The following is a 140,537-nucleotide window of genomic DNA, read 5'->3' on the forward strand; positions in this document are numbered from 1 at the left end:
CCCACTGCCTGCCTCATTCACCAAGGACATGACCTCTGGGGAATGGATGGTAGGCACAGAAAACCTGAAACGTCTTTGCCTTGTAGCAGGCTGTGTCATCCAGCCTTAACTTTTTTCCTTGCCCACAGGCAGACGCTGGCTACAAATCTTGTAGGTGGCAAAGCTGCACAGCCCTACAACACCAGGTGCCCTTGCAGCCAAGTTGTCTGCCAGCTGGTTCCAGCAAATAATCCACCAGACCCCTCCAGGCCCATGTCCCTTGCAACAAGGACACATCCCAAATGGTTGTGACAGTCTGATGCATGGCTCTATGGATCTGTGCCTTGAGATGGCTTCTCTGATGTCTAATGATGGCTCAGCTCGTGCTCCAGCCTCTCTGGTGGGGAGGCAGGGCTTCATAGGAGCTCTTCTCCAGCTCTCTCCTGTCCTCGGAAAATTCATGGGATTCTTTAGCTCTCACCCTCTATCAAATCAGTTTGAAAGGGCTCAGTGGGTTAAAGTGTTAAAAAAGGGGGAATGATGAGCAGATGCAGCTCTTGCTTAGTTTTAATGGCCTTAAGAAACCATACTAAAACCATGTTAAAAAAAAGGAGTTGTTTCCAGGAAAAGTATTCCAAAGTCTCAAGCTGATTTCCTTTCCAGCATCATGAAAGCTGCTCTTTGATAAATGTAATTAAAAAACTCAAGAGTCTCATTTTTTTCTCCAACTCATTTTAATGCTATAAATTCAGTGGGGGAAGGGAGCAATCCGTAATAAAATAAGATTTTGCAGAGAAAAAATGTGTGTATTTTCTCAGATTGTTCTTAGGAAGACACTTTCTTCTTTGACAAGGAAAACGTTGGAAAACGGTTGCTTAGCTTTGCCCTGACAGCCCAGGGACAGTAAAACTTGTCAGCTTGGAGAAACTGAGTGGCCTGGCTGGAGTAGGATAATGTTTGTGTTAACAGGGCAATTGTCCCTCTAACTCCACAGTGGTGGTGTCAAGGGATCGCCCCCCTCCCCGTGATCCCCCCTCAAGCTCTAACTCAGCTGCTGACTTGCGGCACATTTCTTTTCCTAGATGTCACCTTGGGGTTTTTTTCCCCCGCCTCTCTGGATTTCTAGGATGCTTGAACTCATTTCTGACTGTGGTATTGCTGATGTGGATGGGTTGGGCTGCATTTTTAGGATCTGATTCAAAGCCCACTGAAGGCAGGAGTAATTTGCTGTTGATGTCAGTGGTCTCTGGAGTAGGCACTGTGTAACTGCTATTTTTTTAGTTGCAGTTGAAGAAAGTAAAGAAAAAAACCCACGTTTTATTTTAAAAGTAAAGCACTGAGGCCAGGTCTGCTGGCTGCTGAGCAGCCAGAACAGGATCCTGCTTAAACCAGAGTATTGCACCAGACCCCCAAAGCAGAGAGAGATACCTAATTGCTCCTGCCCTGGGAAAATTGAGGCTGTGCTCTTTAAAGGAGAGATTTTACTTTCTCTCTTTGGATTTTGCATTCTAAACAAATGAAGAGCTTTGTGAAAAGAAGGGATGAAAAAGAAAAACCCAGTGACCTTATGGTGAGCATGTCAGGAATCTGCAATACATCCAGCTGATCGCAAACCTCTGTAAGGTCTGGCTATGCCAATACTGCCTGAGCCCATGGACAGAGAGCACTGTGCAACCCATACTGTCCATGCCAGTGAGCAGCAGCCAAGATTGTACCTCGTGGCTTAGAGAAATTGCCGTTTTTATCAGCTGGGAGTATTCCTGGGAGGAGGAGGTGTTGTGAGTTATTCCTACTTTTTTGAGTAATTTCAGTATTCATAGAGGAAGTTGCTACACCAGAGGTGTTTCTGCACCATACGCAGTGCATGTAGGCTGGTGCATGCCACCAGAAACTGGGTTCAGCAGAGAAAATTGTGGGCAACGTAGGTTGGATCAGCGAAACTCTGAAAAGGATGTTTCTACTGACAGACCCAAATGACTGCTTTGCAACCCTATCTGGCACGGGTGTGTTAGAGGGGGTGCCTATGCCATCAGCTGAACCTCATGTGCCACGCAGCTGTGGGAAATCCAGCAGTAAGATCCCCCCTAAAGATGGGCAGCTATTATTTGAAGGAGCTGATGTCTGCTTGCTAGCAACAGGAGCCGAACAGAGGTTAGACGAGAGATGCAGCATTTTGGGATGGCTGAAGCTGTGTGACTCCCCAGGCAGAGAGGGCCAGATCCAGTGTGGCGAAGGGTGCAGCTCTGCAGGTGTGGATGGGGCACCAGTCTACTACCTCAGCTCAGAATCTGACTCACGGCCACGTTGTTATCTTGGAGGGTGAATGACATTAAATGATTCACCATCATCAACCGTTGGCATTCGGTGTGGTTGAGTTAGGGCCAGCGGGCTTAAAAACGTGTGGATTGGTTAAATGTTTTAGGAAGGGGGGAGATGTTGGGTCTTCTCCTTTGCCTGCTGGATTGTGGACCTCTGGACGGTGGCCAGCTTGCATGCGATGCTCTTCCTAACAAGCACAAGGCAAAGCGTGTTGGCAGAGTGTGTAACCAGAGCTCAGTTTGGTCTACAAAGAGCTGACTTTTGCTGCTCCTCACAGATGCCTTCAGGCTCATCTTTGCTTGGGAAACGGGTGCCTGTGGGAGGCTGGGGGCTTCCAGCCTGTGATGGGTGCAGAGTGATGGGGCTGCATCTTCTTCAGCCTGCCAGGTGACTGGCTGCTCCTGTCCTGTGTCCTCTCCATGCCATGGGATGCTGGTCCCAGCTGGGTGACCCGTGGATCCCACACCCTGGATTTGAGTGCTGTGAAGTTACATGGAAACTCGCTTCTTTAGGGGCTGCTCAGTTTTTGTTTGTTGCCTTTTGAAATCTTCAAATATCCTTGTAACTACAGAAGGCTCAAGGAGAAATGCCAAATGCTCAGTCCCGTGACAAAGCCACAGACACCAGAGAACTGCCAGGAGAACAGGACCCAGTAGCAGTTAGTGAGTAAAAAACCAGTACGTATAGGTGACCTTTAGTACAAACTCCCAGCATGGGGGCCAAGCTGCAAGTGAGGAGCTACCAGGGAAGGTGTGTGAGATTTGGGTGGCTATTTAATCGGGAAGAATTACAGAGTCATTTGGACTGGATCGCTTATTTGACTTTCCTTGGGCTTCATCCAAAGCCTGCTAAAAGCTAACATGATTTTCTTTTCCACTGACTTCCGTGGGCTTTGGATCAGGATCTTTGTGCCTACAGGGTTATCTCAATTTCCTGGAACTCATTCACTGTTTGAATTTGCTAAGTATATTTACTGCCAGGCTGCTTTTTTCTTTAACTCCCGCCATTTGATTGCAAAAAGCTCCAGTCAGCTGCTGGTTACAGGAGCAGTGTTGCTCTCTCAAAATTGGCCATGCCTGTCCCTGGGTGTCCCCTTCTCTGGCTGGCCCTGTGTAACTCTTAAAACATCCATTCCAAGCTTGCATCTTGCGAACCATTTGGTGCAGTTAAAGAAGATTCAGGAGTGCCAAGCAGCATTAGTAATATTTTCCTTTTCTTTTTGAGCCTCAGACACTCTTTCACAAAGGCATGGGCTCTCCAGAAGAGATGTTTGCTCTGACTTTATTACCTGTTTATTAGGTTGGTCACAGTCAGGCACAGCACCAGCTGGATCCTCCCCATCACTGCCTGTGCCTGATCCCTGCCTGCACCTGTAACTGCCCTTGATCTCCACATGAGCCTTGCCTCTTCCTGCATAATGGGAAGCATTTCTCCTGGGAAGATGGGAATACCTCAGCTCAAAACTCCTGTTCCTGAGCAGCAGCATGAGTAGGGCAGAACATTTAGTTAGCTGGATTAATTAGTGTGGCTTCATCAATCCACTCAATTAATAAATGAGCATGGATAAATCAAACTTTCTGATTTTCTCATCTAGGATTTGTTTGAATTACTGCAGGGTGATGCAGATAAATTTTGGGGTGATGGTGTGTTTCTTCTAGGTGACTGGGGAGGAAGCATAGCATGTGGTCACAAACCTGCCCTTTGGGCTGGGAGATGGGAGAGTTCATGTCAGGCCCCCCCGTGACCTTGTGTACAGCTTGGTGCTGTGGTTTTCAGCGGCAGTGCAGGCATGGAGACCTGTCTGTTATCTGCTTGGAGTGATCGACAGCTTTTTGGTCAGGTAAGAGTGAAAAGCCATTTTACAAGCAACAAGGATCTGAATTTGCACAGTCCATACTTTCCCTCCCTTTTCTAGTAGTAACATAATACTAATAAATGAGGAACATTTTCTAGTAAAAGTCCTGGCTGTAAGTGTTTAGCATCTGCTGAAGAACAATGTGGCCTGACATTTAAAAATAGAGGAACCCAAAGTGAGGGAGTGGTTTGGAGAGCAGAGACTGAGGAGGAACAGGGCTGAGCTACTGTGTTGCCCTGGCTCCTCCTCCTTGGAGTCCCAGCAGATGACGGAGAGCCATCAGTGGTTGTGTCACCTCCAGCCTCTTACCCAGGAGTGCAGGTGTTGATGGTTGAGCAAGGCTTTACTGATCCTGCCTGAATTGCTACCAAAGTGCATTTAATCCCAAAGCTGCTCTTCGGAACAAAGTGCCCTCAGTAATATCTATAAACTTGCAAACAAGTGTATAACTTGCTTTTCCACTCGAACTAGGGCAGGTTGACAAATATCTATTCTTGGGTTTTTTAGGTGTTAATGGAAATTTGAGTTTTTAGGAAAATGTGTCTCACCCAGGAGTGAAGACAGTCCTTTAATTTTGGGAACCAAGTGGAAAAACCCCAGCTTTTAAATCAGGCCCCTCTCTCCCTTGAGCATTTCTGAGCCCTCCAAGTAGTCCTTCACTCCCATGTGAGGGACAGCCTGTTTGCATATGACATTTATTTCCTGGAGAAAGTGTTCATGTGTGAGTGTGGTGATTTATGTTTCAAAGGCTCATGAGGTTGTATACAATGAGGAGCAGAGGTAGCTATGCAGACAAGCTTTACATTGTTGCTCTCAAGGCAAATACTTCCCTTGAGTACACAGAGTCGAAGTACAGCTTGCAATGTATCTATAAAGCTGGGGACAAACCGTGGCTTTCTGGCAGTGAGTATGCTGACTTTATTCTGGGTCAATGCTCGCCCCATTCCCTTCTGTTGTGCTGCTGGGACCTCTCGCAGTTCTAGCACTGGTGGCTGCTGCTGGGAAGCTCGGCAGAATGCAGAAATTACAGTGTATGTGATCATTTCTAACCACTACAGCTGGGAAAAAGTCTGAAAGCGTGACCCCCTGCCCTCTGTTAGGTCTTAAGCACGTGCTGCTGAGTCAGAAAGACCCCAAAATGTATTACTTGAAGGTATTCAGTGTGAGTCTTTTAAGATAATCTTGGCATTTATGTCACATCTTAACGCTTCGGTTTTACAACATGTCGTTCTTTGTAAGCGATTCCCACAGGTTAATTGTGCTGTATGAAGAGATTAATTAACTTTAGGAGAGTCACCGCCCCCGGCAGTGGAAACAGGAACCGCTTCTGCTGCCTGGGATGGATCCACGCTGCATCTGCAGGATTTGGGCACTCGGCTCCCCGGGATGTGTGAGCATGCCAGAGGCCATGGCCCACTGGATGGCTCTGCTGTGTCAGAGCACTTCAAACTGACCAGTGTCATGATGACCTTATTCCTCAGCTTTCTCCCATTCAATCTCTTTTCACTCTGGTTTTATTTTTAAGGGCCTTGTCACATACCAAATAGTCCTGCCCCTTTCCAAGGCATTTGTTGGCCAAAAGTCCTCTTTTCATGAGAACTGCAGGCAACGGCTTTCAAGTGCTCGTGGCCATGCCAGGAAAGCAGACCCGAAGCGCAAGTGGCTGGGGATGTGCCTCCCCCTCCAGGGTGGTTTTCATTTCAGCACACCTGAAGGAGAGGGTAACAGCACTGAGATTTCAGGCCAGGTTGAAGTCAGTGGTGTGTTAGATGGTGCATGAGTAGCTGGGGAACTTAAAATGTGAGCCAGGCAAGCTGCAGAAGATGAGCGATGGTACATCCAAGGGAAGAGGTGTTTTGCAAGCATCCCTTAGAGCTCCCCTTGGAGACACGGGGCAAAGCCTAGCAGGGCATTAGAGGATTTGGGGCTGCCTTCCCCCTGCCAGTGTTCGCTGCTGCCACTGGCACAAGCAGCCACCCTGGTGTGTTAATTCAATATGAGTCTGTTGTCTCGGGGTGGGGGACAAGTGAGATACCTCTGGCAAACCTGAAACTGGACTTTGAATTTCTCACAAAACTCCCAGCTCCTCCCTGCACACCCAAAAATTTCCCCCAAGCCCCAGACCCCTGATGCTTTCACACCCCAACATCAACCATCATACTGTGCTTCTGCAGCTTGTGTGGTCCACTGCTGCTGACCCACGCATTTGTTCAAACCCCTCATCCGGCTGAAATGTCAGCCCATCACCTGGGTGTAATCATGTATGTACTCAGAGAGGTCTTTTTTTTTTTTTTTTTAATTTGCTAATATAAAAAGCCCTGCTCTGCTGAGAGACAGGATCCTGAGTACAAAGTGTTGTGTGCAGGCAGCAAGCACAGCGTGTTCTTGGACGGCAGCATGCAGGTACACGGTTCTGCCCTAAGAAGAGTAATTCAGAGTTAGGATTTACCTTGGCATTATTCAGTGCTACGTCACACGCAGATTTAACTTCTCCCCAAGGCTAAGGTTTCCTGCTATATTTTTTAGAAGGAAAGGTGCTTAATTTTTTTTTTAATTTTATTTTATCTTTTTCTTTCTTCTTCTTTTTCTTCTTTTCTTTTCCTCCTTCTTCTTCTACTTGTTCTACTCAGGATCTTGTTTGCTGATCCCGTTACAGAGTCAGTATGTTCAGAGCACTCCCTTTATGCTGGTTCAGCTTCTCTGGGTAAATAACCGTCTCCTAGGTGTGTCTGGTTTAGAGACCTCCTGATACATTTCAATGCTGATGTGGCAGATCCCAGGACATCTAAAGCAAGGTTTTTCCAGCAGATGTACTGCTGGCCCTTTGCAAAGCCCCCTTTGCAATAGCAGGTATGTGTTGGATTCCTGTGCCCAGCAACAGAAATTCATCCTACAGTGTGTGTGTGGAGGGGAGGGGGCTTGAAGTGACACAGAAATAAAGACATTTAACAAAATGCAGGTGGAGGGATTGTCTTTTTTTTTTTGCTAATGCACAGGAGCAGAGGAATAACAATGTGGGAGCTATGTAAGCTCAGGTGGTGTTGAGCTAAGAGGGTGAAAGTTTCTATCCCCCGAACAGACCAGAAAGGTGGCAGGGGCAGAAAGGGTGGCTGGGTTCCACGGAGAACCTCTCCCAGGCACACCCAGCACCCAGTCTCAGGTTCAACTCAACTCCTGCACCCACATCACGTCTGCACAGCTGCCTGTCCTGCCCTGGCTTCCCTGGACCAAGGGGAGCCTGGCTGTGGCCCTTTCTGCATCATGGGAGCCGATGGAGCACTCGTGACCTGTGCTGGAGGAGAGGGTCCTGGGACACCTGCCTGCCCTGGTCTTTCCTCCAACACAGGCATCTGCTGACTTCCCATCTCCTCCCATACTGCTGACTCACAGCTCCATGGACATCCCTTTGGTGTCTGTCAGCTGGAGAAACATTCAAACAGGAAAAAATAAAAGGGAAAAAAATTGCAAGTTCAATTTTTCCCTTAGAAAGCCCCTTAAAATTTGGGGTCATGGGGGGAGAAGGGAATTCCATATTCAGAACAGGAATTTTTGTCCTCCAGAAAAATATGCCACTTATAGGGTGCATTTTTTTTTTTTTAAGAAGATGCATTTTTTTTTTTATATGAGCGTGGAATGCAATTTTTTGGGAGGAGCCACTGTGCATCGAGACACATGAATGGTGGGATGTTGCTGTGCTCATTGGGGAGTTAGCACCTTCAGCTAGGATCTGGGAGATGCCTCCACCAGGAGAGACCTAGAATGCTTCCTCTGCCTGGGTTTCTCCTCCTGAAAAGTGGAGTTGATGGCACTGCCTCTCTACCCAAAAGTGCTTCACAGTGGCTTGTTGTGACATACTGGAAACTGCCATTAGTAGCATGTCCACAATGATGTGACACAAAGCCATGGGGAGATTTTTTTTTTTTCCTGAGAGGTTGTGCTGAAGTCCCACCAACCAGCATAGGAGGATGACTTCAGAAAGGTGCTATTTGCTTTTCCTCCTTCTCATCACTGGGCAGAACCCGAGGTGAGTGAGACTCATGCTGTGTGCCAGGGTGATGTGACAGTTATAGATCAGTACATAAAAACAAATCATCTGTTCGGAGACAAGCATCCAGGCAGAAGGCATTATCTCTGTCTGCAGCTTTCACTGCACTGTGGAACAGAAGGAACCCCTTCAGGTCTTTGCTTTCCTTTCCTGGCTCTGGTGTTGCTGTTCCTCTGGGTGCATACAAACCTCCGAACATGGACATGGTTCACACTTTCCTCCCCATTGGTTCCCAGCAAAACCAGCCCAGAGTGCTGGTGTGGCAGGGTGATGGCTGCAGTGCTTTGAGTTCCCTCTTCCCTTTGGCCTTCAGGAGTGTCTGGTGGCCTTTGGGTTTTGCTGTGCAGCTTTTGCTGGTGGGAAGCCAGGCCACCCATGCTGTTCTTCCCATGCAGTGTTCAGCCTCTCACTCCCACCCCCCAACTTGTGGTGGCTTTCACTCAGCCAAAGCACTCTCTGGGTACCTCTCCTCTTTGAATCAGTATTTTGAAGCTTACAGCCTGTTGCTAGATTGGTTGGAGATCAGCTGCTGTTGGGAAGTACATGTGAGGATCACGTAAGCCTAGTTTTGTCAGTGTCTACCCCTGCATCCATGACTGCAATTTCTTGGTGTCACCAGCCAGTCACCCTTCTGACTCCGTCCCCAACCAGTACTGCCATCCGCACGCTGTACCAGTGTGGACACCCTCTCCCTCTCACATGCACAGCTGAAGAGATGGGCTGTCTCTTCCTACCCCTGGTGCTTTATTCAGGTTACACCAGACAAAAGGTACCTGCAGAAGCAAATGCCTCTGCTCACCCCAAAGGGTGCTTCAACCAGGGAAGGAGGTGTTGCACCAATTTTACGTCTGAGATGTGGTGCCAATAGGCAGAGGAGGCTCGAGAACATGGGAGAGCTTCAAGCAGACTAGCCTGCCCCCAGAAGAGGTATGTTTCTTTTAAGCCAGAGGTACTTTGTGGCATTTTATTTAATTCCACAAGTGCAGATGTTGAGTCAGGCAATGAGCATGAACCCTGCTAAGATTACACATGAAAAGTGAGAAAAGTTCCTTCAATATAACCAGTGATTGGCCCATCACAATCTGTTGACAGTGGAGCAAGACAAGCTGCATGTCCCTGAATCACTGCAGCCCATCTCACAGATTTGGTAGGTCCTGAAGAAGTTTCTTGTTAAGCCCCAGCTCCAAAGTCATGTGAGTTTGTGTCCAGCCAAACTTTCAAGAGAGGCATGAAATTATCTGGACCTAAAGCCAGTTTGGGGATGGCAAGAGAGGAACTCTCCTGCATCCGGTGTGGTTGAAGAGGGTCTGGAGGAAAGAGGTCCCTATTATTTTTTCTTTGCCCAGATGGGAAGGTCCTTTCTTCCAAGCTGTATATAGCCCTGATCTTGTGGACTGGGCAGTGGGAAGCCATGTTACATGGTGAAGGATTAGGTAATTTCCTTCCCTTCTCCTCTGGAAGGTGTTTTGATTAGCATAACCATTGTGTTCTCAAATTAGCTTGTGTTCCTGGCTTTGCCCTTAGGCTGGCTTTTCCTGTTACAAGCCTGCTCTGGCACAGCCATACAGCTTTCCACCCACTGCAGCATCGCAGCGCAGCACGCAGCTTATGTTGGGATGGATCCAGCTACTCTCAGTCTACCAGTTGCCCTTCCTGAGTGACCTCAGGCTGATGCTGGGGCTACAGAGAGCTGGTCCTACACCCCTACAGCTCTCCAGTGCCTGGGATAGCTGGGTGGAAACTTTCAAACAGCCCAGGCTTTCATGTGAGGCTTCTGGGACCATGGCATGTGCTGGCCTGAGATCAGGAGCAGCCAGAACAACGGTGCATTTCCTTCCCTGACATGGCAGAGGGAATGTTAACTTCTGGCACAGGCTAAGGTGCTCAGCTTTGGTACCTTGGACTTAGCCTGTCTGGCACAGCCTTCTGCCAGTCACTCAGCTGTTTCTGCTTTCCTTCCACCAAGCATCATTCTGAACTGAAACAGTGCAAAGTTCTGGGAGAAAATTAGGAGTAGAATATGAAACATTTTCCAAGCGCCAACAGGATGCATACAAACACACACACAGAGTGATTAATCAGGGACTCCTGGGTGCCGTGGAGAACAGGAGCTGCTTGCAGAGCAGGTCTGGTCAGGCATGCAACTGAGAAGCTGAAGTTACTGGTTGGCAGGTCTCTTTGGTGTCATGCCTTATCCCCAGAAGATGTGTCCGGGGGTCTGAGATCAGCTGGTTAACACTCATTCACTACTGGCTGAGCCACGGGAGGTGGTGTAGCTTCATAACCCTTCCTCCATGGAGATAAGTCTGTTTAAGTAAATTCTCCAACAGAACAGGTTTAAGTTCTGCTTAAAACATCTCCAAAGAGGGATTGAGAAACTCGTGAACCACATGGATATTTGACCTTGTCCCATTGCAAAGCATGTGTCAACACGCCTTGAAATGGCCTGGAGCGATCTTCCACCAGATTTCAGATGGACTTACACCATGGGAGCCCTGTTACAGCCAGGAGCAGAGAAAAAGGATGCCACAAGAACATGATGTTCTTGATGAGGCCAGCAGGCAATGTGGGAAGTAGCTGGAGAGAAAAGAAAGAGATTACCTTCTCAAAACCTTCATCAGCTAATTTAACTCCAAGATCCTCATCAATGCCATCTACTTCTGCAATAGTTTCATTGTCGGTGGGCCCAAAGACAAAATCATTGAACTTTTGGCTTCTGGTTGCCCTTTCTGCAGCTTGGAGTGGCTGGAAAGGGCAGGGATAGAATAAGCTGAAGTACAGATGTGCTTTTCGTGACTAGATGGAGGTGTTGGTACGAGAGCAGGGGCTGACAAGCAGCCTCCAGCTCTTGCAGCAGAGGACTCCACCAGGGACGGTTGCGCCATGACATCCTTTTCATAAACACGCATACTCTATTGCAGCTGGGTTTAGGGGCTCTGTGCTCCCACTCCCCGTGTGCACAAAGGAGCACAAGACCCCACGAGGTACCTTGTTTTGCAGGTTGAAAACCTGTGGTTTGGTACCCACTTGTTTCCCTGCCAACACAGACTCAATCTTTTGCTTTTCCCTAGCATGCTTCTCATCTCGTTGCCTCTCAGCATTCATTTTGGTAAACTGAATAGCTAAACTCTTGGTTTTCTTCGTAACTCTGGCTCTCCATTCCCCAGTGGCCCCTGGGCCCTACTCAGCAGCTGCTCCTGGAGGGATTCGCTTCCTCCTTTGAGCATGAGCAACTAGAACTGCAGCCACCATCCAGGAGAAGTCCAAGACAATGCCACCGGAGTCCGGAGGGACTTCTGGGATTGCAGGTTTCTCTCTTGTGCCTTGAACACCCCCACCCGAGCGTGCTCAGGTCCTTCTCTCCCACAGTCCCTTCCTGTGCAGGGATTCCCCTGGGCTTCATCATGTCTCCAGGTACACAGTCTTGCCCTTGGGACTACTGAATTTCATCTTGTCCTTAGGGTCTGCCTGGTACTCTGCTCATGAGACATCCAGCGCTTCCGTGACTTAGGAGAAAGATGGCTATCCTCAGGTCCCACATGACACCCCAGCTGACCAAGAGCAGTTCTCCTCCTATATAGCTGTTGCTCCTATCTTGGAGGGAGAGGGCTTGGGATTCATGTCTAGTGCCAAGTGGATTTGCAAGTAGCAGGATGTTACTACCAACTACTCTGGCCTCACCTCCAAAGTTCACATGTGCCATGTCAGCACTTTCCTCCAGCTCACCAAATTGGGAACCACCCAAGGAACATGGCTTACACCAAACCCCATCCTTGATTCCATGGTAGCTCTGTCCTAGAGAAACACGAAGCCCATTTTCAGCAGCAGTGCAACTGCATTTTTTCCACTGGAAAGCCAGGCTGGGTGGGTGCACCTCCTTGGCTCAGTGGCTACCAGCTGCTTGGAGGCTGGTAACACAGTTGTGGATGCCTTGCTGGGAAAGACCTCCCAAGGGGCACTCCCACCTCCCATCCCATGACTCCCCAGCTAGCACTACTCCCACCAGTATTTGTGGTACCTCAGAGAGCAGAGCTTTGGGCATGGGGAAGCGGTGGAATAGGGATCTAAGGAGTGAGTGAATACTGTGAGTGCTCCTGGAGAAGTGTTATTTTACAAACACCTAGGGCAAAGCCCAGCTGCTGAGACACAGGGGTATAGTGCCCTCTGGGAACTGGGCTGTCCCGCTGGTCTCTGGCTACCAGCCCACTGAAGTGGGGGTATCCTGCAGGTCCTGGTTCATATTTCATATTTGGGTGGTATTTTCCAATACATGTGGAGCTGGGTTGAAAAAGGGAGAAGCCAGGGTGTATCCTGCTCCAGAAGCAGATACAGCTGTGGCATGGTGCATTTTATAATCCAAGCCTCAGCCGTGTCACTACAGAAACATGGGCAAGGAGGGAGAGGAACAATCCAGAAGCTCTTGCTACCACCTCCCTGTGGTCGCATTGCGGCCCCGTGCCATGCTTCACTGCAGCATCCACCTCCAGTTTCCATTGCTGGAGCAGAGCCACTGCTTATTAAACCCAGACCAGCGAGCACTTGGCAAGGCACGCGGGCCGGGAGGGACTGCCGGGGAGCCAAGGGGAGGCCAGACATACCAATTCCTGCTCTTATTAAAAAGGGGAGGTTGCTTCCAGAGTCTCTGAAGGGATCAGTTATGGATGTGGGGCTTCTTGGAGGGTCATCCCAGCTGGTAGACAATGCAGTATCATGTCCATAGCGCAGGCAGCAGACAAATCTGGAGCAAAGGACTCCTCCATTTCTGTTCCTACTAGTTTTTCGGTGTATTTCTGTAGCAGTAAGTATCCCATGGTGGGAGCAAGGGTGTCAGACACCTCTTCACCTCCCCAGGGGCTCAGGATTGAAATGCACCACTGAGCTCAGGTAAAGCTGACTACTCTCCTGTAAGAAAACACAAGTCATGCCTGTCTGCATGCTCAGCCACAGCCTGGATGCGAATCGCATGGGGACAGGGTAATACACTTGGTCGCAGTCCTAGTGGGCTCCCCAGGTAGGATTTTGTGGTCATCTTTGCATGACTGAGCCTGGACCTTCAGAAGGAGCAGGGCTGTGAGGGACCTCAGGGAGTCCTGCAGACCTTGTGGCAGGGTTTGTTTGACGACTGCTGTGCAGAGCTAAAAATACCCCAGCGATGGTTATGAATTTAGGATAACTAATACATCCAGTGGAAAGATTTGGAGCCGTTCCAGGGCTAAACAACAGCTTCTTCACCAACAGCCAAAGACTTGTGGATGCAAAAATAACTAGGAACTGAAAAACTTGAGCTGGAGCAAGGGATTTTCAGATCAAACCCAAGAAAAACTTTCTAGCGGTGAGGACGACCATGGATAATTGCCAGCACTTTGGTTGTTTTAACAAGAGGGTACACAGACCTCTGGATTTGGACTGGGTGCTGCCTCTGGGCAGGAGTTGGGAGAACTAGTAGTTATGGAGAATTCTTCAATATGGGGTGAAAGCAAATTATACTGATAATATAGGACCCAGTGGCCTGGATCAGCAGCACACTTCAAGAATCAGAGGGCAACACCATAGTAAGAGGTAGAGGTTTGATGTCTCAAAAGACGGGGAGAAAGACCCAAGAATAGACCAACTGGAGACCGTGGCTGCTGGGTGGAGTGCTGTGGGGTGAACCAGCTCTGAGCCACATAGGTATCAGTGAGCAGAGAGCAAGCAAGGGTTTCAGACTTCTGTCTACAGACCCAAAATACAGCTGGGAAGGAGCAGGGGGAGCCATCCTCTGAGCACATCCACACCACGGTGGCAGAAGACACCCAGGTTCACATCCCAGGTTCCCCTGCCCGGGGTTCCACCCCATGCTGTACATTTCCACACAGGCGTGTCCCTTGCTTTGCCCTCGTTGTTGTTCCATGCTGAAGCAGACACTCGGTTTCATTTGGCCAGAGATGGTAAGAGTGAGCCCACCGCCCTGTGCTCCGTCCGGGTGCTTGGCTGGGGCAGTGCATGCCAGTCCCTGCCCCAGTGAATAATGAAGTACTCAGGGACAAACCTCAAAAGCTTCACTAAGAGAGCTCAAGGGAGCCCAGCTCCTCATGTCCCACGTGCCGCAGGCATGAGATAACTGCTGGCTTCCCAGGATGCTCACAACAAGGCCGGTGCCTGGGCAGGGGGCCCAGCTGCCCGCTCCACTGTGGCTGCCGCTGGGGAAACAGGGACCCCCAGGGCTTGGGGCACTGGTGCTGTTCAGATACCACATTCCTGCTTCTGAGCCTTTCAGCTTGAGACGTTCCTTCATGGGCTTAACTAGCTGATGCTCCTGGGAGGACTGGGACAGGGAGGGATCCCGAACCTCCGTGCTTTTACCTGAAGGGCTGAATGCTGGATCACTCTCTGCCTACAGCCATCCTTTGCATCTGTGGGTCTTGCCAGTCCAGCTCCTGCCTGTGGTGGGGAGCCCTGCCCTGCCTGGTTTGCCTGCAGCATGTAGAAACCACAAGAAAGTCTCCAAGTTCTCGTGAGTGCTGAGAATAGAAGTGTTTGTGCCTATTTCAGGTCTCTCTGCAGAAGCTGTATTGTATTATCACAATCAGCCCAAACGTTTCTCCATTAGTGTATTTTTTTCTCCTCTTCCATCACACCAGCTTGCATGAAACAGTCACTTATTCTCCTTGCCGTTGTGTCGAGATGTACCAGGCTGCGGGCAGGACCTGCTGCCCATCCCCAGCCCGGCCTCAATAGCACAGCTTGTTCTCTGTGCAAGGGGTGACAACGCGGCAGCAGCTGATGTAAATCCCAGGGGCATCGCTGAGAGCGGCCCCGATTGCTACCCCCTGAGAAGGTCCAGCAGCTGAAATCAAGAACACAGGTGCCCCAAGCACCTACAACAGGCTGCAAGGAGAGATGGCAGAACGCTGGAAGATCCTGACAGCCTGGCCTGTGATGTCAAATTATTGCTGCCTCCCAGCCACTTTTATAGCAAATTAATTTCTTACACATCAGTGCCTAGCAAGTGCAGAAGCTAGAGTGTGCACCGCAACGTGGCCAGGGAGGAACAGGAACAGGGGAGAGATGGCTTTCAGCTTGGCTGAAGATGTGGAGGCATGGGAGACACATTCCCACCTGAGCGCAGACCTTTGGTGAGATTTTGGGTGAAAAGTGTAGCCAGTGCAATCTCTGAATTACTGAGTAGGCAGCAAACCTCTGCTCTATCAGCGTATGGCTCCTGCTTGGTTGGGTTTTGGAGGCACATTCCAGGGGAGACCGTCAGAGACGACTCTCAGGTTCTTGGGGCACGGACGAGCAGGGCACAGTGTCTCCCAGACTGCCCCGGCTCTTCTCCGACAGCTCAGCCCCATTTAGCCCCTTCCAGCCCTTCCCTTTTCCTTTCCAAGGTACCGGGGCACCCAAATCACTCCCCGATCGCTATAGCTAACTCCCTCTGGCGCACACAGACCCCTCTGATTTCTTCCGTCCCACCACGGGAGGTGACGGCCGGGCCGGGAGGCAGGCAGAGGAGCGTGCCCAGAGGACAGCCCCCACGCTGGGTGGCACTGACCATTGTGGACAGCTTTGGGCACGGTTTTGCGCCCACCCTGGGACCCACAAGCTGGAGGGCCCGGATCCCGCGCTGTTTGACCACAGAGAACTTGCGAACCCTGAGAAAAGGCTCCCGCCGGGGTCGGCCGTCTTTCGGGTGCGATCTGCTTCACGGCGTCCGCACCCGGCCCTTGAGAGGGGCGCAGCCCGCGGCCCAGCATCCCCACCACCTGCCGGGAGCTCCCACCCTCCATCCCCCCGCGCCCCGCGCTGCCTCAGCCCTGCGCTGACACCTCCGCGGCGCCGGCGGGCAGCCACGGCCGGCCCAGGCCGATCCCCGGCGGTTCAACCCTCCAGCCCCGCCGGGGCAAAGGTCTGCGGGGTTTCCCCAGGCCGGGCCGCTCGGTACCGGCCCCCCCGCCGCCCGAGCGCCCGCTCCAGCGCCAGGCGAGGCTCCGCGGGCCCGGGGAGGGCCGGGGGACCTTCCACCCGCGGGCGTGAAGGGGGGACTACACGCCCCACAGTGCCGCCCCGGCCCGGCCCGGCCCGCCCCGCCGCGCTGAGTGGGCCCCGCGGCGCGGCGCGGAGCGGCGGGGCGGTCCGGGGCGGGGCGGTCCGGGGCGGCCGAGCCCGGCGAGACAGCGGCGGAAAGTGCCACGACTCCACACGGCCGCGGCGGCGAGGAGGGACCGCGACCCGGCACGGGTGGGTAGGCGGCGGCGGCCACCCTGCCTCTCCCTCTCCCCTTCCCCTGGCCACTTCCACGCGGGGGAGTCGCCCTGTGGGACCCCCCCGCATGCCCCCCCGGCTGCGAGGGACCCCCCCCCCCGCCCGGGGCGCTCCCTCCCGGCGCTCCCCCCGCGGCTGTCAGCAGACGTGGAGCGGGCTGGGACACCCGCCCCGCCTCGCCCCGCCGCTCCCACGCGCGGGGGTGTCCCGCGTGGAGCCGGGGAGGGGCGGGGGATGGGATCCCGGGTTTGGGGTCTGGCCACGTTTGCGGGGGGAGGGTCGGGTGGATGAATGGCCCGCGGCGAGGGCGGTGCGGAATGGCGGCGTGTGCGGCCGGCCCGGGAGGGGCGGGGAGGGGAGCGGAGGGGAGGGAGGGCCCCGCGGCGCCCCCGGACCCCCCGGCCCCGGTCCCCGCCCGCCCCCCCCCCCGGTCATCGCCGCCCGCCCCGCAGCGCTCAAACCAATTCCCCTGCCCGTGCGCCGGCCTGATGAAATTCATTAATCTGATTAAGCGCGGTTACAAAAGGTCACAGCTCCCAGCCGGTTGTTCCGTATTTATTTTTTTTTTTTTTCCCTTAACTAAGTTCCCCCCAAAAAATCCCTCCCAGCCCTGGAAGACCCCCGGCAGCGCGGGGTCTGGCGATGCCCAAAGCGTTTGGAGAGAAGCGGAGACCCCCCCCTCCCCACTCAGGGGTCTTTTCCGAACTGGATGTCACCAGCCTCCCCGCGGGTGTCCTGGCGGGACACCCCGCTCCTCACCCCGCCGGGGCAGCGGGGAGAGCATGTGCCTGCACACGTGGCCGGGCGCGACCGAGGAACCTCCCGCCTGAAATGTCAGCTTCCCTCTTCGCAGCGGCGATGGCAGCGGCCTCCCCTCGCCCGCGTTGCCGGGAAAGGGCTGGAAGGAGTCGAGCGAGGTGGGAGCAACCTGGGGTGTGAACCCCAAGCAGAAGCTGATGCGGGCCGGCAGTGATTAGTCAAATTCCAGCTGTGTTACGGTGCTATTACGCTCTTCTTGTGTAGATATGGTTTTTTCTGCTTTTTATTTTTTTTTTCCACTCCGAGGCTTAGGAAGGGAGCTGGCAGCGCTGCCAAAGGCCCTGGCTGCTGCAGGAGCTAATGGAGCGCTAAGACACGTTCAATTAAGTCGAGCTATAACTGTTGACGATCGGTGGGGCAGCTGATCTGGAGTTGCTGCGTAGAGTAACACATGCTGCCGGGAGGCTGGAAGTGCACAGTCACTTATGCAGAAAATGTATTTAAACAGTGGCTGCCGGGGACGCGGACAGGATCCGCTCACGGCACATGGGCTTTTCTCATTTGTTTTTAATTTTTGTCTATTGCAGCAGGGAGGAGAGAGAAACTCCAGAAGCATCTGGTGATTGTCTTTTATCTGCTGGCAGAGTGGATGCCTTCTCCCACTGCCAGGCTGCCCTGCTATCGGCAGGATCAGACCTCCTAGTTCTCTCTCCCTCACCCTCTCCGTCCTTTGTGCTGGAGGAACACTGTTCTCGGCCGTGTCTCTGTCCCGTGCTGCCTTTTGGCAAGGGGAGCTGCAGACCAGGGGCAGGGAAGGAGACGAGACCGTATTTCTTTGAACCAGAGGCCAGGCAGTGCCCTCCCCAAACAGTGGCCGGTCCTTTAGGTGCTGTCTGCTTTTTGCCCTGATGGCCCAGGAGATAATTTTGCATTTCAGAAAAAGCTGAAATCTCATCCTGGAAACCTGCGTGTTGGGTCAGCCCGCTTCGACTGACTTGTGTGTGAGTGTTTAGGGAGGGGAGAGCTTTTTATTTGTGGTTGAGTTTTTTTTTAACCTGCTGGAGGTGCTGTAGAGGAAGGGGAGCTGCAAGCGCTTAGCAGGCAGGCGTTGCTGTGGCTGTGCAGAGCCTGGGTGCACCACCCAGTTCTCTCTTTCTCTCCCATCCAACATCTTCTCTCTACATTGCTCTAACCTGAGATGCCAGCTTGACACCATGGCAAAGTGCAGGCTTTGGGTTGCAGGGGGAGCAGCGTCCTGCTTGCAATGAGCATCTTTTCCCACCTGCAGCACCCATCCAGTCCAGGAGGAGATAACAGATTTTCCTTTGGCTGCATAAAGAAATAAGGTTTCTGTAGTTATTACACAACCTGTCTCTTCCTTTGCCCACCTGACAATTGACCTGGCTGGTTTAAACTAGGGTTGGTGGAGGGCCGAGTCACAAAGATACGGAATTCATGTGGATTTCATGGAAGTGGTCACAAAGTATAGGAAAGGCTGAACAAGGGGGAAGGCTCTAACCTGGGTTTTGGCACTTAGCTGTCTCTGGCAAACGCGACCACAAGACACTGAGCCTGGCCCTGGTGCCGTCACACCGTGTGTCTGTGGGTTGATTCATCCTGGAAATTGTTTGGTGCTGAAAAACCAGCAAGGCTGAGTGCTTTACTGGTTTTGCTTCCTTAGGGCAAGTTGAACTTTTGCTCAGGGCAAACAGCTGACTGCACGTGCAGGATAGCAAGGGAGGTCAGGTCTCCTGGGCTGTTTTCTGGGATGTTGGGAAGTTTGATGGAGAATGAGAAAAAGCCTCAGGAACAGGAGTCGGAGCACAGCATTTCACCTGGCTCCTTTATGCGAGAAGGACAAGTGAAATACCAGTTGTCCGTCTTATTCCTGCTCTGGTGGTGGTAAAAAGCTTTAACTGGACAAGCTGTTTTGGGGAAGGAGTTTGGATATGTTGATTTTTGATGGTTTCCACTGTTTTGGCTGGGTGAGGAGTAGATGATGATCGTGCTCAAGAAACTTCACCCAGGTAAATATGCTCAGTGTTGGACATGAACTTGATTTTTGAACGTGGACTCCAATAGCTGGTGGTGCCCCTGCACTCCTTAGGCATGCAGTCCTTTCCCAAAGCAGCCTGGACATCAGATTGAAAAATGCTGTCATAGGGACAATGTCCCATGGACGACCAGAAGGTACAGAGGGGAGGATGCCAAAGCCTTCAAGCCTCACCAAAACCTGGCTGTCGAGCTGAACCTATTTGTGCGAAACTATCCACAAGCAGTGGTACCTTCGGTGCCCTATTTTTCCATGGCCTGGCTAAGGCTTTGTGCAGGTGGGAAGCACGGAGGGCTTTCCTGCTGAAGGGCAAGGCATGCACACTCCTGCCACCCTGCTCGCCAGGGGAACTCTGTCTTGCTGCGCAAATCCAGGAGCAAACTTCCAGCCATCAAAGGGCGAAGGCAGTGAGGACAGGAAATGCCAAAGCAGAGCTTTTCAACTGATGCTACCGCTGTGGCACGTTGCTTCTTGCATTTATGCATCAGGAAGTTCCCAGAGAAAGACTTTTCCTTATCCCCCAAATGCCAAAGCCAGCCTGGTTTGATTTAAGCAAGCGTGGTAGCATACAGCCTGCCACTGCTTTGCGCCGTTGGAGTGATAGGCTCTTCCCTGAATGAGTTGTTGGGCTGGTCTGTGCCAAGTCTCGACCGCAGGAGGAACTCTACTGGTAGGACTTGCTCCTTGGAGTCAGCGCCAGGTCTGTCAGGACCAGCCCCGCGCTGCAGGCTGCGGGGCATGAGCATTGAGACAGCACCAGAGTTTCCCTTTACAGTGATAGCACTGCTGGGAGTAATTGCTGCCCAGTTGGTATCTCTCACTCTTCATTTTGGATTTTCTCCTGGCACACCTGTCCTTGGGAACATCACAGGGTTTCTCTGGTCCAGCAGTGGGAACTTGCGAACGGCCCATGCGAGCATCTCGGATGCTTTCACGAGTTCCGGCTGCTGCGATGGCTCTTCCAGCAGGTCCACAGCTGCTCTAGGTTAGTGATCTGGGCTGCTTTTTTCGTGTGTTGGTTTTGTTTTGAAGGGGGTTCTTGGTTTTTTTTGGTCTAGCTAGGAAGGACTTTAATGCTAATCTGCATCGTTATCTTACCCTGGCTGTAAAGCCTGAGAGGAGGCAAGGTACAGGCAGCTTTTACTGCAGCAGGGCTGGGTGAGGCTGCCTGTGGGGGAGAGGGAGTGTGGGGCTGAAACACCCTGCCTGCAAGGGCTTCGGGGGGGACAGCAGCGCAGGCAGAGGGCTCCAGCACTGCCATCTCGCCCACCTCACCGCCCCCGTTTCTTCTCTCATCTGTCCTCTGTGTGCTGGGTGCCTCTGTAGTGGAGGTTTGGGTTTTTTCCCCTGTTCCCATCCTTTGTGAGCTCCATCCAGCTGCTTTTGGAGGTGGCAGTAGCAGCTGGCGGGGTTGGAGTACATTTGCCAGCCCTTGGTGATGCCCTTGCCCTGAGCTGGAACGGCAAGTTTTTATCTAAGTAGGAAGCTGTGGGGGTGTGAGGTCAGGAAGGGTTTATTTTTACCAAAGTGTCAGGGTTTCTAGGCGAGAAATGCAGGTCGCTTTGTTCTGCCCCTAAAACAGCTCCTGGGTGCTTCAGTGTAGCCCTAAAACCAGCTCAAGGTCATGGGTATCTGTTCTCCAGCCCTACTTTTTGTTTACTGCCAGAGAGAGGAAACCCAGCCCTTTTCACCCTGCAGGTTAGGAATAATCTGTCTGTCCTGGTAGGGACCATCCCAAAGCAATGCTACCTAGTCAGAAGGGAGTGACTTGGCACCAGATGTGCTGGGGTAGAGTGAGCTGAGGCTGTTTGAATCCGAAACGGCTGTGGCGGACATGAAATAGTGATGCCTGTAGTATCAGTTGGAATCTCAAGCGGTGCCCCAGGGTAGAAAGTTGGCCCTGCCAGAGGAGGCTGGTTCCAGCTGGCGTTGGCAGCCCTCCTGCCTGCCAGCTCTCTCCTGCTTCACCCGGAATGCTCGGAGAGGCAGGCAGGGAGAGCTGGGCTGCTGGTTAAAACATCCTTTCCCGGGCAGGTGGGTATCAGTAGGAGATGGCTGCTTTGCATCTCATTCCAGCTCTGCACCCCTTGCTTGGGTGTTGGGAGGAAAGTTTTTCATTGCACTGTCACCCCCTCAGAGCACGAGCAGCTTTGAGCTTCAGATTCAGCTGCGAGTTTGCTGCTCCGACTGTTAGAAAGTAAAAGGCACCGAGCTCTCTCTGCAAGACTGAGGTTTTGAAAAGATGCTGATCTCCTTAGTTTTATTCTTATTTTTGCCTCCTCCCCTTCCAGCCCCTCCCTCCCTCCTTAACCCACAATCTCTTAAAGAGGAAATTTGATAATGCTTACAGTTAAGGTGGGAATGGGGACTTCTGATAGCCAAGGACTTTCTGCATTTTCCTGATTATGTTTTGAGGCACAGTGATGAGAAACTGCAGCCTGGCACCTCCTGGAGAGTGCCCCTTTGCAGATTAACTGCCTGACTTCAGCATCTGGGGGTTCATGAGCCACCTCGGAGCCACGTGGAGGTGATGCCCTGATGGGAGAAACACGTGAGTGGGAGATTTGAAACTCAGGACAGGGTTCAATGAGCAATTAAGATGAGTGGAGATAGCAGTGCCTTTCTCCATGTGTGGCTGCGCCCTGCCTGCCAGATCTCAGAGCAGGCAGTACGGTCTCCATTGCTGAGGCTGGAGAGGAGGGTGAGAAGGACCCTGTGCCTGGCTTGCACGCCAGCTAATAGTAGATGTGGAAACAAGTGCCACATCCAGCGCCCAGTTTGCAAGTCTCACTTCTTCCTGTGGGCATCTGCTGGGAAGATGAGATAATGACCATGCTTTTTTCTCTTCAGCTTGAACTTGTGACTTTTCTTGGGATTTGCATCTCAAGGAAGTGGTCGTGACTTGGTTCTCCGTGTGGTGTATGTGCAGGCAGCATCATTGCTGGGTTGTGTCTCTTCACTGTGAACTGGGAGCAGCTGCCCATCGGGACACAGTCATTGTGTGTCCTCCCCGCCGGGCTGGGCAGAAACCAGCAGTGTCGCAGGGTGCCGGTGACGAAGGGAGGCGGCCAGGGCTGCTGCAAAGCTGGGGAAAGCTCTCCTGTGCATGTTTTCTTCTTCCGGGGGGATGTTTTATTCCAAAGTTGAGAGCTAAATGTGCATCTGGGTGCAATAAAAAGGCCAGGTACACCAGGGGGAGCTCAGCTCTTGGCCAACCTGCACCAGTCTGAGAAGGGGCTCTCTTACTGCCATGGGGATGCAGCATCATGCAACGGTCGTGCAAAGCCATTCCACTGGACATGTAATGAGTAGTTGGTCACAGCTGTCTGTGATCACATCCCTTCTTTTTTCTTCCCCCCCTTTGTTTGGTTCTTCTGGAGATTGCTGCAGCCAGTGAAATTAGTCACTGTGGTAAGGCTGGACTGCACAGGCAACATAACAGAGGAGCACAGACTTGGGGGTGTGTAGGCAAGTGGCCTTCACCAGGGGTGTGTCAATCTTGAACATCTGTCTTCTTGCTGCACAGTGCCGTCTGGCAACACAAATGTCTATATGAAGAACCCTGCTCAGAGAGGCTGTTGCACTGTTGTTTTTTCCCCCCACTAACTGTTGTTCCGGTGTCTTGCAGGCACAGAAGAATAAGGCAGGATGGATGTGTATGACCCTCAGACGCTGGGTGTTATGGTCTTTGGAGGTTTTATGGTGATATCAGCCATCGGGATCTTCCTGGTGTCCACCTTCTCCATGAAGGAGACTTCTTACGAGGAAGCCTTGGCCAAGCAACGCAAAGAGTTGGAGAAGACCCAGCAGCAGAAAATAGATAAAAAGAAGAAAGAGAAACCTGTTGAGAAAAAAGGAAAAGCAAAGAAAAAGGAAGAGAAGCCTAATGGAAAGATCCCAGAGCAGCAGCTGCCTCAGGAAGTGACAGACTCTCCCAAGGATGTGGTTCTTGAGCCTTCTGTGGTGCCTGAGCCCGTAACTGTTGAGTCTCCGATTACAGCAGTGTCAGTGGCCCCCCAGGAAAAGGAGAAACCTGCTCCGTCACCTAAGGAGAAGAGGAAGAAGGAGAAGAAGGTGGCAAAGGTAGAGCCTGCCCCTAGCCCGGTGTTGGCTTCGCCTCCCGTCAGTGTCCCCAAAAGTTCTCCTGTCTTGGAGGTGACCCCTAAGGAGGTGCCTGTTGTGGCCGTGCCGCCAGTTGGCACGCAGCAAAGTGCTCCAGTCGTCAGCTCTATCGCCATCAAGAAAACTGATGCTCTTCCGACCCACGAGGAACAGAAGCATGATGGACCTGTCAAGAAGAAGGCTGCATCCAAGAAGAAGAGTGAGCCAGGTAAGGCCAAATTCCTTTGCATATATCCCCATTGAGTACCCAGCAGGGCATCTTGGTGCTGTTTAAAACAGAACTATCCCATTCTGAGATCTCTTTGGTCTTCAGTGTTGCTTCTTCAGAGCAGCTGTAGAAAGGCTGTCTCTGGTGAGATGGAGTTTATCGACCTGGTTTTGCTCTGTAGTGTGTTGCTTCCTGCATCAGGAACCCCTGCTTGGTGCTTAGCTCCTTGGTCCAGCACATAGATGTTGGAGAGTTACAGGTTCATCTTGGATTTCCTGTTGCATTGCAGGTCTCTGATAGATCTGCATGCCGAGAATTAGCAGGAGGTGCCTGTACCTGTCCTGGGAGAGGGGGCAGCTGGACATCTGGGTGGAAAGGCAAGACGAGGTGTCTTTCCCCCTCCACCTCTGATTATTAAAAGCACACAGGAGCTCTACCACTCTTCTATGGGGAGGTGCTAGAGTTTCCTTCTTCTTCAGCGGAGATGTAAAACTGCCTGTTGGAGGAGAGAGGATTGAAGGTGTTTTATACTTCAAGGGATCGATCATAGGATAATTAGAGAGAAGTACCTTTAGATATGTCACAGGCAAGGAGAAACTTGCCTGTCATTGTTCATGCCTCACTTGATTGACTTGGAGGTGGAAGAGATTTAAGAAGGTGGTCCTGAACTCTCCAGGGTGTAAATAGGTGTAGGAAGGGGAGAAACAGCTCTGTAATTGGATTCTTGCCTCTTGTCGCACCAACGTGAACAGTTTGGGTTTTATTTTTGGTTAAGTGATAATTGCAGGCACTAAAAATGTGTGAGTGCTTTCAGACCTGTAGAAGTGTTCCTATATAGACACGTGGGAGAAGTCTCTCAGGTGTTCTCAGAGATGTGATGTGGTGCACATAGGTTTCATTTTTTTTTCTTTCTTTCTTTCCAAAAAAAACTTAACCAAACAAAAAGACACCCCTACTTGCAAGCCTTCTCCAGCACATCCTAACCTAGACTGCTGTGTAATCTGACAGTTTCCATACCCATGTTTTGGAAGAGGGCCTGCTACTCAGCAGGTCTTTTTGCAGCTGCTGGTCTCCAAGGTTGGATTAAAACCCTTGTATCTGCTCCTCTGAGGAAAGGATTTTACTAAAGGCCATCTCTACATGGTGATGAGGTGTGAAACAGTTTGAGCAGCCGCTACTGGAGGATATTGCAGCCGTGCTGTTGGGGAAATTGGAGGTGGCTGGTTTGTCATGTGCACACAGGGATGCAACTCTCTAACACTGAAAAACATGGCCCAAAATCCAAGCTGTAGCAGCTGAGGAAATGTGAATGGGAGAGGAGCTCTCGGCACTTGTCAAGTTGGGAGTTTTTCTGGCTGCTCTGAAAATCCAGTCCTTTGGGTATGAAGTGCCGATCCTTTGTGTCTTAAAAGCCAAGAGTGATGTCTTAGCTGCTCCTGTGGGGTTTTTCAAAGGAAAGCTCTCGGCAGTATTTGCGCAACGAAGCTGGCTGCAGTTTGACCAAGGTATTGTGGGCAGCCTTTTGGCAGCTGTGTTCTCTCCTCCTTTAAGGCAGAAGCAACAAATTATCCTGTGGCAGATAAAAGTGGGTGTTCAGAGTGCTCAAAGACACGTGCTTGGCACCAAAACAGATGGCAAACCTGACAAGAGCAGCTTAGGGTATTTTTCTCGTGTGGTTCGTTTTTAGCCTCCTGCATCACACAAAAACTTGCTTGCAAGTGGTTAGTGTGTACTTGGATCCCAGGTCGTTTATCTGTCGTGGCAGGCGCCATGCTCTCCCATGAAACACGTGGGTACCCAATCTGGGCTGCAGGCTCCGGGCTGTGGGGTTTGACGCAAGGGCCGTTCGTGTTGCCCATGTCTCCTTGGGTTTGAGAAGTGGCTCTTGGGACCCCTCGTTCCTGCTGTGCTTTCCCATGGCAGCTTTGCTGTGCAGCCGCTTCTTGTTTTGCCGCTTCCCTCGGCGAGGTGTGAGGTTTCCGACTCTGCAAGTGGGCTCGGCAGCAGCGTAGGCTTATTTCTGCCACGGCTTGGCAGGCTGCCCCGGATCCGTTTGCCAGCTGCAAGGTGGGGTTTGCATCGTGCCCGCCTTGTGCAAGGATCGCTTGCGCAACGCTGACAGGAGATGGGCAACATTTCACTTGGTGGGTCCCTCCACCCAGCAAGACCAGGCCAGGGGAGGTGATGTGTTGTCCTGCTTCTGAGCTGCTGCCAGTGTGAGTAAAGTGTAAGCCAAGCTCTTGGGCCCCAGTTGCACAAGAGAGCGGAGCTGCCCCAGCTGCCACTGCTGGGAAGTGGCCGCTGCTGGTGAGACAGACTTTGCTGCTGCCAGGGCTCAGCGCTGCCATCCCAAATACATCTACCAGAAGCCGGGAGCAAACAGTGTGTGCCGGAATTGCTGGGCGTTTCTGGGCTTTGCCACTCTGTTGCTGTGGTGGGTTGATCATGGCCAGCTGCCAGACGCCCACCCAGCCGCTGTCTCCCTCCCCTCCTCAACAGGACGGGAGAGAAAGTGAGATGGGAAAGCTCATGGATTGAGATAGAGACAGGGCGATCACTTAGCAGTTACTACCATAGGCAAAACAGACTTGACTTGGGGAAAATTAATTTAATTTATTGCCAATTAAAATAGATGAGAAAGAGAGACAAAGTTAAAACAACATCTTCCCCTGCCGCCCTTCTTTGCAGGCTCAACTTCACTCCTTCCCTCCCAGCTCCTCTGCCTCCCCACCCTGAGCGGCACAGGGGAATGGAGACTGTGGTCAGTCCATAACAGCTCCTCTCTGCCACTCCTTCCTCACACCTTTCCCCTGCTCCAGCATGGGGCCTTCCATGGCCTGCAGTCCTTCAGGATAAGCCTGCTCCAGCGTGGGATCCTTGCTAGGTGCTGCAGAGGAGTCTCTGATCTGATGCCTGCAGCACCTCCTCCTCCTTCTTCTCTGCCCTTACTGCTTGGAGGGTCCAAACTCTGCATTCAGAAGACCCTGGTGTTAATTGCTTTAGAGTTTATGGATCAACCAGGTCCAAACTGCTTTTTCTTTTGAGATTTTTTTAGGAAAATAAGCCCACTGGGCCATAGATACTGTGCAGGAACTCCTAAATCACTGCCCTCCACCCTCTATCCATTGTGACCATGTGCACTGTGGTCCTACTGTTGTATCACCATCCCTGATGCTCCTTGGCTTTCCCAGGTTAGCAGAGGGGTGGGGGAAGAACTGAAGTTGTGTCATTCCCTTAGCAAAAAGTTGGAACAAACCTGCCTGGTGAAAGGCGGGAGATGACCTTGCTGCGCTCTGAATCACTGGCACCGCTCCATGGGGTGATGTCCCCCAGCGAGGTGGTATCACAGTGCCGTCCAGCTTCTGATGCCCAACACGTCTCTGCTCCCTGGCATTGGCAAAGCATGCCCAGCTGTGAATCACTCCATTTGATGGAGGATGGTGGCAAGGTGGTGGGACCAGTAGGAGAGCCAGGCAGAGGCGACAGCTGGCTCAAGAAGCTCACGTGCCTGATAGGTGTTGTCTCCAGCACTCTCATATTTCATTCAGTTAGAGAGGTATCAAACTTGACTGTGGAAATATGGGTGGATGCTGGTTTGAAATGGCAATTGTGGGGTTGAAGCCAACTGAGATGAGGCTACTCAGCTCTGCTGTTGGCTTGAGCAGTCTCAATTCCCCCTCTCTCCTCCCTAGCACCTGCGGACTCGGATGGGCCCCTCTACCTGCCCTACAAGACGCTTGTGTCCACCGTCAGCAGCATGATGTTCAGTGAGGGGGAGGCCCAGCAGCTCATCGAGATCCTGACGGAGAAAGCAGGCATCGTCCAGGACACGTGGCACACGGTACGGCTGACAGTGCCGTCGTGGCCGCCTGCCGCCAGGGCTCTACCGCTCTGCCAAGCCTCGGGAGGTGCAGAGGGCAGGGAAGGCACCCTCTTTGCAGGCAGGCTGGTCCCAAGGGTCAGTCTTGGAGACCTCAGCTGAATTTTCCCCTGGAGCAGAGGGCAGGATCCCGCACGTGTGGGGTGGAGGGGATGGGTCTAGAGGTGATGGTCCTCACTGATGTGCCACCCTGCACTGGCAGGCCACGCAGAAAGGTGACCCGGTCGCTGTCCTGAAACGCCAGCTGGAAGAGAAGGAGAAGCAGCTCACCGCTGAGCAGGAGGATGTAACCGCTGCCAAGAACAAGCTGCGGGAGCTGAGCAAGGTAAGTGTCGCACGGCCCTCTTGGCATCCCTGGCAGGGGCTCTGCTCGTCATGGCTTGCCATGTGCCTCCCGCTCACTGCACCTCATCCCGTTTGGAGGTGAAGCTCAGGGGCTCTCTTGGCCCTTCACCCGTTTGCTCTTTTTTTCCCCAAAAAGGGGAGGACATCCCCACTTGGTCTTGTCTCCTGGGCCTGATCCAGCCTGGGGAGGGACCAGCCCGAGGAGCTGCTGGGTAGTGCCTCTTGGCAGTCACGGGAGAAGCAGAGGAATGCCTTTCCTGTAAGAGATTGCACCTTTCTGCTGCTTTAGGGAGGAAAATAAATCCCTTCTCATCTCTGCCCGGATCCCCTGAGCTGAGAAGGAGCTGATCAGCCCCTTTTTAAAGGACTATTTACAGCTCCCTTCCCTGACTCAGCGCCCTGTGTCCAGCTCTTTTTGGGTGTTGAAGTCAGAACAGACCCTCACCACACTCCTCAGCACCTCCTGCCTTGCAGCTGGCAGAACCCGGCAGCGGTGAATCCATCTGCCTGCAGGCAGGAGAGGAGAGGGCAAAGCCATCCCATGCACTTGGGCTCAACATCTGCCTGTGCAGACTGTGCAGGGCAGTGGCATGGCGTTGCCCAGCCGGCCAATGGAGCATGTCTGCCTTGGCAGGGAGTGGAAGGGGTTTTTTGGTGGGTTTTTTTTTAGTTTTTCTGCTTTGCCCCAGATTTTATACGATGTTTTTGATCCTGGGCGAGGGAGGGGTGGAATAAAATTCTAGGCTGTCTTACTCCTTTCTCTTAGCTGGCCCAGTGTGGAACAACAGTGGCATCCAGTGGCCACAGAGCCCAAAACAAAATGCAGGAGGAAATGTAAGTGCTAAACGGCGTAGCTGGGCAGGGGGGCAGCTCTGAAAGGGCTGAACTTCTTCTAAGTCTTCTGAGCTAGGAGGCCTCTGGTTTTACATCCCCTTAAAGTGGGGAAACTCATATGCCGAGGACTAACTTGGTGACTTCTCAAAGGAACTGGCGGCTGAGCGAGCTAAGGCGGCGGCTGTGGAGGCCAAGCTGAAGGAACAGCTACTCACCCGTGAGCGGGAGATCGCGGCAGTGCAGGCACGCATGCAGGCCAGCTACCAGGACCACGTCAGCGAAACGCAGCAGCTCCAGGGCAAGGTGAGCCCCATGCTGTGCTCTGCAGCTTCCTCCCCTGGCTGCTGGGTGGCTTTTGGTGGGAGATGCGTGGTCTTTTGGAGAAGACTGAGGCGTGCAGGGGGACCAGAGCCTTGGAGAGGGGCGAGACCCTGCGATGCTCTTGGACCATGGTGTTCATGGGAGAAGAGGCACGTGGGAGCATCCTCATGGAATGTCACATCCCTGGGGGCTGTCAGCATCAGTAGACAGCCCCCCATATTGCCAGTCCCTTTTGCTCATGAGGTGGGCTTCACGGGGAGAGTAAAGGGGCTGGCGGCGGCGTTAACCCCTGTTGGGCTCCTCTAGATCCGGACCCTGCAGGAGCAGCTGGAGAATGGCCCCAACACGCAGCTGGCTCGCCTGCAGCAGGAGAACTCCATCCTGAGGGATGCCCTCAACCAGGCCACCAGCCAGACAGAGAGCAAGTAAGGCTGGGGCGGGGTGAAGAGCCTGGGGCTGCCCTCTAGCAAACCTTGGGATTGGCTGTCAATTAGACTTGGCCACTCCCTTTCTTGAAGGTGTTTCTACCGACACTCCAACTAGCTGGAGGTAGAGGAGGGAGCAAGGAAGAGCTTGCCAAATGGCTTTTGTTGGGGCTGGCAGGGGAAACAAGGATGTTCTTCCCAAGTGAAAGGGCAGGGGAAATCCTCTCTGCTTTGGGGTCACCTGTGTTGATGGTAGAACCAACAGGCAGCGGAGGCAGGGAGCAGGGACCAGAAGGTGCCGTGGCACTTCCCCCCTTTAGGGGAGCTCGTACTCTCAAACTTCAGAAGAAATGCATCCAACTCTTTGATGAGAGTGATGCTACAGAGAACTGAGACCTACCTGGTGCATGCAGAACAAATAGGAGCTAGGTATAAGAATTTCACACTCCTTTTTGTAGGAAGTTTGAAATGGTTGGTGATTAACAGCGGTCAAATAATTACAGAGCGGACTCCAGCTGCTTAGAGCGCTTCCTCTTGTGTCTGGGAACACAGATCCTTGCGTCCTCTACTTCATGAGAAAGGAATGTCTCCTGTGATTTTGTCAGCTCTTTCCACCCCCTTCCTGAAGGACCAGGCGTGTCCTAGAAATAGGCGAATGCAACCACTGAGATGTTTCAAGTCCTGTATCAGGCCCACAGGAGGATGTGTTCCCCCCTAGGTAACATCAGGGATGTTTGACTGGCCTGCAGGCTAAAATAACCCTGCTTCTGTTGGTGCAGGCAAAACGCTGAGCTGGCCAAGTTACGGCAAGAGTGCAACAAGCTGATGAAAGAGCTGTCTGACAAATCAGAGGTGCTGCAGCAAGAGGAGCAGCAGAGGAAGAGCTGGGAGATCAAAGCAGCGGCCTCAGAGAAGCAAATCGAGCAGCTGCAGGTCAGGCAGGCGCTGGCAAACCCTGTCCCCTCACAGAGATGGGGCGGGTGGCTAAATTATGTGGGATCCATGGATTTGGCCATGGGAAGAACTTGGAAGGAGATGAGCGTCCACGGTTGGAAAGCAAGCTGCCTTGTGGACCTCTTAATTGCCTCCCCCCCATTAGTTTGTCACATGCAACACACTCTTTGTGCAGCATCACCAGCAAAGCCCAGGGAGCGTGATGCCCTGGCTGAAGCCATTCTCGCTCACCTGTGAAGCTCACGACCCTGGTGTGAAGGGGTGTGTGCGACGCCTAGGTGGTGCATGCCACTGGGTGATACCCTAAGGCGAGAGAGGAAACCCACTGGCCCCTACCAGCCTGTGCTCACACAGCCGTGGATGCTCTCTCTCAGCGCCGCTGGTTTTAAGCCCGTTGCTCTCTCTCCTTAGTGCAGGAGGTAGAGCTTGTGGCTTTTTTGGTGTCACCAGGGTGTGGCTGGGTTTGGGGTGTTTAAAGCACACCTCCCAAGCAGAGCCTCTGAGCACACTGTCAGCAGAGGAGCAGCAGCATGTTCCCAGCAGCCAGGCTGTACCCACGCAGGGAAGAGCATTTTCTGGAGGGCTGACTGCTCCTGCTGGAATTCAGCTAAGCCAGAGGCTGGGAGCATTGATCCCGGGTACCCCTGACCCTGGAACTTGCAATTTTTTCCCCTGGGGGTGGCAGACAGGGTGAGGGATGTGAGGTATCCCTCCTGCATATGTGGTGGTCTCCACATTGCTCTGGCCTCTTTTCGAAGGGGCTGCGGTGGTGGAGACTTTTATCTGTGCGTGCCAAAATGGCTTTGTAGAGGTGTTCCTAGAGCAAGGGGCCTTTGGTATCCTTGCTATTAATTTTTCAGGTGCCTTGGGATGCAGATCTCCTTTTATTGGGCTGGTTTTGGCTCCTGCTGCTTTTGCAGGCAAGGAGCAAGGGGGTGATACAGGCACACGGCTAGCATGAAGGCAGAGACCACCTTCCTGGCTCAAAACACCACATTCTAGGCATGCTTTTAGGATAACTTCTGCAGGGCTGTCAGCTTGCTGCACACCTTAGTAATAATTAATTGTACTAGCTGGAAGACTTTAAAGCCAGTGGTGTGTTTAAGGTGCTAGGAAGAATGTGCTCCACAGTAATACCTGAAGCTCTGACCTGAGGATACGGGGTCAAATCCTCAAAAAAAGAAGTTCTGCTTTCTTGGTGGATCTGGAAGCATCACTCAGACAGAGATGGGGCTGCTGATTTACCTTCTTCTGTCCCCTCCATGCAAAGCAATGTTTCTCTATCTCCATCTGCGACTCATACCTGTAGAACTGCTGGTTTGCAGCACGCTTCTTGTCCTCCTCTGCCTTCCCCCTTGAAGCGCCTGCCTTGGCCAGGCCTCTTCCTTGCTGCTTTCTAAGATGGAAAAAAAAAATCTTCTCTGGCCCAAACCGCACAGAAATTTCCTGTGTGTGGAAACACATGGCTGTGTGTCTCCATCCTGCTAAGCACCGTGGCAGTATCTCTCCCTGCTGGGCTGAGGCCATGCATTAAGACCAGGGCTTTAAGAGGTTTTTCAGAGCTTAGCTCTTCGGAGGGGAGGATGGCCATGGTCTTGGCCCAGAACTGAGACGTTCGGGTGTTGTCTGCTTCCCACTTGAGGGCTGGCAAATGATAAAACATGAGCACGAGGCAAGATGCTTCATGCACAGGGGGAGCACGGGGGAAGGATGGCTTAGAGCCCCCAAAGCACAGCTTAAAAATAACATTATGTGACACACGGAGCTTTGCTTGGCCAGGGTGCCTGGCATGCTACGAAAGCCTTCTCTTCTCGCTGTGCAGGCTTCCCAAAGGGAGGTGGAGGTGATGCTGCAGAAGAGGCTGGACGAAGTAAGCGATGAACTCCGCAAAACCCAGACCAGCTACAAAAGCTTGTTAGCAGACACAGAAAAGACCAAAGGACAGCAGCAGAGCATTGCTGGTGAGGATCTTGGATGGGCATGGAGATTGCTGTGGGGCAGACTTGGAGCTTTCAGGGCCAGGTGCTTGGCGGCGCTGGCTGCGGCAGGACAGGTAGATGCAGGGATGAGTTAGGCTGCCTGACGTCAATGTGAGAAAGATGTGGGACTGGTCCGTGGTCCTATTCTAGGATGACACTCCAGTGCCTCTCTCATGTGCTGTTCTGCATCCCTGCCTAGCCTTTCTGTGTCTCCTGAAAGCATCCCCAGCCAAGACTGCTTTGGCCAAGAGTCCTGCTTGGGCAGGGCAGGGTGGGGAGTCTCCAAATTTATTTGCATCTGCCTTACTGTCTTTCTCACCCCTTCCTCCAACAGAACTGCAGGCCAAGCTGCTGAGCTCTGAAGCAGAGGTTAAAAGCAAGTTGCTGGAGCTGGACAACGTGAAGGGGAAACTGCAGGATGCCAGTTCAGAGAATACAAAGCTCCTGGAGAGGCTCAAATCCATCGAAGCTCTGCTGGAGGCAGGCCAGATGAGGGAAGCAGAAAAAGACAGAGACTTGCAGGTTGCGTGCTCGTTTAATTGAGGTGGGAGGAGTAGAGGGGGTTACACTGCTCAAGCAGGTGTTTTTGCACTGTGTTAACACAGTACCTGTGTTATCTTTGCTCTGGGATCCCCTTTGGGGTGCTGCAGAAAGGGCTCACCTGCACCATGTCCCTCAGGGCAGGTAACAAAAGTGCTCTCCCTCTCTTCCAGGCAGCCAATGAAGCAGAAATGAAGCAGCTGCGGTCAAGGTGGGTCTGGGTGCACATGGAGACTGCTATGGCACCCCCAGCTTGCTGTCTGTGTGTCCCAGGCTTCCCCGGGCGCTGAGCCCTGTGGATGAAGGCTTCCCACCCTCTCCTTTAGGCAGGCTTGGGGTCTATGAAGCTGGGATGAGGAGGTCAATCCTGGCCAACACAGCTGTTTAAAATATTAATTGGCTCCAGTTCTGTCCCTGAATAACAGCCAGTGTATTCTGAAGTGAAAGTGTAATTGCTGGCAGGCACATGGAGACTGGCCAGTCCGGCAGAATAGAAGGTTCTGGGGATGTTGGTGCTGAGGGTAGAATGTCCCTGATCCAAGCTCCTGCTCAAAGCTGGGCCAACCAGAGCAGGTTTTTTCCAGGATGTTTCCAGGTATCTCCAAGGATGGAGATTTATCACCTCTCTGGGTTCCAGTGTTTGTCAACATTGTCCCCCCAGTGCAGAAAGGTTTCCTGGCATTTAACTGGTTTCCCATGGCATAACTCATGCCTGTTGCCCCTTGTCCATGTGCTGGGCACCTTTGAGAAGGCTCAAGGCTCTGCACAGGGGGAGGATTTCTCAGATGTCCCCACTGCCAGCTGGCATCCAGCATTCCTTTAAAGGAGGGCAGCTGTTCAGTTGCCCTGGGACCCCAAGAGATTTGTGTGGTTCTTGTCAAGGATCTGAACCTGGGTCTGCTCAAACTGAAGCTCCCTTCAGGGCAGATGGTAAATCTGAAGGTGTGGACAGAAGCTGCAGGATCTCAGGCACCTAGTCAGCAGCCCTGATTTATGCTTACTCAAGATAGTAGGATGATGCTTTCAAAATGCAGAGCTGTGGGCTATCTCATCCTAACGAGCCATGGGCAGGAGTGTGTCGGGAGAAGTCCCAGTTGTGTAAGCTGGAATTTCTGGCCTTTGAATCAGGTTACTTCTTCCTCTTGTCCTGAGTGTACAGCCAGCCTGTACTTGCTTGCTTGTTATTGCTGATAAGCTAGTAGAAAATGAGAAGGCTAGGCAGGGATGCAGGCAGAGATCCCTGCCTAGGCTTGTTATTGCTGAAAAGCTGGTAGAAAATGAGGTCCTGCTCCAGCATTGCCGTGGCCATGGTTTTTAGTCCTACTCCCTCCTCCTCCTGCTGTGTGTAGATCCCGGAGCAGACCGGGATAGGAAGAGTTGCGATCCCCTTCTTGACAGCTCACTACCTGGCAGGGAGGTGGATGCTGAGACTCACTCCTGCATCCTGCCCTTCCAGGCTCCAGGAGAAGACAGACCAGCTCTCATCCTTGGAAAGGGAAGCCACAGAGCTGCGAGAGGCAGTGGAGCAACAGAAGACAAAAAACAATGTACGTGAGCAAACTGGGCTCAGCTTTTGGTGCTCTAACATTTTTTCCTCCAAAACGCAGGTCTCTGGGGTTTGAATGACAACCCATCATGGTTGGCTACTGATGGCTCCCTGGTGCGGCCAGAGGCTCTTCCAGCCCCACAGAGCACTGAAGGCGTTGCCTTGACTGAGAGCAGGAATCCCTCCCGGCAGTCTGCACAGCTCAAACTGATGAGCTGCAGCAGGAGGTAGACTGCCTGGGTAGAGGTGTCTGTCCCCTGCTTTCGTGGGAGGTTTAAGACCTGGTAAGCCAGGGAGATCCTACCCCAGCAAGGTCAAGGCAATCTCTGAGCGAGGGTCCCTCACACCTCATTGCTCCTTGTCCCTCTGCTACAAGGTGGTATTAGTTGTGTGGAGGCAACTTTACAGCCCTCCACTTGGCCAATGTCCTCTCTGGGCAGCTCTAGGCATCCTCAGGGCTGCTTTTGGAGCTCCTGCCTCCATCCAGCTCTGCTCCCTTAAGGCTACTGCCTGAGTGACACTGTGCATTGGGCCGCTGCAAGGGTGGAGGGGAAAGGGGTGCATTTGGGCTGGAAGACCCTTGACAAAAGCAATGGGCTGCTGCCTATTTTCCTAAGCGGAGGCTTTGAAATCCTCCACAGTGCCAACAAGCAGCTTGGTGGCCTTTGGCATGATGTGTGGCTTATTGCCCTCTGTGTGCGGTCTCGGCAGGACCTTCGCGAGAAGAACTGGAAAGCAATGGAAGCGTTGACCACGATGGAGAAGGCGTGTGAGGAAAAACTACTCGCTGCTACGAAAGCAAAGGTGAGCCCGGCATTTCTCTTTAGCCATGATGCTGATGTTGTAAGGGAAATATTCAGCCTCCCTGAGCCACCAGAGATGCTTGCCCTGGGTTGCCTACCTCCTCTTGGGAACAGCGCAGGCCCAGCTCTCCTGCCGGCTTCTCCAGAGTTTGTCTTGAGGGCCGTGGTGTCCTCAGTACAGGTCATGGTCAGAATTGGGAAGATGCGTGAACGGGAAGGGACATTTTCGTGGTTCTCAGCAGCAGGAGTTTTCTCTGTTGGCTAGTTTCCCTGTGCTGGCTCACCCCTGTAGGGACAGAAAGGCAGGACCAGTATTGGCAGCCTGGCCGGCAGGTGCCCAAGACCTTCATCCCATGCCAGTTTGTTCCTCTTACAGGAGGAGCTGGCCCAACAGCTGGATGTGCTCCAGACGCGAACGAAGCAGACGCTGCTGTCTGCCTTCCCCAGAGTCGCTGTCTCCTCGCAGCAGGTGGGCATGGGCTTTCTCAGACCCCTGCAGAGCCTCCACCACATGGGAAGGACAGATGTCTAAGTGTCCTTTTTCTTCCTTGTCCTGTTCTTTTTCAAACTCAGGATTATGACACATGGCTACAGGAGTTTAAGGAGAAGACTGTGGATGTGCTAAAGCAGCAGACGGTTACCACAGAGCCCCCAGTAAGCGAAGGCGCTGGGAAGTGGAGGGGCGAGGGAGTGCCTGAGAGTCACTTGGTTTTTTGTCTCACCTCTCTCTCCATCCCTTCCCTCTCTTTTTAGGATTCAGCACTTAAATTAAAAGAGGCAGAGGAAGCGCAAAGCACTTTACAAGCAGAATGTGAGCAGTATAGAACTATCCTTGCAGAGACGGTAAGTTGCAGCCCTTTGCACTGTGTTGGTCTTCTACTAGAAATACCTCTTGAGAGGTCTCCTGGCAGCCCAGGCTGCCCCTGGGCTCCTGGTGGGCACCCCTCAGTATGTTGAGGGACTGCCATGTGGAAGACTTATTTGCCAGTGAGACAGGGAAATAGGAGAAACCTGAATTTTAGAGCTCCTCTTCAGCCTAATTATGTTGGAAACCTTTCTGGTGGTGGTGGTGGGATGTGGCACAGCAAGGGCTCTGATGGGTGGGGTGGTTGAGCCAGCCTAGGAAATGGAAGCCCTTAGCCCCACCTGAGGCACCTAATTCTGTCACCCGTTCTTTGGCCCAAATCCTTGGAGAGGCGCTGGGTGTGCCAGGGCTTCCAGCCCTAACACTGCTCAGCTTGGGAGGGCTAGAGGAGGTATGAGCTCAGCTGAGGCTTTGCCAACAGGAAGGGATGCTGCGAGACCTGCAGAAGAGCGTGGAAGAGGAGGAGCAGGTGTGGAAAGCAAAGCTCACAGCATCTGAAGAGGAACTCCAAAAGGTACACGTTTGGAGCACACCTGGGTTTATTGCTCGTGCAGCTGGACTTACAGGAGCAGAGGGGCTGTTGGCTATAAATCAAATGCTGACCCTAACTGTTCCTGCCAGCCTTGAACTCTGAGACATGGGACCTTTCTCTTCTCCCCAAATCCACCCCTCCTGTCACCAAACCAGCAGAGAAGCAACATACCTCATGTAGGAGCTAAGCCTCTCTTTCTCCTGAATCCCACCTCCCCACCTGGTGTGTGCCTAGACCCTGCCAGTGGAGCTGGAGGAATGGTTGCAGCTCCCTGGTTAAGGCATGGCAGTTGGGAAACCACATCACTACTTCAGTAATCCAAGCTCCGATGCTTGGAAATCAGGCTGAGCCCTCCTGGTGGGAGCTGGCCTGACAGGAGGAGAGCACGTGCAGGGTTCTTGGACTCCCATTTTCAGCAGAACTTGGCTTGCTCTCAAAACCCAGCTTGACCTCGGCGTTCACTGAGCCTTCAGAAGAGAGCTGAGGTCCAAGCCACGTACTGCACATAGTTTTGGGTCCAGCTGTCTGTCTAGCTTCGGGCACTGTTCTTCCTAGTTAAAAAGCCAGCCGGCAGCTGCCAGAGAACTGTTGTTGCCCAGGAGTTTGGTGGGGAGTGTGTTTCATGAGCTCTCGTGACTTAGCTGGAGTCTAGGAGAACTTGGCGGGCCATGTCTATTCTGTAAAGCAGACTTAAGTTACCTCCTCCTTCTTGAACTCAGAACTGAGATGAAGCTACTTTCCATGGTCTGGCTGCTCCTCACCCATGAATAGGGTTTTGAAGTTAAGTGGGGCTGCAGGGAGGTGGGGGAGCTCTTGTACAAGAGATCTTTGATTTCTCAGCCTGTTACTGGCTCCTGCAGCGCCAGCACTGCTGAGGGCTGGTGTAGGATTGCACAGGGATGACGTGGCTGCTGCTGGTGTGCTGGCAGCAGGGTGTGCGTGATGGGATGAACGTCTGGTGGCTCGGGCAGGTCCCAGAGCAGTCCTGCCTCTCTGTGGAGAAAAGGTGAATTCCTCCTTTCCAAAGAATTCAGCAACCATGGAGTCCTCTTCAAAAATCAGTCCAGGTTTAAATGCAAACCCCATGGTTTTTCTGATAGCTTGGCTTCTCTTAATAGCAAAGCCCATGACACCTCATTGGAAAGTCTACCTTTCTGCTTCCAAACCAAAGGCACTTTCAGTAGGAAACTCGCACCGAGCCTGGTGCCAGTTTCTCGGGTGTTGAAAGCTGACTGCAGACAGCTGAAGTCCTGCAGGCAAAAGCTGTTACCTCGCTCCATGATTTACAGCCTGGGCTTTTTGGCTTCATCCTCCATGGAAAGAGAAGCTCCTGCCCTGCAGGCTGTGGAGCTCCGCTTTGGTGTCAGGTCTCTTCTGCACTTGGGTACAGGATGAAATGGGAGAGGTGGGAGTGAAACACTGGCCAGTTTTTGGTTGAATGAAAGATGCTCAGTGTCCAACGTGAGATGCCATTCACTGACCTCCTCTGATCCTTTCTGGCTTAGTCGCAACTCCAGCTGAAATCCCTTGAAGACATGGTGGAGAAGTTGAGAGCAGATCTGCAGAGCACAGATCAAGTAAGGCTTTTTGGGTACAGGGGAGGGTCCCCTCACAGGTGCCAGAGAGATGCATGCTGTGTTGGGGGTGAGTTTGGGACCCATCTCCTGACTTGCGCTGGGGGAAGGCAGGCTTAGACCATGGGGTGTTTGGGATGTGTTGGACCTCAATCAACTCCCTCCTGCTTTCCTCCCTTTTAATCCAGCTAAAGGAATACACCTCTCTTCTGGAAACACAACTGGAAAATCACTTGGAGACAGCCAGCTCTGAACGCCAAAACTACACAAAAGAAGTTGAAGTCGTAAGTGTGGCTGCCGGTACCTTCTTAAATGCTTCTTTTTTCTAAGCCTGACTCACCACCTATCCAAGTTTTGGGAACTTGGGGTGTGCCCTGGGGATCTGCAGCTTTGCAAAGCAGGAGAAAACACAAGGAGGCACTTGCTCCATTCTGGGTTGTAGACATTTAAAGTCAGGAGATCCACTGGAAAGGTGATGGGACAGGGAGATCTGTGTGGAGATGCTGTCCACTGCTCCTTGGTGGCCTGTGGGATTTCTGTGGCTCAGGTGAGACAGAGCTGTCTCCTCCTATCTCTCAGGCATCAACAGTCAGGTTAGCCGGTGGTGCCATCGTGGCCTCTTTGACAAGATGTTGCATCGTAAAAATGCTTCCTTGGGCCAGAGGGCTCCAAAACCAAATGCATGAATGGACTTTTTCTTTCTGTTCCTCCTTGACAGTTGAGGCAACTCTTGTCAGAGTCCCAGGAGCAGCTGGAGGCAGCGAAGACAGAAACGCAGAAGCAGAGCAAGGAGCTGGCCCTGGTAAGGGAGGATACCTGGAGCTGCCTGGGGCTGGTTTGCAAACCCAGCTGTGGGGCTGGCATCCTCCGTGCGGGTTCAGGGAGGGGAGGAAGGCACAGCCAGCACATGAGGAAACCCGGTGCTGCCAGCCACGAGACTGAAACAGCTTTCAGAGGGGATGTTTTGAGAGCCAGGAGGAGATTTTTATTCACCAGCTTTTCCTGCCGTGGTGGAGGCAGGAAGGAAGGGAGAGCACCAAGGCTTGCACAAGCTGGCCTGTAGCAGAAAAACCCAACTGCCCCAGCACTGGACGCTGGTTACCCCAGCACCACCCTGGGGCAGGGGGTTGGGTGCCTTAAGCATCCATCCATCCATCCATCCATCCATCCATCCATCCATCCATCCATCTCTAGATAGGAGGCCTAAGGCTCTACAGCCTGTGGTAGGAGTTGCTTGGGGAGCTGCATGATGGGGCTGCGTTTCTGCAGGTAAGTGGGGGAGAGGATGGGGATATAGAGGCAGGAGAGCTAACAGACATTGCAAAACCATGAGGGTTTTTGTTTTTAAATCCATACTTTGATTGTGAGAGGCTCAGGAGATTGTTTTTAAAATCCTCGGCAGTACTGCTAGCTGCTCAGAGGGGAGTGAGCCGGGAACTTGGGTGCCGTGACTCTTCCCCGCCTTGCAGCCACTGCTGTCCAGCTCGCTCAGTGAGCCAACACACATTTGTGTTCATCCAGTGACGTTTCCCTTTCTTCTGGCCAATGCACGCTGTTAGCTTGCAGCTTGACTGCTGGTGCTGCTGCGATGCAGGATGGAGCTCTGCTAGATGGAGTGGAGGTTTTAATTGGGGGGGGTGTTCAAATAACTGCCTCCCCAGCCACCCCAGCTGTGATCGATTGTGAAATGGGACCTACCACCCTGCCTGGACTGCTTTATTTAATGCCTCAACTATGTTAGTGCAAACCTGCAGCAGTGGCTTTAAACCAAGGTGCCGAGTGATGAAAGGCGAGCAGACGAGGCGCGAGCATGTGCTCTGTACCCCTCGGAGCTGTTGTGCCTCAGGCTGCCCAGGATAGATACCACTGTCCTGTGTCTAGCAGAAACTAAGGTGGGTTTCCAAACATTTCAACTCGTGTGCAAGCACAAGAGCTGGCAAACTTTATCTGTAGATCCTTGTGGGTCTTGTAATGGCTGCGATGTAGGGATGTATAACTGAGCCAGGCTTGCTGGTCCTCCTTCCAGGTCAGGCAGCAGTTGAGTGAGATGAAGAGCCATGTACAGGATGGACAAGTAGTGGGGTTGCATGATGACCCAAGTGAGCCTGCGCCCCTCGAGGTTAGGGTGGTGAGACTGCTGCCCATGGAGGTGCTGACCTTTAACTGTGTCCCTTGTCCTGTCTCACTGTCTCTAACCGCATGGAGAACCACACGTGGCTTTGCTCAGTCGCAGCTGTGTCATTTCTTGTTCTGTGTGTTGGGGGGAAGCCAGCCCCCCACCCCTTCAGCCATGCATCCTATTCCCGCTGGGAACACGTTGCCAGCCAGCTTTAGCCAGGCTGCTCCCTGTGGGAGCCCTCCCATCACAACATCAGCCTGGCAGGATTTTGGGGGAGACAGGCAGGGGATGCTGCAAGCCCTAGGCCAGCATTGCCACACGACGATGCCCCGTTGGGTTCAGGGCCTGGGTCTCCTTGGAGGACGGGGACACCGCAACAGAGCTACACTGGGATCTCTTCCCAGCCAGTGGGGATTAGGATTACCAAGGCTCATAAATCTTGCTGGAGCCGGGCTGAGGGCATTAGCAGTGGCTGTTCCCTTTCAGGCTAACACCTCTGGCCAGTGGCAGTGCTGCCACGAGCCAGACTCTGTCTCTCTCCTTTAATCTTGTTAAGTGTGGAGCCTTCTCCTGGGCATGAGGACTTGCCAGGCACATCCTCCACTATGGGGTGCCTCTCATCCCAGGTCCCAACTGAAGCTGCCTGAGGAGGAGGCAAGATTTGGCAATGCAAGGCCAAGCCCTGGGCTTGCCATTGGCATCCTCCTGGCTTTTGTGTGGAGAGGGGATGCTGTTACCTATTGCTCTTTGGTGCCCTGGGAAAAGCTTCAGTTTTATTTCTTCTGTCTAGCCCAGCTTTCTTGGCAATGTCCCCGCTAGCTCATCCTTTGGGTCTTTTAAAAAAATTTTATTTCTGGATATTATCTCCTTTTCTCCACACAGTTAAAAACCCAGCTGGAGCAGAACGAAACACTGGTGGAGAAGGAGCAAGTGCTGCGGCAAAAGCTGGCGCTGGAGCTGGAGGAGGTAGGTGCGGGTGAGGAGGATACGAGGTTTGCAAAGCCTTCATGGGTTCTTGGCTGCTAATGAAGCCCAAGAATTAATCTGAAAAATTAACTTGAAGGTTTTTCCCCATCCCTGTCTGCATCTCAGACATTGCCGCATTCCATCATACACCTGAAGAACTTCTTGCAGCAGCTGTGCTAAAGCCATGTGGCATGGCTGGGCCCTCGAATTGCCCCTCTCCCAGTCCCCCGATGTTTTTTGCGAGCTCTTTCCCTTGATGGTTAAGGGCTTTAGCTGGGTTTCATGCTGCTTGCAGCAAGAAATGCCATCTTCCTGGTGGAAGCTGGATCAACAGAAGCAGTGTACTGTGTTTAGCATCCAACTGGCCAAGAGTGGCTGTATAAGTTAACTCTTCACCAGAGGCAAACCCACCAGGGGCTGTACGGGGCAGGATGCGGGAGGTGCCTGTGCCATTAGCTCGTGTGCTTACCGAGTACATGTCTCCCTTCCAGGCCCAGAGCTCAGCATGCAGTTTGCAAGCAGAGCTGGAAAAGCTGAGACTGGCTGAAAATGCAGCAGCTTCAGACACGGAGGACACTCAGCATCTCAAGGTGATTTGGCTACTCTTCTCTCTTGTGCTTAGTGTTCAGCCAAGACTGCAAAAGCCATGTCAGAGTGGGACTAAGGGCATGATTTATCATTCTTGGGGGTGGAGGGGCAAGGTAGATAGTTCCCCTGCAGGGTATTCCCTGCCCAGGGGTGGCTGTGGGCTCCAATGTGGCTGAAGGACAGCAGGATGCAAGTCACAGCTACTTCATCTCTGTTGACCAAGATAAGGGCAGTGCTCTGAGAAAACGCTCTCACAGGCTGGGCTTTTCAAGTACTGCAAAACCATTCTGCTCCCATGAGCTTGTCTCAGCCCATGGCATCTCCAGGGAGACAGAGAGAGCTGCTGTTGGTAGGGTGATGCCTGGCTCCTCTGGCGAGGAGGTTGCTCTGGCTTGTGGCCAGTGAGGCAGCTCTGTGCAGACCCGAGGTGACCTGAGGTGTTTTTGAGGGGGGAAGGTTGCCAGATGGCAAAGGGAGGCTCAGGCAGATGCCTTCTTTTGACTCCCATGTAGGAAAGACTTGAAAAAGAAAAAAAATTAACAAAGGACCTGGGCCAGGCAGCAACCAAACTACAGGAGCTATTGAAGGTTACCCAGGACCAACTGGCCAAAGAGAGAGAAACGGTGAAGAAGTTGAAAGAACAGCTTCAGGAAACGGTACTTGTGGCCACAGCTGTCCCTCCCCTTGACAGAAGCTGGGGGAGAGCAAGCGTCGGGCAGTGGTTTAAAACCAGAGGCAAGGTGGCACCCTGAAACCATCTGGGTGGCCTTTGAGAAGCCCTGGGACCACTTGAGATGGTGGTCATGGTTCTCCCTGCCCAGAAGGCAAGAACTGGCCCATCTGTGAAATGCTTTGATGCTTGAGCTGCCTATGAGAATAAGGTTGGGACCCAGTTGAGTAACCCACCTCTGTTTTCCTTCTCCAGGGGGAAGAGGACAGTTCGAAGGAAGGGACTTCAGTTTGACAAGTCTGGGACCTAGACCTTACTGTTCAACTTACCAAAATGCCTTACACATTCCTAAAAATAAAAATATATCTGAATTTACTGTAGATAAAAGATACAAGCCATTAGTGACCCAAATCCTAGTTTTGAAACTTAAAAAAAAAATGTACAAAAAACCCCAACCAGTAAACACTGCAGGCATATGTTTGTAAGAAAATCTTCATACTCTTTTGTACAACTGTTTGTTCCACGGGGAGCCGCGCCTGCCGCATTGGGGTGGGTGCTGGGGCTTCACCCTTCTGTCGCGGCAGAATCCACAAATGTGTGAAAAGGGAAGACTGCGTTTGTACATCAACCAGTGCAATTTTTTTTTTCTTTTTTTTTGAGTGAAAGAAGTGTGAAAGTAAGACCCACCATGGAAGGAAGCCTCTCTGATGGGTGGCTCTTGGCACGTATCCTTTTGTGTATTTCTGGGTGTTGATGCAATTAAAATGTAGTGAAAAGAGCTTATCATTGCTTTATTTTTCTGGTTAATTTTTTTTTTTTTTAAGTTTGCAAGCCAGGCAGGTCTTTGGGAGTCCCTAAAGAAGGGCTGTGCTTTGACCAGGAGCAGATCCTTTATTATTCTGCTCCTTGTTGTGCTGCAAAAGCATCCCCTCTGTTTTTTCTCCAGTACAAGCAAAGGAGAGCAGCTTTTCCTTCCCGCCCCATGTTTCTGCGCTGGCAGTGCACACTGAGCTCCCCATGCGGGGTCCGGCGGAGGGAGCGCCACGTGTGCTGTGGTGCTGGGGGACACGGTGGCAACGCGGGCAGGGTCTTGCTGTGGGGTTAGCTGCTCCCCTGCTGCAGGGTCAGGCCGAGCCGTGGGGACAGGGCATGGTGGGGTGAGCCACACCAGCCCAGCAGGGACCGTTCTTCCTGTTTGCTTAAACCTCAGCACTCCCCCTGTAATTTTGTCCCTGCGGGTGCTGCGTGGTGGTGGTCCTTGGTCACTGCTGGGCTCTCCAGCCCTCTGCTCTCCCCTTCTTGTGGCTTTCCTTTTTAGTTTTTTTTCATCTTCCCCCCCCCCCTTTTTCTTTTTTTCCCTTTTTTTTTTCCCAAGCTGGTTTCTTAGGAAATGGCAGAGGCCACGTGACAGCTCGGTGCCTGTCTCCCCACAATAAAGCTGCTGAGCCTGGTGCTGACATCAGTGGGATTTTGGGGGGGGGGGGGGGAAGGCCCCCAGAGCAGAGCGTTTGGTCCCTCTGGGGTGTGTGAAGAGCCAAGGCCAGGAAGGGGGATGAGGGACAGACCTGCTTCCATTTTGTTCCTGGGGAAGTCACTCTCAACCTCTGTATTAAACAGAGACTCCCCACAGGCATGACTGGGTGGACATGTGTCCTGCCCCCACCCACCCCTCTCAGCACTGTGTCTTTTGGGGCTGTGATGGAGATGGCATGTGCAAATAACACTGGGGGGGTGTTAGGGGGCAGGGGGTGTGTGACCCAGCTTTGACCAGGCACGGAAAGGACTCCTTCTCCCCAGGAATCTTTCATCTGGCAATGGCTGGGGCTTTGCTGACTGCAGCTGAGCAAGGGCTGCTGCACCCAGAAGTTGGGGCACATGTCAGGGCCGAGCCCACCAACACTCGCTGCAGAAAGGGGCTGAGCACCTTTGGGGGGTGGGGGGGGGTTGTGCTGAACCGCGAGGAAGAGGGACATCCCCCTCCATCCCCCACCCCACGATTTGGTGGGTGGCTTGGTGACATCGCTCCCTGCCAGCTCCTGCCTGCAGTTCCTCGCAGGATGGGAGCTGATAGAGCAAGAGCCCCAGCCTCTCACATGGCAGCTGAGACCCCACACACTCATCACAGGGCCGGCTGCTGCCCCCTCCCCCATGGCAGATCCTGCAGTGCCCCAGGCTCTGGCAGGTCTGTCTCCCCGCAATGGTGGGACAAACTGGCGGTGAGCAGACCTTTGCCCAGCAGCCACCAACAGCCTTTGGTTTCTCTTTCCGGGCTTTGTGATGCACGGGGAGGACCTCACGAACTAAGGACCACCAGCAACCTCAGTGCTGTCAGCACCGCCTCTCGCCGCAAAGCAGCACGCCTGGCCTGTCACCTTTTGGCGCTGAAGCTCTCCAAAAGTGAGGGAACGCCTGGATTTTACGATTGAAAAAAAAACCCCACCCAGCCCATAGGCCGGAGTGAGCTGCTGGGGGTATCAGGGTGGCCATCACCCCCAGAGAGCCACCAATAGGAAAGGCCCCAGAGCAGCAGGTGCAGTAAAGTGATGCAATCTGTCGGTTTTTCAGTTTTTTTTCTTTTGCAACAACCATTTCCTTTATTGTGAGCTCTTGTGCAATACAGAGCAGATAATAAGATACCCAGGCACTAACACACAAACAGTAACAAAGCCCCCAACACAAGGAGGGTGGGTCATGTCCTAAGCGTGCTACGGGGCAGGTGGCCTCTGACGGGGCCCCAAAATCCATCCAAAAGCAGATTCAGGTTCCCAGTGTGGGGGGACACGTTTCCAAGCTGGCTGTTTTAGGAAGAAAGAGAAGGGCTGATCTTTTTAAGCAAAGCTTAAAACACGTCTCTTCAGGGAAAGATGTTTTGCTTTATTTTCAATACCTGGAGTGGTGCCGCTGGGATTTTTTTCCTCCCATGGCACCCTGGTGGAAGCAGAAGGACGTCCTGAGGGGCTAGAAGAAACCCAGGCCTTGCCCACCAGCATGCAGGGCTGAGGATTGGCCAGCCCCTGCTCTCCCAGCTGGAAAGATCTGACAACATGCTGAGGGTTATCTCTTTACCTCCAGGCAAGCCATGCTGCCCACTTGGGTGCTGCAGGCAGGTACTTTATTGATAAAGATCAAGCAATCACCCAGCTGGGGTGATTTTGGATGGGAACACTGGATCCTTCTGCTGATCTCAGCCATGGCTGGAGTTACCTTTCAGCCTGGGTGCATGGCATTATCAAGCCACAGCTTAGACCCTCAAGTTCATCTTTGTTGGAGCAGCTAAATTATGTTCACACCATCTGCTGCTCATGCTCAGCTTGAATTACCAGTCTCCATCTCCTATCCCCACCTTCTCTCCAGTGTAATGGACAAAAATGGCTTTAGGCAAACCCTTGCTTGCACATGGACTTGAAAAGGTTTCTAGCAGCTCTGCTCTTGCTGCAGCCAAGCTGCACTAACTGGGCTTGCGGTCCTGCTGAGCTTCCGTGGCTCTGAGTTGTGTCCACCACCTGAACCCCTTCACTTTTTTCTTCTTTGTGTAGTCCTATTAGAAAGTAATTTCTCTCCCCAGCAACTGGCCAAGCTAGAGGAGTGCTTACTCCTCACATCTCTCCCCAGTTCCCTTGCCTTTTCAGAAGGTCTCAGTGATTTGGGAGAAACCTTAACTGAAAGGGTTTGAAAGTCACATGAACAAACATCTTCTCATGCTTTTCATCCCCTCCAACTGCAGGACAAACCACCTTGGGAGGTGAAGTTTGGCCCACTAACTCCATGATGTGGCCAAGCCTGACGCATTATAGCTCTAAAGGTTGAATTACTGTCAGCCCTGGAGTGCAGTGCTCTTCCTGATAGGCCAGTATACTGTCTCGGGACTTGCTATGAGGGTCCTAAAAGCAGCTAAAAGCCTCTTAGACCAGCTTAAACTGTGGAACCACACCCAGCCAAGGCCTGAAGTGGCACGTCAGACCTCTCATCCCTCAAAGTCCTGGGACTAAGGCACTCTGTACCCTGATTTGAGGGCTTTCATATTGTGGGAACTGCCCTCCTACCTTTCAGATCTGACATCCTTCCCCCTTTGCAGGGTCTCCTGCTCCCTTTTCTGACCAAGGAAGGAAATCACAGGCAGAAGCCCACAAGGAAGCCACCTGGGCTGGATATCTCTTCGAAGATGTCTGCAGTCTGGAGGTGCTAGTTATCAGCTGGATCTTGGCTGGGAGTTCCCTTTGTTTGTCAGGCAGCACCACTCCCACTGTGTCACTCCAGTTTCCTTATCTCAGCCTGGACTTTGGACAGAGACCCAGTAAGTACTGCAGACACATAGGCAAGAAGGAGATGTTTATGAGGATGATTATCTGCTCGGGCAAACTCAGAGTTGACTGAAACACAGTCAAAAAGCCTCAGCAGAAGCCAGGCTGGTTTGCTTTTCGCAGAAGCAGAAAGCTTTGCTCTGATGGATCTCTTTGCATCAGAAAACCTTGTGCTCCCAACCCTGTGACCCATCTGGGTGCCAAGTTAGAGCAAGCAGTCAATGCCTGCCTTTAATTAAAGGTTTTAACCATGTGGCATGGCCAGAGAGGGCATGTGCTGAGTTAGGTAATGGACCATTATTTCCCCGGCCCCACAGATAAACCAGCACAGCACACTGCTCTGTCAAGGAGCTGCAGGGACAGTACAGCTTTCTGTCCCTGCACATCTGGCAAGAGCTCACAGAGGAAGGGGCAGCCTGTAACTGCCTGGACTTCATCAGACTGGCCAGACAGAGCTTCCTCAGTTCTTACAGGGAAAGCAGCACAAAATAACTGACAGGTGCTGGGCTCCTCCTGCTCAGACTGCAAATATGAGATGTTTCCCAGGAAGCTTCCCAACCCATGGGAATGTGGGTCTGAAGCCCAAAAGGCAGAGCTGAGGTGCTGCTAGGGAGCTTGAGCCTGCAGCAGGCTGGCGGTCACTCAGCTGGGAGGGAGGTGCAGGGCCAGGGAGGGCAGCACGCTTTGCAGACAGATGCACCCACTTCCCCCCCACTCCCCCAACTCCCTCTCTTCCTTCCAGCCTGTTTGCCCCCCTCCTTTCTCCCCGTGAGCAGCACAGGACAGCAGCTGCAGAAGGTGTACCAGCTCCCTGAGTGCCCAGCTTAGGCGGAGCACTGGCTTGCTCAGCCAGCAGCACCCACCCCACTGGAGGAGGGCTAATCCCGAGCTGGAGAGGAATCAGTCACTGACCCAGGGGAGGGAAACCCCATTTATTTAGGCTATTTGAATTTGGCACACACAGAACATATCACAGTAACGCACTGGAGGCTAAGGGTTTTGTTTTTTTTTTTTTTCTCTTTTTCTCTACAGACATACAGGAAAACTCTATGCAACTCCCATGTACACATTACACAAAGGAAACAGCTTTAATCAACCACTGGTGAAACATGGAAGCTTTTAAGATCTCTGTAGCTGGCACAGGAATGTTCTCTACCCCCCCCCCCCCCCCATACAAAAGGCATTTCAGGTCAAACTTTCTAGGTGATATTTCCATGCATTTCTACAGAATTAAAGAAGCTAACAGACAAAAAGCCCAGATCAAGCCGTATTAGTCAGGCTGATTGGTTCCAAGTTAAATCAATAGTAATTATGGACAAATGGACCAAGTGACCAATGACTTGGGCTGAGAATACCACTTTTTAAAGTGTGGTTCTTTCTCACCATACTACCCATAACTGGAGAGCTCTGATGTAAGAATCTGCATTTGTTAAAGCCTCAGAAGCATCTGATCCACTAGTGTGTATTAAGAGAAACTAAGGTAGTTCTAAGTTAAACTATGTCAACAGAAAAGCAATTTTTATAGAATCACTCAGGCTGGAAGAGACCTCAAGACACTTCATAACAAGAAAATTGAACCTACAGAACAAGTGAACTTTTAAATATTATTACTGCACTGTGAGTTTACAAGAGAGTGGATTAGGACTATTTCTCCAGAGAAGTGTGTCTACTTTCTATTTAACTTCGGAATTAGTCTTTATTAGTACTGCTCTGCAACTGCAAGCATTAAGAATTTAACCCAGTTTTGGTGCCAACGGGTTGCTTTAGCCTAACTTTAACTACAGGTTTTAAGTTTTGTATTAAACAGTTACAGGGGAAAAGTCTGAGTTTGGCAATTTTGGCCAGTAGCCTCAAAAAGACTGACTGAATTTTGCTTGTTACAATTTAGAAAAGTAAGAACAGGAACCAGATTGTTCTCACCTCCCCCACCCTTTCATCCCATGATACACTGCTGCATTGGACCAAAATTTTTGGAAACCTTTAGTGTTAATCCATTGGGGACAGTATTGGGCTGGACAACCAATGCAAATATTAATACACCAAGATAAATCCTTAGATTTGATTTATTTAGGGTCATTTGTACATACGAGCTACATCTCCAAAATCTACTTTATTCTACAAGACAGCTTCCCTACAGTTAGTGAAACCCTTGCCTAGAATGGTTGCTTTACATAACTGATATATTAAAACATGGAATGCTTGTAGAGTTGTGGCACTGTATGACATCTACACAGGACTTCCTTCAAAAGCTACAACTAGGGAGCCTCCTAGCTTCTCAGCAATGCAAGCTCGGTTGAGGTCCTCTGGCCCATTTGCTTGGCATTCATGCTTTATGCCTAAAAAAAGAGGCAAAACACTCAATAATGCAGTATTTCAACATGCTCGTAATCAAAGAAACATACTTGGTAGTAATATTAGAAGAGGCAATCCAGTCACTCAAGCAGTTAAGTCCTGCCTTAGCTCAGACATTTGGATGGTTTTCCCCTGGTATGTCACAGGAAACATCTGGCTACACACCAAATATCAACATAGAGTATCGGGGAGAAAGTTTTCACTAGCTCAGTGCTCAGACTGTTAGCATTTTCATTTCAGGCTCTCTCACAAGTGTAACTTTCTTTTCTAGTGCTACCCTGGATATGGCAGGTGAGGGAGCTACACACAAGCACACTAAGATGGCTGACTCAGCTCCCCCTGGCTCTGGAGAGGTGGGTGAAAGAATCAGAGTGAGAATCCCAGAGACCAGAATGACTTTGTCGGTCTAAGGAATCAACAGTGGTTAATTTGTTTTTGAGGGCAGGGAGTCCAGCCCAACCCAAGCCAAGCCTGTCTTACATAGAGAAAAGAAGAATTTCTTCACAATTTCTTTTTTCAGCTTCCACATGTGCAGTACACAACAGTTTCCCTGGCTAGTTCCAATCCACTAGTAGTGAGTTGTCCTGTGAAGGCTGGCACTGCCGCAGAACGATCGTGTCAGTCTTGCACGCTGCAAGACTTTGGCCCAGCGCAGCATGAGAAACTGAAGAGGGGGCAGTGCTATCTGGCTACCAGCCATCGTAATGACCGACTTATCATGAAATTTCTGAATGCTGCAGCAAGGTGTTTACTCCTTGGTTAATGGTGCCTGACAGGCCGAACAGAACTTCACTTCTCCACTTGGGAGATGCAATGCCTTTTGAAATGAGTAATCACAACTGCATCTCTAAATCAAGTGAATCGTTAATTACTACTAATACAGCACAGGAAGTTTATGAGGTTGCATATTTCAACAGACACAGGGCTGAAATTCCTCTGCCACAGAGGCAGCTCCACAAAAAAACAGCTCTGTGTTATAAATCTACCATTTTGCAGCCTGTAAGGTGCAGATGTGCTGCTCTGTACAGTACAGCTAGTGTCACACACTGCTAAACCTGCTCTTGTCCTCAGCACAGTTCTAGTGCCTCAAATTCAGTCAGACGGTATAAGTTTTAGCCAGAGCTCATTTTAGCTCTGTCACAGGGCATTTCACCTGTGAAGTTCTCATCTCTCACTAGCATCTCAAAAAACCACCCCAAACCAATTAGCCAACAGTTAAGCCTTGCTGCATAAGCATTTTAGGGGCATGGCACAGCTAGGAGCGTTAGCTGCATTACATACCTTGAAACTTCTTTTTGATTGCATCCTTGGAGCTTGCGTAGATCATCTTACTTTTGAGAGGTGCTTGTTCTGGTGCCCTAGTGGGATACACCAAAAAGAGTGCAATTAGGGACATTTACTATCCAGCACAGACAGAAACATTATCCTACCACATATGAACGAGTGAAATGTCTCATGGCTCAGAATACAGGCATTAGGCTGCCCAGCTCACTATAAGCTTGCCACCTTGCCAGCCTGGGCAATACAAATGCTCAAGAGACCTCACCTGCAGTGCTCGGACTGCACGTTAGGAATGAGCGAGTTGGGAAGACGGCTTACCACAAGAAAAACATCAGCTCTTCTTTTTTGGATTCCTTGGTCTCAAAGCTTGCATCATACAAGGCATAACGGCAATCCTTCTCAGGAAGCATCTGCACAAAGTGCTTGAAAGGGTCGGTAACTGTTACACCGACATCTCCCACCAGAATCTCTTTGCCTTCTTCCACAATAATGCACTTTTTGTCTGGACTGAGGCAGAAGATGACAGCCTTCTTCCTCTTCTTAATTTCCTCAGGCGTAGAGCACTTCCGTACTTTCATGTCATAGAAGATACGGCATACCTCATCGGCAACTTGTACTCCAGATGCCTGCGAAGACAAGGGCAAAGACCTTTAGGGCTAACACTGCAGATTTTCACAACTTCATTACTACGCTGCTTTAAAGCTGAGGCTAGAAGACAAGCAATACTGGGAACTGTCACCAGTGGCCCGAGAGTCTCGTCAGAAAAGGCTGCAGGCCCTCATTTTCCAGGCCAAGGAAAGAATCTGGAGTCTTGATGCTGCCCACAGCCAGCTGCCAAACCAAAACTATTCTGAAGAAGGCACAATCCTACTTACATTAGAACAATGTTTTGGGGTAGTTTTACACTCATGTCCACTCCTTGTCCTCTGAGATTTAGTTGCGGCAGATCCTTTGGCATTTCAGCAGCTTAATTTCATTACCCATTTCAGGCTGCCTAGACAATCAAGGATCTTCTGTTCAAAGTTTCCTAGCCGTTTCTAGCATGCTTGCTAGAAGCTTTAGGAACAGAGGTAAAACATGGCCAAATTCCATGCTTGTCACATGGATTTCATTTAGAGATCAAGAGAGACACAGTGGAGTACTGGGACTATAGTGGTACCGTTTTTAGCTGAACAAGCCAACTTTCAGAAGTTGCTCTGAATTCAGTCTTTTAAAGGAAGAGCTTGCAAGTCTGTGTTTACTTCCCAACAGTTCCTCTCATCAGTTTTTAAAGCAAGCTGCAGGCCTTTCCACCACCCACCCCCCACCCCCCCCCCCCTTGAAGTCTGATGGGAAATTCTAGTTACTTTGTGGTATCCCCCTGTGCTAGCTGTAATAGAAAGTACAAATGCAGTATTACCAATCTAATGTTAAAGTCAGCTGCACAGAATAAAGAGGACAAGACCTAGCAAAAACGACAAGAGGCTGAACTGCATTTTCAGCCTGCTGCTTTTTTGGGAATGAAGAAAAAAAAAAAAAAAAAGACGTGGCAGGGTAGAAGCATTTGTATCTGAGTTTAGTTCTCAGATTGCAGCAAAGTCAGAGAGCTTAAAAGCAGCTGTGCAATAGCAAATACGAGAAGCCATAGTGGCCAGCGGACACTGCTGGAAGGACATCATGGCTAGAGTAGTAAAGACCAAGTTGAAGCCTGTCCAACACACTGTATGCAGTGTAAACAGTGAGATTCCTTTCAAATACTGCTTCTTTCCCCACTGTTTTTTGGGCTTCCAAATACAAATGACATCCTCAGATATGGCAGCTCATATCTCAGGAGGAAAATCACTCTCCTCCCTCTGTGTAAACCAACACACATCACTGTTACAAGCACAGTCAGCAGTCCTAAAGTCAGGTAAAGCATTATGTGAGATACACCAACTGAAAAAGACTATAGGTTGTTCTTCATTTTGTTTTTCCTTAAGCTCAGCCCCAAAATATGTGCTTGATGGATTAATTTTGGGAGGGACATCATACCTTGTCAGAGTAGAAGTGTTCTAAAGAAACAGCAGAGCTCTGCTGCAAAACCAGGGAGCTCAGTGATGAAGGGGAACTGCTTAGTGCTAGCTTTCAAACAGGCTGTCCTTGAGAGATAGTTATTGATCAGACAACTACTTTAAGTGCAGTTTTTTTAAAGCCTTGACTAATGCCTACCACACAGGACCTCAGATGAGCCCAGATCCTCCTTTTTCTACCAACATCCTTCCTTCTGTAACTGTGGCTGGTATAGCTTTGCCAACCCAGTTGAAGAGAGGTGGCACAGCTGGCAGAACCTATTGCCATGGAGTCTGGCCATCTAGATTCCCAAGTGCTGGTCATGCAAAGCCAGGGCAATCTCATACAGCAGCGAATCCGAGACAGCAGCTTTCCCTAGCATGGAGAACAGCACTCTTTTGGGGTTTACTCATAGACAAGGGAACCTCCCTCAAGATTTACAATGCATGGTTGTCCGTTAGGGGTAATATATCCAGGAACTCTTGTACTTACTTTGGGATAGGGAGTAAGTCATTGTGCCTCAGCTGCCTGGCAGGCAGCCACCCTTCTGCGTATCTCCAATAAGGCAAGAAAACTAAGTGGAGAAAGCCTATTCCAGGATAAATTCAAGCAAAAGTGCAAACATCGACTTGAAGTGACTCATTCCTCTGTCACCTCCTCCATATGGAGAGACTGCACTTTGTTAGTGTGTGACTGAGAACTAATGAGGAATACAGGTCTTTCTCCTCCTGTCCCTCTGGCTGGTGTAGGCAAGAGCTCTTTGGGAAAACTCTAATAAAGGTTGCCCTAATAAAGCAAACAGTGCAGTGACTAGAACTATTGCATCATTCACTAAGGACAAACCCACAGTGAACTCAAGACAACCTTTTTTTTTCCTCCTCAGGTTTGTCTTCTAACTAATGGCACCTCAGTAGCTGACAACAGGTGTTAAGACTCAGCCTTTAGCCAAAAAAAAAAAAAAAAAAAAAATATCAAAATTCCAAGTAGAAAATGCTCAGAAAGCCTGAACTAGCATGGGAACAAGTCTAGTAATCGCATAAAAGCGGTTCATGTCACCTAGCTTTACTTTTCATCAATTCTCAATGTTTGCACCAAGACCACAACAACTAATTCCCCTGCACCAACTCCCACTGCCAAGAAGTTAACTTTGAAAGAAGAGGTTAATGCGGAGCAGAGCACCAGAAGCAAACAGCAACAGTGGAGTTGCAGGTTGATGCAAACTGTGCAGTCAAGAGCATATGCTTGTGCTACTGCACAGCCAGAAACATGTCTCCAAGTCGGGAGAGAAGTTGTTTCCTTATAAAGAAACTGAGCACTGCTGGCAAGTCAGTTCAGATTCCAAAAATGTTGAGAGCATTTAGTCTGGAAACTCAAAATTCACTGTTAAACTGCAGCTGATAACTAGGACTGACCAGAAGCTGAAGGGACAGTAGTAAGAACTTTATTTCTTAGCTTTCCAAAGCAAAAGGCTGTTAGTAGCTGGTGCTACTCACTTTTCACAGCTGCTGTATGTACAACCCCTGGATTCATCACACAGGCTGACGTTAGGAGCCATTATATTGATAGGGACAATGCAGATTTGTTCCATCTGAGAAAACCCTATGGCTGTGTCACAGTATGGATTGAAATGAACCCATAAATTCCTGGTGCAAAAAGAAGATCTACTTTTCTAAGTGTAGGACTCCCTCTTCAACCCTGGGCTTGCACCAGCCACAACTGTCTTCATAAACATACTTAGAGAAAAAAAAAACAAACACAAAAAACACCACAAAATCCTTGGCAGCTTTTGTTGTAAGGTAGTTGCAACCATCCTGTGCCGAGCAGCAACAGGATGACTGTTAAGAGCACTGGAACAAGGAGAAATGCCACACTCTTAAATACATGTCCTCAATCAACATTTTAACCCTGTCTCTGCTGATTTGCGCAGAATAGCGGGTGAGAAGCTTCCACCCTGCCAGTAATGACAGAATAAACATTTATTTGTTAGCCTGGATTTTCTCTCTTTGGCCCAATATCGCTCTGCTCAGAGGATTCAGTACAGCACATTCATCATTATTTTGTGCATTCTGGCTTGAACGCTGCAGGGCTACACCAGCTAGCCTGGTTCTGTACCTTTTTCAGTATGAAAGCTGTTACCCAACCCTGGACTGGTACGTGGGTAGCTGTTCACTGAGCAGTATGTGTGGCAGGTACTTTTCGGATATGTGACCATCAGCTGGTGACATTTTGTTATGGGCGACAGATCAACCCTGTAACACAGGCAACACCAACTTAAAACAATTCTCGGGATGCAACTGCGGGGAAAAGACTACATTCAAGTAGCCAGCCAGTTTCTGTAGGTATCAAGGACCTTAACTGCAGGGCTGGTTAACCTCCCTGAAACAAGGCAGCAGCAAGGAGGCAAGCCACCTATAAATATCAGATGGGAAAACAATGCCAGTACAGCATATTCAGGCAAGAATGGACAGAGTAAGTTGGTCTGAGGGAATCGGCAAAAGAGTTCTCCCTAGTACCTTCATGCAACTACTGCAAAGGAGGCATGTCTTGTGGCCAGTGTTGCCATGTACATTATTCTGGAGCACTTCCACCAGTACCCTCATTGTATTTTCACATAGACTGCTGTGGGCACATGAGGTAATTGGTTGCATTAAATGCCTTGTCAGCATGCGCTGCAGTAACACAGCAGCTCTTATTCCCTACACAAAGCCATCGTTCCTGCCTTAAGTGCAAAGCACTGCAGAAGTCTTGTGAGAGCAGAATGCCGTCCCTACACAGGGCAGCCCAAAGAGAGAGCCTTCTGTCTAGCATGCTTCCAACTGCAAGAGCCGTCCCCAGCTGCCTCCACTAATAGCTTCCAACATTTTGCCTCTACCGGCAAGTATCTACAACTGAAATTTAATCTAAACAGGGGAAGACTGAAGAATAATCCAAAGCTTTCTCAAGAAAATCCCCATATACAAAAAGCCACTTCAGGAGAGAGACATATGCCAGATGCCTGATAAACTGGATTTGTAGCAAGCCTGCATTGAAACACAACTTGGACACAATGAAATTTGCCTTCTCTTTTATTAGGCAGCTCTGTGAACTGCAGTACTTTTCTTGAATATTTAAAATATTGTACCTAAGAAAAGTCTCTGTTCCCTCCTCAGCTGTAAGCCCGCCAAGAAGACTTTAAACAAACTTATTAAATTATGCCTTGTTTAATTGCAAAGGCAGATCTGAGAACACCTGTAGGAGTCTGGGCTGCATTAGACAGGAGTTAATGGAGACAGGTGGATTCAAGGCCGAAGGCAAAGCTAGCAAAAGAAGGAGTAGCTGTACAGATAGCAAAAGAATGAACACGTGTGGTCAGCAAAAGCAGAAATAGCTGTGGTCAGCAAAAGCATACCAGTTTGAACAAAGCAAGATATGGGATAATGAAGTTTTGGGCTTTAATATACATAAATACAATTAACCGATGCAAACTCTTGTAAAAGCGCATGGACAGTGCGTGTAGATAGCATGTAGCCTATTAGAGGACAGATAAGTGCGTGTACAGAACTTAGAGTACTATAAACGTAACCAGAATCAGAGAATAAAGGGTTCGATCTGATCATCATATTGGTGTTGTGTCGTTCCTGAGCCCGCATGGCAAGATAAAGACCCCAGCAGGGGCAGATAACAACCCCGGCAAACACCATACTCCCATGTTTGCTAGACACATTACTGCCATGTATTTGTTCTCCATTTCTTCGGCAGACGCCTTGTTTCCCCTATGCTTGGAAAACCATCCCTCCTATCTACCTTCAAAATCCCCTTCCACTGCCAGAACTGCCTGTGTAACCATGTGGCATTTCCATCTGACTCAGTAATGTGTCACAGTACATCTCTGTGACAAATACTTTTTCAATTAAACCTATTACCACCCAACTGTTCTGGGATAGCTGCCTTCACAAAACTGTCCCTTACACTGCCACACAATACCCTGGGACATCATCAGCACCAAGACCTTGAAGGGAAAAACTAAGCCAAGTTAGTTGTGCTGTGAGGTGCTTTCCTCACAGAAAGGGAGGGTCACATAGCCCGGCTGCAACTAACAGAGGGAAATTTTGCCAAATCAGGCCTCTGAAAAAAAGTGTCAGCTATGGCCGACAAGCTGACTAAAAATGTGGGTAGCTAAGAATACAAGGATCTTAAATATGCTTTGCTTTTAATATGGTATTTGAGCACTCAAGAAAAAACATCTGATATTACCACCTCCACTTTACTGAGTAGGAAAGGAGGTAATACATGGAATGTCTAGTTTAACTTTATCCCAAAGATCAGTACCAATGTGGGAACACCAGTGACTCCCCAAGTCCCAATAGGCCCATGTCCTCTGCTACCTACTGCCTGCCAGACACCTCCATTTATACCAGGCAGCCTGTGCATCTGAAAGTCCAAAGCTTCAATTCAGATCTGAAGCATGATAGGAAACATAACTGCCTTTTTACTGCTGTTGTGTAAGAGGCCATTATTTGCACACCATAAACCAGCAAGAAGTACAGACTTATTTGCATATCACTTGTAGGCAGATTGTGCCAGCTAGACTCAAGTTTTTTATTTTGCATTATTTGGTCTCTTTTTTGGGGAGGAAGGTGTGGGGGAAGGAATCAAAACTCTTTTCAGCTTCCGCCCCCCCCCCCCCCCCCCCCCCCCGCCAATAAGAAAGATTATCAACTAGACAAGGAGAGACAAGAAAGCAATTATTTTTTTAAAAAGCAGCAGAAAAAAGTCTCCCCTGAATTCCTGGAGGTCACTTTCTCAGCTTTCAGCCAAAGAGGAAATCATCACCTTCTCCCAAACTTCCATTAAGTTACTCCTAGAACAATTATCAAGGTAGGTAGAACAAGCAAGACCCCCAAAAGGCAATCCCAGCAACGTGGCTGAAAAACAGGAACTATGGTAGCCAGTAGCAAGGCAGAAGTTGAATAGTAGCCATTCCTGTGTTTAAATGCATGTTTTTAAGGTAATGCAGGTGTAAGCTGGTATGCAACAGGACTCTGAAGAAAGTAAAGCTTCTTAGAAACACATTCAGCACAGAAATAAGCTATTATAAGCCCAAGTGTCTGTAAGAATTTTCTTGTGGCCCTCCAGGCACCTACAGCAACCTAAAGCTTAAACCTCACCCTTAAAAACAGGCTTGGAAGGCCTGCTCTGGGCAATCCCAGATACTCGTTACCGAGGTATCCTTCCTTCCTGGAGATGGCTGTGAATGCTCAACAGTCAGGCGAGCAAAAGGCTCTGCACAGCTTTACATGCAAGTTCTGGCTGTCTGCAGGCTCTCCCGCATGAGATCGCTTAGGTCAGCCCTTGCTCCCAGCAGGAGCCTCTTGATAGCGATATTCTGACAAGGCAAGTAGGAACATGCCAGACACCCACACTACCAATTGTCATGAGGCTGTCATCTTGTATATGAGGCATACGTACCTTGTAATTACACAGATTTGGGAACAGCATTGACTAACAACCAAGAAAAATAATTTGCACGGTCGTCCAAAGACCATGGACTCATTTAATCCAGTAGCAAAGAAACTGAACCTTGTGGCAAGACACAAAAGCAGAAAATCCAATGCTCTTTTGATACCAAATGATGCCCTCCTGCTGGCATTACTGTACTCCGCCAGAAGGCCTACACTCTTTGCCCAAAAGCAAGTTCATTTGCAGCAACTGGAAAGCATCTTAAAAGAGCCAGCACAGACCCTGTTCCAAAAAGGAGATGACTATGTGAAATACTAGTTTTGACTAACTGGGGAATTCTCTGGTTCCAAAGGAAGATGAAGCCTGACACGCTGAGTAGTCATTCTAAACTAGGTTTGCGTACTGCAGAGGTGGTAGCTAGCTTGTTCAGACAAGCCTATTTTAAACAAGAGCTGCAAGTCTCGTCAGACTTTTAGCAGCTTCATCTGTAACTCCCATTAGCTCTACTCCACACTGCAGACCAGCCACAGATGCTTTAACTCGGGTGTTATAGGAAGCAGCGGGATTAGTAGCACATCCTGTCTGCCGGGTCTATACAGGCTAAAAGTTTTATTTACTGGATATACCACACATTCAAGAAGCTAATGGTAAATACCATGGGAAGATGTCAATATGTAGCCCCTCTACTAAAGGCAAATAAAATAACATAGGCAAGTGCATCAAAACACACAGATGTTCGTTGCTGGACACATGTTTGTGCATGACTCAAGCAAAAGCAGGACAGCAGTTAAAACTGTATGAGTGAATAATTCAATGAGGAATTTGTCAGTCTCAGTCGCCCGAGTTAAACAGGGATGCAAACTTTTAGTGTAGGCAAATCCCCAAAAAAAGAACCACCACGAAGCATAATAGCTGTGTGGTCTATGCCACCACCCCATTTACAAAAGGCATTTTTTATGAAAGCCAGAGAAAACGGTCAAGTCAGCGTGGACGCTTAATAATTTCTACGCTTCCTCTGTTTCCAACGTTTTATCTTAGATACGGCGTTTCCAGCATTGTATCTTCTCTGAGCAGAGAAGCAAACCAGAAACCTCTGAAGCGCTTCGGCGAGTACCTTAAAATTTAAGCTCCTTTGAGCAACGGCTGCAAAAACGTGTTTATTGCGACTAGCGTTTTCCTTCCGTCGGTTTTGCTTCCCCCCTTTTGTCTACCAGGACTGCTGACTCTAGCCGGACCCGATTAAGGGCGGCCTGGCCCCGAGAGGCTGCGCACCGGGGACGGCGGAGCAGGGCCCTGGCTGGCGGGAGAACGGGGCTCGCCTCAGCCGCCCCGCTCCGCCTAGGAGCCGCCGCCGTTTTCTAGGCCAGGCCCGAACCCCCTCGGCTTTGGGGAAGATGGCTCCCTCCCGGGGCCGGCCGTCGGGGCGGATGCGGCTGAAGCCGCGCTTCCTCCCGAGCGGGACAACCCCATGGCCCTCGGGGGGGCTCCCACCAACCACCCCCCGCCCCCCCCCCCCCCCCGCGGCCTTTCTGCCAGGCTGCGACCTACCCCCCGCGCAACCCCTGGCGCGGGTGGCGGGGGGGTGAGCCACCGCCCCTCCCCTCCCCCCCACGGCCGCGCCCTGCGGCACGGGGAGGGGCCGCGCATCGCCCCGCGGCGGCCGCCGCCGTGTCCCCCCCGCCTCCGGCTCTTCCCGCCTCACTCGCTCTCCTCATCTCCCCCCCCCCCCCCCCCACCCCGGCGGAATGGACGCGCCTGCCCCTAGCGCCAATGTACGGCGCGGGACGTACCATCGCCCGACGGGGGGGGGACGAAGGGGAGAGGACAGTTCCATCGCCTCACGGGGGGGGGAGTAACCTTCCGCCGCCTCATGGCGAGATGGGGGCGGGGGAGGGGGGGAAGGGAGGAGAACGGATCCGCCGCCCCAAGTTCAAAGGCGAACGGAAAGGACCGGGAGGAGGGAGGCAGAAGGGAAGGGGGGGCGCCCTGCTGTCACGCCGCCGAGCACAGCGCCAGCCAGAGCGCAGGCCGGGCTGCGGCGGGCGGTACCGACCGCCCCCCTCCCCCATTTCCCCAGGGACGAAGGCGGCGGAGGGGGGGAGGGGAGAAGCCTAACGGCCCGCGCCCCCCGCTCCCCCGGCGGGCCCGGCTCCCTACCATGGTGACGGCGGGGCGCGGCGGGCGGCGGAGCGCGGTGCGGCAGCGGCTGCTCCCCTCGGTGCTGGGCGCGGCGCGGGCTCCGGCAGCAGGACGGGAAGCGGCGAGGGCGCGAGCCGGGCGGAAACGCTGCCGACGTCACGGCCGCCGTGCCCGGAGGAGGAAGCGGTTGCTATGGTGGGAGCCCTGCGTGGCAACGCCCCGCGCCCGCCACGCCACGCCCCGCGCGCACGCGCGCGTCCCCACCCAGGGGGAGGGAAACCCACGCACCCGCAGCCCCCCCCCCTCTCCCGCCGGGCGAGGGGGTGGGCTGCCCAATCGCAGGGGGAGCCGCCGGCTGAGTGACGGTGGTCATGCGCCGGCCGGCCAATGGCGGCGCCCCCTCTGCGGGGTGGGGCGGGACTACCTGCCCCAAGGTGTGCCGCGGGCGGGGGGGCGCTGAGGGGAGGGCTGGAGGGGTGCAGGCAGCCGTGAGGGGAAGGGCCGGGGGCGCTTGGGCCGCTGCCGGCGTGGGGCAGAGCGGGGGTTGGGGCTGCTGGGAGGGGCGTCGGAAGGGCCTGAGGCAGCCGTGAGGGGGCAGGGGAGCGGGGGGCGGCCGTGGCCCTGGGGTGAGCAGGAGGGGAGCCCGCGGCGGGAGGCGGCCTGCAAGAGGGCGGATGGGGGCGGGCGATCAGAAGAGCTGGCGAGGAGGAAGTGTGGGGCTTTTCTTTCTTTCTCTCCCCCTCTCTCTCTCTTTTTTTTTTTTTTTTTTTTTTTTTTTTTAGGGTTTTTTTAATACCTACTTTGGTGCGATCTCAGTCAGGCACTCCTGATTGGCTCAGGCCGGCCGCGCTCGCTGCGTGCTGTAGGAAACCCTGTGCATTTCTTCCCGGCGGCGGCAGCGGCAGCAGCAGCGCTACCAGCACCATCAGCAGCCGTGTTCCCGCATGAATCAGAGCGGCATCTATTTCAGGTGGCTGTAACAATGGACGGTTTGTCCTCGGGACAAAGCTGACCGCTGAGAAAGCGCTGCTGCTGCTGCGACCCCGGGGCTCGGAGAAGCTGCTGTTTTGTGTTTATTGCAGTACTGCTCAGTCTGAATGGCTTGGAAAACGTTATTTCCTTAGTGTTTCTGGGCAGTGAGGCTCAGGCTTTTTGTAATCAGATTGCAGAATCACCTGCTAATGTTAAAAAACTGCATAGACAGTTAGGTTTCACTACTGGATCCTGACTGCAGTGACGTTCCCAGCTCGAATCGATGAGCAAAAAGCCCCCAGCATCAGGCTTATTTATTGAGTCTCTGTGCCTGCTTGGAAGCAGAAAACAAAAACAAGACTCGACCGCATATTTTCAGGGCTGGGGTATGAGGCAGCAGTAGTTCATACCAGGTTACAGCTAGCATGAAGCTTCAGTACTAAACGTGTGAGCCATACCTTGCAGGTTTCATCCATATTGCTGTTCTAATTAAGGGTGTTATATTTTGATTTTTTTTCCCCTCCTTGTGGCATACCACAGTAGATGCCCTTTTTAGATGCTGTTACGTCTATTCAAATTAGATAGAAGTTGCTGAAAGGCCCCATATTGAAGATGCATGTATTGAAAAAGCAGCCCTATTGCATTAGGCTCCTGTGTTGGGTGGCTTACGCTGGCCAGGGGTCCCTTTTGCAAGAGCATTTGTTTCAGATTTGTGGTGAAACTAGCAGAAGACCTACCAGTATGACTTAGACTTAAATTGGGGTGAGTGGGTAGTTCTTCCTTAGGCTCTTTTCTGATGTATTTAACCAAGGGATGCTTAAATTTGGACCAAGGTCTTAACCGACTTTGGAAGTAATAATAAGATTTGAGTAGGGACATGTTTGGTTTTTGTTTAAAACATGTCAGATAAAATGCCTGTGTAATAGCAGAGCTTCAATCCTACAGATCTGTTTCTCTGGACAACTTGTCCCAATCCTGTCTTTCTGCAGTGGCTGCTAGCCTGGTGGCTGGGAGAGAAAAATGAGGCGGGTGCTGATTTGGCAATAGGGCCTCCCTGCACAGTGCTGTAGCAGACCTCCACCTCTGGTGGCATGTAAGAGAGACCTGGAGCAGCTGTGCTTTTTAGTCTTAATTGATGTGGGTGATTGGTCTGTTACTGTTCCAAGCTTGCTCCTCATAGATTGGTTTCACTATGAAAGGGGGGTACAGAAGTAAGACATCCTGGGGAGGAGGGGAAGGGGTGATGTAAGGCCATGAGAGCAGAGCTGGGGCCGTTTCATGTTGTATACTTATAAGGGAAAATGAGTTGGAACTGGCCTGTTGGCTCAGTCTGTTTCAAGAGGTCTTACTGCGTTTTTGGAAACACTGCAGTGGGTTGAGAAAGTATCTAACTAGTTAAAGGAACCTCAGCGAGGACAGGAGCTCCTTCACCAGCAAAGTAAGGGAGATCTCTCTACTTGTTTCTGTCTCGTGGGAAAGTTGTACTTGCTCTGGGAAGCGTGCTTACCAAGAACCACAGTGGCTTTTTGAAAGTTTTAATTCCCCAAAAAACAAACTAGCATAGCCCAGTGAGGCATAAACCCAGCAGCTATGGTGCTCTGAGGGAGCTAGGGGCAGGAGCTGTGCATCAAGATGCACAGACTAGTGTGTGGCTTATGGTGGTACCAGCCTGCCTTAGCAGCCTTAGCCCTATGGCTCCACCGACTGCGTGCTGTACCAGAATGGGTGCTGGGAGCTCTAGCTCTGCACTGGGAGCTGCCTGCTGGTGATCAGCAGTACCTGTGTCATGGTTTGGGAACCTCTACTGTATGTAAATCCCATGCTGCTGCTTGTGTAGGGGAAAGGGAGTGTGTTTTTCCAGTCCTGTACTGCTCCCTGACTCGACGGCCCGTGCCTCACATGTCTGTGACCTTAAGCATCATCCCAACCATTTGCAGCGCTGCAGATTCCCCCAGAGAGGGCCTACAACAAAGTCCTTGTGTGGCAGCTACGTAGCTGTTGTCTCCGTGCCTGAACCGAGGGGAAGCTGCCAGTTTTGGGGAGGGCAGAAGGGAATTTGGGTGCTTTTTTCTAGGAGCTCCCTTTCATCAGTCCTGCCCTTTTGACGGGACAGGGACATGGAGCAGAGGTGAGGAAGTTGAGCCTTGTGGCTTATTGCCACACTGACCTTCTCATGGCTCACTGCTCCGCTGAGGCATGCCGTGTTAAGGCCAGCTGCTGTACCAGGGAGCAAGGTTAAAGGCTTTCAGGAGCTGAGACTGTGAGCAACCCTTCGCCCCCAGGGTTTCAGTGCAATACAAGGCTGTAACGATACAGCGTTGTGGGGATGGAGGGGCTTTTTACTAGCTTTTCTGCTTTTCAACACTGAATAAGCTTTGTCCTTTTTTTCCTAGCGTTAGCGTTATAAATAAGCTACGCTGAAAGCTCAGGATGGAGGTTTGGACAAACTACCTCGAAAGGTGAATCCCTCTTCCTCCCTTGAGGCAAATAGCATTTGCAATTAACCTGAAATTGCCTTCCCTCGCCCCCCTCCCGCCCCCAACCTGTCTGCCAGCCATGAGGGAGCCGAAGAAATTTCAGCAGTCCTGTAGCTGATGAAATTTTTGCTTTGGCTCCAGCCTGAAGCACTGGTGTGGATTGCTGCTTCAAAACTCAGCATGGTCCATATAAAAAATTGCCCATGGACTCCCATTTGTGAATGACACCCTGCATCAACAGAAACCAAAGATCAATACATCCACCTCACTGACTTTATAGCATTTGAGCTGGTGATTACTTGCTTACTTTATATGCCTCAGCTATTTGAACTCCCCCTCCCGTCCTCCAAGCTACTGACTCATTTCCTTCTCTAAAACCTTCCTTTTTTAGCCTTTCGCTCTGAAGTATTTGGTGGCTGCTTTGAGCCGCCTGCTCCATGCCTTACTTAGGCAAACTCCTACATGACAGCCCTGCAAGCCTTGCTTTTGTACCATGGAAATCGTTTCTTTTTTCCCCAATACTTCCAGTTCTGAGGGGCAGTTTTAGCTACTGACTGTGCTCTTAAGCAAATTGCTTCTTTGCTGTTGGAACTGACAATCGACAAAGCAGCTGGTGAGCTGAGACTGCCGCTGCTTATGCTAATTGCTGTTGTCTCCCTGTTAGCCCCCGCTTCCCCCATCTGTCTACATCCACCTGCTGTCTTTTCATACCCTTTTGTCCTGATCTCGCAGTTCGAGCAGGGATCGCAGAGAGACTCCTCTTTGTCGGGACACCCACCCTGCAACTGCAGAGTGCCCGGATGGCAGGATCAGTCCCTGACCTTATGTGCCGTCTCATAAAGCAATGAAATGGGAGGTGTCCCCTTGTGCGAGGCCAGAGGCTGGTGGTGGCCCTGAGCTTTGGTCGTGGCTGATGGGTGCTACTGTAACCACACCAGCTGAGCGTGCTTGAAATGTAGTCCGTTTTTCTCAGGGTTTATGGAATATTGGCTCAGTGCTCTTGGCGTCGCAAGGCTCAGCAAAGATAATTTTAGACAGGAACAGAAAGTCTCTGTAAACCTTACAGTCATCTACTTCACTGGCAGAAACAAAGCCACGAGAAGCCCGTTGCTGTGCATTGCTGAAACATTCTGCTTAGTAGATGCACTGGAGTAAAAATTTAAAGGGAAATTTTGGGGGAGGAGGAGAACCTAAAGGTACTTCCAGAAACTGCTGTGGTGCTCCACTCTTTTTCTGGAGAGGCAGTGTGGCACAGCAGGCAGCGTGCAGGAACCAGGAACCTGGAGCCTGATCCAACTCCCTGCCCTAGCCTGTGGGATGAGCCTGGGCAAGCTGTTTTCCCCTTTATCTTAGTTTCCCCTTTGTGAAGTGTTAGCATTGTTACTGTCTTTTCTATAATGCAATCTGAGATTTAGTGGAGATTGGAACTGGATGTTGCTTATAAATATGTGCTATTTTTACAGTAATGAAAAGGCTGTCCTAAATTGGTAAGGATGAATGCCAGAACTCATATTCTTTTTAATTTGCTTTCAACTTCCACGATTGCTGCAGGTTGCAGTCCTTCTAATTTCTGTATGGTAAAAACTCTGCAGGCTATGAACAACCGAACCAAAATCTGACCCTGCTTGCTGCTGTAAAACCCGGTTAATTCTATCAGTGCCTCGTCAGAACCATTCTGGATTGAGTGTGATGGGGAAGGTAGCCCGATGCTTCATTACCCCGGGGGCATTTTCACCACTAGAAGAAAAGAAGGAGGAGGAAATAACCCAAGAAGTCAGCTCAGGAATGGAACAGCTCCATATTAATTTACATATGTAAGAATGTCTTCAAGCTACTCCCCTAACTGGATTAATTTTTTTCCCTTTTTTTTTCTTTGCTTTTCTTGCCACTTAAGTGCCTGTCCGAAGTACTTTATATGAGAATGAAACGCATCCTGCTCCAGAATCAGTTTAAGGACTGTTCAGCCACTGCTCAGCTCTTTCTTAAACTCTCAAATTAGGCAACAAGCAAAACTTACAATGATTTCCCTCCATGCACGTGAATTGGATCTTAAATCCCCTCCAGTCTGAGAAGGCTGGCTCATGTTGAGCACGCTGAGGCCTTGAACTCCTCTTAACTAGTGGGTAAAGCTTTAAGCAGCATCTCTGGCTGTGTTATTCGAATGATTTGCAGTGTTTAGTGTGGTTACGCTCCTGAGCTTTTGCTGTGAGACACGGCCGCGTGTGCAACCCGTTTTATAGAGGGGGAGGGCAGAGCCGAGAGGCTGCATTACTCTCCCAGCCTTGGGCAGGAAATCTGTGGTAAGTCTGATGAAGTCTTCACTGCCTTTACGGGGTAACACCCTAACCTTTAGGCCATCTCTTCTCTGGGCATGTAAGATGATCGTGCTACTACATTTAATGCGGCATGGCTGCCTGAATTTCTTGGGGAAAAAGCACTTGTGGCTTATGTGGGCTTTGTTCCAGGTGTGGAGGTGGTTGCTGCTGAGATCTATCTGCAATGCCATTAATAATTTTTTTATTTCCTGACTAAATTAACCCCCACTCCTCTCACACTGCAACCCAGACAGAAGGTTGTTGGAGCAGTTTGTTTTGTTGGTTGGGTTTTTTGTTTGTTTGTTTGGGGTTTTTTGTTTTTTTGATTTTTTTTTTTTTTTTTAATGATAGGGTTTGCACTTAGCTACATCAGAATAACAAAGAAACCTTTTGGCAGTGTGTTGCTTCTGCAGGATGGCTCTTTCTCCTGGCTTGGGAACTGCAGTCCTGTTTGTTTGTTGGGGCTGTGACGACTTTCTGAACCTGTGTAGATTTAGCTCTCAGGAGCGGGGGATGCTCGGTTCTTGTTATTGGGCTGGTTTAAATTAGGAGTTCGTAATGAGAATTTCTGAGGGTAAGATTAGATGGCATGTGAATGAGCTCTACCAGATGTATCACCAATCGTGCAAGGTGCTGTACAGGCATAGACTGGAAAATCGCCACCCTAATCTGCTTACTGTCTAACCATGAGATAAGAAACGCATCGTGTGATGAAAAAGGAAGCAATGAGACCGTATTAGTCAGCATGACGGATGTTGATCAACAGCAGCTTGATAGCTGGGAAGAATTTGCTAGGGGGTAGTGAAAGCCCCTTCAAAACTGACCAAAGATAATGAATTAGCACTGAATGTGATTTCTGGGAGTGGTGTACAAGGGGGGGTGCTCTGAGCATTTTGGGTGGTTAGAGGAGGCCTGAGTTGCAGAGGCAGGTCTGTAGAGATAAGCACTCGTTTCCAAAGCACAGCCCTGGCTGCTCTGAGACTAGTGAGAAGCCACGGCACTGCCAGTGCCTGCGGAGCAGAGCTGGGCAGGCGGCAGGACAATCTCCTGCCCACAGCCTGGGACTGGATAGGTCCAAGAGCTATGAGAGCTGGTTGTGCCAGCGGCGTTAGGGGTGGGTGCTAGGGAGAGCAAGCAACCAGGTTGTGCTCGCTTATCTTTTTGCCTTCCAATATATCAGGTAGTCTAAAAAAGGGAGTGAACCTGGTAAACCTGCCTTACACAGAGACAGACAACACTCCTACCGCTTCTGCCACTTGGATTGTGTGAGGTGAGGTGGAGGAGTAGGAGGACATTGCAGAGAGAGAAACTGGAAAAGGGGAGGGTCTTGCTGTGTTTCCTGCAAGTGTGCAGGCAGACAGCACACAGCCACGAATGGGAACCTCTGACAGTATCCCTGACTTCTCTCCTGTGTTGTGGGTGCCATCAGCCCAGAGGATGTGGTCTTTATGCATAGCTCAAGAATGGGGTCAAGAGTGGCTTGATAGCTATACCTCTGCTAGCCCCCCTGGCCTGATAGCTGGGCCACAGTGAGCTATATATTCCTGTTGCTGTCGGACTTGTCCAATGAGTGGCTGTGGGCAAGTCACCACTGACAAACAGGGTAGTGTGAGTGAAACAGCCCTTTCCCACCACCTTCTTTAGATCTGTGCTGCGCCTAGATCCATGATGGTAGCCTGTGCTGGCTCTCCTCTGGCATGCTGGGTAGAGAAAGGCTAGCTGGTCTAGTGGGATGAACCAGCTTGGTGAGCCTGTGTGTTTCCAGTTTTCAGCAACTGGTGGTGTCTTTCTGAGCCATTGCACCGCTTGGATAGCACAGCTACCCAACAAGCTGTACGTGGGTATTGGGAACAGTCACCCAGCAAGCTGTACGCAGGTACTGGCAAGGAGCATGACTGCAGCTGCTTTTCTGAAGGAGGCCAGGAAGCACAGTTTGCCAGTTGATGGTGTATGGGCTGAATCTGGCTTGCCAGAGCAACTTCTTCCTTGTGCAGGCTACCCTGCAGTCCTTCCCTAGGGCTCTGATGCTTCTGCTGGTTCAAAAAGACTTGAATGTAACCAAAGCACAACTCCTGGGCAGTGCTTCCCCTGTCACAGAATTCTTTCTCACAACATACGATGCTGATGCTTTGCTTTCTCAGTGCTCAAAAAGGTGCTTCTGACCTTCCCTACAGCTCCAGGGGCCTCGCCTCCAGACAGGCAGGTGGTATACCCTCCTCTCCGGTTCGGACTCTCTTGGTCCCAGATGCAAAGTCAGCCTCACCCCAGTTCAGGGTGGAGGTGGCCCTGCAGCCGGCAGCCTGCTGGGGAGGCCGGGCCCTGGGGCAAAGCAAGGCTGATGTTTCCCTCTCCCTGCAGTTTTGAGGACAGAGCCTGTCGAAGGCAGATGGAGTGGGAGAGCCCAGGGCTGTTGTCCCCTGCCAGGCCAGTTGCCTACTGGTGACTGAAGGCAGGGCACCATCTGGTGGCATGAAAGGAATTTGTCTGCACGTCTGTAGGAGAGCAGTCCTGACTTTCTCACCCGGATATAAACTAGTAGTTTTCAACTTTTTCTTTTTTTTTTTTTTTTTTTTTTTTCCTTCTTTCCCCTCTTCTGATGACTTAAGCCCCTCTCCGGCTTTTCCCACCTGCCTGACGTTCTTGTTTCTCCCCAGCTGGTGCGATCATCTCTTGCAGAGATGCTTAAGCTGACAAACTTGGCCAGCTCTGGGTTGTTCCTGGAGCATGGTGCAGTTTCTCAGTCTGGGAAGGAGTGTTACAGAGCTGCAAAGGGGATTGCCCAAAGACAGGCTCTGCTAGGGCCTGCGATGTGACAGCTCCGCTCCCAGTAGAGCTGTCCTAGGTCAGATCAGAGGTCTGTCTAGCCTAGTATCGTTTCCTGACAGCAGATGCCTGGGGAAGGATGGACAAAGGCAGTGAGCTGGCAGCAGGACATCAGCTAGATGATCTGCCAGCCTCCAATGTACAGGCAGGACTGTCTTTGAGTTTGACATTGTGCCTCTATTTTGAATAACCTTCTGTGGATTTCATCCTTCCTGATTTTGGGTTGTCACCATCTGAACCCTTGAAGAATCCTAGTGTTCACCTTGTGGAGGGGCAGCTGGGCAGGAGGCTTCTGCCCTGGGCCAGGAAGTGGGAACAGCTGTCTGAGGTTCATCTTCGTGCTGGGGCTTGTCGCTCAGAGCACATGCAGGAAGGGATTGATGGTATGCCACTGGTGTCTCTCTTTTCCAGGTCCCTTGGAGGGACCGGATATGCCAGATGTGTAGAGATTGTGGGTCTGCTGATCTTCAAGCAGAGAGGAGCAGTGGCACACAGCTGAGAACCAGGTGCCAAGGTGGGCCTTAAGGAGCAAGCCTTGTATGTGAGCTACCTCAGGGAGATGCGGTGCTTTGGCTCCTCCAGATGCCCTGAGACCCCAGCTGTTTCAGAGCTACTGGACACTTGAGCTTGACTGTTCCCTGAGAAGGCTGTGCCAAAAATTGGTAAAGTGGAGGCCTGTTGTTTTGTGAAAAACATGGCAGTCCAAGCTCTTTCTCACCCAAATTCTCTTGGTTTTGGCTGGGTCTCACTTCTGTTTTGGGGTCTCATGAAACGTGGATGGTGAAGATTAAGGTGTTTCTGCCCTCAGCTGACAGGTTACACAGCTGCTGGTGTTTCTCCAAGCGGACCAATTTCAAGCATTTCTTTTTCATTTTGTTGTGGGATTCCCATGAGACATCCCATCAGCTTTCCTGTTCTCACTAGTGTTTTGGATTCCCAGAGCAGTTTTGTCCCGTTTTCTTTGGACTGGAGCCATAGCAGCCCATAGAAAACACTCATCTTGCTGTTGCTTTTGTCATGTAACTAAATGTAGGTACCTCCTGTCCTGTAAAGGTGTGTCTCAGCAGAGCTTGTGTGCCTGGAGAAGGGTCTGCAGAGTCATGAGGAGCAGGCTGCGAGCTAGGAGATGTGCCAGGCTCTGAAACAGGCACCCCTGTACTAAGAAGCATCTCGTCCAGTGTTTAGATCTGACTGCTGTCAGTGCTCTGGAAGAGGGCAGCACAGACTGGTTTTCTGTTACACTCTTGTGCTTTCCACGTGAGCAGGGAAGAGCAGTGGGGCCACTGAAAGTCCATCTTTGCAAATTCACATTTTGCCACCAGAGAGCTCCCATCCTTCACACCACTACAAGGGTGAGGAAATAGTGGCCAACATGGCAAAAAAGTCTCTCAGTCTCAACAGTATCCCCGCTCTTGTAAGGGCTGGACTCTGTCGTGCTTGCTCTGCCTTTTAACAAAAACATGATTCTCCTAATGCTTGGATGAGTTTTACCCCTTCATTGCAGGCTTCTTATGAAAGGGTGAATATTGAGGGTGGGAATACTGAGGCTGGCTAATGAGAGAAAACACAGTGAATACGTGGAAATCGGGTGGCAGCAATGCAGTTTTCCTCTCTCTGGTGGTTTTGGACAGTCTTGCTGATGGAATAGCAGGGCTTGAGAGGGTCTGCGTGAAGCACATCCTCACTGCTAGTAGTCCTACAGAAGAACGTGGCACTTCTGCTTGCATCTGTTACTTGTGCTTCTAGGAGTGTTGGCACATGCAGTAGGTTTAGTTTTGTACTAATTTGAGTTAGTAATCACCACTGATATCACTTTTCCTGTTTAATTACAGGGTTGAAACGTTAACTCCTCCTTTCCTCACCCTTATCTGGCACTTTCATAAACACCTATTCCATCCTCCAACATTTCTGCTTTGCTGAGGAGACCAGCCTTCCACACTTGGAGGGAAAGATGGGTAATTGGTTTAGTTCTTTCAGTCTGTGAAACCAGTAACTGAAAAATTAGTCCTGAATGAGAGGTCTGAATGCTACACTGAATTTGGAAAAATGACTGCGCTCCCTTCTTTGGGGCCAGTGTGATGTCTTGCCTTCCTTCTGCACTTCTCCTCCCTGCCCCTTACATGTGCTGAGAGCCTGAGGAAGCCCTGTCTCACCTGGAGCCTGTGAGACGTCAGCCAAGAGGTAGTTCTTCTCTTTGTGGCCACCCCCATGGCATCTTGGTGGAGATGAATCTGCAAACTAATAGTCTCAGCTGCCTTCTCCAGCAGAGATCAAAGGGCCCTTGCAACTGCTCTCAATTTGTTCAATCTCCTCCATTTTTGTTCAGACACCCCTCTTCTGTGGTGCCCTATACCTGACAGAAATACCAAAGGAACTGAGGGTTAGGGAGCGTGAAGCACTAGAGTTCAAAACAGTCACATCTTACCAGATCTAGTCTCTCTTGTCCTGCTTTAGAAGCACTTCAACAAAGGACCTATCTGCCAGCAGTACCTAAAGTCCATACCTCAAAAAGCAACAGTAGCCTAATACTTAAAAAAGCCCTTACCTTTAGAGCCTCAGACCAGTAGGTATTAGCTGTGTGTCCAGTTCCTTCCCCTCCTCACCTTGTTGTCTGGAGATGATGAGTGAGAGCCACGCTTGGCTGCAGCATGGTCCAAGAGGCAGTCCTGTTCAAAGCCAGGGTGCTCTCTTGGGGAAGATGGTGTGGAATCATCAGTCTCTCTGCTTCCTGGAGTGGCACACTGTGCTACAGCTCTGTTGTGAGAGTTTTTGTTGCTATTTATTGTGCTCTGAAAAGGGTCTGGTGGAGACCTATGCTTGCTTTTCACTGTTTTGTCTTGCAGGTCGTCTTGGGAGGAAGGTTCCTTGCAGGTTTCATTATGCTGAGCACTGGTGTGCGGTCACAGGACAGGGGAAATGGGGACTGTAGGTAAAGGTAAAAGCTCGTGTTAGCCTGGAAGGCATGATCTTCAAGGCAAGATGGAGGGAACTGGAATGTTGTTTAGTTTAAGGAAGAGAGGATTCAAGAGGTTGTAATGATCTGCAAATATATGTGAGGTCAACTGTGGAAGAGTAGTGTGTTCTTTGTGTTCTTGCTAGCTGAAAACAAGCTGTATTAGCCTTAGATCATAGCAAGGGACATCATATTTGGGATCAGAAAAATGTTTCCAAGGGTGAGAATAGCAAACCAATGGACTAGGTTACCTGGGAAAGAAATTAATGTCCTTTCTTAGAGGTTCTAAAGAAGCAGCATCAGGAACAGTGTAACTTCCATCCATGTCCTCGGCTGGTCTGTAAAATCAAAGGATGTTCTCAGGTAGAGTTTTGTGGCATAGAGAGAGGAGAGTGGAAGGACACACACCTCCAAAGACCAGTCTGGCAAGTCCCCTCATCTTAGGCCTAGGATCTTTCATGTGATGGATCCACAAAGGTCGTGCAGTTTCTGTTGGGAACTGAGTCACATAGTGCCAGGGAAGAGAAGGAAGTCCTTCAAAATTCGGGTGGTTACCAGGAGAATAATTTCATCCCAGGAAACTAAGGACACAGCTCTGGCACTTTTCAGTCCAACCTGGCTTCCTTCTGGCCCTGTCTGGACTTAGCGGTCCAGAAACATTATCCTAGCCCAGGGAGACATGCCTGTTCTGCATTATCCCTTCTCTGGTCATGACCAGCTCTGGCTGCACTGAGCTTTAGCATTACATCAAACAAGATCACCCCAAGCTAGAAATAGAATCTTGTAGCAGTCCTAAGTACAGATCGTTCGTGTATGTCCCTGTTTGCAACAAGAGACTGCAGCAGCTTCTAGGTAGTTTGCAAGTGGTCCCCAGGGCTTTGGGTTCATTCTTGGGAGTGCTTGCTTAGGAAGAATTGCCAAGGCAAGCCAGAACCTCTGCTTGCACTCTCCAACATATGCAGTGAGCTCCGTCTCACTGAGAAGCAAACCAGCAGAACTGAACAGCCGGCTGAGAGAGAGATCTCATCTGCAAAACGCTCTCCCTCCTGGTGAGCTCCCTGCTTGGGGTGCAGAGCCTGATTCTTACTCCAGCATGCAGGCATTGTAAATGGGGTGTGAATTAATGCTGGTGCCATATGAAGTGTCCTGTCTTGCTCCTGAGCTGTGTAAAGGATCTTTAGCATGAGAATTGGCTCCAATGCTGTAGCAGCTGCGCAATGAGTTCCAGTTTTAGCTGAAATAAGTTGCACTTTCACTGAAGCACTTTTGCTATCTAGATTTTCACTAGAAACTTATATTGAAAGAATGTGTATCTTCAGTGAGCATCAAAAATCTTAGCCTGGAGGAATGCTGCTTTTGAAACATTGCTGCAACACAACTGTGTCACAGGGCCAAAACCTTGTATGGAGATACGCTTCCTGGAGGGCTGTCTGGCCTGTAAGGGTGCCTCAAAGCAGCAAGACTCCTGCAGTTGTAAACTTGGTGCAGGTCAGGGGAAATGTTTCAAAAGTTAGGGTGAGTTTGGGGACACACATATTGGAAGACGAGCATATGCTAGCATGCATCTGTGTGTGAATACCCACAGGCAAAAAAGAGCCAGGGCTCTTCTAGAGTGGGAGAACTTGCTTCATCATTTATTTATATGCTCCAACACTTGCATTTTCATGAGGCTTAGATATTTCATGTATTTGCCAGAACAAACACAGCACAAGACTCTTCTAAGCTGTTGATGAAATCATTAAGGGGCACTGTGTCTACTTGTGATTTTCCACATCTTTGAGTGTACTTTGAGATGCGTACATAATATCTGGCACTCACAGGCACCATGTGGATTTGTGATGATCTTGGGAGCACTGCTTCTCCACAAAACAATGTCTTGATCACATCCAAGCACAGATGTTGTTTGTTTGTCTGTTACAGGTGTAGCATGAATGATATTTGCTTGTTGAGCCACACAAGCCATGCTTTCATGAAAACTCATTCTTTAAAGTTACAAATAGTTCATTTTAGTGCAGTGGTTCGGAAAACACTGCAGTAAACTCTCTTGAAAAGAGACTGAAGTATACAAATAAGGGAGTTATGTGTGGAGGGGAAATGGACAGCATTTTTTTTAATGGCATATTGAGTCTCTAACAAACCTTATGGTTTTGTCAGCAGTGTCAGGATTTTGTGTCTATATATATATTTATTTTAAAATCCTAGCTGCTGGAAGGAAGCTATTGCATAAGAATCCCCATTTTCTCATTAAAAAAAAAAAAAAGAAGAAGTTTCTAACCCTCATGGTTGCTTAGAAAAACACGAAAACATGAGCTGAATGTTCCAGATAGAATGTTGAAATCAAAACCAAACACAATGGAAAACTTGGTTCATAGCTTTAAAATCCAGACAGCAAATAAACAGTCTTAGATTGGCTTAGAAATTCTGCAGTTTGGAAATGTATCAATATCTGACTTTTGGGACCTGATTGCTGGCATGAGGGCACATGTGATTTTGGAATCAGAGTTTAGTCTCCTTTTGGTTAGGCAATACTGATTTTTATAAAAAGTAAATATTTCTATAAAATAAAATATTTTATAAGTATTTCTCTGGTGAGAAGACCTTTTTAAAAACTTTCTTTAGCGTTGTTTGTGTCTCTTGTTTTGTTTCTCAACAAATTTTGTTTTGTTCTGAGTTGAGAATTCCATCCTGAATCTCTTTTGGTTCATGCTTCTTTCCCTTTTGACTTTAAAGTTTCTATCTGGAGATTTCCATTTGTTTGGGTTTTGATGTTGCCCTTGGATTTGGTGTTTTCTTCCTTTTCTCATTTTGGCTTCTTTATCCTGTTCTTTGCTTTTCAGCCTTGTTTTGAGCTGGTGCTGGAAAATTCCACCTTGGGTGGTGGGTGATGTTGCACCTGGATATTGCTTTTTATCATCTGAGTGCGTGATGTTTCCGAGTGGCTCACTGCAGCTACTCAAAGTCATATTTGAGCTCATCTTCTCATGACTGGGGAAATTGGCTTGCTTTGTTTTTCCAGAGGAGAAGACTGAATTTTTGGTGAAAGACGTGCACAATGCAGGAATTCATGGAGAGAGAATTTCAGTTCTCCAAGCAGAACTGGCTCTGACGGTCTGTAGCGGTGAACTTTGTGGCTGTACTGCTGGTGAAGCTGTTGGGTGGTGTGAGAGAAGTTGGAGGATGAAAACCAGAGATCTTTATCTCTTCTATCCCCAACTTGTGTGACATGGGAATGATGATTGTATATCCATGCTGCAGCCTTCAGACCAGGTTTTTCTTGCACTCCACTTCTGGAGCTAACAGGCAAATTCAAGCTCAGATGCTGCCTTGGCCCACACTGTGGTGCTTTTTGAAAGTTGGAAGATGTAGGTTTAAACACACTTGCTGTGGGCCTAAGATCTTGTTCTTAGAAGCTGGCTGGATTGGGCACAGCCCCATCCACAGCAGCTAGTATGAGCTTAGTCCTTCCAAAATGACTATTTAGAGCTCAAGCTAGCAGCCAGCAACAAGAACAGAAACCCTGTTGTATCCCAGGCCTTCACCCTGCCCTTTGTCTTGCAGAAGAGTTCCCTTTTCTGACCTGACTGACTGACTCCAGATTTTATGTCATGAACTGTATTTGCAGAATGAAAATAAAGGCTCTGCAAAGCCCTGGTTAGTGGAGTCCCAAGGAACAGCAGTGGGATGAGTATGACCTACGTGGGAAGCTCATGGCAGGAGTATGTGTTGGGGAGGTCATGGTCCTGGGAAGGTGAGGAACCAGGATATAGCACTGTCCAAGGCTGACAGCCCAACTGAAGAGGATCCTGAGACACGGGTGACAGCTGTGGATGCATGAATGAAAGAAAGGCATGATGGTGCAAAGCTACTATATCTCTGCATAGCTCAGCTGCAGATGAAATACTTTATTTGGAGCCTGTACAGCTGGCGGATTTTTTCCAGAGACCATCATCCTGCTCTAAACCTGTCCCGGACTGTTTTGGAAAGGGTATGGTTTCTCCCCTAGATTGTGGGAGGCAGATGGCTTCCTGTGTGTCTGCATTTAGGGGAGAAACCCCAGGTGGGCGTTAAGTGCTTCAACACAGAATTGAACTCTGCAACAACCCTTGCAGACTGACATCTCTCAGCTTCTGTAGTCAGGATCTCAGCATTTAGGACCATTTCTCCCCCAGGGAAATTTCACCTAGGTGAAATGTTTTTAGATCTGCATCATCCAGTGTTTAAGATGAGACAAAGTACTATCCCTGGTGTGATTTTTCTTTTCCCAGAGTCTTGTTATTTTGTTAAGGTCAGAAATCCACAGAATAAGATCTGCAGCTCTGAGCATCATATATGTGAGCTAGAAATGTCTTAACAATAGGCAGGCTTGCTAGAGCTTATTTGTCAGAGTCCTTGTCTTCAGAGCTTAAGCGTCTGCATCTATCATCCTGTAGTTTATCCTGTAGTAGACTCATGGCTGTCCAGGGCTTCAAGGCCATATGGATAATTCAAGCTCTTCATATCCCATCTAATTCAGGACTTTCCCAGCATGATTAACCTCAGATGGCCCTGTATGTGCTGGGTGGAAGGCAAGGGCCGATCCATGCATTAAGCAATGTATACAACAGGCTGCCAGAAGGTAGGGGCGGGGTTAGCTTTACTCCCATTTTAAACCAACAAAGAGAGGTGCCTCCAAAGTTTAGCTGCTGCAGACTGCACAAGACCCTGAGTAACCTAATCATTCAGGATCTGCTTTGAGCAGGGAGCTGGACTTGATGACCTCCAGAAATCTCTTCCAACCTGTATTACTCTATGATAAATTCAGCAGCATTATATTGCAGGGGACCACGTAGGAAATCTGTGACAGAACCAGTGCATCTGGTAACAGACCCTGCATCCTGCCACCGAGTGAGGCTGTGGCAGGCCCTAAGGTAGGCTGACATGTCCCATCTTGAATAAATAAAAGCAAGAGAGGCATAGCTAGGAAGAGAGAGAAGTAGGGAGAGGCATTCCTTTGAGCCATGCCTCATAGCACAGACTGACTTATCTGTGTTTGCCAGGCTTTAAGAAGTAAGTGATATGTGCACACATTTCAAGAGGAAGCTGTTGGGTGGCATATAGTGATTAGAAGTACTTGAGCAGGCAGAGAGAGATATAGACAGGTTAGAGGTGGCATGGCCAGGTCTATGAAGATACTGTGGCGCTGCTGGTCTCCAGAGCAACTGGTTGCCCACTTCTCAAAACACTCATTTCTGAACTGCTACTTAAAATTCCTAAGTGAGGAATTTGCAGAAAGCATGACCTTAGAATGGGGCTAGTGGGACTCAGAATGCTTGCTGGGACAAGATGCAGTAGCAGAATGAGTGAAAAATCCTGATTATTATTTTTCTTTACAGGCTTCCTCAGCTTCTCCTCAAACTCTGAAGTGTTTTGAAGTTTGACCATCAGAGCCCAAATTCGTGAGCTGTGGTAGATCTGAGAGGAGTGGTTTCTGACAGATCTGATGTCTTCAGTGCTTATTTCTCCTTCCTTCTCCTTGCCCAGCCGGGGTGTTGTTGCAAGGTGTCTGTGATGTTTCTCAGCAGTGTTCTTGATATTTGCCAATAATGCCTATGCCTGGTTGCTGGGTTTGTTTGGGAATGGCTTGCTGGAATACTCTTCTCTGAGAAACATCTCCTGTGGGGATATTTGTTCTCTGCAAGGAATTTGGGTTTTCCTTTTCTTTTAATATCAGGTTTGCTGTGTAAGAGCATACAGAAAATCTGATTTTTGGCCATGTTTTGTAATATTTGCTTGAAATTGGCTGGTCTTGTAAATATTCTTGCCAATAAATTTGAGTGTGTCAACAGAGAGAGTGAATTTCTGTCATGGGGCATAGTAAGAAACTTTTTCAGTGTTGGGGTATAAGGGAACTACTAAAATGTCTAGTTTCTTGTTAGAATATGCGTAGGACAGAACAGATAAAATACAACTCCTTGATATCAGAAATGGAAGAGACCCTGAGTATCCATTTTGTCCATTTCCCTGTCTGCATGCAGGGTTAATCTAAGTAAAACCTCGTAATAGCCATTTGTCTGTCCATCGCCTTTCCTGGCAAACTGCTCCACATCTGAACAGGATAAACCAGATGTGCCTCTTCCTGCCGTGTTTGTAGGGAATCTGTATCTGTTGTTTCATTGCATGCTGAAGGGCATGAATTCATTCCAGAATAAACTGATCATGCATGTGGTTTATTTGTCTGCACGTTTGTGCTTCAAACCCATGCTTGAGTGACTGCCTCATGGGTCCCCCCCTCTTTCCGTGGTCCCAGAATTTTGGGGTTTGTGAGCATTTGTCAGCAATTGTTCTTTGGAGCATTACATCACTGTCCTAATGAGCTGGGGAAAAGTTTGTCTGACCTGGGAATGATAATATTTTGGGAGAATTACTGAACGGCTTGGCAGGGTGTTTTTACTGCAAAGATGCTCAGGTGAAATGTCATGATGTATTTTCACAGTGTAATACTGCAAATATTTACATTTCTGACCCCATTCCTTGTCTGGGTTGTTTTTGTAAGCCCTAGTCTTTGCAAGTTTTGTGCTGTGCAAAGGAGGGAAGGTTAGCCCTCTCCTTACTAAGGCTAGGAGATGCTTTTCTGTCCTACAAAATACACATGTGGCTAAGGCATTGCCATGTTGTTCATGATGTCTCCCACCACCTTCCTTCCACCTGTCCTCTGCACCCCCCTCTGCTATCTATACAAGCCCTAAGAAGCAAGTCCTAACTGGTAGGATTACTTACTGATGTGCTTGGAAGATCAGGGCTTTTGGAGCTGGGTGCTGACTTTGTCCTAGGGACAGCAGGTGAGGAGTAACTTTGACACTGCAACATGAGGAGGCCAGTGATCTGGAAGACTGCAATTTTGGGTTGCTATAGACCTGGAGACCGTGTGTCACCTGGTGCAAAGAGTTGGCGTGCAGGCCCCATGACCTGGGGCAGAGGCAGAAAGTAGTAAAGGGAAGCGAAGCCAGGGCTTTCTGTCTTCTGCTAAATGAGATGTAATGCAATGATTTTTGCATTCCAGGGTGCTCCTGTTGTCCTTTGGTATGCATCAGCAGATACGAACATTGTTCTGAATCTTCTGAAGTCTGAGAAGCCTGAGAGAAACAGATGGTTTGATTTGTAGCAGGAAAGAAAAAAGGGTGGAAAAAGTAACTGTTAGAAATCTATTTCCATCTCTCACCTCCAATAAAACTCTTTAGGGTAATATGCAGAAAATGTAGTTTTGGAAGGGAAGGAATCTACCTTTGCATGCATCCTGGGACAGCTGTGAACTCAGCTGAAATGGGTGGAGCCAAGTAGGAACGTAGGGGCAGTGCTGAACTTTAGGCCAGGAGCTGTGTCAATCCAGAAAGAGCAGATGGTTCCCTAGCTTTTATATCTCCTGGTAGCCCCTAGTGCGCATGTGTTTTTGAAGGTATATCCCTGAAGCATCCAGAAGAGTCAAGGAGGTAGTCCCCATATGAAGGAGAATTGGCTCTGCTTGCTTATTCAGCTCTGTCTCAGACACCAGCTGGATGTGACCTGTTGGCATCTGGGGAACTTCCAGGCTAGGTCTCTGTCTTTGATAAAATGTATATGGCAAATGGATGATAAAAACTTCCCATTTAAGGGGGTGCGTGTGGGGGTAGTGGTGGAGAAGTCCCATCTTTTATAAGCCAGGGCCTTTGCTTAAACAGACAGTGGGTTCTTGCAATGGAGATAGTACTCTGGCACCTGCACTGGCTGGATTGTTTATTTGCCATGCCATGGGACATGCTGTTGAAGCATCCTCATGCCTGGACTTCTGCCACAGGATAATCAAGTGGGTCTTATGTTCCCTTTTCCAACAGGTGTCATGGAGAGACTCAGAAAACGTTGGCCTTGGCACAGCTGTGGACAGGACTGTGCTTGTCGGGGCTTTGCAAGGAATGTGGTCTCACCCGTGACCCCAGATGCCTTCACAGAATCTGGCATCTCTCTGCACTACCTCCCCTTCTGCACCTGGTTCATCTTGACTCCTCTGTACTCAACATTGGGGATGTTGTGTTACAAAGATATCTCACTGGAGAGCACTTCCTCACGGTCATGCCCCAAGTCAAGGTGTGGCAGGTTACTAGACCAGCTCCGTGTTTCCTGGTTTGTGTTTATTGCTGTAGATGCTGTAGATCCGTAGCTGCCTTTGCTTCACATCAAACTCTCTGCGGTGGGCTTGCAGCTCCAGGTAAATAACAAGCCTTCCTGGGAATGTCTGTCAGGTGGGTTTTACCCAGCCTGATCCCAGCTGAGGAGGAGTGCTGAGCTTGGCTGAGCCACAGGGCTTACATAACACACCATATCTGGCCGCTTGCAACAGCGGGGAGGGTTGTCTGATTGCCAGGGTGGGCAAGAAGGGAAAGAAGGCAACTTCCTGACCATGCTGTGAATTTTAGAGAAAAGATACATATGTGGGTTTTTGGGAAGGGGAGATGACAGGCTTCCATCCAGTGAGACACTCACGCAGTGGAGTTGCAAGGAGTGCTCCCTTGTCACATGGTCAGAGGAAGGGTCGGATTGGTGCCCAAGCACTGAGGTGAACAGAATTAAGGAAGGGACTGAACTGGGACATCGGCCAGTGTGTTTTCATGGATTGGGAAGGAGAGTAAAAGAAGAGACTTGCCAGCTTGTGTTGAGTACCTGCAAGCAAATGTGAGGGGCCTGCGAAGTTTTATAGGACTGGGCTGGTCCTATAGGTCTCACAGAGAAGCCAAAGGATGAAATGTATGTGTGGTTCTGTACACACCCTTGCCCCTTCTTTTTTTGTCTACTGAAAGTGCAGTACTCCTACATATGAAGCATAGAGCTTCTGCTTCATTTCAGTGGCTTGGCAGGTTTTGTTGACTGTCATAAGGGCAGTGGTTAGATTTGGACAATGTTCTTGAAGGGCCCTGTCATCCTTTGCAGGGTAACTCTTCAGAATTCTTTATGCCCCCTTGAAAGTTATCATTGTTTGTGCCTGTGCTTTTAGATGTCATTTTGCCTGCCTCTAAGCACTCAATGTATTATACAACTGCAATTCAATTTTTCTTAAAAAAAACCTCTTAAAACTCCCACTGAGAGAACTGGTTGGTGACCAGGGCAGGTATTCAGCTGTGTCAGTCTTCACAGGATGACTTCTTTACAAAACAGGCAAAACCACAATTACAGCTAAAGCCTCTTATTTCTTCTGTTTAATTGTGTATGGCTGGCAGTGAGGATGTCAGTAAGACAATTTCAATAAGATTGAAAAGGTTGAAATGTCTTCAAAAAGACAACTTCAATAAGAAAGCAGTGAGGTTCTTTTAAAATTGATATTAATGGGAATAGACACATGGAGCGAGATATGTGAGAACTACTTCCAGCCTAGAAGCAGCAGCTGCAGAAACAAGTGTTACTTGTTTATCAAGACCATGGTGTGCCCAAGAGAAAGAAAATGCATGAGGCTGGGATTCAGCAGCTGGGTCCCAGGGCTCAGCCCTGCTAATGGTTGCCTGAGAGCCCTAGGAAAATCATCTCACTTCTTTCTTCCCATTCCCTCCAGTCACTTACACTGGGTGCTCCCTGGGACAAGTTTTGTCTCATGAACTTGAGAGATAGCCAACCACTCTCATCTTATGGGCCATGTCCCCAAATACCCACATGGCCTGGGACTTCTCTGTCATCCTGAGACCAGCTGTTGGTTTACTTCTGCTTGCTTTTTTTCTTTCCAGAATCTCTAACCTCAACTGTTTGGCAACTGAATGACTCCTAGAGCAGCAGACACTTTCACCACTTAAATCCAACAGTGCAGGCATCACAACAGAGGATGGCTGCTTGTGGGGACTGGTTGGGCTGTTGTTCTCTTGAGCATGGGTGAGAGGGTTTTAGAGAAAGTGGCTTTCATGTGGGGTCAGGGTCAGAGAGGACTGCAGAGGCAATTACTCTGTCTTCAGTGGGACTGCCCCCGCTGGCCACAGGTTTCAACTCATCTCATCCCAGCAGTGAGTCACATGTTGTGACTGAGCTGGTTAGGCCCAGGCAGGGAAGGGAAAACAGCAAGGAATCAGAGTTGGAGGCATCTCCAGACCCTGCCTGATCCCCAGGCTGGAGTCAGGAGGGGAGCAGAACAGGGGCAGCTTAGAGGTTCCTCATGTTTCCTTTTCCCCATGGCCACTCTCTCAGCCTCTTCTGTTCTGTGGATTCCCTGCAAACCCCAGCTCTGCCTTGTGCAAAGGGCTGTGCTTCCCCTGGTACTGCTCCTCCCATAGTGAGAATCCTCTCTGCTCTTCCTTCCCTGTACCCTCTGCTAGGGGATGTCCAGTTACACAGACACTGTGTCTTAAGAACAGCCTCTTGGCTTAATTCACTGATGATCCACATTGCTCCACCTGCCTTTGACATGATGTTCCCCTGCCCATGTTGGCTATGGAAACCCCCTTGGGAGGGCCCCAGTCTTGCTCATGATGAGGCAGATGGGGTTTCTAAGCAGCCTAAATTGTCTCTTAATGGACTTGTAGAAGCAGATGTAAGAGCTCCTGGGTTTCAGGCAGCAGAAGTACTGTGTAGGTTTTCTCTGCATCTTTTCTGCTATAATCTGTATCTTTGTAAGAGGTCTGCAACCTTCTTTTTCTCTTCTAAAGCAGCCTCCAAACTAGCATTCATAATAGAGACTATTTTAGTTTCTCCTGTGATTCTGGAAACTAGGGTGCTAGCATGTACTTTGATCTGGCAGTGGGAGAGAATGTACTGAGTTTGACCCAAGTTAGAACCACTCCTTTACCTCTGTGCAAGTAGAGGGGTGAATTATGTCCAAAACTGAGACTGCTGGGGTGACCTTGAAATATTGGACCCTTTTACAGTCAAAATCCTTTGGGGTGGGGGGAGGAAAGCCTGAATTCCTGACATTATTAAAGTGGATATTGTTAATTAATATGTGTGAGGGTGGATTACTACCTGGCACGAAAAAGTCATTAATGTCAATCAATCAGAAATACATGGAATGTGCTTTTTCCTTTGTAACAATGACCTCCTGGAAGGACTTTTCCCCTGTGGTTGAAAGGAAATATGCTGAGGGAAGAAAGAAAAAGAAAAGAGGAGAAGAAAGAGGAGAGGAGAGGAATATGCAATTAAATGAGAGGTATTAGGCATGTTGTCGATCTCCCTTTTCTGATTCTGGGCCTTGATTCAAATCTCATTCAATGTTTTCAGCTATGTCGTGTGTTCTTGAGCAATAACCTTGCTTGTGCTGGTTTTGCAAGCTATCAGTTGTACCAGAAGTTCAATTAATAGCCATATTGACAGCTCCCTCAAATTCACAGTTTACTTCTCCAGAAAAGTTCTCATCTTCAAGAAAGAGGCAGAAAGATCATCAGGACAGGACTTCACCCAGTGCAAGCTGACTTCAGTCCAGTGAACTCCAAATGATTTGTGGTATTGTGGTGCCTAAGCACTGAACTCCTTGCTTGTGTCTGCAGATGCTGTACCAGCAGAGGAGAAGGAAAAGAGCTCTTACCACTCAGAGCTTAAAATTACCGTGTAACATGAACAGCAAGACCTAGGCAGAGGGACGCAGTGGCAAGCAGCAGAAAGACAGGGCTTTAATGTGCTACCTTCTTGTCCAGTGCCTTATTTATCAAAGCAAAGTTTTATCCTAGAATTTGAAGAAAAAAAAAGAAGGTGGTTTTGGGAGTAGTTTAGATGAATACTTTTGGAGGAGAATTGAATTTTTCCTTGGGAAGCCAACAAAGGGTTCAGGAGACATGTCCTCACATCTTTGAAAGTTAGGGATAGCTAAGGTGATAGTCCTGCTTCTGCTGTTTGCATCAAGGAAGCATTACCCCACCTGGCAGAGTGGCATTATTTGGTGGCCTGTGTGTTTTCAAGCCCAGAACTGGAGTGCTGGACTGTAAAGACTCCGGGCTTCTTGCTTTGTACAGACTCAGCACAGCGGGACTGTGCTTGCTTTGCTTGGCACAGTGGGACTTCTAGGTAGATAGCGCTGCTTGATGCTGAAGTGGCCCTGGCATACTTGTAAAGACTGCCTCGAGGCATGCTTAGTTGCTCTCTATTTTCAGTGAAGTGCAGCTGCGGTAAATAAGGCCTTTTTGTTGCTGAGTGATTTCCAACTAGGTAAAAAAAATGTTCAGCTGGAGTCCTGAAGTTTAACAGCCAGTGTCTAAGTGCCTGGTGGAATACTTTGACCTGACATGAAATGATGCAGAATAACTGGAAAGAAAATATCAAGTGTCAGTGTGGTTAATTAATTCCGCATCCAGCTGCCTAACTTCTCCTCATTCTGTCCCCGCCGATTTTAGAGGTCTCTGGCATTTGAAAAGAGGAAGGGTTGAACGTGTAATGTCAGTGCATTCTCCAAATGAGACTGCCTGCCTGATGGGGAAGTAACTGTTTAAACATCTGAGTGGTAATTTAGCTTTTAAAAATGGTGATCTCTCAAGAAGATAGGCTCATGAATAATTTTTATTCCCCATGCTGCTCTCAGTTACTCAGGTAGTTATTTGTTTATTGGGTAGGTGTCTCTGTGTGTGTGTTCATATGTGTGTGGGTTTATTAGTTTATTCTTAGTCTAGCACGAAACACCTTTTCCCTCATAAATATCTCTGAGTACTACAGGTTGCAGCTGCGCTGGTGCAGTAATGTATCATCACAGCCTTGCTAACCTTTATGGATTTGGTTTCCTCTCAGAGATCTCACAATAATTTGCAGATTTTTTTTCAAGTTCTAGCCCCTAGACTTCCATGAACCTATGCAAACCCTGTTATTCGTTATACTGTTTGGTTCTGGCTGCCAGTTTGGCAGAGGAAAACTGGGATATCTAACCCTGATATATGATGGATATATTTTAAAAAGGAATCAAAACGCGGATTAAAAAAGCATTTAGATTGCATTGGTTTTGAGGTATTTCAAAGGTAATCTCCTATCTTAAGGGAGCGTGATTACTCATTTTTCAATCCCATTTGCTATCTCGTTGCTTAGTGACGGCAAAAACTGTTGTCCCTCTTGCAGGCCCTGGTTTCCGTCCTGAGTGCCGTGCAGAGATTAGAGCTTTGCAGGCTGGCTTTCCAACCCTGCAGGAACCAGCGCAGGGCTGTGCTAAGTGTAATTATCTTTAGACAAATGTGGATAGCAGGCCTGGAGGGGAGGTACTTAGATAATTTGAGAGGGACTGCAGTAATGGTGATTTTTCTGAGAAGTGCAGCCAAACTCTGAAACTCTGTGCCCAGAGAATAGCTCTGCAATACAGGTTAGCAATCGCCAAAGCTGAGACCAGATGACAAAATCTCCCACACTTAAATATATTCTTTTCCAAAAGAACACATGCCTGTTTATTTTCATACAATGAAAGCAAACTTGGGAACATGGCCTGTAGCAGCACTACCTACAGATGTTTTGATGCTTTCACCTGCCATTTCTATTGTCCATGTCTTTATGTGCTTGATCCTATGAATCTTACCATTGACTTAAACTGGGGATTTTATCTTTCAGTCCCACTGAGACAGAACTGCCGATACAACTATCTAACTGGAAAATGGTCTGGCTGACTGTATTTCACAGGATTCTCTGTGCCCATACAGATGGCAAGAGACTTTGGCTAGAGGCTAAAGGACATTTATTTGAAGGTTTTTCTGCAAATACGAACATATTCCAATAACTAGACTTGTAAAAGGAGAGCTTTCATGTTTGAGAAATACATTTTTTGAGTGGTAGAGAATGAAGAAAATGTTACCTAACATATTACTGAATGCTTGTGAAATACTTAATGCTTATAAAACCAGCAGCATGCCAGAGACAATGGAGGGGATCCTGCAGCGGCTCTCTGCACGTTTCCTTGCAAAGCTATACCAAAGCTCCTTAATCCTGATCTTAATTATTTCAGTGGAAGGCATTTGCTGAACAAAGAACTGTGACTGTGTCAAGTCTGTGCACTGAGATTTGTGAGGAGGCCAAAACATCCAGCCAGGGTGGAACTGGGATCCACCAACATATGGCATTGTGACTGATTTTAAGTGAAAGGCCTGATCCATGAAGCTTTTCCTACAGGAGCTGGGCACTTGACCCCCCAATAAATCGCAATGAAACTAAATCTTCCTGGTCCCTGCCCTGCTGTTGTGTTCATAAAAACTTAAGTATTATCCAGCTGGCAATCTGAGAAGGGATATGTTCACACAATTTAATTCTTCCTGCTCAAATGGACCCTTGTAAGCTAGCCAGCCAAGTGCATTCAGTCCCTTTTTTTACAAAAGTATGTGCTAGCGAGATTGCTGGGAAAAGGTTGTGCAAGTTTTTTCTTGAACAGCTTCACAGGTAAGTGTTGGCCTCCTAGGTGCTGAGACCATTCTTTGCTCTTCCTTGTACCCTTCCAAGGTTCCTCTGTAAGGTTTGTGCTGGTGGCATTTTACAGCTCTGTGTCATCAGCTGCACTGCGTGCTGTGATCTGGCTTTCCGTCTTCCCGCTTGGATGACTAAAACTTTTGAACTGGAGCAAACCAAATGCTAGCCACTGGATGCAAAGCAGTCTTGTGCATTCACAAATAACCATGTTCTTGTTTGAGTAGAAGTACTGCTCTGAAAGTGAGTCTTTTCTTGAGCGCTTGAGCTTACTGAAACCTGAAGGATGACTAGCTATAAATGTGGGATGCAGCATGGTGTAAGGATTAACTGTGGCACTTTTTGTGTATTAGTTTAATTAGTGATATGTACTCTTCTGAAAGGCCCTTTGATTTTTTGGAGTGAGCTGGTCTTTTTAATGAATGTACATGTGTAGAGCAGCATGTGAACAGCTGGCTGGGTGAATTTTGGGGTTCATGATTTCACTTCCCTCGTGAGGGAAAAGTCTCAATGGCCAAGTATCTCAGTCTGTCTGGTATGGGTGACTGTGGGTTTTTTTGCGAGCTACCTTGACTTCCTTAGAATTTCTTTCTTGCTGTTGTTAATCATAATAGATGTCCCTGCCCCTTCCCAATGCTTCAAATCCCACAAGCACAATGTAGAAAAGAGTTTAAGTCCTTTCTAATGAGAAGCAGCCAGGAATCATGCTGGCAAGTCAATCCTTTGAGAACAGGCTGTTCTCTGCACTCAGAAGTTTCATAGACCAGAGTTTTGCTTCCCCAGACTAAAAAAAGCCTTAACCAGGCAGAATTTGCTGCTCTGAAATGCTGAGCAGGCAGAAGCTCTAACCACTTCAAAACCCAACACAGAGGTTGTACATATATGGAGACTGTGAATACACCCAGGCTGTGCACCAATGCTTTGTCTTCCAACAAGAAATCCATGCAATTATTTGACAGCACAACAGTTGTCTCTTCAAAAAACCCCCAAAACAAACCAAAAAAACCAAAGCCAAAACCCAGTTGTGACTGTTGTGTCTGTCTGCACAGCGCCATGCAACCCAGAGCAGTCTGGCATCTGGCTGCCAGCTGGCTTGGCTCTGCTGGGAACATGGCAGAGGAGCTCACTTCAACCGACAAAAGCTTGAGGTTCCAGATGGCCCTTTAATTGTGGGTTCTTGCAAGCATTAGAGATGTGTAGTCTTGCTCCCCACAAAGGGCCTTAATCATAAATATGTATATGTATAGTTAAGGGGTGATATCATGCTTAGTGAACACCCAGATTTGTGCTGTGTCCTAACACCCTTGGACCTAGCTGTAGTGAGGTTGTGGCTATGAGCTGTTGTCAAGGAAGGACAGGAGTGGTTTGATTTATTGAGAAAAGACAAAAGTAGTGTGACTAGTGAACCACCTTCTCCTGGGTAGAGCTCTGGGGAGACACCATGCTACTGTAGAGGAAACGCTTTCCCCTCTGGGTTCCTGGAACTTGTGGAGCATCAGAGCATGAGCTCTAGTCTTTGCAGGCTTCTCTGCTACACTTTGTTTTTCTGCTGTGTGCAGACTGTGGCCCAAACTTGAAGAAATACTCCTTCTTTATGGCCTGGCTTTTCTTCTCCACTAAACAAACTTCTGTTGAAACATCTGATTGTTTCACTCCGACTTTAGAGCTTGCTGCTGGAAGAGACAGGAATGGACAGTACCCCAGCAGGCTGCTGGAGGGCCAGTTTCAGCACAGCACATAAAAATACACTTAATTTTAGGCTTATTTTTAGCCATGTGAAGTCACTGGTATTCTTCAGAAGCTAAGCTTAAACATGTGCTTTGTGCTTCTGATTGGATTGGAGACAGAGGACAGAACTAATTTTCTTGTCAGCTCTGAACCAAACAATTCCTCGGGAAGAAAAAAACATCTAATAAGAACTAATACAAATAAGAACGAATACAAATCTTAAGCAGTAAAGCTATTTCTCCTGCAGGCTGAGGCGAACAAATGCATATGAAGAATACAGAAGAAAAAGGAATGGCAGAATGATTTTTAATAAATACAAGCTAATGCAGCAGTCAAAGACACCAGATTGCATAAAATCTCTGGCAATAATTATGAATATATGCTATTGCTGTGCCAGCATTTATATTTCTCAGAGTAAAAAAGGATGCTGGTGTAGGGTGGGTTTTTTTTTTTGCTAACATCCCAAGTGCCCAAGTACTTAACTTAAATTAGCATTCACTATCAACACTGTGGCTTCCTTGCTTCAATTGCACAATCTGAGCATAACTGATTGCTTGCAGTTATTTGAAATGCATCTTTTTTGCTGGCAATTACTTTATTTACTGCTTGCCTGTAAACCAATAATGCCTTCCCTTGTGGGCACAAAGGCAGATTAACATCAGTAATTACTACCACAGATGTTTGTATGCGAATACCCATTTCTTAGCGGCAGATTATTTTCTGCATTGCTGTAAGAGAAAGGGATTCAAACCAGCCATGCTGTCATCCTGTGACTGAGCAGCATGGGACTCAGCGCAGAGACCTCCATCTCACAGGAGTCACTCTCTGCAGGATGATAATTGTTGACCTTACTGATATCAGTCCTGAGAGTTCTTGGCATTTAATTCCTAAAAGTGACTGTCTGTGAGTGAACAGGGATCAGTGCTAGTTGCACTTGCTTCCTGTTTTGTTTTGTTTTGTTTTCTTCTTCTGTTCCTAAGATGTTTAGGGCTGTGCTTTCAAGAGAGCTCACCACCTGTATTGAGGGCCTGTTTCCCACTGAATTGCCTGAAAGGTGCACTCAGCACTAAGAGCTAAGCTTGTGGACAGCAGGCAGTCATTAGCTCCTTCCAGGCTACTGTGAAGAGCGAGGAACCACAGTCATGTCTGGGAGGGATTGGAGGGAGGGTCTTTGCTAATCTGGTTGTACTTCCAGGACTGAGATATGTTTAGAGCAGCCCTTCGGTACTTTTGAAGCCTGTCCTGGCATATCATGTTCTGGGGCTGAAGAATCGCCTTGCAATCTATCCAGAAAAGCCACCCCTGGCTGTTTGTGGCGAGAGCCCGCCAGCACCTGAAGGTGTGTGTAGATGCAGAAGAGATGTGGCCATGGTTCTTGTTCCTTGGGGACTTTCAAATATGCTGCTTAGATTTCAGAGACCCCCCTTCTGAAGCTGAGAGCGAAGGTAGAGCCCTGATTTTCGCATGGCCTCCATTTGTCTCCTGAAAAAAAATGCCTCTACATGCCAGAGCAGGGAGTGGACAGAGGTGGCCATGAGTCTGGAAGGAAGGCAGAGGTTCCTACTTCTCCCACCATCACTGAATATAGGCTGGTATGGGAAGCAGAGGGCACTCTTCAACAGCAGTGAAATGGCTTTGCCTTTGGTATTGAATCACTCCCAGCCCAGCCTTTGGTATTGAATCACTCTCAGCCCAGTCTCATAAACTGCTGACTATCTTGCTCAAGAGGCTTTCAGCCTTCGAAAGCAATCCCTTTACGAAATACCCCCCTTCCATCACCTTGTGTTAGTTACGCAGCGCTGTGGGAGGAGAAGGGGGAACTATGTCAGCACCCCACTCCTCGCTGCTCTAGGTTCAGTTAGTGGGATGCAAAGCACTGACCCCAGCATAGATTTGACCTGCTGTCCCTCGGTTAAGAGAAATTAAAACCAGATGCTTAGTGTTTGATCATGCTTTTCCCATTGTTCCTGCCTCTATCACAGTAATTACTCTCTCTTGAGGGTCATTCAGAGTTCAGCTCTGTGGAGAAACTGCTGTTATTAATTAGAGGACTAGCTGCTTTTTTAAACATCCTTGTCTAATTGTACTTAGAAAGACATGTCACAGTATTACAGAGCTTTTCAGTTAGCTACCGAGTAGAGACATCTATAATTGTTCCTTTGGATGTTAAACGAGAGATGAGGGATGTCAACAGCAAGGGTAAGGAATGTAGCAGTTACCTGGAGAAAAGAGTATGCCTGGTAACGTAAAAAGATCACCAGTCCTGAGTGAAACTGAAGCATAGACAAAAGCGTAGATGAAAATATATTGGATATTGCACAAATGCTGTTGAACCAACCATCTACAAAGACAATAAATCTATTTTTTCTTGTTATACTGATAACACACAGTATTACAAACTTTTGCAATGTTATCATGAGTCTCCCGCTGCTTGGTATATTCCTTAAATTACTGGCTCCTTTGGTCATCTGGTTATTTGAGAATCTCTGTTTTATTTGTATTTTAAAAATCACCTCTGACAGAGAAAAATGGTTGTGCCCTTCAGAAACAAAAGGACAAAATGCAGTTTTATTTCATGAAACAGGTCCCCTTTATTCATCAATTGTAGAGCATCATTTTTTTGCTAAGCCTTTTTTTCTCAAAATTGCTTTGGTTCATGTCCTGATTTTGTGAGATTTGGACTGGCAATAGTCAACAAATGCAGCTTGCTTTTGTTTTCATTATGGGTCTGCAGGGTCTGTCTGGCACTGTCCAAGCTGGAGAACCAGGAACTCCGAAGGGCAAGTTTACCTTTTTAGCCATTCTGCTCAGGGGAGCGAGGCATGAACTGTGTCAAAGAGGGACTCTGTCAGCCACCCTTTTGCAGAATAAATGGTGGTGCATCTATTAGGAAAGACAAAGATAAATCCTGGCACTAAGAAACTCCAGGGTCTGACACTGCTGAGCACAGGCCAGCTCTGTTTCCTGCAGTTATATGTCTTCAACTGAGAGAAGTGTTGCTAACCAAGGAGGAGGACAACATGACATTGACCGATGTGCAACCCCTTTCAGACATTTAAAAAAGCTGTCAGGCATCCACCAGGTCTCTAGATATGCCTTTTTTCAGTGGGAAGGAGCAGGAATGCAGAAGGACCAGGGAAGAGAATGGAATTTTGATATTGATGCTGGAGGACTATCAGTTGCTCAGGACCTCTCGCACCAGGCTGTTACTTGGCAGAGAGGGGCCAAGCTGACTTCTGAACTGAAAATCCAGCAAACTCCTTTGCTTGGGTCAACTTGTACCTGGGGAGGAAACTCTAAGTGGGGATCATCAATAATAGTTAAGTGCCTAGTGCACCTTTTTTTAAAAAAAAAACCAAAACCAAACCAGGGTGTGGCAGCCTGGGCATTGCTGCTGGTACTGGCAATGGGATTGCCCTCCCCTGTTATGCAGCGCTTGTGGCCAACAAGCTGCAATCTTTGAGACCTCTCCCCCTCTCTCGAACTGACTGGAAACTTTGCCTCTAGGTTCAGAAGTTGGTGGTGTGAGCAGGAGGGCAGAGAGCATTTCTGGAAAGCCTGTCTGCAGTGTGTGGGAAGTGGTCGGGAATTATTATTTGGAAAACATTTGTTTGCCTCAGCTGCAGCTTGGCGAAGCTGTAGGCAGTGGTTTGATGAGGAGGCACCTTTTGGTTGAAACTCCATAGAGACAATTCCCCAGCTGTGTGAAGCCAGTACACAGGGCGCTTCCCAGGGAGAGGAGAAACCCAGGCTGAAGGCTCTGCTTCATAAAACTCAAGACAGAAACTTTTCCATATCTGTGCCCAGGCTGCTGCCTCTCTGGGGGCAAGATGGTCCCTGTCTTGGAGAGGCTGGTCCCTCTCTGTGTTGAGCCTCTTCCATACTGCGTGAATGATTATCTGCCTGAGGAGGGGGATGAACCTTTTCCTCCCAAAAGTTGTCATCACTCCTCACATCACTGTAGCAAGTCTCCTCTGCGTCCTCAGTCTCTTCTGCTGGAGTGACATTGTGGCATCAATTATTCATTGGGTCAGTGACAGACTGGCATGTGAGGAGAAACTGAAACCCTGGGCTTGTGAGGCAGAACAGGGCAAGTTGAATGGGCATGCTGTGGTGTTGAAGAAGAGGTGAGAGGGAACACAGCTGTGTCAACCTCTACCTCACACGGTGTCTGATTGCAGAAATAACAGTGAGATCACCAGGACTGTACCGAGAGCTGACTTACTGCCTGCCAGTGTGAGCAGAGCTAAGACTTTGCTTGCTTGTTTGCCTGCAAGGTCAAAGCTCCCTGAATCCCAAAGGCACTGTTTTTTCTTCTCACGGTGCTTCCCTTGTGCGGTAGCGTGAGGCACAGATCTTTGCGTGTGCTGCATGGGGCTGGTGAGCATCTCCAGTGGCTGGGAGCCGCGGCACTGCTCGATGGAGGCTTCAGCTGGCAGGGTCAGCGCAGGGTGGTGGCGAGAGACCTGCCAGGTACTTTGGAGGTGCAGTGACTGATTTAAGCTAGAGCCAGCTGTTCCCATTAGCAGCAGGCACTGAGAGCACAAAAGAGAGCCTTCACCTCTAAAGACGCTAGGCAAGTTCTAACCTTGAATTTTAAACTGATCCAGTCTGGATCCAAGGCCAATTAGGGACAACATAAATGGAGACAGACTCCTGCAGCTGCTAGCAGCTCTGGCATATGTCCCAATAATCATGTCCTGGCCTCCTCTCTGGTGCTTTCAGTGGTGCCCATGCCTTTGTCTAGCTGTAAAAACTACCCCAACACCCTGTCATTGTTGAATTAGTCGCACAGCTTGTTGCCAGCCACAGGGATTTCTCCAGTGATAAGTCTCATGCTGGATATTGCTATCATGCAGGCAGTATTTCCAGTCAGTGCACAAACCCCTTCCTCTCCATTGTAGGGCGTGCTGTGGATATTCAAGTGCAAAACGTCACCCTCTCTTAGCCTAACACAAGGCCTTAAATCTCACCAGAGCTAGCTCCCTCATGCCATATTAAGTCTCATCTTTCCAAACTTAGGTTTCCTGACAGTATGGGGGAGATAGGCTTGTGGTTACAAAAAGGAGACTGGAAGTTTAGTGATCTGTCTGGGAAGTCACCCCTGCCGCAGATGCCCCTCTGAACTTCAGCTGAGCAATTTAGCGTAGATGAGGTAACACCAACGCTGTGGAGGCAGATATAGGAAATGACACATGGTGTTTTGTGCTGGGAGCCACATTTGTAGCTTAAAATGCTCTGTGGTTTTTATCTTCCCTCTGCAGTAGAGGGAAATAAGTGCTAGAATAACCCATGAGGAGGCAGAACCTGGAAAAAGCCTCCAACTTCCCAGACCCGTGCGGGAAAACCTCCTCCACCCGCACCCCTGTGGAGGGCTGTGGGCTGCGTAATGCCAGTGCCACACCCTCACCTACCTCCTGTCCCGTCCCTGAGGGACAGGGGACACAGGTATGTCCCTTCCCCAGCACAGAGCTATTTCGGGCGTTACCGAAACCCTCTCCTCCTTTCTGAAGGGATGAGAGAGCAGCAGCAAGGGCTTCGGAGGGGAGCACCTTGCCTGACTACAAAGCCTGCCCCAGGGCACCCCCAGTCCCCTCACAGGGCCGCCCCGCCGCCATCGCGACGCCGCACAGGCTGCTCCGCGGCCTGGAGGCTGGCACTGCCCCCCGCCCCGAGCGGGGGGCACAGGGCAGCGCTGCCGCTGCCGGACGGCCCCGGGACGGCCCCGGGACGGCCCCGGGACGGCCCCGGGACGGCGGGAAGGGGCGGGGTGTTTGGGGGCCGGGGCCGCGGCCCGGCCCGCCCCGCCCCGCCCCGCCGGCCTTAAAATGGCGGCGGCGGCGGCAGGTGGGGCGTCAGAGTGAGAAGCCATGGCAGGAGCGGGGCTGTCCCTGGCGCTGCTGGCCGCGGCCCTGGTGTTCGCCGGCGCCGTGCTGGGCGGCGAGGACCGCCCGCCGCTCCTGGGGGCCCCGATGGACGTCGATAACGCCGGCAACGATGAGGGCCTGCAGCGGGCCCTGCATTTCGCCATCGCGGAGTACAACAAGGCCAGCAACGACATGTACTCCAGCCGGGTGGTGCGGGTCATCAGCGCCAAGAAGCAGGTGGGTGCCGGGGCGGCCTCTCGCCGTGACGGGCTTGTAAACGGCGGTGGGCGCCGGGCCGGAGGGCGCGTTAGGGCTGTCCCTGGCACCCGCCGGGAAGCAGCGGAAAAGCAGGCCTGTGGGATTTCTTGGGAGAAGGAGCAGGCCTCAAGCTTGAGGGGTTGTTCAAGCTGTTTTTTTTCCACAGAAAGTGAATAAAAACTTTGTTTATAGCTTGGGTCTTGTCGATCTGAATGCCCTTGGGTGCTGCGTGTTATTAAAGAAGGTAGTAATTTCCTAATGTTGCTGATGTATTAACACATCTCTGTTTACTGACAGGGAAGCTGCGCTGAGAGTCTTGTTTACTTGGATTTTGTTTCCTGTTTTTGAAAGTGTGCCAAGTGCCTCTCCTGTGGAGGTTGCCATACACAATCCCCTCTGTCCTTCTGGAGTCTGCTTTCCATCATGTAACCAGAAAACTGTGCCTTTTTGCTAGGCTTCTCTTGTCAGAGAGCCCTTCTGTAAGTGCTGCAAATAAAGCTGCTTCTGCCCACTTGTCTTGTTGCAGATTGTGGCTGGAATCAAGTATATAATGGAAGTTGAGGTTGGACGGACAACTTGCCCGAAGCCAGCAGCTGATCTCCAGAGCTGTGCTTTCCATGATGCACCGCAGATGGCTAAGGTAGGCTCCAGGGCACTGTGTGCTGGCCCCTGGGTTTCCAGCCCCTTCCCTCTGGCTGGCTTAGTACAGAGAGGCATGAGCAGTGTCCCCTGTCTGCCCCAGTCATGATCAGAGACCTCACGCCTTTGTGCTTAACAAGATGCTGCCCTTGCAGAACTTGTCTTGCCAGATGATGGTGACAGAGAAGGCAGGGCCTTTTAGCCTGTTTTGTAAGTGGGGATCTGAGCCTGTAGTGCATGGAAGACTGTATGTGCCTCAGTGCTCTTAAAAAATGCTTGTGGTATGGTTCACATGGATATATGGAGAAAATTCTGCCAAACTTGCAGGTCTCCTGGCTCTCAGACCAGTATCCTGAGCCCCCATACCATTTTCCGTGCCTCTTGTCCCATGGTGATGTAAACATGCTTGGCTTGACACACTTTCCTGGGGGACTTGCATTACTGTGAATAGTGCTTTGGGCTAAGCACTGATTACAGGAGACAGATTACCCCTGTTCTCTGTGCCCATCAAGCTGTTACATGGGAGTCTGTCTAATGCAATGCTCTTTAAGGAGTATGTTAGCTTTTCAGATGAGAGCACTAAATATTTTTGCCTTGATCTGGCCTGAGTCTGTTTCTTCAGTAGTATTTCATTACTTCTGTTAATCACAGTGACAGGCTTAGCTTCTCCTGTACATGCCCTTTCTGCCTGAATGGATGAGAAGTGTAACCGCCCACAAGTGATCTGTTAAGCACTTAACTAGAAGCTTGTGTGTACCATTATGACAGTTGCAATGGTTTGGCACATACAGATGAGCTGTGCAGGAGTGCTTACCTGTGCCTGAGAGCTTATGTTGGTGTATTACCCATGTTGAAAGCTTTCCTGCCTGTGAATGGGTAAAGGAGGTAAACTGATCAGAAGTGCTGACTGCTCAGCTTCTCTGTTAGCACTTATTTGAGAGGGATGATTGATCCCGAGCAGGTACTAACAAGAGTGGTGTTCCAGAATACTAGTCCGAGTGCAGGTCTAGGGAGCCATGGACATCATACATTCTGGATCATGTGGGGTAATAAATCAATGTAGATCAAAAAGGTCAATGACGCTTTTATGCTCTTAATCTGACAACTGTTTTTTCTTTCTCTCCTTAGCACACCGTTTGCAAGTTTGTTGTGTACGCTATTCCTTGGCTAAACCAGATTAAACTACTGACCGCTGATTGCCAGTAAGCCTCCCTTGGTTCCAGCGGAAACCAGCAACCAGTTGCTCAGACTTTAAAAAAAAAAAAAAAGCAATAACACAAATTGAGATGGGCTTTATCAGTGCCTGTTAACTTGACTACTTATGTATATGCTTGTGCTATGCAAGTTAAACTATGTAACTTTTCTTTAAAGCACAGTATGATTGCAACTTTGTTTTTCTTCTTTGCAATTACATTTTAGAGCAGTGGTTTTGGTCTTCCTACAGCTTTCCCAATAAAGGAACTACCAACATCAGAATTCTGATTAAAAAAACCCCTAAACTTGGTATCCCTGTTAAGTGACTATTGTAAACATAAAAACCTAATTAATATTTGCTGTGATGTGTGGTTTTCTGTGAGCTTTTCCTGTCTTGGAGGGAGGATTTGCTTTTATGTGTGACCTAGTCTATCATGCCCAGTGAATGGGGTGAGAAGGAATATGGGGCCCTAATCACAGGGGATATAAACCATGCCTCCTTGTCCCTTAATCTAGCCTCTTGCTTTGTTTTGCATTTCACTGAAGAAATACTCTGCTTTTGAAAGCACTGCTATATGCAACACTTAATCTTGGGAAGATTAGCCAAAGCTTGTACTAAGGCTGTGATTGCTATGCTGTTCTGTTCCAAGGCTGGCTGTGTTTATACAACTGTGCTGTGTAAGAATTAACCACTGCAGCATATTCATGCACTGCCCTTGAGGTGTGTTACTAACCCTTGCTTTCCATACATATGTTTTTTTGCTGTATCCCTAGCTTTTTGTGAGCGGAAGGCCTCAGGGCTTTCCTTTCAGTCCAAGCAGTACCATGTGTCACTTCACTTATAACCTAAACTGTGACTGGTGGAGCAGGAGGGATAGACAGCTGCTTCATCACGTGTGCCTGACCTGTGACAGCTTCTGTTTACAAGCAGAGATGCCCGCAGAAATGCGTGGAAGTGGATTGGTGGCAAGCCTGTCAGGGAGACTAAGCTGCACTCTGTCTGTGTATTAACTGGGAGGAATTTGAATGATGTCTGATTTGGGTGAATACCTTTAAATCAGCAGGCAGAGAGGAGCAGCACTCAAGAAATCTTAAGAGAACTGGCTGAAGTGTTTCCTATTAAACTGGAATGAATTTGTACTGCAGAGAAATTGGGGATACTGTGCCTGCATGGGACTGGACAGATGACCCTGACACCCATAAGCTGAGGACAGCCTAGTGCAAAAGCAAGGGGAAAGTTAGTAATTGGTGTTAAGTGAATAACTGATAAGAAAGAAATGTGTGTAGTTCTGTAGCAGATGGGCTGGTGTGAGCGTCACAGGGAAACACAGACAGCTCCAGATCTAGGGAAAAAAATGTAGTTCTTCCATGTCCCAGAACCCAAGTGAAAGAGATGAGGAAGCTTCCCTGAGCAGAAGCCAAGTGAGTCTGGAGCTTGGGATTGTGCGTAAGAGGGGTCTTCTGGTTTTTACTCCTGGGGAAAGATTGGCAAGAAGGAGCAGGATCCCCTTGAAAGAAATTTAATCTTCAGGTAATAGGGGAATGTGCCAGGTCAAGAGAAGGAGTCTTGGGAGTGGGTGAAGGTGCTGAGGTGGACAATGGGTATGGTCCTTGTTTTGCATAATCCTAATAGTGCATTTCTTACTTTATCTCGTGTCTTTGCTTTGCTGTGTTTTGAAGTAAACATATTCCTCTTGGTTGGTGTAAATCTCCCCCAGGGATAAAGTGAATCCAGTGTTATGTCACACCTAATGTTAATCCTCAAGCCCAGGAGTCCTGTGTCCATGTCTGGTGGTCCTCTTTTGAAAGGAGGGTGGGAGGGGTGCAGAGAAGAGCTGCAGAAATGGTCTGATGCCTGGAAAAAGCATTTTGGGGTGAGAAGAGTAACGATGCTGTTTATTCTTTGCCTAAAAAAATGGTATTTTGATGAGAGCTAACACAACCACATCTTTGGGTATGGGGGGGCTCAGATCTGAAGGAGAGCAAAGCAAGCGAGTAACCAGAAAACAGGCTTGTAGTAAGGAATACAGCTCCCTAGGAGTGCATCTTCTGTGGACTGCTCTTTCTTCCAAGAGCAATGCCACTTCCCGTCACTGCCGGGGTTTGATAAGCTTGTGGTGAGCACAAGGCCAGATCCTGATTGACGTTGTTAGGGGGATGAGCTGGTTGCACAACACCAAGGATCTCCATCCAGGATGTGCTCAGATCTGATAGGAATTATTCCCCCTGTTTCCCCACCATCACTGCCCCATTCCCTCTGAGTGCCATGCATGAAGATGGCCCGTTTCTCTTGCCAGCTGGGTCAGTGACTGCAGGTTTCCGTCTGCCATGTCGCTGGGTGACCCTGCTGACTGAGGAAAGCCCGGTGCCAAGCTGCTCAGGTGCCCTCACTTGTCATTTTTCTAAATACTCCCTTCATTTGTGCATGCTTATTCCCTGTTTTCCAGTTTATCTATGCAAGCAGTAGGCAGTGGTGAAGGGGCTCTATGCCACCAAAATGTGGGTTTGCCTGTGTTTGCCTTTTATCATCTTGGGTTGAGGCCTGGATGGATAATTGCACTGGTCTTCTTAATAAGGAAACTAGGAGAGAAAGGAGGGTGCACATGGATGTAACCAGGCATTTCCACCACTTTAGCTGTATTTATTAGCCAGCAGCTCTGAACAGCATGCAGGAAAGAGCAGCCAGAGTTTGAGTGTTATGAGCTGAATTCAGAGTTACTGCATTTTTGTGTTGAAATGCCAGTGACCAAGGGCATGAATGAATGGCACAGATTACCCCATCCTCACAAGCTGCTGAGTGTCAGCCTTGGTGATTGTCTCTGTGTGCTCTTCACTCAGAGCAAGTGCCAAAAAAGCCTGACCTAATTTAGTCACCTTCCACTGTGGACTGGGTTACTTTGCATTTGCAACTGGCTGAGAGTATTAGTGGAAGTTCTCCTGCCAAGAGCATCTTGCTTGGCAGGTCTTTCTGCTTGGCTGGCTGGTGGTAGCTCAGTCAGCTGAACACTGAGCCCTCATCTTTAGCTGCATTCGCTACCTGACTTTTTCAAATGTCAGCGACAGACGTGAATGAGTGACCAGGGAAGTCCTTATTTCATGTTGTCTCTTGTTATGCTTTGCTTGAATCTGATGGACCGATTCTGGGTTCATGCTTCCTTAAACTTAGGGGGGTCAGAGCTTTGCTGCTGCGACAGATTATGAACCCAAAGCTTTTTTCTGGCTCTGGGACTCAAGGAGAGATTTAGGGCCAGCTGGCTAAGAAATGTAGCTACTCCTTAGCAGTGCCTGCACCTGCAGACCTGTACTCACATGGACCTGTAGCTCGCAGGTCTGCAAGGCACAGCTGAGACACAGAGCTGTGAAAGTCATCGTGTTTATGGAGCCTGTGGGCATTACCAGTGTGCCACAACTATGACATGCTCAGATGAAGACAATGGGGCTATACTCTCACTAGCGTGGACAAGCAGAAGTATTGATCCCACCTGACCAGGCTGGCAGCTTTCAGCCTATCTGGCTTTTTTAAAAAGACCGTCTTAGATGTGTGAGTCTGTGATAAAAAGCAGCTTTATCACGAGAACTGAAGAGCCCAGACAGTGTTGAGAAATGTGGTACAGGTTGCCTCTGGCTTTTTTACCTTACCTGGGGCCCTCACCCACACATCTCCTCTGTCCATGGCTCAAGGCCTCATTTAAGCCTAAGCCTGGGTCCTCTGTCCCTGTCTGAGCTGCATTAGATATGTCCTTATCTCCTGCCCTGTGGCTGCTGCATGGGTCTTGGACCCGCCTTGTAGCTTTATCTCCCAGCCCCTTTTTCTGCTCCAGATTGGGCTTCCTGGAGGGACCCTGGTCCTGATTCAGCCCCTTGCTGTGTCTGGGGCTGTTGATGGACCCTTTGGCTCTGCTGGCCATGCTGTGATCCCATGGGACTGTGCCCAGTTGGGGAGGGCATGGCCAGTGCTGGAGACCCCCCAGCTCCTGGCTCATTCCCTCCTCGTGCTGGTCCCTATGACCTGACCCTGCAGGGTCTTTCTGAGATTCTTGAAGCTGTAACAACACTCCTGCCAGGTATGGACACTTCCCTCTGCGCACAGCCTAAATTGCAATTTCCTGCAATTATGAAAGGAAATGATCATGTGAGGATCCAGGTTACCCTGCAGCCCTAGGGCTGGGCCACCCAGTGCTGTCATCAATGTGCGTGTGCTTGGGATGTACAATATTGCTTAGCCTAAGGCACAGAGACCTCTTAGTGAGTGTTTGAAGATGCTCGGTTGTTTGTATTTATCATTAACATGCAATGCCTTAGAATCACTGTAGTGTGGATCCTTCAGGAGATCAAATTTACTAATCAAACCTACATCTCAGTTTGAATCTTGGTGCTTTATTTCTTGATGATGACAGCAGAGAGGTAAGACTTTAGATCCCTTTCCTCACGGGACGCAACGGAGATCTGGAGATCATTTCTGCAGGGAAGGAAGAGAGTCCTAAGTTAGGTCACTGCTGACAATGATGGGCCCCTCCATGACTCTTGTTGCCCATCTTTGCTGGTGGCATGCTGGTGAGAAGGTGGGAGAGGAGGTGCCTGGTTCTTCTCTCCAGGGAGCATAGTTCCAGGTTTGGCAAGGAGGCGTGAGGAGGACTCTTGGTGCCCACCTGGCTTGAGTGAGAAGAGCAGCCAACCTGCAGGCTCCACAGTGCAAATCCCTGCTGTCCCCCTCTGACACAGGGCATGGCTCAGTGTGGCGGTGGACCCTGGGACAGGACCTGAGGCTCGAGGTGACACTTGCTAAAGCCTCTCTTCTGTGTCGTTACTCATGGGGCACGGCGTTGCTCAACCTCTGTGAGCTGGTAGGCTCCTGCTGCGGGGTTTTGCAACAGGGAAGAAAAGAAGCTGCTTTTCATTTCCATGATAAGCCAGTGCATGGGTGTGTGCTGGGTGCTATTTCTGACCTTGCCAGAGGTGGGTGTGGGTATGTGCATGCATAGGACTGGCGATGGGGAAATCTTTCTCTGCTTCCAGCTGGAGAAAAAACACCAGTGACTCATGATGCCCTCACTGTAGCATGCCTTGCTGGGAGGCACTGTCCCCTCTTATCCACCAGCGGAGAAACGTCATACCTTGTGTCATGCCATCTCCACCCCTTTTATTTTAAGCACCCGGGGGTGATCTGGCTGTATCTGGGGTGAGGCCATCATCAGCAAGTGAAGGCATCTCCTCCCTGTACTTACCTCCTGGCCCGTGTCTGCAGGTGGGTGGTGCTGGAAGTGGCTCTTGCTGCTCACATTGCAAGCAGCCGTCCTGGCTGATCACAGCAACAGTCTGTAGGGGACACTGTGTGGTAACATCACTTCATCCTTTCCCCTTAACCTAGAGAATGACAGAGGAAAAAAGCAAAAGAAGCTTAAAATAAAATCTAGGTGTGTAAATGTTATATCAATGAAAAAAAAATAATTATGTGAGCAGATAGGAACCAATATGAGTGCGAAAAAGTGAAACTGTCTCCCTAAGTGACTCTTCTGAAGTGCGTGTGTGCATGTACTCAGCTTCAAGATGATCCCATAGATGAGCTAAACCCAGCAGGATCCTCTCTGTCCTCCTGTGGCGTACAGGTACCACAAAGGACATTGTGCCCAGCTACAGAAGAAGAAACTGGGACTCAGGCCTGGCCAGGGAATTGATTTTATATCTTGAATACAAAAGTTAGCAAGAAAAGAGTGAAGTAGTGATGTTTACACTAAGTATACCCCTCTCCATTGTCCTAGGTTAAGTTCCCCCATCTGTACAGGTGAGCAGTGGTTTTCTTCTCTCCTTACAGGGCCAAGGAGGTGTGTTGGGTCTGTGTGTGTGGTGGGGTTTTTGATAGCAGGGGAGGTGGCTACAGCAGCAGCCCCCTGTGAGAAGCTTCTTGAAGCTCCCCTGGTTCCAAGTCAGACCCACCTCTGGCCAAGGCCGAGCAATTAGCAACGGTGGCTGGTGCCTCAGTGATAATGTATTTAAGGGGAACCTGGCAGAAGTGATGGGAGTTATGAGGAGAAGTTGTGAGGAGAACATCTGTATGAACACTGAGGTCAGTGGAAGAGAGGAAGAAGGGAGGAAGGGAGACCCCTGCAGCCCATGGTGAGAGGGCAGGCTGTGCCCCTGCAGCCCATGGAGGTCACTGGTGGAGCAGATGCCCAGCTGTAGCCTGTGGAGGACCCCACGCTGGAGCAGGCAGCTGCATGCAAAGGAGTCTGGGACTCTGTGGGAAGAAGCCCCCACTTATGTAGTTCAGCACTGGAAGGATTGCAACACACAGGAGGGACCCATGCCGATGCAGCTTGGGAAGGACTGCAGCCTGTGGGAAGGACTCATGTCGGAGAAAGTTCATGGAGGACTGTCTGCCATGAGAGGGACCCCATGACGTAGCAGGGGAAGAGTGCGAGGAGTCCTCCCCCTAAGGAGGAAGGAATGGTGGGACTGACTGCACGCCCCATTCCCTTCCCTCTGCATTGCTGAGCGGGCAGTAGGTAGAGAAATCTGGAGCAAAGCTGAGCCTGGGAAGAAGGGAGGGGTGGCGGGAAGGTGTTTTTAAAATGTGGTAATACTTCTCACTGTCCTCCTCTGTTGAGTGTTGTTGTTGTTAATGTTTCAATTAAATTGATGTTTGTTTTCTTCCCCTAACGAGGCTGTCTTTTGCCCATGACAGTAATGGGTGAAACATCCCTCTCTGTCCTTATCTCGATTCCTGAGCCTTTTGCTTTTTTTTCTCCTTCCCATTCCTGAGAGGGAAGGGGTGCGCAAGCGGCTGCGTGGTGCTCAGTTGCCCTCTGGGCTCAAACCATGACAGGAGGGAAGCCTTGACATCCCTGGAGAAAAGTTGCCATCTCCAAGTGCCAGAAGTGGCTAAGAGCAGCTCAAAAACTGTGACATTAGCATGCGTGAATCCTCCTCATTCCCAGTAATGTTGCCCACCCTTGACTGCAGGGTGGGTCGTGAGATTACTGCTGTCACCCTCAAAGACCTCCTGTGCAAAGACATACTGCCCTCACTTGTGATGAGGAAAGCAGGGACCACTTCTCTCTTCAACATCTTCAACCCTCTGTTGTCTCCTGATTGAATTGCTGCAGTGATGAGCATTGCCAGGCTGCAAATTCCTACATGACATCATCAATAAAGATGTTAAACAGAAATGGTCCCAACACCGAGCCCTGAAGAACACCATACAGGGAGCCTCCACATTTCTTCCGGGTGGGGCAGGGAGACCCCCGAGCAGAAGGCCACAGCTGGCAACCCCAGAGAGACCTTAGCAACCAACAGACAGAATGCTCCCCGGTGCTGCCACCGCTGCAGCTCCCACTGCAGAGACACCAGCATCTTCTGCTTCAGACTCCCCAAAGGCTCCCCAAAACCTTCTCTTCCTGAGGTAGGGACTGACCCCGACTCCTGCAGTCTGGGGATGCTCTGGGGAAAAGGAGCAGGGGTGACCACCGGTTATCACTCCTTCCTCTCGCTCAGGCTCGGCCAACCTGTGCCCACTGCCCCAGGCAGGAGCAGCACTTCCCCTGGCGGGGGGGGGGGGGGGGGCACACACCCTGGGAAGTATGGCACCCTCAGCAGATACAGCCAGCTTGCCCATCGCCCCTCCAAGCAGTGAGTAGCCTCCCTCCTCTGACACCCTGGCCCACGGCAGGGGAGCACCCCGGCCACAAGCTCCCACAGGCCTGGCGCAGAGCCAGGGCACGTTGGCAATGGGGGCCGGCTTGGCGGGTGCCCCTCGAGGGTGCCCGTGGCCCAGCATGGCTCCACTCCCCCACACAGGGCTGCAGAGGGCTCCCAGCGGCTCTGCCTTTCCCCCACCACTCTCCCACAGCCGGTGGATGGACACCAACCTGCCTCCACTAGCCACTGCCACGCTCAGCCCAGGCACCACTTCTCTGCCAGGGGCTGCCCTATGGCGTGACTGCAGAACCCCCCTGGCCTGGGCAGCCCTGGCACCCCCCAGAGCCAACCCATCACTCTTGGGGCAGAGCGGACACCCCAGCCCCTCCAGGGCTGCCAGCAGCCTTCCCTGGCTACCAGTGCATGGAGAGGCACTTGGCACAGCTCAGCCTCTCCGGCACAGCCACCCCCGTGAGGACATCCCTGGGCACCAACAGCCCCCTGGGCAGCGACGTCCTCCTCAGCCCCTGGGCTGCTCCTCGCTACCGACGGCCAGGGGACACGACGCTGCTCCGGGAGATGCTGCTGTGCTGCTCCCTGGCCAGCCACCACAGTCCCAGCAGTGGCCCCATGCCCGGGCATCCTGGTGGCACTGCCAGAGCTGTCCCCCGCTGTGACACCCACTCGCTTGCGCTGCCCCAGGAGCTGCTCACACCCAGCTACAGTGTCCCAGAGGCCAGCGAGGAGGACGCCAGCCTGAGCCTGCAGCACTTCAACGCCATGGGGATGGGGCCCCAGGACCTGTGCTGGGACACGCAGAGGGACCGGCCACCGCTCCGGCCTGCCATCTTCCAGCCTGGCAGGGGGGACAGCAACACCGGGGCCAGCCTAGAAAAGCAGGGCCAGAATCGCAAGAGCACCTGCCCATGCCCACCCAGCAAGCAGCTGGCACCGGGCTCGGAGAGGGGGATTAGACACACCAGAGGGAAGAGACGGAGAGCGGGGGGGTGGTGTGGGGAGGGTGGATCGGAGCCGGGCCACGGCCTGCTCTGAGAAGCCAAGAGCTTGGAGGAGCATTTTCTTTCCTATTGTGGTTTTTGGTTTGTTGGGGGTTTTTTTTGTTGTTTTTTTTTTTTTCCATTAAAAGCCCTTTTACCACAACCGCTCTGTGCCTCTGTGGGAGGGGGAGGGAGCCTGGGGGGCACTGGGAAATGGCACCCAAGAGCTTCAAAAGAGCAGCTGAGCCCCAGAGCAGAGCCGGCCAGCCCCAAATGCCATCGGGACACCCCCAGGGCTGAGTCACTGCCAGCGCCAGTGGGGCAGGTCATGGCTGGGGGGGCTCCACCGGCACCTTCCCTGGGGAAAGCAGCACTTTGGCAGGGGACCCAGCACAGACGGCTCCTGCAGGACTCACAGACAGAATCACAGGATCATTCAGGTTGGAAAAGACCCTTGGGATCATCGAGTCCAACCATCGGCCTGACTCTGCAAAGTTCCCCTCTACACCATATCCCCCAACATCTCATCCTAAAGAGCCTTAAACACACCCAGGGATGGTGACTCCGCCACCTTCCTGGGCAGACTATTCCACTGTCTGACCACTCTTTCTGTAAAAAATTATTTCCTAATATCCAGTCTGAACCTCCCCTGTTGCAGTTTAAAGCCATTCCCTCTTGTTCTATCACTAATCACCTGTGAGAAGAGACCAGCACCAACCTCTCTGCAATGTCCTTTCAGGTAGCTGTAGAGAGTGATGAGGTCTCCCCTCAGCCTTCGCTTCCTCAAACTGAACAGTCCCAGCTCCTCCAATCTCTCCTCACAGGATTTGTTCTCCAGGCCCTTCACCAGCCTTGTTGCCCTCCTCTGCACTCACTCCAGCATTTCAATATCTCTCTCGTATTGATGTGCCCAAAGCTGGACACAATACTCCAGGTGTGGCCTCACCAGTGCAGAGCACGGGGGGACTGTCACCTCCCTACTTCGGCTGGTCACAATATTGCTGATACAAGCCAGGATGCTGCTGGCTTTCTTCACGGGCTGTTTGCTCTATCAATGTTGTAGTCGTGGGCTGAGCAAGGTGCAAGATGAGCCATGCCAGGACCCATCCTGGGCAGCTGCCCAGGGAAGTTCCTACTTCTGGGTAGCAAAGACCAAAAGCACAGTCCTTTTCCCCCACACAGGAGCATCAGGAGACTTCTGTAGTTAGTGAGCCTGGTGTTAGCTTGTTGATGGCCAACAAAGCTGGATGAAGCAAACCATGCTGTTGGAGAAGAGGATGGAGAAAAGTTTGGCTGGGCTTTTTGTAAACACAACCATGATAGTTCTGAGCACATCTTCTACAGAGGAGAGGGGGCACCAGAGCCATTTGAAAAGATACTCTTCTCATACCATGTGGCAGCTTGTCCTGGTAAAGCTGGATGTATCAAGCTCTGGTTGTGCAGAGGTTCGTTTTGGTGAACTTAAGGGTCATAGGGCTTGTCCCAGAAGGGATGTCTGGGGACTCTTCAGGAACAGGCTCCCCTCAAGAAAAGTAGTAGCCTATAAAATGAAATTAGCTTTGGACCTCTGAGCATGACTTGGCTGGTCAGATTGGCTAATTACACTGACCTTTCCTTGTTAAAAGTCATGGGGCTTGTTAAGATGACTACAGATTTTTAATTACCTCTTTTTCCTTCTCGAACAGTAGGTCTTTTCACCCCTTTCTGTGTTAGCAGGATAACATAGTTAGCGGAAATGTTTTTCCTATTCAATCTGACACTTTGTCCGTCTCCTGCACACCCCAGGTAGCTCAGTGAAACTTATTTCTTCTGCAAAATGTTGGGAGAATAATGAAACATAATGTTTCCATGGATCTGACATGCTTTCTGCCCAGCTGGCTTGCTCAGAGGCTTTCAAACAAAATTGGCTTTGGGATTTCAGTTTGATAGGAAGTTGGAGAACTGGCAAGAGACTTTTTTGCTCTGTGCTGTTTTAAACTTCTCTCTCCCAAATATAGCAAATGTTTCTTGCAGATGCTTGTACAGGGAAAGCAAGAAGCAGTGGAATTCAGATATTAGAGGGAAAGGAGCAAAGACATGCTTTCAGCAATCCAGTGCAAATCAAGAGCTCTCAGAAAAATCTTGTTTTGACCCCTTGATTGCCACATCTAATGGGAATAAAGAAAGCCTGCACTCACTAGGGGAAGGAGCTGCTGTAGAGAAACACAGCCAGCAGCACAGAATGGTGGAGCTGGATATTAATCCTCCAAGCAGATGTCATGGGGGTCCACTGTGCCTGGAGTTGCACAGGGGGAGCCAGTGTGGTTTGTACACATGGTGGGACAGGCTGATGTGCTGGCAGGGCTCATAGGAAGAAGGGCTGGTCTGTGCTTCAGTCTGGTACAATAGGATTCTACAAGGGCCATGCCTGCCGTAAACCGATTTTTTCCACCTCGTCACAAAGATTGTCAGCTCAGTACTAACTGCAGAGCTTCTCGGCTGATAGCAGGGGGGACGTGGGAGGGAAAATGCCTGACAGATTTTCAGATCCTCCACCACTGAGTTTGTGGTGCTGGCAATTAGAAAAACCCAGCATCCTCTGGCTATCAACAGAGCCAATTCGATTGGGAAGTAGTGAGTGAGAAATTAAACACTGGCCCCAGAGTGACATGTTTTAGTCACATTTCAGATACCTACACATTTTATACTGGATGCACTGAAATTGGCCTATTTGTCCTCAGAAAGAGAAAAGTCCTCTGTGCTTCCTCCTGGGGGGGGGGGGGGGTTGCTGCCTGTGCCAGCGCAGCATGGCAAGGTCTTGTTTGCAGCGTTGTCTACCCTGAAGAGGTCAGCTTCAGGGAGATGAGATTATGCAGGTTCCCTTTGCTCATGCCCTTTGGGAAACACTCCCAGTCTCTGTTTTCAGAGAGCGGGACAAGGATGGAGGACTGCTCTTTGCTGCAAACCTCTGGGTTGGGCTCTATGTGACTTTCCCTTTTGGTGATTGCTCAGATATGCTTGACATTGGGTTGCTGAGGTTGTCAAATCCTGCATGCACAGAGCCTGTGATCGGACTTGTTTGGTGGTTCTTGCCTCCATAGGAGACATGCTATGAGTAGAAAGTGATGCTGTGGTCCTTTCCCACTTTTATGTCTCTACTGATCTTCAGAAAGGCGACATGGCATTGTTAACAGGGAGGAGCAGGGCAAGGGAAAGTAGTGGATGAATTTCCAGCAGTGTAAAATGGTCCCAGATACATGGGACGTGCTAAGAAGTAAAGCTTTCCTTTCCCCAGTGCTGAGCTAATGCTCTCACCTCTTGCAGCCTTGTATGTGTAACCTGAAAGTTTTCCACAGGGGGTCACCATTTCACAGGGGGATGCAGGACCGGACTGGGGATGCAAGGAAGGCTGGTTTCTTATCCTTAGCACAAGCAAGGCAGAGCCAGGCATCTGCTACAACCCTGTCCCTTATCCCAGCAGGTATATGTTCACCTCCTTCCAGGTGCCTTCCGGAGGAAGGTCTGATACAGCCTGTATCCGATATTTTGCTTTGATCATCCAGGCACAAAAGGGACTGACACTGCTTCAGTCAGGCCCTCAAAATCCAGGATATCCCAAACAGATGCTCTCCTGCAGGATCATCACCCATTTTTGCAGCCCTTTGCCTAGATATTTCCATTGCCAACAGATACCTCTCAGCACCTTGTCTCCAGGTGGTTCTTACACTGAAAGAAATTATTTTAATGTTACAACCCCATCTTCTTGTCATACTTCTGAGGATAATTAAGCTGTTTGTGTAAGTGTGAAGGGCAAAACCACATGTATCTGTCTCTAGGTGGGGAAGAGCATTTATCACATTCCTTGAGATCCAGATAATTCTTGAGTCTTCAGTGCTTCTGAGTTTTCTCCCCGTCTTTTGAGGAATGCTGATATGAACATACATGTCTTCCACAGCTGTATGCCCCAAAACATGTTCTGTGCTTGTGATCTGGGGCTTAGCATGCAGCAGCCTTCAAAAATGCATGGTGTGTTGTGAGCACATTCTTATTCATCCACTCAGACAGGAGCAAGGAGAGAACATCTCCCCATCTACATTCCAGGCAGGCACAATCAGCCATGCCTGCTGGTTCAGAGGCATGATTTATCTGAGGGACATCAAATGCCAATGCAGCCAGCAAACTCCTCCCGTGACATGCATTAAGACTACAGAAGCAGCCCAGGAGCAAACACAGGGCTTTCCTGTTCTGCCAAAACCCCTCTGGTGTCTTCAGTGGCACCTTTGGCTGTGATAGTGGCCAGAGCCCGCACTGGGCAAAGGGCTGTGTGCCCTGAGTCAAGAGTTTTATACTGATGCTGTAGCTGGATCAGACAGAGATGTGGGAAAGTGAGAAGGGAGATGCCTTGTCCTGCACCTCCCCACTGCTCAGTGGCAGAGAGGCTTGTGTGCTCATTTTTTGGTGCTAGGTTGTCAAGTGATTGTATGTGGATTTGTTTTGTTTTGTTTTGTTTTGTTTTTTCTTTGTGATTTCCATTCATTTTGCAATAGAAAATGTGTTTTGCTAGACAGCCGAGATGTGACAAAAATAGTTGCAGAGCTTTGATCATGCTTCTGCGTGAGAACTAGGATATTGAAATACGTGCATCCTTGACCACAGATTCTCCATTGCCCTCCTACCTGGCAGGTGCTTGGAGAAGCAATCAAACACAAAGACTGACAAATTGCATTTTCAGCTGTTACAAATTTTATACAAATACCAGTGTAAATGTTTGTGGGGAAAGGCTATGAACTTTTCTGAGTTCTGATAAAAGTGTTATACTGGAGAGATGTCATTGTGATTAGCTCCTCAGGAAAACCAGGCTCTGCATAAGAAAATATTCCCTTTTGTTGGTGAAATAATTCGTCATTTTTCAATATGTTGCCATAAGAAAAGAGGCAGAAACTGGATGTTTCTCCAGCATGATCAACAAACTGCAGGTGTTATAATATATTAATGACAGATTAAATTAATTTAATTCTTCACATCTTTGGCCTAGTAGAAATGAAGTCTGTCACGCTTTTGTAGAACTTTGCATGGCTTTCCCAAGAACAGCTGCTGTCACATGCCACTGCACTGCTTGTAAATATTGGAGCTGTTGAATACCAGTTTGTTGTACTGGCAGATCCTGTAATAAGGGGGAGTAAACCATTGACTCTGAAACCACCTTTTTTTGATACTGGTGGCATTTAATCCTGGCAAATAAGCACCAAGTGGGAAACTCTCTTTATGCTGCCCCAAATATGTTTCAGGGCCACGTGCAAAGCAGCAAAAGTCATATGCACACTCCTGAAATTAACTGTAAATGTCCTCCCCTGCCAGGAAATTATTGCCTGGAAATGAGATGAGATCTGGAGGATTCAATTTATATAAATACCTGGGATTGTCCCATGGATTATTAAAACAGAACAGCAAGAGCTTTACTCTGGTTGGTTCCCAGACCCCTCAGGCTATTAGCTTGCATAAATCTTGTTTGCATTGGAATTGCAATTAGCTGCCTTAACTGCATCAGCATAAAGCGTCTAGTTTTCCACAAGCCTTTTTTTTAAAGGTAGGATGAGATTAAATGGCTTGCAACTCAAGCAGATATAAAAGGCTGTGTTGTGGCAATGCAAATGATGTGATATATGGTATAATTGGGATCATTGTGCAGAAGAAATGAAAATCAGGATCATATTTTGTTTGCTTGCTGCTTGCTTTCTTGCTCCTGGGATATTGTGCCATTAATTAAGAGCTCATTTCTACCCTGTAAGGGTGACAGACCCCTCTTTGAGGCAAGAATGGGAAAACTGTAAATTATGTTGTACCAAATGGAAAAGGTTGCAAGGGTGCAAATATTAATTGGGAGTGCTTGGCTAAGAGTCTTGGGGATGGTTCTCGCTATGCCCAGGTCAGGCATGGCTAAATTCCTCGTTTTCTGCTAACAGACAGGCAGAGTTTAATGAGGCAGCATGTGAGTGGAGGCAAGATGTTGAGTAAGAGACATGGGGCTCCTGGCTGCAGTGCTACAAGAGCAGTGTCTGGGGGAGGTAGGACATCCCCTCTGAGCCTTCCCATGGTCATTTGGGAAAAGTATTTGCATTTTTGGAGTCCCCAGAGAGCTCTGCAACAAGATCCTGCTCCCTTCAACATCTGTGTGGGGAGGTGGAGGGCTAAATCATGCTTCCCTGGAAGCAAAATAGCTACTGAACACCGACCGAAAGTTTATACTGAGGGTTGTTTTGTTACCAGTGGCATCTCAACCCTAAGTTACTGGGTTTAGAAAGAAAGCTTCCATAAGAGCAGATAGACCGATGATTATTTTAGCCACTCTTTGATTTAAGGAGAGAACAATACAGTGAGAATGAAGGAAACCTTTTGGTTTCTCTGCTTAGTAACTGAGTTTGTTTTGTGCCTGATGTGGGTAACTTCTCTTGCTTAAGACCAGAATGGTTTGACACTTGGTCAAAGCTAATGTTGTACTCTGAGGCCATTGCCAGAGCAGAGGGAAAGCACATTTTCACACCCCATCTGGAGACAAAGATCGGAGCAGGAAATTGATTTTTTGGGTCCCCTTTTGGATTTGATTACCAGCTACCATTTTTGGAGGATTTGGAGATCTGAAACAACACTTAATTTAAGTTAAAACTAATTTAAGTTAATCTCAGATGTAACTTTACTTTAATTGTCCATCTTGCCTTTAATGAGCTTAATGTTATCATAGGTCAGTTTTGCTGGTATGTTCTATTTTTATTATCCTAAAGTACCATAAAAAGTGGGTAAGGCCTTCAGACTGTACCAAAACTAAATAGTTTTGAGAGTGAAGGATGTCTAAGGATGGTTTCTGGTTACTTGGTTCTCCTAAACTCTTGGCTTTCCCTTGCAAGGCAGAGCCCAACACAGGTACCAGTGGTTTCCAAGGCAGAAGCCCTCTGTGTATTAAAATAGCATCTTATCTGGAGGGGCATTTCAGATGGTACTTCATGTGAGGATTTCTTCTTGCAAACAGGGGTGCCCCCAGCCACTATGGGTGATTAAAGCTGCCATTGTGCTGTGAGGGGTGGAAAACGAGGCAGCGGGGTTCTGGGGACATTTACACAAATTTGGCATAGGTTAGAGCAGGGATAGCAGTCCCACTTTTTCTCCATGATTGAATGCCACCACTCCTGCAAGGGTACACAAACTGTTGCCTGAACTGTGTTTATTTGTAGTCCCTCATAAAATAACCCAAATATCACAAAGCGGTATTGTTATTATTAGTGCACTTCCACTTGTATTAGTGGGCTTTGCCCTAGCTCAATCAGAAAAGCTTCACTGATGAAATGGTTAACATTGTATGCAAAAGCTTCTGAGCCTCTATCCCTTTCTGTGAGTGTCACATTCACGCTTCCATCTCTGGGTCCTTTGGTTGGGGCTTCAGTCTGAGCCACATGGAGAAACTGGGTGTTCACAGTGAGTTATCCTGAGATCCTGACATGGAGGAGTCTGAGAGTAGTGCTAGATTTACTTTTATATAATTTCTTAACATCATCTGCTTACATGCTTTTATGTGTTCACTGCAGTAGTGACTGCTCTTTGGCCACTGTGGGTTGTGTTTGTGGACTGGGATCTCAGGTATCACCGTTGCATGCGCTTGGCCTTGCATCTAGAGTCACAGCTAAAAGAAGGTAAAGTTAGCCTAGGCCAAGGCGTGCCTGTTGGGATTCTAGAGGACTTTCTGCGAGAGAATGGACATGTGAGCAATCCTGCGTGAGAACAAGACTGATAAGAGCCTCAGCCTGAGCAAGAATGCGATAAGGATGTGACCCTGAATGAGGGGGGAGAAACTCGACAAGACAAACACCCCCCGGAAGGGGTTGGGATGGAAGAGGAAGTTACCCAAGGCAGGAAGCCTGGCAAGGCTGATGTGGCACCTTTTATCAAGTCATAAGAAGGTTTAAAGCGCGGGCTAAGTTAACTGTCCAGTCTTGAGGACTTGTACTGCATGTTACTCACGTGTGCGGGAGAACATTATAAAAGGGCTTTCTTAGTTGTAATAAACGGGCATTGCTTGATCACATTGGTCGTGTGCGTGCTCAGCTCTCCTGCATGTGCCCTGAGATCTTGCACTGTCAGGGCAGTAGTAAGCTTGTGGCCTTTTAGTAGCAACAACACAAATCACATTTACTGGGCTGTGCTGGAGCTAGAGTAAAATCTCTCCAAACTCCCAGCCCTGCAGGCCTGAACAAAGTGTTTTGGCAGGAGCTGGGGGACTGCCAAAGAAAGATAAATTTCTGATCCTAGAGGGAAGCTTGTTCCACATTAATCTGGCTGCTGCAATGTAACTGGTATGTGGGGTGGTGGATGAATCAGGAGAAACTGGATTGAATGCACAGTGATGTTCATGGAGCAGGACAAGTTCTGGCTCACCCCTTTTGCACAGGGGAAGATTTTTGCCTTCTGTACATTTCTGTGGTGCTGATATTGTACTAAACCATGTATATCAGAGAGGTGGTTGGGCTGGAGCACTTGCCCTGTGAGGTTCAGCCTGGAGAAGAGATGGTACAAGAGGACCTAAAAGCAGATTTCCAGCACTACACAGAGGTAATCTGGAAGATGGGTCTGGGGTCTTCACAGCAGTGCGTGGTGAGAAGATGGGAGAGCGCAGGCATGGATTGAAACAAGAGATGATGAGACTGGATTTCCCCTTGAGGTTGGCCAAGAACTACAACAGCTTGCCCAGAGAGACTGATGGGTTCTCCATCCCTGGAGATATCCAAAACCCAACCAGGTGGGTCCATGAGAAACCTGCTTGAGATACTGTATTTTGAGTGTGGTGTGAGACCAAAGATCTCCAGAAGTCTCTGGCAGCCTGCATTAATCTGTGACTCTGGCTGTGAATGTCAGGTTTCCAAGGATGTGACCTTCAGTGCTGTGGCTTTTCTGTTGTGTGGCTTCAGGCTGTTGTGTGACTGTCATGTTCTTCTGCTCCCCCAGAGTCTTAGTAGGTGGAGGAAGCCCTGTTCAGAGTCTGTGACCTTCAGGATAATATTCTGGTCACTAAGGTCTGGCTTCTCCACATTCACCCAAAAGGCAAGCATGCAGATCCGTGTATCTCCATCCATTGCAGGGGACAGGCAGGTCTACCACAGGTTTTATGAGGTCATTTGTTGGTGCTGAGGTCTGCATGTTGGTCAGGTTGGTCTGTGGGTGTTCTCAGCTTGGCAAAGAGCATTGGTGGAGGCAACAGAGAGTCAAACTGCTTCCCAGGGGACAGTGTGTCTCAGAAATCAGGAATGGATCTTAAGAGACTCGGTTTCATTTTCTGGCTCTGTTGCTGACATTTTGGGTGATCTTGGGCAAGTTACTTCATCTTTCTATGCCTCAGCTTCCCTAGTCTGTAAAATGGTGATAATAATGAGGCACTTCCCCCCCCTCCCCCCAAAAAAATTCAAACCCCATTTGAGACCTACTGGTAGATAAAAATGTTCACTACTGTGGTTACACGGGAGCGGAGCCCTTATTTGTTGGGGCAATTTTCTCAATATGTAATTTTTAATTTATTCTGGCACCTGCATAATAAACAGCCTCATCATAATACAAGCAATTTTCAATTTTTCCAGAGGAACATTTTGTAACTCTCTCAAGCTGACCCTCATGACACATGGGTCAATTCACTACTTGGAGAAATTAATTGTGCTCTACAGCATCAGCATCTTTCTGCTTACATACTTTCATGCTAGTGTACAAAATGTTATGATTATGTATGAAGTTCTGGAAAGAAACATTGAAACATAATGATATTAAGTTTCCCTGAAGCAAACCCACCAGTAGAGTTGAAATTTTAGGATTGGTTTTGTTAGGTAGCGCTGCTGATGCCTGGAAAATTTTCAATGAATATTTGTCTATAAATTGCTGAGATGCTTGCCTTATTTTCCTGTGTAAGCTTTCCCAGTTCTCAGTGAATTAAAAAATGATTAGAAGATAGGCTTTATTAATTCCTCTTAAAGGAAACGAATCATTTCAGGCAGGGCAGGATCTTCATTTTCCATAAACTGATGCAAGAATGTAAAATCGATTTTTTTTGTCCTGCAGTTTTGTTTTGTTTCAAAGTTTTGCACTGAACAAGTTACCAACATCTGCTGTGTATCTGAGACTGTGCAATTCATTACCCAAAGTAGGTGTGTGCTTCTGAAAACCTGCTCTAAAGAGGTTTGAATAGTGAGGAAGCAATAAGAGCTAGTGAGGATTCACCTTCCTCCTGATCTGGTTTGGATGCTAATATAACTTTGGGGGGTTCCCTCCAGTCAGGAAATGATGTTGGAAGACCTACAAGGACAGCAAGGCAAGGCTTGGCCACGCTGGTGTTGCTGTGCATGCAGATGTTTTGGATCACGTATGCTTGGCAGCATCATCAAGGGGTGCTGGGTACACCCAGATCCCTGATAAACTGGTCAGAGTTACCAGGGCGCACACATGTCTGAGAGGGGCAGACATACAGAGGATGTATGCAAAATGTGTACATGCAAATGTTTTGCGGCAGAGTAACGCACGAGTGTGCGGGTTGACACCGCGAGGGATGCTGCTCAAGTGTTGCAATACCTTGGCCTGGAGTGCAGGTCCGCTCTCGGCTGCACAGCTGAGGCTCAGCCAAGGGCTGGGTGTGGGGGGGGTTCAGGTTTTAGGGCTGCAGCCTAGCAAAGGGACCAGGGATGGTGACAGCAAAGGCCACGGGCCGGCTTCATCGGGGATGAAAGAGCAGGAATGAGAAAGAGCTGTGACCTCATGCCACACCTCCCACTGCTCTGTGGGGCTGGCTATCCCCTTACAGCAAAGAGAGTATCACTCTAACCCCGATTTTTGCAGCCCTATGCAGATAGGTAGAGAGAACAGGCTGCTGCCAGCATGTCATTTCCTCTCCAGCTGACTATCCTATTCTGCCTTGCTTTTCAAAGAGCACATTATTCATTCCTTTTGTTGCCACCAAATGTTGGCAACCAAGGCAGGCTGGGAGTGACACCTCCCCGACAGCCTGCAGAAGTGTTGGGTGTTTAATTGGCTGCTTCACCCCAGGATAAATAAACCTTCATAGCCTCAGCCTCAAGTGTTTAATCAGAGAAGTTAAATGTTTAGGGGATTGGATCGCTTGATCTCTTTTCTTAGAAGTCTTCCTACTTCTCCTTGATGAGCCAGACATACTAACAGTTGGCAGAAATCTTAAAGATGCTTGTGCAGAGGAGAGCTGTAGTTGAAACATTTTTTTCTGATTGATACTGGAGATGATTGAATGAAGAAGTTGAAATTGCAGTGTGGTTCACCACTCCCTAACATTGGCTTTTTCCCCTTGAACATGTCCTTCTCAGCACAATAGCTGTGCCTTCTGCTTACAGGGAGAAGTGACATTTCCATCAGGACTCCTGGAACACACGACCCAGCCGTGCTCCTGCATCCTCACAGGGTGGTGGATGGGAGCAGGAGCTCACAACCTGCCCACCTCTTGCTTTTCGCTCTCTGCTCTGTGCTTGGCTCTATGTCATGCCCGTGCAGCAGAGCAGCTCCAGCAGGAGAGGTGTGATCATGGGTCACTGGCTTGGGGAAAACCTAGATGTTCCTATCGTGTTGTTCAGGAAGGAAATTTGGTAATGCCATACCCTGGTGAGGAACTAACCCTGAGTCACCCGCGCCCCAGAGGAGGGACCTATGACAGAGGGCAGACTGGTGCAAGCCCCAGAGCATCGGCAGTGCAGCAAAGGGAAAGTTCACTGCTTGCATGTATTTCCTTGTATGTCTCAGTGGGAAGGTTTTCTCTGCAGCTGGTGTTAGAAATGCCTCAGCACAGTTGAGTGCAGGCATGTCTGCGGAGTGAACCCCCAGCCAGCTGTAAGTTGGATCTGGAAGAAGTCTTCTTGGAGGCAGAAGTTTGATGGTACGAACTTCACGTTATTTAATTTTCATCATCATAAAAGCAATAGGCCTTTGGATTATGGTGTTCTTAAGTCTCCCCAGTGCAGAGGGTAGTCAGGGTGTCTGCTGAGATGGGTTTGAAAGTGTTGTTCCTTTCAGGCCTCGGGGAGTTATTTTCAACAGTTGCAAGTGGAAGGCAGATGGTTTGCAATTGCTTTCTGTTCTGAAGTAAGACACTGAAATGAAAAATATCTTCAATGTTGTAATTGCAAGTAAATGATTTGCAATGATAAATGTTTCCTGTTTAATTAGATTTTAAAATGAAAATTGTGTTGTACTTCAAAATACTGATTTCAGATGATCACAAACTTAAGGTGCCACTTTTGTTACAAACCGACATCCCATAATTCATAAACTTTTTTAATTTGGGAAAGGGAGGAAGAGGCAGAAAGGAATAAAAACACTTTTGGCCAGTTCTCACTGTTAAGATGGAGGAAGCAATAATCTCTGCTGATAACTATTTCAGAGAATAACTGCTTTAATTGTTCACTTCTGTTATTGGCCTGGACTGTAACTTTTCAGCCTTTATATATACTGAGTATTGTAGAGTGGAAAAACTCCTTTAAAAACATTTCTAAGGAGAAGAACAGAGGGAAAAGTGCCTCCATTGAAAGGCCTGAAGTTACTCCATTCAAAACAAGAGAAGCCCCATACAGAAGGCCAGGATTGCTCTCACTAGGTCGTGCCCCCAGGAGCATGGACATGATGTGCAGTAGATGCTCAGTTTAATGCTGTGCACTGATTCAGGGAGGGGATGTGTGCGTGTGTGTGTGTGTGTGAGAGAGAGAGAGGGAGAAAGAGAGAATCTGCAATTCACATCCAGAGGATACGGAAGTACCATATGGCTAATATACTTCTGGACAAATAACTGGCTTTGGATAGGATATTTGCATGATTTGGGAACAAACTCAAAGGCACCTCAGTTGCAGCCCTCTCTGACTTTAAATTATGCTCACAAAATAGGAGAACATTTTGCCAAAGCCAGTCTTGGACTTTCACTGAGTGCTGGGCTACAGGAAACCTATGAGGCTGAATACAACACAGAGCTCCACGCCATGCCTTGACTTTGCTGTCTTTCCCACTTCTTTTAATTATTATCTGAACCAGCATTAGCTCATAGGAAATAGTCTTGTACCAATGATCAGGGAATGAGATTTTTCCCTGCCTCTGGCAGTTGTATAACATTCACCCTTCTGAGGATGTTTTGCTCCATCTCTGCAAGCTTCATGCATCAATACTACATTTTATTGGCACAAACCAGGATTTTTTTTTTTGCAGCAGAGAGTCCTTCTAGGCTATACTTCACGTTGCTGTGGGGAGCCTGATGTGCTGGGGTCACTGCTGGGTTTAAATAAGTAAGTTTTGAGCAACAGTTTTGTTTTCTTGGGTGGCCCTGTGAAAGGTCTGCCACTGACCTCCTGAGCGATGGTTTTCTGTTCCTACTGTGGTGTTTCAAGAGGACTTAACTGCTTGAGGTGCTTCCCTTCTAGTGGAAAATACAATCTGCATCAACTTTGCAGCTGTGGTAGCTGTTCCATGAGGGCACACAGTGTAGAAGAGGCCATAGACCCATTTCCTTCAGCAGTGTTCATTATACCTTGGGCCCCTTGGTTTTCTCTTGCTAATAACAAGCTTTTGTCATTTGTAGGCATGCTGTTGACTTGACTCAGTTTGGCCCACGTAGTCCTGCGGAAGTCAGCTAAGGGCATCTTTGGCCAAACAATATATGGGTTTGAAAAAGTGCCCTTGTTCACAGATAAAATTAACAGCCATAAGGAAGAAAATCCTGCTTCCTTTTTTACAGCACCTAGCTTGTGATAAAATAGTTCATATAACTTTCAGGTTATTTAACTCTTTCTATTATTCCTTTAATATATGAAAAGGAAATAAAAGTCTTTTTTCAAAAAGAAGAATGGAAGCATATGCATAAAGAAAAGGTGAAACGAACCATCTCAGCTACTCTGAGCTACCCATTTCTACTGAACAAATTTCATGCAATTTGTGATTCATGTCAGCACCTTCAAAACTGCATTATTTCCAGCAAATTTATTATGCATCCTTTTATCTTCCTACATCTAATGAACTACATGCTCACTGCAAATTGTATCCTCCAGCTTCACACTAGCAGGCCACGGATGTGTGCGTGTGTGTGTGTGTGCAGAGACCTTCCACAGCTAAATGAAGGCACAGGTTGTTCTGCCCTTGCAGCTCTCTATTACAGCCCTGAGCTTCCTCCGACTTTCCTCCCACAGGCAAGTGACTGCACCACGCCTTTGCACGGTCTCTTGCCCCTCTCCTGTTCCTTGCTGATGTCTCTCCCCTTGTGGACTCCCCTCCAGCCCTGAGGTTTCTGTCCTAGTGCAATGTTTGCAGCTGGGTGCTGCTTCGACTTTTTGCATCTCTTGACTCCATGGTACATCTCTTCTGCAGCACTCGTAAACAGTGTATGATGTGGCTTCTCTCGAGCTTGCTGTTAAGGAAGAGTTCAAAAGCCAAGCCAGAAATGTCCATTTCCACTTCATCCCCAGCAGGAAATAGTTCAATAATAACACTTGAAACAGAGCTTTTCCTCTTGGAGAGCTCCTCAGGAAAGCCCCAAGGCTGGAGAAGGAGGGGAAGGATGGATGCAAATAAAAAAGCTGTGAGTAATTCAGGTCTTCTCCTGTAGGGATATGGCTTATCTCTGTCTCTCAGTCCCAAACTCAATCTTGCAGCAGCATCTTTGCCGTGCAGCCATCCTCTCTGAAAATAAAAAAGGCCTTTTCCTTACTTTGGAAAGGACCCACAGAGCATGTCTAAAAAGGCATTTAAGATTACATACCGATTTTCAGATTAAAAAAAAAAATGAACCCTGGGTATTTTATAACCTCAGATATCCATGGTCTTTGAATCATTAACCCATCTCCCACAGTTGACTGCGCACTGTGCTCCTGACATGTTCCTATTTTCATACACATGGCATTACACATCTTCATCCCTCTAATGTGTGTTTGTAGCACCGAAACCAGGAGCTGCAGCTGTAAACAATATGCTACTTCCATTCTGTGGAGGTTAAAAACTTACAGTAGGCACCAGCTTCATATGGCAAAGGGTTGGGTTTGGTTGATTTTCCCCATCAGCAGGGGATGGGAGAAGTCTTGTTCCTTGTGGATGGGTGAGCATTGCTGATGTGTGCCATTACAGTTATTCCCATAGCTGCAGTTGTGCAGATCTACTTAGTCCTACCCCTGACACCTTTTAGGGACTTTTAGGTCCCTTCAACACTGGACCATAGGTGTTGGACTCAAGCACGCTAGAGTGCTCCCGAGTGGCTCAGCATCCTCTGCTTTCTTCCTGAAAATGTTCAAAGTGCAAAAGCTGAATTTCATTTGAACATATCAGCAATCGTCACTTGCTCACTTCCTGCAAAAGCTGCCCTGAACACTGGGCTGAATACTCACAAAAAGCCAATTTAAGGGCAACTATTTCACAGAAAGCCAGTTGCGAGCAATCTGTTTGTTTGCAAGACTCACAGTGTGCGCTGCACTGGGAAATCGTGCATCACTGAGCAGAGACCAGAAACTGCACTCGGAGCTGCACATGAGGAGGATGTTTCCCACAGATCATGCTGAAATAACCAACTGATGAAGGATGTTACGCGGAAGTTGCTTGCAGATAACTCGGGATAGAGACACCTTCCAGCATTATTCTGCTCTTTCTGCAAAGAGAGATGATTTTTATCAAGGGATGTGTTCCCAGCAAGTGACTTCATTATGTGCCCTGTGACGTTGCCAGCCCCGGGAGACTTCTCCTGTGCCATCCCTGTCTGCAAGGGATGAGGAGCACTGGGAAGCATGGCTCTGGGGCTGTGTCTCACCACTGTCAGTGGTGGTGGGACTTCCATGCTGTGGTGGAGAGGTGCTCGGTGTGGGTAGTGGTGATAATGTCTCCACCTCCTAGGCATGTCCTGGTCCTTGCAGAGCTCGTATTATCCTCTGGGTGTGCTGCCTGAGATGAAGAGTGGCAAAGCCCCCTCACCTCAAAATACATGGGCATGTCTTTAATGTGGCACCTTCAACCAAACCCACCCTGAACCTCTCTGGGACCACCCCCTCCTGGCAGACCCATCATTACAGGACTCCTTTTCCTACCTCTCCTCTTTGGGTTTTGTCCCAGTAGAATAAGCATTATTTTCCCTCTTTTCCTGTTTTCTGGCTTCATGCAAGTCAAGCACTGTGGCTGAGCAGTGGTATACAGCTTGCTTTTGCTGCAGATCATGACACCCTGGACAATGTATAGGATGATGAGATGCCTGTGATGCATGTATTTAGGAAAAGCCGTCTCAGTTTTATGAGCAGAATTCATCAACTCATCAATCACGGCCATAATTACTTTATTAGGGGGAAATAAGCAGTTACTGCTATGACTTTCAGGAGTGTTCCTGTCTGGATTTACACCATAGTCCAACACAAAGTCCCCCAACAATTTAAAATTGGTATTTTTCCCTGCTTGACTTTGGAGTGATGTCTTTTAAAGTGATGTAATTTTTAAACAGCACTGTGCTCCCCCCCCCGGCAGGTAGCTGGAGGATTTGGGTGCTGATGGTGCAAATTAATTTGACAGCAACTTGCTCACCAGCACACAAGTTTGTATTCCTAGTGCAGACTCCTCACTTCTTAAACTAGCATGAGAGATGAAGCATGTTCCAATGTGGTTTCAGCTACAATAACAATAAGCAAATATTTCTTCTTCCTTCTGCACAGAGCAGTCAGCCCTGCTCTTGGCCTGTAACGTTCATGCATTAGAAACCTAACCATGGGCAGAGAGAAGAGCACAGACACAAACAAAACCAGGAAAAAAGACTTTCTATCCAGGAGAGCAGTGAGGTTAGCATATCGCAGAAGATCAGAGGATCATTCAGATTGACAGGGACCTCTGGAGGTCTGTAGTCCAGAATGGGTCAACAGAGAATTCAGACAGGAGTGCTTTGGGCTTTGTCCTATTGGGTCTTGAAATTCTCAATGGATGGAGATTTGACCAGGTCTCTGGACAAACCATTCCAGTGTTTGACTATCCTTATAATAAATCCAGCTGTAACCTATAATTCCAATTTATTCCTGTTGCTTCCATGGACCAACATGAAGTCAGGCTCTGTCTCCTCCACAGTCTCCATGTAGGTACTGGTGGTGTGCTCTTAGGTACCCTTAAGCCATCTCTTCACCAGGTGGAACAAACCCAGCTCCTTCAGTGTCTCCTCAAAGGGAAAGTGCTCCAACCCCAGAAAATTTTGATGACTGGAGGAAAATGCAGTCAGAAACTCCCAGCTGCGAATTTGCTGCAGGCTTGGTTGGGATCGAACTCCCTGATTCTCCGAGTGACACAGGTTTGCTTTGGCATACACTCTTGCTGCTCTACTAGGTTTCCTACTTTTTCCTCTCTAGGTCACTGATCTCACTGATCATGTTCGGGGTCCCTGTTTCCTTTCTGTCTCAATGATGCCCACAAGAATTTTTGGGGCATAGGATGAGTGTTGATGGGAAGGCACGGACAGCAGCAAACCTCACCTTTTTGCTTGGTCCTGACAGCCTGACACAGGGTTGGCAAGTAATCCATCATCCCTTCATTTTCCTTTGTAGTATTATTATAGAGTGGACTATGCAAACAAATACAGCCCCAGCGGGATGAGTCTGGATTCTGGATTTTTAAAAAATTATTTTGGGAAGAAATTAGATTTTGTATGGTAGGGAGTTGAGGCAGGAAGGTCTACTAAATGAGAGGTGGGGGCAAAACTTACTCTATATAACTCAACTTCAGACAGCTCAGTCAGTGGTAAAGGAAGAAAAGACATCTCATCATAAGAAAGAGTTTATTTACCGGAAGAATTGTTCAATGGAACAGCGTCCCCAGGGATGTGGTAAAGTCCCTACTGCTGGAGGTTTTCAAGATGCAATTGGGCAGGGTGGTAGGTAATCTCATATAAGCTGCTTTTCCCATGAGAGGTTGGATCAGATCATCTTCTGAGATTCCTTCCAAGCTGAACTGTTCTATAGTTTTATGATTTTATTATTTGTTTGGTGCTTTTTAGATAATATGAGATTTTCTAAGAGGAAGAAATATGGGGAAATGCCACCTCAATCAATAATTCATTTATTCCTGCTTTCCCTAAGGATTGGGCAAGAAGATACTCTTCTTGGTTTTGTTAATTCTTAAACTCTATCAGAAGTAGATATATTTTTAAAACTGCTTAATTTAATATTTAAACTTCCTGCAGTTCCCTCCTAAACCCATCTCCTGGCAAATCCAGCCAGACATTTCTCACCTCCATAGGTCAATAATAATGTGTGCCAGCTGTTCATGAAAGATTTAAGAGCTGATTTGTGGAAAAAAACCCACCCAAACAAGATTACTTACTTTGTGGGTGTGTGGACATAACGGCTGAAAGTCATTATGCAACATAACTGATTTGTGACAAGGACCAGTAAATGCATTTTTGAAAAGGGCCAGTATGGCATGTTACTGCATGCATGTGCATTGCGACCATGTTGAGTGTGGGTACTACCAATATTTAAACCAGTGGATTAGTACTGCTTCTCTTGCTCCCAATAGCTGGCACTAAGCACATAAACAGAAGTGGAGCCAGACAGAACTGGTGTTAGTATATGCTGAGGATTTTAAACATAAAAATTTTAAAAATACAAATTATTTCTCAGAGTACTAGAAAATAGAAAAGGAAGCTGGTTGTCTTAGATTTCTTTTGAAAACTTTGCTCTAGGGAGAATGGCAATTTTTGCGTTTTTTTCCCCATGGTATTGGAGGCAAAGTCTTCCTTTCAAGAATGATAAATTTCATAGGTAGTTGTGCACTGAAACCCAGAATGCTGATTACACTCTCCAGAAATATTGCTTAATTTCAAACTGAACAGATAAAGAAGAGATAAAAGCAACCTTGGGTATCAACATAATGCCAGCTCCAGGAACCTGTGCTCTCTGCACAACGGTTATTACATAGGAGTTACCTGCTGAGTCTCTCCTGCCTTTCTCCTGCACCTGAGTCGGAGGGGGGGGGGGGGGGGGCGCTGATGGAAGCAGGATGATAGACTTCCTAGTGCTTGGTTCTGATGCAATTGAAAGTCCCCGTACCCTATCTCAGATATTCCTCAACTTTTTTTCCTATACTTTTTCTCTATAACCCACGTTAGTAGTTTACAGACTAATTTCTGGACTCTGCACCTTCAGCAACCATCAGGCACGGCACTCAAAATGCAGAGATGGACTCTGAAATATCTATTCAGTTATCACAGATATGATGGCTTTTGGTGACCTTTCTGCCACACCTTTTTTGCTCCAGATGTGTTGGCTGGAGTGAAATTCAAGAATTTCACTCATAAACTCAGATGTGTATATAAATGAATTTGTAAATTTTAAAGAGTAACAAAACCCAAGTAAAACTGTGAGCCACTAGGCTTATGAAGATGGATTTCCCATGGATTTTACACATATTGTCTCTTACAGATATTGTCTCCTTAATGTTTAATGGTAGACAGAAGCTTTTCTGTCTGTGGGTGCACTGTTGCAGGTTTCTTTCTCCTGTCCTCAGCCACCTGTCTATAAAATGTTCAGGAGTTCAGCATTGTGAGGGCTGCTACTCCTCTGCTGAAGTAAGGTCACACAGGTCAACAGGCAAGAAAGACCCAAAAGACCTCTGAGATCCAGACAGGATTACTAACACATCTTATTTCTTAAAGAAGTGGGGCCAAACTTGACTGCAAATTGTCTACAGCTCATTCAGGTGATAAAGTGGAAAACTGAGCCTGGAGGAAAGCTGGATGGAGAGCATTCCTCCTGCTTGCAGGCTGGAGGAACAAGACCTGTGGCAAGTGTTTGGTCTCTGCACTGAGGTCAAAGTTAGCGGGAGTCTTTTAACAACAAAAACAATGTCCCCATGGGGTTTTCACCCCAATACTTAACAGATCCTTCAGCTGACACAGGCTGAGCTAAGGTTCGTGAAGTCAGTGGGTCAAGGATCTGATCCTGAATGTCTTCTTTCTCTCCTAGGTCGGCTGCCTCTTTGTGTTTTGCCACCCAGTTGGTAATTCAGAATTGGTCCTCTAGAGTCTTGGTTTCCTCATTTACATCCCTAATTTACCTTATGCCAGAGGGAGACCATAAGAAACAAAATGGCAATATGTTCTCAGAGAGTCAAAACCATGCAGTGCCTTGGGGTTAGGGTGAGGCTGAAACACCTCCAGTCCTCAGCACAGTTCCTTGAAGATGCTACCCTTTTCTACAGCACAGGGAGGAGCACAGGATGGGGTATCCCCTCCAGTCCCCTGCCATGCAGGTGGCAATGAAAGATAGTCCTTTGCACGAGTATGAGAAAGTTTACCCAAACTTGGCACAAGCCTCTGGCGTGCTCCCATCCTTCTCAGACTCTCTGCCAGTAGACACCAAGGAGAAGCCCATACTCCTGCTCAGTGCTTGTTTCTCAACAGCAATGAGGTCTAATTTTAGACATGAATGCCAAACATACAAAATATTTGGAGAGATATTTAAGTGTGGTTGAGGGTGACTTTAGGAAGCCCATTTCAGCTGCTGCATGAGAGTTTGATCCCCATGGCTTCTCCTCACAGGTGATGCTGATGTGGGACACAGGTCTTCAGCTGAAGTAAACTCTCAGTGGAGTGGTAGTCTTCATCTCAGTATCTCCATGTTTGGCCTAAGGCCAAGACAGCTTGTGGGCTCAGGAGGAAGGTAATAGGGTGAGGTGTCTCAGCCTGTGTTGTCCAGCGGATTGGACCGTGGTGACAGTCTGCTCTGGCTTTAAATAGTACAAACACAGTTGCAGTTTTTATATTGCTCTTTCAGTCTCAGAGGCCCTTCTGCTGCTCCTCTCAGTATGACTACCCTGAAAAGCAGAATTACCAGACTGCTCATGTCTTTTTCAGGCCATTTCTGAATATGCTGCCTATCCCTGCTCTGAGCATGCATACCTCTAGTCTGTCTTCACTCTTTTCTCCTCCACACTCCTGAAAAAATAGCGCCGTAGCATCTCACCATGCCACAATGACTAGTGTTTTCCCATGGCTTCCTACGAGAAGCTTCTGTACCTGAGAGCACCCCTACCCATTCATCACCCTCTGGACGGGAGGAAGGAGGGCTGCTCAACAGCTAGCCAGAGGTGCTGCAACCCTGATTTACAGATTGGAAGTGTTATCTATCACTCTGGATGGGGAGGATCTCTGGTCTGGGGCTGTGGGGCAGGAGAGCAGGTCTTCTACAGCGTCTGGGGACCCGTTCCTCCCCTTTTTGCTACAGCGTGCTTCTAGATGGCCTGAAGAGGAGAGGCAGGTTTATACTGGGAAAAGCTGCCTGTCTCCACACTGAGAGAGAAAAGAGTGAATACACTCTTTGAAGGGATTGTAAGAATTGTCCCCAGACTATCAATTTCACCCCCCTGCTCTGAAAAACTATTATTAAGCTGACCCCAATGAGGCATGATTCATATTTTCCTCTTCAAAGTGTCCAGAGACTTTGTTTGGCTTTGCTGAATTTTCCATCCTCGTTGAAGATCCAGGGAGCTGTTTCCAATAATTGAATCTGACCTGCCACATCGTGAGTCCTGATGACATCCAAGCCATGATTATGGCAAGTAGGAGTTTGTTTCTGGGCCAGGGTCATTATTCTTCCACTGACTTGTGGTGTGCTCCTGGTCACATCACTTCATCTCCACGTATTGAGGTTTCCCATCTCTAAATAATGATGACACTTCCTACAATATTCCTAGTTCAATGCCCTGTTTGCCTGTAGGGTCTTCAGAGTGGAAAATAACTCTCATAGCTTCACAACAACTATGAGCCATTCTAGGCTCCAGAGTAATACATACAGTTGCTAACTGTGTCTATAAATTTTTAGCTTTCCTTCATTTAAAGTAAATCCCCAGCAACAGAGTTAATTTCAAGATTGTTATATATACATATTGTTCTTTTACAATACATATATATTACTCTTCTTAATAAATCGTTGTAACCTTACAAAGTTATGTGGTCACTGGAGACCATGTTCTCCCAGAGAGATACCATTTCTCTGTTTGACTTAAACAGCAAGAAGGTGGAAGCTTACTACCTGGAGGTCCATGGTGATGACCTCCAGGACTGTCTCAGGAGGTTTTCACATGACTTTCGTACATCATCTGTGTTGCTCAGGGACCATGCAAAACTTTCTTGTTTGCCTTGCCCACAGAAAGTGTTGATTTTTTTTTTTTTTTTTAAATGGAAACTGCCAGAATGAAAATTTCCCAGAAACTGAGAATGTTGGTAAAATTAAAATTTTTATTTTATTTTTGTGGTGGGATATGTAAATACTATTATTTGGGGAAACTGCCAGAGTGACACATGGGAGCTGTTGTTTGGACAATCCATCTCATCCCACATAAGTCAGACTCCCTTGCCATATTCTTTCTAATGGGAAAGGATTTGCAAAAAAACCTCTTTTATAATCCTAATTTAATAGAATCATAGAATCATAGATTCTAATTTAATATAGTTCTCCCTCCTCCCCCCCAGCCAACAACAAATCCCTTCAACAGAGCATAGCAAATGAACAATATTTTTTCAGAGAGTAGATCTTGGCAAAAGCCCCAAACCATTTAATAAGAAATTCAAGTCTTGAAAGACAGTCTAGATGAAAAAAAACCCCAACTAATTTACTTTCTGAAAGTTTTGTGTCCGTTTGCTGAAACTTTAGGAGTAAAGGCTCTCAAGAGGGGCAATTCTGTGGGAAGAAAAAAGGCAGTTTCTTGGTGAGTATTGAGAAATGCTCTGCAATCTGCTCAAATGACTGAGTTTCAGAACTATCAAATATTTGTATCAAATCAATTATGAACAATGTATAGATGTCAGCTTATTTCCCACGTTATTTCACTTCATTTGAAGCAAGAAATAAGTTTATGAAAAGAATGATCAATCAGTGCATTGCTGGGGAAGAGAACAAGCAACAAAACCTTACTGCATTATGCTTTTGGAACAAATTGCACAGACAATCTAGAGGGTTTTATAAAACAGGAGCTGATTTGACCCTAGGGGCAACTGAAGCACCTAATACAGTTGTGTGAGGAAGGCATGCACTGAAACTTGGAAATACTAAAAAAAAAAGGAGAGGAGGATTTGCTTCTCCGTATTCTATTGGCATCTTTCAGATAATTTGAAAACCCATCCCCAGGCAGCAATATAATTTAATCTTCACTGGAAAACCAGTAAGTCCAGGTGCTGAAAGAAAAAAGAAGTACCTTGGCTGTAATTCAGGCAAGCAGTAGTTCTTGCACCCTTCATAAATGAGAATTGCTGTGTACTCAGAAATGGGAAACATGGAAGAGGGGACCCTACCACTGGGACCTGAGGTCTCTGTCCTTTACATGAATTGGGACTGTTGCTGCAACAGACATATCTTCCTGTTCTTCCTCAGGTCTGAAAAACAAAGCATCTGCCCAAAGATGATGAACGTGCTCCTGATGGCTTGTGTTGTGGTGAGGTGGCCAAGGGTGGTCTGGTTTCCTTTCAGCACTAGCCTGAAGACACACTTGAAATGTGAGGTCAGGAGGCAGGAAGGCAGGAGCATTTCCCAGGGGATTTACTGTAGAAAATTTAAAATGTATTCAGCTGCCACCTTTGCTCCAGGTGGAAGAACGATTTCTTGGCAGGGAAGATGCTCAGCTTCCATTGCTGCAGCTCACCTACAGTGCTCCCAGGCGGGCAGGGCCAAACCAGACCTGGAACAGAAACCAGCATCATGCGGTGGTTTTAACCCCCTTAGAGCTGTACCTCCTTGTGCCCTGCAAGCAGGATACCGAACTACATTGGCTACATTTAGAGGAGGCTTGCTGTGGGTTGCCTTGGCAGTCAATGGGGATGGAGAAGCATCTCAGTAAGGAGACCAGGTCTACCTAAGATCTGAGTTCCCCTCCCCCACTCTTCAGGCTGGGGATTATCTCTTCCCATGTTCACACTCCCACCTGCCAAGGATGTACCTGGCAGGACTCTTCCTGGCAAACCCTTCTGTGCCCACACTTGCAGAGGAGGGCAGAGGAGGACAGATAAAGACATGGTGGCAATTTAACCACAACTTTCCTTTCCTCAGCTTTTCATGACCAGGTAGATCACTGTCATGAAGATGGCCATTAATATTGGTGCTGACTACCAGCAGTAGATAAATCACAGAAAGCAGGGCTGGCAGGGATCCGTCAGGTCACTCGCTGACCCCTGCCTCCGGACAGCATCAGCTTTCTTTCATCCATTCCAGCTAATTTGTTCTTAAAAGCTGGTGGTGATGGGCACTAAGCACTGTCTCAAGGCACTTAAGTCTTCTTTACTGCTAGAAAGCACTGTGTAATGTAAGCTGCATAAATGTGACATTTATTTACCTTTTAAAGAACAGATATACAAAGGCTCTCAGGGATTTTGCAGATGTTTGTGCAGAAAAGGACACATGGACCTGACTGAAGAGTAATCCCAAAGTGAAGATGACGAATTCTGACTGCAGGGTGAAGATGCTTCATCCTCCCCCGTACAGTGGCAGGCAACCACTGGCTGTGCAGACCAGGTCCCAGAAAACTGAAGAAGATCAACACAATTTTATCAGTAGAGAATCCAGCCTCGTCTCCTTGGCATTACTTATTTATAAAGGACTCTGCTACTTAATAATTTTTGGCTGCCACTGAGCTTATCAGCTGGCTGATACAGCAAAAAAAAAAAGAATCCATTGGCTTCTCTGGTGCTGTTAGTATGGGGGAGTCTGTCTTGCAAACTGTGCAAAATTTGCATAGGTAGCTACCCCATCACAACTGATTTCTCCTGCCAGAAGTAATCCAGCACAGGAAATTTTTTTGTCTCTTGCTTGGCTGGGCTGAACCAAACCTCTAGAGAACAAATCACTCCAGGTGCTCGAGGCTATGGCGAGACAGAGGTTACCCCTGACTGTGAAGAGGCCATAAACCAAGTGATCTTTCCAGGCTCTAGAGAATGGGACAAGGAAAGAAGCTGTTGCTGCCAGGGACAGTGCTTCCTCCTTGGACATCAGCAGGGGTCATACCCCATCTTTCCATGGGGGAATGATTTACCATCAGAGGTGCTATGTAGGAGTAGGCAGGATTTGCTGAAGGAGGCAGAGCAGTGACAGAGAGAGGCGAGGAGAGGTGAGGGTCTGGGAGGGGATGTGACTTACAGCTTTCCCTCTTCTAGCAGCGCTTTGTGAAGATACCAGACTAGTCAAAATTTGCTCTTGTGCTCTGCTGGATAAGCAACCCTTCAGCTTAATGAAGGGAGGTGGTAGAGGGGAAAGGCAGTCATCACCTTTAGAACAGGCAGCACCCCAAATCTCTGATGTGGAGAGGGGACTGCAGGCATGGGGAGCTTGCCATGGCCTGGGACTGCCACTGGAGCAGGGACCTGCAGACTGCAGCTGTCAGCTGACTGCCTCCTGTGGCATAAGGCAGATGGAAATGAAGAGAAAATGAATGTTGCTGTTGAATTGAAGGGCTCCCTGCTTTGATGAGGAGAATCATACCCGAGGGAATAGGGAAGAGATTTATGCCCTGGCAAAGCAAGCAGGAAGGAAATAATTCTGCAAGGCACTGATCGCTTCTTCCATCTATTACCACTGCTGTGAGACACTTGGAAATATTGGTTCCCCCAGAAGAAATTCAGGTGTCCCTGAATGAAACAAGACTCCTCTCTACTACCAGGGCTGTTTTAGCAGCAGGCAGAATCGCTTCCTTTGCAACAATTATTTTCTTGGGTTATTTTCCTCCACATCCCTGAGGCCACACTAACGTTTCTTTTTATGCTCAGCTAAGCAGCTGATTGATTCTTCCTGGAGCTTTTCCTGTATCAGCACCAGCAGGGGACTGAGCAGCACCCAGTAACACAGCAAAAGTCAATTAGCTATATGAGACACTCAGTTGCCTACAGCCAGAAAATTTCCTTTTCCAGCTACTCTGCCTGAAACCCCATCACTCTGACAGCAAGAGGATGGTGCCTTGTTGCCTCTAAATTAGGAGCCCTGAAAGTGGGGAGGAAGGAGATCCTGGATCTAGCATCTCTTCTTCAGTGCTCTCATTCTTCCATCTGTGCTCTGGGCAGCCCAAGAAAAATATGTCCATTGTCCTGTGACACCCAGTGGTTGATGGGATGGTTTAGGGAGCACTCATTCAACACTGCTGCATGTTCATATGTTAGAAAACATCTCCTGACCAATTAGAGCATTTGTGGACATACCCAACATTTATGCACATATCACCATGTTTAGGGAGCAATGGAGTTATGAAAGTAGATGGTTAAAAAAATGATAATACTTCATTCAGTCAGTCAAGAAGTGACTTGACAGCACTAGTGAATAGACTTTAGGAATACACAGTTTTAAAAAAGATGTTCTTCATGGGACACAGCAGAGCTACCCTGCCTTTCGCTGGGACATTAGACTTAATAATCTTCAGTGGGGTTTTCAGAAGCGCTTCAGGTTTGCTAGAAGGACATTTCTTATTCTTAATGACTTGTGGTCCTAAATTATTTAGGTCTCTTTGACAATCTCACCACTAATCCTAATGAAGGCCAAGCCAGGCTCTTTAATAAGCATAAGGCTGCAGTCCGTACCATTTGTGCCCCTGGTAGAAGTTGTGCTCCTCAGTTGATGGGAGCTGATTAAATCTGTGTAACTCACCTACCCAGAGATAACTGTCCTGAATGTTCCCATTTTCCCTCTGTCAAAAGATAAAAGACCTGTTTAATGAATATCCATCAATGAAGGACAAAAATTGCGTGCCTGGCTACACACAGGCAATTCTTAGAGCAAATCCCACCAGTTTAGTAATACTCTGTACCAACATCATTTGGGAGCAGTATTTATCAGCATATGCCCTGGGGCTGCAGGTCTAGGCTCTCAGGACACATCCCTTAATGCACAGTATTGTCCCTTAAGGTTCAGCAAACACCTGTATTATTCACCTGCAGTAAACCTGCAGTGTTCACACCTGGGGGCAAATTTAACTAGAAAGTAGGAAATGCAAATTTTTGGTTCAAGCACAAAGGAAATTACACATGCTCTGAACAGTGGAGCATGCACATTTTTTTCTAACACTTCTGCCCCTTAGGTCTGAACAGAGAACTTCCCAGACAAAAGTATTATGTACTCCACCAACCTCTCCTGCAAATTATTGACTCTGCAGCCTAGGTGTTATTGTGCCTGCTAAAACTGCTCAGTGGTGTTGACTGTATTATCGCATACCTCTTCTACTATTCTTGAATGAATAGCTGAGGTTCCCTCCCTTACTTTGCAAAATCAATAAAAAAATCATCACAGGAATCTGTGTGATTCTTTCCTAAATGATCCCATGGCTGTTGAAAGAGGTCAAACACAGATCAGCATGCTATGTGTATGGGAGGAATGGAGCAGATACCAGCTTCTTTTCTGTCAGCGCTTCCAGAGTACAGCATGTCACAGTGAATTCCAGCTGCAGCAAAATAGAAAGTTAAAAAGAAAATAAAAAGAGAGCAATTTTTTTTTTTTTGAAAGTAAATGCTTTTATGAGAACATGGTGGTTTTGATTATGTTTTTAATGGGCAAAAAATGTTGCAGTGAGTCGTTTTGAATTTGCCATTTTTGTTTAAACAACACAGCATGCACATTCTGTACATTCTGGCCTTGACTTCTCCACAGTTGTTAAAATGAAACAACTCTGTAATGTGCAGAAAACTGAGCAGGATTAAGGTATGCCACCATGAAAGTGAAGGCTTTTCCTCCTCAGACCAAAGCAAATGACATTTAACAAATATATAAATTTATTCAGAACTCTCTGTGTCATGAATGTTGCATTCAGAATTTCTCTCCAAAATGGAATGAAAACAGATTTCTAAAGATTTGGGCTTTCTTCCCAGCAGGGAAGAAAGTTTCCCAGTTTCCATTTGGCAGCATCCCTTGGGGCAGGTTGTACTCTGCATGTCTTGTGGTCTACTCATATCTCGAGCTACCTTTCAAGGCTGCTCACCTTCAGCAAGACTGTTTTGACTTTGGCAGCAGAAATGGTTGCTGGGGTGTTGTCCACCACCCTGCTGCATTATTAAATGAAGTATGTCCTCAGAGTGGTGAGCACAGATTAAGCCCAGTCCAAACCCCAGAAAACAGAAATCCTGTTACTGATGGACAGCTGTTGGAGCCTGGAAGTGCTCATGAAGTTCTTGCCAGTTACTCCCAGGCACCAGCTCGTGGTCACACTTCACTCAAAATCATCTTTTTCCTGGAATATGGTTCTTTAGGAGCAGTAGTAAACAAAGTTAAAGCTCTCTAATTCAGTCTCTCCTGCAAGGCAGGAGCAGCTGTGCCAGGGGTGCAATGGGTGAGCTCAAAGTAATGTGGGAGATGGGAGACACAAAGGGAATGAGAGCTTGTTTGGGAGTTCAGGTGTATGTGCAGTGAAAGAGAGCTGAGCAGAACGGGGAGATTAGCAAGAGAGCTACAGTAACAGGAAGACTGAAAAGCAGGGGAATCTGTTCAAATAGATTAATGCCTACTCATTTGCATCGGGTATGTATATTTTTTGGGGTGTTGTCAGGGTTTGTTTCAAGAGTATCTTGCATTAGAGCAGCACCTCTCTTCTTCTGTGAGGGAAATGCCTCAGTATTCCCAGGTACAATGTGGCTGCACAGATGGGCAGAAGTACTGAAGGAGCTGGGCTCCAAACGTGAAATGGTGATGCTTCTCTACACAATGCATGGTTACACTGTGGGACCTCTTTCTGCCAGGTGTGGTAGCCAACAGATGTGTGCTTGGGTTCAAAAAGTTCTCAGACAATTTGAGAGAAGAAAAGTTAATTGTGGGCTATTAAACATAACGATGGTCTTCTCCAGAAGCAAAAATCACTGGCAACCCCTGCTTGGGGGCAGGGAGTCTGAGTACATTTGTCCTGATGTTGTAATCTTTATTAATCTGAAGGTTATTGGACTAGCTCAATTTTTAATTCTGGTTGTTAGAGGTTAGGGGGCATGTGGCACATGAAATTTCAAGCTCTCTCTGCCCTGTTCAGCTTGGAATGGAAGAGGTATCTCTTATTTATGTATGTTGCCAGGGCTGATCTAACAAGCGTGCTGGGGATAGAGATTAGAAGTACCTACACTGTGCATTGGGGTGCTTCATAGACATGCTTTTCTGAGCACCTTGAAGATAAGCTCTGTCCTGTTTCCCACCTGGAAGGTCCTGTTAGCTCTTCAAGAGGCCAGGCTGGCTTACAGGGGGGTTACTGTGCCAGAGGAGTGCCTGGAGGACCTTCCATTGTTGGTATCTCGGCAGGCTGCACCCTAACCTGAGGGTCTCTTAAGCCCCTGAGAAGTACCCTCTTAGGAAGCGTACTTCTAAAACTGGGGTAGAAGAGAATTGGTGGGAGACAAGAGGTATCTGAAGAGAAGAAACCTGGCTAAATTTTCCTGTTGCCACTTGAAATTCCAGTCACTTTCCTTCTGATGCTTCTGTCCATCATCAAAGTGGAATGTGATCAGAGAACCATGAAGAGTAAATTTATTATATTGATTTTTTCCTTTTTTTTTTTTTTTTTTTTCTTCTCCTTTTTTTCCTATATATAGGCATGACCTGTAATGGAGAAGCTACCATTCACCTGCTTTAGCTCCCGGTGGTGGATGAGGATAGCTTTCTTCCAATTATATGGTTGCTGTTTGGATTGGTCCTTGCTCGGATGACTCTGCATCAGTTAGGTTGGCAGGAGATTGCTTGTTCCTTTCATAAGGTATCCTTTTAGAGAGCTGAATATCAGCTAGGTGTATATGAACTTAATAAAACTGTGATCAGGCTTGTATGCCTCTTTTTTCCAAGGACTGAACTCAGCGTTTTAGTGAGTAATTTTTTAGCTTAGTTTCCTATAAAATGAGGGTTATTTCATGATGATGTGTGTGTACACTTGCACAAGCAGAGCTGTGCTGTAACTCTGAGCCTCATTTCAGCAGAATTTGACAAAATAATAGGAAGTTTCAAGGTGTTAGGGTAAAGAAGAGCAACCTTGATAATGTTATCTGAAGGAAAAGATGCAACATGTGGCTGGGGAATAGAAAAATTGCACAAACACATGTTGTTATAGAAGCATCCGTAGGAAGGAGCTTTCAAACTAAAGCTGCTAATCTTCTGTGGTGGACTCTCCCACACAGCCTGTAGAAACAAGACGCAGAGCTGATGGAGACTAGGCAGCTGGTGCCCAGGCTGTTTGTCTATCAGTATCTAGCAAGAGTGATCAGCCTTGTCAAAGAATTTGAATCAGTCTTGCCCTGGGAGAAGGGGAGTGACTAGAAATTATGGGAGATAGCACATTCCCTGTACCCATGAGGGTAATTGGACTACAGGAATATTGGTTATGCCCTAATGCTCCAGTACACCTGATGTGGCATGATGGCTGTTGTCAGTCAAGTCATTCCTGACCTTTCAGAGTACAGCGACTGAGTATCAGCCCATCAATACTGATGTGATGAGCCCTATTGCGAGACTGTTTAGGCTCTACCGGGAGGAATGTTAGGTGTCCAAAGCCTTACTCATGTCTCATCACCTGGTGATGATGTCCTTTCAGGTCGACATTTGTCTTATAGCTTCCTCCACTGGAGCTATCTAGCCCAGCATGCCTCCTTGATCCACGAAAGGAAATGCACTATGTGGCAGCATGGTTCATCTGTCCAGTTTTAGCTCCTCATGGGTAAAAGTAACAGTGCTGTAGAAGTGACTAGACAACAATGTCTGTGCAGAGCAGTCTCATTCCAGGCATAGCTGCCAGTGGTGATATTGACTGTTCCCTGAGAAGTCTCTTGGAGTCAAGGACACCAGATAGCATTGGCCCTGCAGAGAGGAACAAGAGTGCACCAGGTCTTGGGCCAGTGGCAGCACTGCGTGACTAAATGCAGCAGCGTGAGTTGAATGATTGTGTCAGGGTGAATCAGCATGGGGTCTTCAATGCAGCTGATTTCCACAGAAAGATTACACACTGAACTGCAAGGGACTATACTGGTTAGTTCTCCACCAATGATAAAAATTGTCTGTCTCAGATGGAGAGAGAGATTCTCTAGGATGATCAAAATCAGGGGATGTGTTGAGAGAGGTAGATGGTGTTTCTGGTCCTTTGTGCTCAGCTGTAGCTTGCTCCAGGTAGGGGAGCAGAATCTGCAGTGTTGAAGAGGATGAGCAGGGGAGAGCTGTGGAGCAGCATTAGCTGACACTGTTGGGAATGAAGCACATGGAGATCAATTGGTGGCTTGATTACAGTGTGTAATTACCTCCAGGAGAGACGATGTCAGCTGCTAAGAGACTATTAAATCCAGCTGAGAAAGACATGGTAAATTTTTTTTAGGTCTTTCTCCATCTGTTAAAGTTAATTTCGTACCTTTGCTGATTTTAAAACACCTATCAGCAGTCTGTTCAAGTGCTGGACTTGGCCCTGCAGCACAGGACTCAGCAGGTACCAGCTGGAAAGTAAAATATTGCTGACGGACAAGGAAGAGAATTGCAGCATGTAGTCTGTTTCCGCTGCCCCTCAGCTAGAGAAGCACAGTTCTGTGCAGGGAGTGAATCAGTCCAGGGGTGAACTTTGTGAAAGGATTGCAACCAGCTTTGCATGCCCATCTTACTGACTGCAGCCAACAATAAGAGCTAGGGTTGGAGGCCAGCCAGCTCCTGCTCATCTTTCTCTTTCCTTGGCTGTGGTTTAGTACGTGGCACAAGGGAGTTCCTCTGATCTAACGGGTCCTAAGGCTGAACTGGGGACTTTGACACTTACATACCACCTAGTGACACACACGGGTGGGCAAAGGCAGGTCACTTGCTTCATCTGATGTGTTCATGGGCTGGTGTTCTGGGTAAGATGTCTGTTCTCGTCTACTCCCGACGGAGTTGTTGAGTAGGTGGACTCAATAACAACAGAAGTGAACTAGAGGACTAAACACACCTAAAACACCTGTGGAAAAGGTATAAGATTTAATAGGTTATGTGTTCTCTGTGTGGTTTTTTGCCACACTTAAACAGGTAGTGGAGCAGTGTTTGGAGTACAAGTCTATTGATACCACTGCACTCCTGATAGAATTAAAACCCAGTGACAAGACCTTCATTTTTTTTCCGCAAAAAGGTTCTGTCTTGTCCCCATTCCTCCCAGTGCCTGTTTTACCAATTTAGCAACATCACTTGAATTATTGAAAACCAAATTATTTCATGTCTCCCACTTCTTCAGCAGGAGCATGATGGCTATTGACAATGGGCCATCAGTCACGTTTTAAAAAGAGCTGCCAGGATTAAACAGGAGAAAGAATGATTTGAGGATTTCCAGCAAATGCTGAAAATGTCATTAATGAAAGGCCAAGTGAAATCCTTTCCTAATGAAAGCCTCAAGTTGTAACCAGCAGCTCTGTGCTTTCAGAATGCCTTATCCTGGCATTGTTCTGATTGTCCCCAGCTAAAAGAACATGATATATCTTGGACTCACAAAGCAATTTAATTGGTGTCCAGATGGTTTTGTGAACTGTGTTGCAGAAGCTGCATTTGAATAAGAATTTGCCTCTCGCCTGAAAGTGCTTTAGATAAAGCACAAATGCAATGCATAAAAATGACACTGGCTTCTGATCACCCCATGCCATGTAAACTCAGGAATTAAGCGTTCAGTGGAGGTCAGAACCCATGAAGGGAGCAAAACACTACAATGGGTTCTTCTGAGATATAGTCATTTTTAACTGTTTAAAACTTATCTAATGATCTCCCATTTTATATTTAACACTGATTTTCATCAAGAAAAGCAGGCAGCATGGGGAGAAGAGACAGAATCTGGCCCCTGGCTAAAATGGAAAAAAAACGCTTAGGAAACCTAGGGCTGCAAATTGTCTTTCTGGGAGAGAGGAGGGCCCTTAAGAGTTAATGTACATGTTGCAGATTTTGTTTGCTTGGCGGGTGAAGGCATGTGAAGGATGCTTTGCCAAAACACTGAACTTTAGTTATATCTTGTACCAGGGAGACCACAATGATTTATACGGCTTTCTCCCTTGCTTGCAGTTAATTGTGGTGCATGTTCAAAACGTGTGCCCATTTTGTATGCCTACATGATTTAGGCGGAACAACTTGAGCAGCACAACCCAAGAAGGCCATGACGTATTCATGACATATATCTTTTGCTACCTCCAATTCAAAATGTCCGTCACGAAGTGTGGGGTGTCTCTGGATGCTGAAGAGGCAGGCCAGGTGGTGAGCAGGGCAAGTGGCCTGGGAGCCTGGTGTGTGTGCAGGCCCCTGGCAGTGAGATGACTGGTGGAGCTGGCTGTTAGAGACACCAGGGGTGTCCCAGTCAACTGATGGACACACCATGGCATCCCAGTTGTGGGAGTTCTTGGACCTGGTGCAAATGTCTTCATTTCCTCAGTTTACTCAAACTTCTAGGTTGCATTCAACTTTTTTATACTGTATTATTCCAAGACTTCATTTTTCAAGCATGAATTAAGCACTTACTTAAAAAATAATTTGGAAGAGTGTCTCTGCAACTTTTAAAGGTTAAGTCTGGTGTGGTCATTATTTGTTGATATTAATTTTGCTGTAAAGGACTGAGTATGGACATGTCATGAGAGAGTTTCAGATGAACCTGATTTCCCCCAACACATTCAGTGAAGTGAAAGGTACCCACATACAAAAGAAATTATTTTGGGCAAAGTAATACATTTCACCCAGACTGGAAGAGAATATTTTGTGCCTTAAGCACAACACATTAAAATAAAAGCTAGAAGAGAATCCAAGGAGCTCTGAAAACGTTCAGAGGAAACAACTGAAATGTTTAAAGTGAAAAAAGCACATTTTTTCACAATTCCATTTTCTGTCACAAAAGTTTTGGGTTCAAAATGCCGATGTAAGCGTTGACAGTACTGGGGACAAGACTTTGAGCTGGACATCAGGGGTCTGATTTGAAGTCCTCTTAAGGACAGCTCCATCTGCAGTGACTGGCAGTATGATTTTTTTGTGCGTGTTTAGCAGGAGCAGATCGAGGCATTGCTGGCCTGCTTGTGGTTGATGCTGTGATCAGCTGCAGAAATCTGGATCTGCACTATTAGATTTTGGCAGAGGTCGTGAGAGTCCCTCACAGTCCTGAAAAGTTGTGCCTGGCTTGGGATGCTGGAGTAGCACTCACCACAAAGTCTGATGGCCAGGTCTGACATCTGTTACAGGAACCAGTTGTGTAAATCCCCCAAGGTTTCCCCTGGCTTTAAGAAAAGCTGTAAACCTTGTTCTGATATATGGTCCTGTCATTAGGGAGATATGCCAAATTATACAGATGGCTCCTGTGTTGAAATTCTCTCTGGAAATGCATCTGTGTCTTATAAAATTCATCCAGCTAGTCTTATTTCATTCCTTTCATTTCTGCATTGCCAAGCAAGTGCTTCTTGTTTTTGCAGTTGAAATGCAGCAGAGAAGTACATAAGAACAAGGGTAATATCAAAAACCAGCTGGTAAATGCCGAAGAGAGACCTTGAGTATCAGAACTGGTGCCAAACAAAATTACATAAGATAATATTTACCTGTCTTCCAGGATTTGTTACAAAAAGTGCTAGGGAAAAATCCTCCTGTAGGTCGCTGGAGGGCTCCCAGAGCAGAAGAACAAGAAAATGAATGCCAGGACTTCAAGGAATAAAAGATGGACCGATGCTGCTGTCAGATGAGGATCTTGCTGTGTTAGTGTTCCTAATAAAATAGGGGTTTGGGAGGTTGTTTTTCAAATGAAGATAATTAAATGACAAACTGCTGTCAGTTAAGAGGTTTAGAAAGGAAGCTTAGAAATTGCAATTGTGGTGGAGAAGGTAGAAGGCCAGTTGGATATGCTTTGGATTTGATTGGGGATGTTCACTCCTGATCTGCAAGTTAGCTGCTGGAGTTATTGGTGTGCTGCTTCGAGCACTGTGGTGCTGAAGTGGCACGGAGCCGGACTGCATGATCTGCAGCAGTGTGCCTGTTTTCATCAGGAGCACTGAGATATTTGATTTGGTATCTTCTCTACAAGCCCCACTGTGGCTCTAACAGCACTGTTCTCACCCATTGTTTTTCCATCAGCCATCATTTCTCTGCCAGCAGTAGATAAATGCACGCGGTCTTGGCTGGGACACTTTGCAGGGCTCTGCTCAGTGGCTTGTTAAATTGAGTTCAGCCCTCTGGCGCTTCGCCCGATGTGCTGTGGCTCAGAAAAGCACCCATGTGTGATACCCTGTGTTGCCCCACACTGGCTCAGCTGAGCCTGCAGGAGCCTAGAGTGAGAGGTGAAGATCTGTGTCACTAAAGGGGCTACTGGAAGGAGGAGGATGGTTTGGTGTTCCCTTGATCTTCTTTCCATAGTGGAGCTTTGCCCCAGTTCCTGAGCACAGCCCAAGTTCCCTGGCCACTGATGGTGGTACCTGTGTGAAGAAGTGCTACCCGCCAGAGTTCCTGTCAGGGCTTCAGCAGCCCTTTGGGTCTCAAAGCTTTTATCGCACCCTCTGACCCACGTGATGTACTATGTACATTTTTAACCTTCATGAGAGGAACATGAATTGTCTGTCAGTTATTACCTTCAGCTTGAGTTTGCCCAGTCTAATGTTCGGGTCAAATTCTTTGTCTCTTCTCAAATCTGGCTGCACACATGGCCTGAATGCGTATATCCTGGTACCTGTTGTGCAAAGGTAAGCATCTGCCTTTGGTTGCAAGTGAGACATCCGTAATGGAAAAGGAAGACTAAACATGGGAAGCTCTTATTTCAGAGGCAGACATGATTTGGCGTTTGAAGTTTTCCAGAAGGGTGAAAGTGGGGGATCAGCTCTGGCTCCTACCCTGTCACACAGAGCATGGGAACAATAGGCAGAGAGCAAAGTAGGAGATGGCAGATAACAAATTAAATAATCCTTTTTTTTTTTTTCCTCCTTAAGAAGGAGGAGAATTCATTGCCATAGGATCTGAACAAAACCACATACTTTTCTAGCTCCTACTGTGTTTATGACCTATCCAAGAGTCAAGGCTAGGCAGATGGGGAGCCTGGGTTTTGGGAAGTCCAGGGCTGGACTCAGGTATAGAAGAAACTTTATCTGAAGACAGACTGTCAGACAGCTGCTTCCTAGAGATTGTTACTGCTGTTGGCTTTCTTCTTCTGCACAGCACTGACTGTAGCCACTGTTTGAACTTGGTGTGCTAATAAAACACACACACACAAATATGCATATATGAAAGCACCATGTCTCCTTGCCCTTGGCTCATTCTTCATACCCTGATTGCAGGACTGTTCCCAAAGCATCAGCTAATTACCCCTCCTTCTTCCCAGAGCATGACTGGTGGCTGCCTTTGG

General features: G+C 48.6%; 3 protein-coding genes, 1 long non-coding RNA gene and 1 other non-coding gene across 8 annotated transcripts; 4 read left to right on the plus strand and 1 right to left on the minus strand.

The window, feature by feature from the left end:
* Positions 1 to 16,313: 16,313 nt before the first annotated feature.
* RRBP1 (ribosome binding protein 1) lies at positions 16,314 to 43,304 on the plus strand. 3 transcript variants are annotated; one of them, XM_074897454.1, is made up of 24 exons: positions 16,314 to 16,418; positions 22,883 to 23,584; positions 27,277 to 27,425; positions 27,667 to 27,789; positions 28,794 to 28,946; positions 29,271 to 29,389; positions 30,169 to 30,322; positions 32,166 to 32,304; positions 32,657 to 32,844; positions 33,036 to 33,073; positions 34,319 to 34,409; positions 35,120 to 35,212; positions 35,588 to 35,680; positions 35,785 to 35,865; positions 35,965 to 36,054; positions 36,498 to 36,590; positions 38,114 to 38,185; positions 38,371 to 38,466; positions 38,901 to 38,984; positions 40,209 to 40,331; positions 41,184 to 41,267; positions 41,759 to 41,857; positions 42,368 to 42,511; positions 42,781 to 43,304. In XM_074897454.1, the coding sequence occupies exons 2-24, from the start codon at positions 22,903 to 22,905 to the stop codon at positions 42,817 to 42,819; spliced, it is 3,027 nt and encodes a 1,008-aa protein (XP_074753555.1). In that variant the 5' UTR covers positions 16,314 to 16,418; positions 22,883 to 22,902; the 3' UTR covers positions 42,820 to 43,304. The 3 variants fall into 3 exon arrangements, with proteins under 3 accessions (XP_074753555.1, XP_074753556.1, XP_074753557.1); XM_074897455.1 differs by having other exon boundaries at positions 40,209 to 40,301; XM_074897456.1 differs by lacking the exon at positions 40,209 to 40,331.
* Positions 43,305 to 47,738: 4,434 nt separating this feature from the next.
* On the minus strand, positions 47,739 to 60,228 carry DSTN (destrin, actin depolymerizing factor). The gene is made up of 4 exons (XM_074899611.1): positions 60,084 to 60,228; positions 50,778 to 51,085; positions 50,460 to 50,536; positions 47,739 to 49,162 (listed from the first exon to the last, which is right to left on the minus strand). The coding sequence occupies exons 1-4, from the start codon at positions 60,084 to 60,086 to the stop codon at positions 49,053 to 49,055; spliced, it is 498 nt and encodes a 165-aa protein (XP_074755712.1). The 5' UTR covers positions 60,087 to 60,228; the 3' UTR covers positions 47,739 to 49,052.
* A 91-nt stretch (positions 60,229 to 60,319) lies between these two features.
* LOC141961447 (uncharacterized) lies at positions 60,320 to 77,413 on the plus strand. 2 transcript variants are annotated; one of them, XR_012634093.1, is made up of 3 exons: positions 60,320 to 60,499; positions 65,107 to 65,328; positions 76,978 to 77,413. It is a non-coding gene; the product is annotated as an uncharacterized LOC141961447 (long non-coding RNA). The 2 variants fall into 2 exon arrangements; XR_012634461.1 differs by lacking the exon at positions 76,978 to 77,413 and adding an exon at positions 75,228 to 75,751.
* A 744-nt stretch (positions 77,414 to 78,157) lies between these two features.
* Positions 78,158 to 78,285, plus strand: LOC141956570 (U6atac minor spliceosomal RNA). Its single transcript, XR_012632942.1, has one exon. It is a non-coding gene; the product is annotated as a U6atac minor spliceosomal RNA (small nuclear RNA).
* A 15,230-nt stretch (positions 78,286 to 93,515) lies between these two features.
* Positions 93,516 to 95,993, plus strand: CST3 (cystatin C). Its single transcript, XM_074925546.1, has 3 exons — positions 93,516 to 93,774; positions 94,322 to 94,435; positions 95,563 to 95,993. The coding sequence occupies exons 1-3, from the start codon at positions 93,541 to 93,543 to the stop codon at positions 95,638 to 95,640; spliced, it is 426 nt and encodes a 141-aa protein (XP_074781647.1). The 5' UTR covers positions 93,516 to 93,540; the 3' UTR covers positions 95,641 to 95,993.
* The last annotated feature ends 44,544 nt before the right edge of the window (positions 95,994 to 140,537 follow it).

The sequence above is a fragment of the Athene noctua genome, chromosome 1 (assembly GCF_965140245.1).
Source record: "Athene noctua chromosome 1, bAthNoc1.hap1.1, whole genome shotgun sequence".
NCBI lineage: Eukaryota > Metazoa > Chordata > Aves > Strigiformes > Strigidae > Athene > Athene noctua.

Bases quoted from the DNA above. Each gene is read 5' to 3' on its own strand.
- RRBP1 (XM_074897454.1), top strand. From the start codon at position 22,903: ATGGATGTGTATGACCCTCAGACGCTGGGTGTTATGGTCTTTGGAGGT. The intron at 27,426-27,666 runs GTACGGCTGACA...CTGCACTGGCAG, and splicing joins TCCAGGACACGTGGCACACG to GCCACGCAGAAAGGTGACCC. The intron at 32,845-33,035 runs GTTGCGTGCTCG...CCTCTCTTCCAG, and splicing joins AAAAAGACAGAGACTTGCAG to GCAGCCAATGAAGCAGAAAT.
- DSTN (XM_074899611.1), bottom strand. The intron at 50,537-50,777 runs GTAAGCCGTCTT...GTATCCCACTAG, and splicing joins GAGCTGATGTTTTTCTTGTG to GGCACCAGAACAAGCACCTC. The intron at 49,163-50,459 runs GTATGTAATGCA...CTCTTTTTTTAG, and splicing joins AATCAAAAAGAAGTTTCAAG to GCATAAAGCATGAATGCCAA.
- CST3 (XM_074925546.1), top strand. From the start codon at position 93,541: ATGGCAGGAGCGGGGCTGTCCCTGGCGCTGCTGGCCGCGGCCCTGGTG. The intron at 93,775-94,321 runs GTGGGTGCCGGG...GTCTTGTTGCAG, and splicing joins TCATCAGCGCCAAGAAGCAG to ATTGTGGCTGGAATCAAGTA. The intron at 94,436-95,562 runs GTAGGCTCCAGG...TTCTCTCCTTAG, and splicing joins ATGCACCGCAGATGGCTAAG to CACACCGTTTGCAAGTTTGT.